Source organism: Musca autumnalis, unplaced genomic scaffold (assembly GCF_047663935.1).
Source record: "Musca autumnalis isolate F117 unplaced genomic scaffold, ASM4766393v1 scaffold_3, whole genome shotgun sequence".
Classification (NCBI taxonomy): Eukaryota; Metazoa; Arthropoda; class Insecta; order Diptera; family Muscidae; genus Musca; species Musca autumnalis.
In genome coordinates, this window is record NW_027411866.1 from 139,410,817 (window position 1) to 139,554,995 (window position 144,179).

Below are 144,179 nucleotides of genomic sequence, written 5' to 3' on the forward strand. Positions count from 1 at the left end.
TTTCGGTATTTTTTAAGTGTTAGGCACATTATCATACCGAAATATAGGAAATTTGGTATTTATCTTCTTTGAGCCTAAAAACTTTCCGTAAGAAATTTGTCGGTATAGATCGACGTTTTGAAATAGCCCCCATAGAATGGTGCCTCACATTGTTTTACCGAAATTGCTGAAATTTAGTATTAAGTCTTCTTCATACACGAAAGGAAACAAATTATTCCATTTTACTTCAATACAACTGGTGGTGGAGGGTATAACAAGTTCGGCCCGGCCGAACTTAACGCCGTTCTTACTTGTTTCATAAACTTATTTTTAATGATCTGTTTGCTATTGCTTTTTTAATGCGTGCGTGTCATGCACAGCAATTCAGGATCTCTAATTGAAACAAAACAAATGTATTCCTCTCCCATGAAACAAATTCATATTTAAATAGGAGACAACAATAAAATATAATAATAACAAACAAACGTTTATTCATTTCCATTTTCCTCGCAATATTTGTTTTTGTTTTTCATTTCGGTCATTGCCCTCTAATCTTAAGCACTTATCAGACACAAAGCAGACAACAGGGACGTCATTAAAAAAATGAACACACTTACCACTGTTTGCCCTTGAACTTGGTCCAAAAATAGCTGCAACACCCATTTCTAATAAGTCGCATGCTAGAAACGACAACAAATAAAACTTTCACTTAAACACTTGCCGTTTAGAATTAAACGCAACAAAATTAATTTTTCATTAAATAAAATTGGCCACGAACCATACTTTTCAATAAACAGCGAGTTGTCATATTCCTTGAGTCTCATGATAATTGGTTCCAGCGAGAATTCATTGGCACTTTGGCTGTTGACAAATTCAACGGTTTTCTGAAAGGTTTCCTCAATTTCAAATTCATTCTCGTAGAAAAAGGCACCTTCACAAAACAACAACAAAAACATATAATTTTTTTAATTTATCTCCACAATCTTGTAAATTACACTTCACCTATTTTTATTTGAGGAACATGTGGAAAATTCCGCTGACAAGTGGCGACCGCAATGAACAGCAGTAATGCAATAAATTTCATGTTTTTATAGGAACACAACATAAATTAGCTACACGGCGGAATGCGTTGTATTTCTTAGCTCGCACTTTTGTCCACACACATCCAAATCTCGCGACTAACTAAATTGTATATCTTCCTAATAAACTTATTTTGGATATTTTTGGTTTTTGGAAGAAGGGAATTTGTTATTAAAACGCACAATTATACATTCACTCTTTCAATAGACAATTCTCTTGTGTTTTAGAGACATGTGGTATGGAATTTGTCGTTGGAACATTAAAAGTAGGAAGCTATACAAAAAATATTTCATGATATAGGAAAAGGCACAGAAATTCAGGGCTGAGAAAAAAATAAGTCAGACGGTTCCCACCATGTGGATAAAAATTAAGTTTTGCAGATTAGGAGTTATTTTTATACCCTACACCACTATGTGGGGAGGATCATATTCAGAATAAGCAAAAAACTTATTTGGAGTAAAAGTCAAGGTCAACCAAAAACAAAACATGGCAATGAAAGTAGATATAATAAATATCACCCACAGAACGGTACCTCCCGAATTTCGGTATTTTGAAGTTTAGCCAAATTTTTTTACAGAAATAGCTGGAATTTGGTATTTATTCTTCTTCATAAACGAAAGGGAACTAATTGTTCCATTTTATTGCAATGCAACTCGTGGTGGAGGGTATAACAAATTCGGCCCGGCCGAATTTAACACCGTTCTTACTTGTTGTTACTTTAATTGTAATGACGAATATCACATCTTTGTTTGGGGACCTTCGAAAAGCAAATGATGCAAAGCAGGTTGGCGTAGGTAGTCAAACAACAGGTATATCGGTAATACAGCTCATTTTTTTCCATATTTTTATACCCTCAGCATTTATGCTAACGAGGGTATATGGCGAAAAACAAAAATTTTTTACAATCGATGAATCCGAGTTTCACCCATTCAGAATTCGCGAACTGTTAACATCTATATATATAAAATAGAAATCTATATATATAAAATAGAAAAATGTTTGTATGTTTGTTTGTTTGTTTGTTTGTTTGAAATTTATAGACTCAAAAACCGCTGAACCGATCTTGCTGTAATTTTCAGGGTATATTACTACATCGCCTGAAAGTAACATAGGCCATAAAAAGTTTCGAAATTCCGCTCTGATCCGGATATATAGGATCAGTATCGGAGGTACCTCCAAAAAATTTAAACTTTGAATGCAAATATCTATAGAACGGCTACAGATACAGACTCCAAATTTAAAATGTTTGATGGATTTTAGCCTAAAAATAAATTTGCCAAAATATATCGAAATCGGTCCAGATTTGGATATAGCTCCCATATATATTTTCGTCCGATTTCAAGTATTTGATGTACCAAACACGCTATATATGTCCGATTTCCATGAAAGTTGGAATGCGTGACGGAACGTGGCTTATAACAAAATGTACCAAACTATATCGAAATCGGTTCAGATTTGGATATAGATCCCATATATATTTTCGTCCGATTTCAAGTATTTGATGTACCAAACACGCTACATATGTCCGATTCTAATGAAATTTGGAATGTGTGATGTAATTTGGCCTATAAGTAAATGTACCAAACTATATCGAAATCGGTTCAGATTTTGATATAGCTCCCATATATATTTTCGTCCGATTTCAAGTATTTGATGTACCAAACACGCTACATATGTCCGATTCTAATGAAATTTGGAATGTGTGACGGAATTTGGCCTATATGTAAATGTACCAAACTATATCGAAATCGGTTCAGATTTGGATATAGCTTTATATTTTCGTTCGATTTCAAGTATTTGATGTACCAAACACGCTACATATGTCCGATTCTAATGACATTTGGAATGTGTGATGGAATTTGGCCTATAGCTAAATGCGCCAAAATATATCGAAATCGGTTCAGTTTTGGATATAACTCCCATATGGATTTTCGTACGATTTTAAGTATTTGATGTACTATACAAGCTATATATGCCCAATTCCAATGAAATTTGGAATGTGTGACGGAATTCGGCCTATCACTAAATGTGCCAAAATATATTGAAATCGGTTCATATTTGGATATAGCTCCCATATATAGTTTTGACCGATTTGAGGTATTTGATGCACCAAACACGATATATGTGCCCGATTTCAATAAAATTTGGAATGTGTGACGGAATTTGGCCTATAAATAAATGTTCCAAAATATATCGAAATCGGTTAAGATTTGAATATAGCTTCCATATATATTTTTGACCGATTTGAGGTATTTGATGCACAAACACGCTATATGAGCCCGATTTCAGTGAAATTTGGAATGTGTGACGGAATCTATATATATAAAATTTAAATTTGATTGTACGTTTGTTGGTTTGATTGTGCCTTATAGACTCGAAAACCGCTGAACCGATCTTACTGAAATTTTTAGGGTACATTGCTACATGGCCTGGAATGAAATTTCGCATTGATCTGGAGATATAGCATCAAAACCGGAGGTACCTCCAAAAAATTTAGATTTTGTATGCAAATATCTTTAGAACTGTTACAGATAAAATCTCCAAATTTTGTTTGTGTGACGGAATTTGATGCAGAAATAAATTTACCAATAATATTCAATCGGTTCAGATTTGGATATAGGTCCCACATACATATATTTTCGGCCGATTTCCTTATTTATGTACCAAACACGCTATATAAGTCCAATTTCGCTGAAATTTTAAATTTCTGACGGAATTTGTTTTAGAAATAAATGTGCCAAATTATATCAAAATCGGTTCAGATTTGGATATAGCTCCCATACACATATATTTTCGGCGGACTTCCTTATTTTATGCACCAAACACGCTATATATGTCCAATTTCGCTGAAATTTTGAAATTCTGACGGTATTTATTCTAGAAATAAATGTGCCACATTATATCGAAATCGGTTCAGATTTGGATACAGCTTCTTATATATTTTCGGCCGATTTCCTGTATTTTATGCACCAAAGTCGCTATATACATATGTCCAATTTTGGTGAAATTTGGAATGCGTAACGGAATTTGGTCTAGACATAAATGTGCCAAATCATATCGAAATCGGTTCAGATTTGGATATTGCTCCTACATGTATTTTCGGTCTATTTTCTATATCTGATGCTTCAAACACGCCATATGTGTCCAATGTCGCTGAAATTTGAGAAGTCTGACGGAATTTGTTCCAAAAATAAATTATATCGAGGCCGGTTCAGATTTGGACACTCTACATATGTCCAATTTCACTGAAATTTGGAAAGCGTGACGGAATTCGTTCTAGAAATAAATGGGACAAACTATATCGGAATCGGTTCAGATTTGAATATAGTTCCAATATATTTTCGGCTGATTTTCTGTATACATATATTTTCGGACGATTTCCCGTATTTGATGAACCAAACGCGCAATATATGTCCAAATTCGCTGAAATTTGGAACGGAATTTGGTCTAAACATAAATGTGCGAAATTATATCCAAATTGGTTAAGATTTGCATATAGCTCTCATATATATTTTCGGACGATTTCCTGTATTTTATGCACAAAACACGCTATGTATATTCAAATTCAATGAAATTTGGAATGTGAGACGGGATTTGGTCTAAAAATAAATTTGACAAATTATATCGAGATCGGTTCATATAGGAATATAGCTCCCATATATATTTTCGGTCGATTTCATGTTTTTGTTACGTATGTTCAATTTCAATGAAAATTTGAAGACTTAGCGGTCAGTAGAAGTCATCATTATTTACAGCAGTACTTATAGTTTGGAAGGAATTGACCAAGGCTACAGGTATTAAGTATCATATCTTCGAGAGACTTCTTAAGATATATGTTTTATGATGATATTCGTTAAAATATTAAAAACGTTAATGTAATTATGGCATTCCATTATATTTTATCGTAGTCGGGCAGCAAAGCGCACCGGGTTCAGCTAGTATTATATATAGTATGATATACATTCTTTAAAATGAAATGTTTTAGGAGGAATCCCATAAGGTCGACAATAAAAATTAATTTACGTGGAAGCTGTGTTGGCATCAATGCACGATGGGGCCAATGACAGGTTTTCGAGGCAACAAATCACTGGGGCAAGCTAGGCATTCAAAACTTTGTACAGATGTTTATAATGGGCTTAGAAACTAATATGCCAAATATGGTTCATATCGGTTCATATGTACATATAGCTCCCGTATATATGTTCGCCCGATTTCAAGCAATTGATGGACCAAACACGCAAATTCTGCCCAATTTTTATGCGATTTGGAAAATACCACGGAATTAGGACTACAAATAAGTTTACCTAGTTATATTGAAATCGGTTCAGATTTTGATATTGCTCCCATACATATTTTCGTCCGATTTTAGGTATTTGGTGCACCAATCCCGCTATATATGTCCAATCTTGATGAAATTTGAAATGTATGACGGATTTTGGTCTAGAAACATTTTTGGCAGATCATATTGAAATCGGTTCAGAATTGGATATAGCTCCTATATATATGTTCGCCCGATTTCAGGCAAATGATTGACCAAGCATGCAAATTCCATCAAATTACAATAAAATTTGGAAAATGTTACGGAATTCGGACTACAAATAAGTTTGTCAAGTTATATTGAAATCGGTTCAGACATAGAGATAGCTCCCCTATATACATATGTTCAAATTTCATGGTTTTGTATTTGATTTGTTTTAAGTTAATAAAAAGAGGTTCCAAATTTAGTACAAATCGGCTAGAATTCCGCCACAAAAGCCAAAGTTTGTCTGCGATATCTTGGAAATTATATGTTATTATTATTAGAGATGGACAGTGGGTAAATACCCAATGGGTAAATACCCGGTAAATTGGGTAAATACCGGGTAAATACCCATTTGTGGGTATTTATTTGGGTATTTACTATATTGAATCGCTAATACAACATCTTAGACCCTATTTCTGGGTTTAGGCTATGAAATCGATTCAATATGGATAGTTTTACAATACTTTAAACAAGTGGGTAAATACTTGGGTAAATACCCGAGTATTTACCCAAGTGTTGGGTAAAAACTCCTTAACTGCCGAACCACTTGACGTAGGTTAACAAAATTTGGCTCAAATCTTACTTATGTCAAGAGAATATATAGCATTGAAAATGGGGTCTCTGGGTCCATGTTTTGATATAGCCCCCATATAACCGTACCTCCCGATTTAAGGTATTTTTGTCTATTTGCCTCATTGTACAATCATAGTGGCTGAAATTTGGCATAGTGAGTTCTCAATATGTAGAAAATACCCTTGCAAAAACTTGTCAACATAGGTCCAGGTTTTCTAATAGCCCCCATATAAGTGTACTCCGATTTCGAGTATTTACCCAAATTTTGGGTAAAAACTCTTTAACTGCCGAACCGCTTGACGTAGGCTGACAAAATTTGGCTCAAAACTTTCTTATATCAATAGTAATAAGGTTATTGAAAATGGGGTCTCTAGGTCCATGTTTTAATATAGCCCCCATATAGCCGTACCTCCCGATTTAAGGTATTTTTCATCTATTAGCCACATTTTACAACCAAATTGGCTGTAATTTGGCACAGTGAGTCCTCAAGGAGTAGAAAATATCCTTGCAAACATTTGTCAATATAGGTCCACGTTTTCTAATAGCCCCCATATAAGGGTACCCCGATTTCGAGTATTTACCCAAATTTTGGGTAAAAACTCATTAACTGCCGAACCACTTGACGTAGGCTGACAAAATTTGGCTCAAATCTTACTTATATCAAAAGAACTTCTGGTACTGAACATGGGGTCTCTGGGTCTATGTTTTGATATAGCCCCCATATGGCTGTACCTACCGATTTAAGGTATTTTTCATCTATTAGCCACATTTTACAACCAAATTGGCTGTAATTTGGCACAGTGAGTCCTCAATGAGCATTAAATATCCTTGCTAATATTTGTCAACGTAGGTCCACGCTTTCTTATAGACCCCACATATGGGTACCCCGATTTCAAGTATATACCCAAATATTGGGTAAAAACTCTTTATCTGCCGAACCATTGGCGTAGGCTCATAAAATTTGGCTAGAAACTTTTTTATATCAATAGTATTAAAAGTATTGAAAATGGAGTCCCTGGGTCCACTTTTTGATATAGCCGTACGTCCCGATTCCAGAAACCCATATTGGGGCCACAAGAAAACGTGGACCTACGTCGACAATTTTTTGCAAGGATATTTTATACATATTGGGAACCCACTGTACCAAATTACAGTCAGTATAATTGTAAAATGTGGCTAATAGATGAAAAATACCTTAAATCGGGAGGTAGGGCTATATGGGGCCTATATCAAAACATGGACCCAGGGACTCCATTCTCAATACCCTTATTACTATTGATATAAGAAAGTTTTGAGCTAAATTTTGTCAGCCAACGTCAACTGGTTCGACAGTTAATGAGTTTTTACCCAATTTTGGGTAAATACTCGAAATCGGGGTACCCTTATATGGAGGCTATCAGAAAACGTGGACCTATATTGACAAATTTTTGCAAGGATATTTTTTGCTCCTTGAGGACTCACTGTGCCAAATTACAGCCAATTTGGTTGTAAAATGTGGCTAATAGATGAAAAATACCTTAAATCGGGAGGTACGGCTATATGGGGGCTATATTAAAACATGGACCTAGAGACCCCATGTTCAGTACCAGAAGTTCTTTTGACATAAGAAAGATTTATGCTACGTTTTGTTAGCCTACGTCAAGTGGTTCGGCAGTTAAAGAGTTTTTACCCAAAATTTGGGTAAATACTCGAAATCGGGGTACCCTTATATGGGGGCTATTAGAAAACGTGAACCTATGTTGACAAGTTTTTGCAAGTGTATTTTCTACATATTGAGAACTCACTATGCCAAATTTCAGCCACTATGATTATACAATGAGGTAAATACACAAAAAATACCTTAAATCGGGAGGTACGGTTATATGGGGGCTATATCAAAACATGGACCCAGAGACCCCATTTTCAATGCTAGATATTCTCTTGACATAAGTAAGATTTAAGCTAAATTTCGTGAGCCTACGTCAAGTGGTTCGGCAGTTAAGGAGTTTTTACCCAAAATTTGGGTAAATACTCGAAATCGGGGTACCCTTATATGGGGGCTATTAGAAAACGTGGACCTATATTGACAAATTTTTGCAAGGATATTTGCTGCTCCTTGAGGACTCACTGTGCCAAATTACATCCAATTTGGTTGTAAAATGTGGCTAATAGATGAAAAATACCTTAAATCGGGAGGTACGGCTATATGGGGGCTATATCAAAACATGGACCCAAAGACCCCATGTTCACTACCAGAAGTTCTGTTGACATAAGAAAGATGTAAGCCAAATTTTGTCAGCCTACGTCAAGTGGTTCGGCAGTTAATGAGTTTTTACCCAACACTTGGGTAAATACTCGGGTATTTACCCAAGTATTTACCCACTAGTCTAAAGTATTGTAAAACTATCCATTTGAAACGAATTTACAACCTAAACCCAGGAATAGGGTGTAAAATGTTGTATTTACCATTCAATATAGTAAATACCCAAATAAATACCCACAAATGGGTATTTACCCGGTATTTACCCACCGTTTGGGTATTTACCGGGTAAATACCCGGTAAAAACCATCTCTAATTATTATATACATCTATTAAATTTTTCCGAAATCCAATTGATAACATTAATGGGTTTCCGATTATTCTCCAAGCAAAACATAAAAATGTCCATATTTTTAAGTATTACGACATCTGAAATCAGATTTTTATGAAAAGGCGCAGCTAATTTTTTCACAAAATGATAGTACACATTAGTACCTTTCACCACATATATATAATATCCTAGATCTACCTAGATCTCAAAAGTTATACTCCAGAGAACATATGGATAACAAAGCAAAATACTCCAAAAAAAGACATAACATCTTAACTCAAAAATACATTTACCACACATAACATTTTACATACCCATTGAAGAGCTTTCCATGTTTAAAAAATATAAAAATGTTGAAATGTTCTTTTTGGCGCCTAAAATGCTTTCACTACTAATTTATAATGAACTAGCAAAGTGCCCGCTACTTCGTATGCGTTAAATATACAAAACAAATAAACAATATATAATATAGAATGGTGGAAACATTTTGTGTACTAATACGTATCACTTTAGTTCGATTTTCGTCACGCCTACACATCAAGAGCAAACCACATTTTTTGAGATATTTTAATTGAGGTTCTCAGCGCAAATACGGCGTAACCCGGCTTAACCCAGCTCTATCTGTTCCCCTAAAACCAATTATAGAACTATTAAGTACTTTACATGTAAATACATAAATACGAACCTCCTCCTATTATTTCAAAATTCCCTTTACACAATAACAAATTGTACCAAATCCTGTGCCATTGACAACTTTTCGTATATTTATGGCACATATTTCTTAAATCGGACGTTATAAGCAAATGATAACAGTAATCTTAATTCCAAATCTCACGAATCCAGATCTATCCGTTCATCCAATACAAAATTGTACCATACATGGAACCATTTCGTACCCCTAAGTGTACCTAATTCCACATTTTAGGCTTCGAGCGCTATAATTTCACCCAAATCCTAATTGTACAAAATGTAGTACTTTTTGTAAGCATAAGTACGCAATTCCAAAACTAAGTACGCATATCCAAAACTAACCCCAACAGTAATATTAACTCCAAAATTCAAGATTCCAGCTCTAACCGTTCGCTCAAATCCAAGTTGTGCCAAATATACTACCGTTTAGTACTTTTCGTACATATAAGTACGAATTTCAAAAACTTCCTCAATCCTACATCCCAACAGTAATCTTAATTCCAAACTTCAAGATTCCAGCTCTAGCCGTTCGCTCAAATCCAAATTGAACCAAATTTAGTACTTTTCGTACTCATAAGTACGAATTTCCAAAACTTCTTTCATATCTCAATCCTACACTCCAACAGTAATATTAATTCCAAATTTCTTGATTCCAGCTCTACCCGTTCGCTCAAATCCAAGTTGTACCAAATTAAGTGCCGTTTAGTAGTTTTCGTACATATAAGTACGAATTTCCAAAACTTCCTCAATCCTACACCCCAACAGTAATCTTAATTCCAAACTTCAAGATTCCAGCTCAAGCCGTTCGCTTAAATCCAAATTGTACCAAATTTAGTACTTTTCGTACTCATAAGTACGAATTTCAAAAACTACTTCCATATCTCAATCCTACACTCCTACAGTAATCTTAATTCCAAATTTCTTGATTCCAACTCTATCCATTCGCTCAAATCCAAATTTAGTACAATTTAGTAATTTTCCTACCCACAACTAAAAATTTCCAAAATTTTATCAATCCTACAATTCAACAGGTATTTTAATTCCAAACTTGAGGATGGCAGCTACATCAGATCACCGAAATCCAAATTGTACCAAATCTAGTACCATTAAGTACTTTTCGTACCCATAAGTACAAATTTTCAAAACTACCATAGTGCTATGTTCAAACAATAAGCATAATTCCGAATTTCATGATTCCAGATATATCCGATAACTCAAATCCAAATTTGGTACCATTTAGTACTATTCGTATCCATAGTACGAATTTCTAAACCTACCTCTATCAACACTCCAACATCAATTTTAATTCCGAATTTCACGATTCCAAATGTATCCTATCACTGAAATCCAAATTGTACCAAATTTAGTACTATTTAGTACTTTTCCGACCCATAACTACAAATTTCCAAAACTTTATCAATCCTACACTCTAACAGTACTCCTTATTCCAAATCTCGGGTGTCCAGCTATATCCGTTCACCAAAATGCAAACTGTACCAAATTTGGTACCATTTAGTACTTTCGTACCCATGAGTAAGAATTTCTACAACTACCTCAATCCTACACGCCAACAGTAATCTTAATTCCAAATTTCGGGATTACAGCTGCATCCGATCACAGTAGTCCAAATTGTACCAAATTTGATACCATTTAGTACTTTTCGTATCCAAAGTACGAATTTGCAAACCTCCCTCTTTCACGATTCCAAATGTATCCCATCATTAAAATCTAAATTGTACCAAATTTAGTACTTTTCCTACCCATAACTAAAAATGTCCAAAACTTTATCAATCCTACACTCCAATAGTACTCCTTATTCGAAATCTCGGAATTTAAGCTATATCCGTTCACCCAAATCCAAATTGTACCAAATTTGGTACTTTTTAGTACTATTCGTACCCAAGAGTACGAATAACCACAACTACCTCAATCCTACACGCCAACAGTAATCTTAATTCCAAATTTCAGAATTACAGCTGCATCAGATTACCGTAATCAAAATTGTACCAAATTTAGTACAATTTAGTACTTTTTTCCCATAGGTCCGAATTTCCAAACCTACCTCTATCCAGCACTCCAAAAGTAATCTTAATTTCGAATTTGAGGATTTCAAATGTATCTGATCACCCAAATCCATATTGTACCAAATTTGGTACCATTTAGTACTTTTCGTTGCCATAACTACGAATTTCCAAAAGTATCCCAATCCCACACTCCAATAGTAATCTTAATTCCAAATTTCACTATTCCAGCTCTATCCGATCACTTAAATTCATATTGTACCAAATTTGGTACCATTTAGTACTTTTCGTACCCAAAAGTACGAATTTCCAAAATACCTCTATCCTACACCCCGACTGTTATCCTAATTCTAAATTTCAGGATTCCAGCTGCATCCGTTCCCCCAAATCCAAATTGTACCTTATTTGGTACTATTTAGTACCTTTCGTACCCATATGTACGAATTTCGAAAACTACCTCCATATCTCAAACCTATGCTCCAACAGTAATAGTAATTCCAAATTTCAGAATTCCAACTTTATAGGTTCGCCCAAATTCAAATTGTACCAAATTTAGTACCATTTAGTACTATTCGTACACATGAGTACACGTTTTCAAAACCACCTCCTTTATCAACTCATCTTCTAAACCTTGATTTTCATTCCAAATTTCAAGATTTTAGCTCTATCCGTTCACGTAATACCAAATAGTACTAAATTTAGTAACTTTTAGTACTTTTCGTACACTTATAGTTCGAATTTCCAAAAACCATTTGGTACACCTTTCTAACTCTCCATCAGTGAACCTCATTCCAAATTTCAGAATTCTAGCTCTTCGCGTTTGCCTAATACAAAGGGTACCATATTTAGTACCTTTTAGTACTTTTAGTACAGTTCTAGTTCGAATTTCCAAAAATCCAGCCTTATCTGACACCTTCGGACCAAGAGTGACCCTCACCCAAAATTTCAAGATTCTAGCTTTAGCCGTTTAGTCTGGGCGTTGATTATCAGTCAGTCAGTCAGTCAGTGAGTCAGTGAATCAGTGAATCAGTGAGTCAGTGAGTCATCATTACTGAACTCTTTTATAAGTATAGATGTCGGAAAATGATGCATAAGAAAATATGTCACCATTGCCAGATCAGGATGTCGCTATGTGATGTTACCAGATTGATTTATTTTTTTATTTTTAGTGATTCAGAGTGTTGGCAATTGAAATCCGTTATTATTTTTGTCAAATTGTTCACTTCAAAAATTGACTTTTTGCCTCGAAAACCTGCTATTGGCCCCATCGTGCAATGTAGAGAAATAGGTAAAAATGGGTTGAAGCCAACAAGTTTTTTATGCTCCCTTCCGATTTCTGGCTTAACCTTACATTTTATAGACATATGCCCAAAGAAAGACTCAAAGAATACTTCATGGGCAATATGATACTAGTGTATCATTTTTCGATATATCCACTGCATCTACCTAAAATTGATGCTGACATTTTGAAGCCGGAATTTCGGGGTTTCTTTGAATTTGTTTAATAATTCGGACGCGCAAGAAGATAATATTCCAAACTCATAACACGATTATAGAACTCATGATTTTACGTCGTTTGGTGCATATCTCATGAGTGTGCTCCTTACAGCATCATAGTAATTGGAGTCGAAAGGCCAAAATTTCATGCGTGAATTTTCTTACAAAACATATTTTTTGCGTGTAAAATTTACAACTGTCATTCAATTTCTTTTGAAACCCGCGTGAATTTAGTTTTTTTACGCGACGGTTCTAATGAAGCCTTCCGCGATCGAATTCATCTACTAAAACCGAGGATATAGATACCTTGAAAATCGGTAAATCAGCAAAAATATATTTTGACAAATCCGCGTACTAAATCGCGATTTTCTTTAGAATTGTTTACATAAATGGAATCCTTTACTGGCGATTATAATATTTGCGAAAACGCGTGTCATAAAAGAAAAGAGATACGCGAGTAATATGGGTCTTTCACAAAAAATTGAATGTGAAGTCACATCCGCGGTTCTTGAAGAATCTAATTAAAATTGGTATATTTTGACGTATTTTTGATCGGCGCTGATGAAACCGGATGCGCATCAAAAACGTATGCACATTGCGCGACTTTTACCAACTTTAAGGTTTTTTGCAGTGTATGATGCAACTGGCGGCACACAATGGCCCCTGAGTGAAACATCGAAAGATGCATAAATTTTGAAAGAGATTGATTCGCTGTATCCAAAAACGGATGCGCATCAACCGACTTTAACTAATTCGCGAATAACGGGCTTTTTAATTTTAATATTAATTGAATCATTGTAATTTCAATATTACCCTTAATTGCCTACCCTTATAAGTTATCACAGTAATCTGTTAAACTCTCGCGACGGCAAACCATATTTTTTGATGAAGTCTTAACAGTATACATTCATTATTCTATGGGATTTTAGCAAAATAGTTGGAGAACTCACAAATATTTTTTTCTAATTTTTAGAATCAAACCAAAAAAATATTTGCAACAATATTTTCCAACAATAAGTTTTTCTCTTTTGTTGTTGCTATAATATGTAATTTCTGTACCCAATCTCTATAAATTTGGTATCATATTTTTCTACGCATTGTCTAGATTCCGCATATATTCTTTAATTTATTTTTTGAGGGTTTCTACGGATTCTGGACAGGATAATTTGGATGTACTTCAAAATTTGTTTTATTATTTGTTGATTTTCCGCGAAAATAATAATAAATTTAATAACTATTTAAACATCTACGAATAGATATGGAATGCTGTTAACGATTTATGCATACATTTTCTCATAACAACAAAAAATATATTTTTAAATATTTTTTCTTTATATGAGAATAAAAACCGCTATAACTTTTGCGCGCATTGGCAAATTTCGTGAACGCGAGCAGATTTGAAACCGGATTTTTTTCCTTTACCTCTATACCAAAAATCTTAGATGTGCTCGCAAAAAATGTTTTTAATTTTTTTCAAATGGAATTGTAAAGGAATTTTGTTATTCGCCATGTACACTTTCATACGGGCAAAATGTGCTTCATCGAAATAATGGTTTTAGGCCCCACGTATTTTTGGACGAAATCCGTTTCAGACAATTTGGAGTTGATTTAGCTATGTCCGTCCGCCTGTCTGCTTGTCGGGATAACTCGAGCACACGATAACTCTCGAACGGATCAACAGATTTGGTCCAAAAGTTGGCTTTTGTAATATTTAGTTCAAGCTTAGTTTAAGTTCGAAGATGGGTTATATCGGTCCATTCTTTTCGGTACCTCCCCACAAATGTTCGTAAAATTTGTGCGCACGATAACTCTTGAAGGGAGTAACCGATTTGGTCCATACTTTGCACATCGTTAATTTTCTACCAGACTTACATTAGGTTCCAATACGGACTCAATCGGTCCACTCTTTCGGGTAACTCCCACACAAAATTCCGGAAAAGTACAGTTAGGATCTGCTCTCTAATCCGTTTAATTTCTGTTGTAACAACTTTTATTCAACGCCCCCATACAACAAGTGTCATTAGGGCAAGTTCTGAGAAAATAGACTGAAAGTTGCAAAAAAAAAAACAACCTATGACACAGTGTGTAGCGGTTGGAACGCACGATTACTCCCGAACGGATCTGCCGATACGGTCCAAATTTTGGATTTCGTAATATTTTGTCCAGACTTAGTTTAAATTCGAAGATAAGGCATATCGGTCCACTCCTTCAGGTACCTCCCCCACAAAATTCAAAAATGTCCAGAAAAATTGTGCGCAGGATAACTTTTGAAGGCAGTGACCGAGGTGGTCAACACTGCACATCCCAATATATCTACCAGATATAGATCAGGTTCGAATATGGTCTATATTGGTCCACTCCTTCGGGTACCTCCCACACAAAATATGGGATAAGTTTACTTTAAGACCTGCTTTCGACTCACTTTGATTTTTGTTGAAGCAACTTGCACGGTGGAAGGAGCTTACACCTCGGAAGTTTTTGCGGATTCTGAAACTACAATGTTTATTGATGAGAAAAGTAAAAAATCACATTTTTAGGGTTTTTTAAGATTTTCAAGATTTTGCTGGGAAACCGTAAGTCCTGGCTTAGAAAAAATATTGTAGCTGTGAAAATTCTTTACAAGATTTCACTTAATGATATTTTCGTAGGCTTTACCATTTTTGAGATATAGATGTTCAAATTGGGAAAATGCACTGACTGCATCGTCTCCTTATAAAAGAAGGTCAAGGTTATATATCTCAAAAATGCTACAACCTAGGACGCAATTAAGAAAACTAATCTTATAAAGAATTTTCACAGCTATACGATTTTCTCTAATCCCGTTCCGATAAGACTTTCGGTTTTCAAGCAAATCGTGAAAACCTAACAAAAAAATCTAACAATATAACCTGAACATCTATATCTCAAAAATGGTAATACCTAGGAACAAATCATAACGGTCAATCCTCTGGAGAATTTTGCACAGCTATATAATTTTCTTTAGCCGCATTTCGATAGAACTTGCGGTTTCCAAGCAAAATCGCGAAAACGTAAAATAAACCTAAAAATTTGAAGTTTGACCGTGATCTATTTAAAAAACCGTCCAAAGATTTTTTCTAGTTTTTGGATTTTTCTCATCTATGAACATTGCTGTTTCAGAACCCCAAAATTCTCAGGTGTAAGAGGTTTTTATTTAAAGTTAGTTAAGGCGCACCGTACATGATATTGTTTTATAAGGAGGCGATACAGTCAGTGCATTGTCTCAATTTGAACTTCTATATCTCAAAAACGGTAAAACCTACGAAAATATCATAAAGGTCAATCTTGTGGAGAATTTTCACACCTACAATATTTTTTTAGGCCCATTTCCATACGACTCGCGGTTTCTAAGCAAAATCGTGAAAACCTTAAGAACCCCTAAAAATGTGAACATAAATCGCGAGTAATTTGAAAATCCCTCCGGCAATTTTTTTTGTTTCTTGATATTTCTCATCTATGAGCATTGTAGTTTCAGAATCTGCAGAATCTTCCCAGGTGTAAGCACCTTCCATTTAAATTTGGTTAAGGCACGCCGTGGAGGCGATACAGTCCCAATTTGAAGTTCTATATTTCAAAAATGGTAAAACCTACGGAAATAGCATAAAGGTCTATTGTGTAGAGAATTTTCACAGCTACAATATTTTCTCTAATCCCATTTCGATATGACTCGCGGTTTCCAAGCAAAATCGTGAAAACCTAAAAAATCCCCTAAAAATGACAACTTTATTCGCGGTTTATTTAAAAAGTGCTCCGGCGATTGTTTTGGTTTATTGATTTTCCTCATCTATGAACATTGTGGTTTCAGAATCCGCAAAAACTTCCCCGGTGTAATCACCTTCCATTTAATCTAGGTTCAAGAGCACCGTGGAGCAAGTCGATTCTTCCGGCGAAAATTACCGGAAAGATGTAAAAAATCCTTATGGCACCATGTGTGGTTGCCATTATTTTAAAGATCAATTACGTCACGTTTTCGTTGTCGTTTACCCAAAAGGTCTTTTCAAATTTGACTTGTTAGCTTTCTCCAAAATCTGCAAGTAGTATCATGGCCCCCGGTAAAAATAGGCTACAAATTTAGTTGAATTTCGGAGCGGGCAGGGCACTTCTTCTATACCCTATTTTTAAAAAATTCTATATCTTTATAAATAAAAATAAAATGTTGTTAGTTGGTAATGGCAGCAGTTGAGAACGGCTGGACCGATTTAGATAATTCTTTTTGTGAAATGTTCGCCATAACTTGACTTAGGTTTCTATGCCAAGAAATGTTGACAACGCCCACTTTTTCTGAAATTGTCAGGGAATGTACAGTGATGGCCCCCGGTAAAAATAGGCTACAAATTTAGTTCAATTTCAGAGCGGGCGGGGTACTTCTCCTATACCCTATTTTTTTAAATGCTATATTTATAATAATTACGAATGTATCGGCTTGGAAATTAATTTGCAAGACAATTGTGGTTGTGTCTCCGATCTTACGTACTTATTTTGGACCCAAAGACTTGACAACGCACTTTGTAAAATATGTTACATGTACAAAACTACTGAACTGATTCTACTGAAATTTTCAGGGAATGTATGGGATGAAAATAGGCTGCATATTTTGTTGGAGGTATCGTTTTGAAAATTTAATATATACATTGCTTCTTTCGTTGTGCCCGAAGTCCCAACCACGGCCAATTTTTAAGTATGTTATATCTCGAAAACTTATTTACTTAGCTGGCCCATTAAAGAACATTTGTTCCATAGACCGAACTAAGAAAAGATCTCCAATTCTCTCTGTATAGTGCTTCGCTTTCTGGAATACCGCGCCTTGTCATCTCTTCATCCACTTATTTGCGCCATCTATTCTTTGGCCTGCCAATTCTGCGTGCACCGCCATGTGGCTCGAATTTATACGGCTTTTTAGCGGGTTCATCATCGCTCATTCTTATTTTATGGCCTAGCCAACGCAATCGCTGCATCTCGATACGTTTAACTATATTGATGTCGTTGTATAGCAGATACAGCTCGTGGTTCATACGACGTCGATATTCACGTCAACGCAAATTGGTCGGTAGATCTTTCGAAGAATTTTTCTCTCAAACACGCCAAGCACTGCCTTATCAGCACGGGTAGTATCAGTGTTTTGTAAAGCGTTATTTTTGTTTGACGAGTTGTGGCTTTCTTTTTGAAGTGCTTGCTAAAGCCAAAGTAGCATCTGGTGGCCAATACAATTCTTCTTTTTATATCACAACTGATGTGTTTTATTACCTCAAAATTATAGGAACCAACTTCAACAGTTGGTCCGATCTCAATGGACGCATTTCGCGTCGACACCATCAACTTGGTCTTCTCGCCATTTACCGCCAGACCCACTTTAGCAGATTCTCCTTCGACCTTCATAATGGTATTTCGTTGACCATGGGCTTTAGTCGTTCGCACAATATCTCTGACACTATCTTGTAGGTGATAGGGAGAAGACTTATGCCCCCATAGTTGGAGCATAAAGTCTTATCTCCTTTCTTATGGACGGGACACAGTATGCTCAGGTTGCAATCGTCGGGTACGCGTTCTTTCGGCCAGATGGAGCTAACTAGCTCATGCATACACCTTATCAGCGTGTCGCCTCCGGTTTTAAACAGCTCTGCTGGTAGGCCATCAGCTCCTGCTTCCTTATTATTTTTCAGTCGGTTTATTGCTGTCTTTACCTCTTCTGGGATTGGATCTGTGGTATCTTCGTCGAGTTCGCTACTATATGCCCTTATGAATATCGAGATACTTAAATCTGGTACTGCTAACTACCATGTTTCTTGCAGCTGCAAAGTCTATCAGCCGCATACCATTGTCAGATGTTTCTCTGTGCAGACTGAATTTCCAGACTATTGGGCCAAAGATATTCTCCTTTCTACATTTTGCATTTGTCCATCCGTCTGTTAAAATCAAGATACAGCTCGCACTTTTTAAGATAGAGCTTTATAATTTGGTATAGAAGTTTATACTACTCCTAGGATGTTTGGGCTATATTGGTCCACGTTTTCATATAGCACCCATAGAACGGTACCTGCCGATTTTCGATATTTTGATGTTTTAGCCTTATTATCAAAACGAAATGGCTGAAATTCATACACATTCTCCGATGAGGGTATAAAACTTTGTCGGTATAGGTTATATAGCCACCATTAGAGTTGGGCAATCTTGTTCAATTGAACGATCCAGATCACTATCTCGTTCAATGGACACCGGTAATTTCTTTGACAAAACTGTGTCTACTTAATTTCACACGTTGGTTTTTATGATGTTACTCATTCGTCTTCGAACGAGGACAGTGATCCGGCGAGATTGCCCAACTCTAGCCACCATTGAACGGTACCTCCTGATTTTCGGTATTTTGTAGGTTGTGGCTACAATAAATCACCGAAATGCCTAAAATTTGGTATTTGGTCTTCATGTGGGGTAGTAAACGATCCATATGAAATTTTTCGGTATAGGTCCACGCCTTCATATAGCCCCATAGAACGGTACCTCCCTTTTTCTGGTATTTTCAAGGTTGTGTCCTCAATATCCCAGCAAAATGGGTGAAATTTGGTATTTAGTCTTCGTAAGGGTAGAAAACTTTGCACCTCAAATTTGTCGGTATAGGTCCACCCACGTCTTATCCTACTGAAATGGCTGAAATTTGTAATTTTGTATTCGGTGGGGTTATTAGGTACCTCCCGATTTTTGGTATTTTGAAATTTGTGGCCTCGTTATCACACCGAGATATCTGTAAGTTGGTATTTAGTCTTCGTTGGGGGTATATAGCACTTCATCTGAAATTTGAAATCATATAGCTTTCATAGGTCCACGCCTTCATATAGCACCACATAGAACGGTACCTCCCTATTTTCGGTATTTTGAAGGTTGTTGCCCCAATATCCCACCCAACTGGCTGAAATTCGGTACTTAGTCTCCGTCGGCGGTATTCAACTTCCAACTGAAACTTGTCGGTAGAAAGTTTCATATAGCCCCCACAGAACGGTACCTACCCATTTTCGGTATTTTCAAGTTTGTGGCCTCATTATCACACCGAAATGGCTGTATGTTGGTATTTAGTCTTCGTTGGGGGTATATAGCACTTCATCTGAAATTTGAAATCATATAGCTTTTATAGGTCCATGTCTTCATATAGCCCACTTAGAACGGTACCTCCGGATTTTCGGTATTTTGAAGGTTGTTCCCTCAATATCCCACCGACATGGCTGAAATTTGGCATTTAGTCTTCGTTGGGGGTATATAACAGTCCATCTGAAATTTGCAATCATATAGCTTTCATAGAACTGTTCCTCCCAATTTTCGGTATTTTGAAAGGTTTTATTTAGCCTCGACATCGCACCGAAATATCTGAAGTTTAGTATTTTGTCTTCGTTGGGTGTATAAAACTTTTCACCCGAAATTTGTCGGAGATTGCATCAATTGGATATTGTGCGTTGTCTGGATTAAAGGGCTCAATCCGAAAAAAATTAAAAATTTGTTCATGTTTTGGAAAAAACAACAATGGCGGTTTTCTACATTTTTCTTCTGAATTGAATATAATTTGGTATTTTGGAAACTCAATTTTTAAGAAGCCTCCTAGGGATACACAGTGAATTGCAATAATCGGTTTTTCGATTATTCGGTTTTCATGAAAATTTAAAACGCGATTTTTAGTTAGTCGATTATTTGAGAGTGTTCTAAAAGTCGACTTTCCATTAATCGTTAACCGCCGAAAACCGTTTATAATCGACCATTTGCGTTGATGCGATGATAGTTATATGTATAAAAAAAGTACCGTCAACCTACGACTAATAGTCGACCACGATTAATAACCGGCTACGAATAATAATAGACTACGACTAATGGTCGACTAAGACTTTTGGAAATTGTACCGTTAATAATCGATTAACCGAAATCGATTTTAGTTATCCCTAAAGTCTACACGCAGAAAAAAACGAATCCTACAAAAAGTGTGAAAATCGGATAGGATTTTGATAGGCCGATTTTATGTATTTTGGGCCGTATATCGAAATCTGATCATATTTTCACAATTTTTTTTAGGATTCATTTGTTAGCCACAACAATGAACTGGTAAAAAATGTTCATCGATTGTACCATAAATGCGGTTTAAGAGAATTTTCGTGAAAATGCACCTTTGGCCTCATACAAATTATTATGGAAGCAAAGATTCCCCTGGTGGCACGGGTTAATGTTAACCGATCGCCATCAAATTTCATATACAAGTTTTTTTTTTTGGATCAGGAGTTCAAAAAAAAATTAAATATCTTACAATTATATTTTTGGTGTAAATTCAAAAGTTTGAGAAAATTATTTATTATTCAATATTATTACATTTTACTATATATTTTAATATTATATTTTATTCCATTTATTTTTATAATTGTTTTAAATGCTGAAGTAACATTAATTTTTACGTAATTAAATAGAATATCGCAAATTTTATTAAAGTTAGATATTAGATTTTTCTTATGGTATTCACAATGGCACTCTTTAAACTCTTCAAACTTCTGATACTTCTGATACTCTTCATGCTCTTCATACTTTTTCTCTCATCCATATCTGTTGTACCGTTCAGTTTTCGAATGGCATATGATTTGTTCGTTTTGTCAGTGCTACCGGATCTATGCGATGATGCAGGTGTACTACAGGCTGGCGAGACAGGTTTCTTGTTATTCCAAACTTTTAGAACAAACTTCAGTTCTTTCATTAAGGCTTCTTTAAATGTCAGCTTCTCCTCAACGGCCACGTGTTGAGCATAAATCAAAAACTCGGTTATACCAACAACATAGGCAATGAATAGGCCAACATAGAGTGTGTAAAAAATACCTCTAACCTCAGTGAAATTTAAATCGTTTGTCTCTGAATTAGCTTTGGTTTCTTGAGGACAATCCTTGTCTTCATTGACCCACCATTTTTTCTTCAGTTGAAAGAGTTGTCCCAACTCACCTAGCTTTAGAATAGCAACACTTAAATTGGAACGGTATTCGGCTCCTACAAAAAATTAAAAATCATATTGAATATTCAATCTATAATTTTTATGCACAAATCTCACCAAATGGCACTGCAATGGCGTAGTGTTTCTCTCCAAACGTTTCACCCAACATTTTCAATTTACAATTTCTTTCAGTGTTGTACTCCAATGATGTGGTTTCCATCAAAAACATATAGGAGCCATTATTTTTGAGCACTCTCTCTACACCTTCATTATTACTGGCGGTATAGACCGATGGATCCTGTGACTGCATCATATTATAGGCCAAACGAAAAGCTGTCTCATTGGATTCCGAAAAGAAGGTATAGGTACTACCACCCTCAATTGTACCAAATTTCACTTCATTTTGTTTGGCCAAATCTTCAACACCCTTGATATCACCTTCCATTTTACTGTTGGTTAAGAAAGCAGCCAAATTGGCAGTGTAAGAATTGGCTATGATGACAGCAAAAATCCACCACATGGCATTGAATGTACGCATGGGAGCACTGCGTGGTAAGATATCACTACCAGCCGTCATGATGGAGCCCACTGTTAGCCAAAAAACATTCGAAACATTCCAAGCATTTTCCAAGACATCAGGATCCTTAACGCAGGGATGGGGATTTTGCCATTCAGCTGTCGATATTCTGAAATATGAAATAAAAAATTCAAGGATTTTGTTTCTTTTTTTCGTTTTTATACCCTACACCACACTGTGGTAAAGGGTATTATGTCTTTGTGAATTTGTATGTAACATGCATAAGGAAACGAGATAGACCCGTAGTTCCTATTAGGGATATATGTCAGTCAAAATACAGGCCGCATTATTCTTCAATTCGGCGAAAATTTAAGGAAGATAATTTCATTAGCCACAGGAGAAACAGTATTGTTTTAGTAAGAATTACTTCAGAATTGGATATAGCTCCCATATATCTTTCGGCTGATTTCATGTATTGTTGAAATCGTTGTTTTTGTAGCAACAAAAATATGTTCGTTCGTATATTTTCGTGCGGATCTTACTGTGCTGGAACCCCTCGTGTTTTCATTGGCAGCTAGAGTTCTTCTGCTGAAATGTATGATGGATGATATCCGAGTTCGGCTTTGTACCTTTGTATGGATGATTGTTGCTGCTGTAGCAACGCATATATGTATGTTCGTTCGTGTATTTGGTTGAAATTATCAGGTTCTGGTTCTTCTGGATCCAGACTCAAACATTCTGCAACCTGGACTGGTTGCGTCCATAAAGAATCAGGAGACAGGTGATAGCTGGGTAGCTAAACAAATGCAGTGTGTCGTGTGGTCCCAATCCACACGCCGGGCATATGTTGGGTATAGTGGCATCAATTCGGGTCCAAAACGAATTGAGACATGTTTATCTTGGCAGCTGGCGTTCTTGTGCTGCAAGGGATGGTGGGTGGACTTCAAGTACAGCATTCACAATGTATCTATGTACTGCCTGCACAACAGTCTCAGTGGGAATGCTATCCAAGCATGCCTGATAGGCTCGCTGGAGTTTCTCTTTTATACGTTTGGACCTCTCTCGCTCTAGATCATGAAGATCTCTCCTGACGTGCCTGTGTGGTGATAACACACAAGTAGATACTGCATAGACATCATCCTGTTGTGTCGATGCACCGGTCAAACCTTCGTCTTCTCATGAAGATGGTCCACTGTGTCATGAGGAGCCACCCTGTTGCAGTTCTCAATGCGGCATTCTGGCAGGTTTGAATATTCTTCCATTGCGTAGCTCTAACAGACCGGCCTATTGCTTTGTAAGAGGTCGACAAGGTTTCTTTGTCATCACCCCAAGTGCTGCCGGTCAACGATTTGAGGGCCTTGTTCCTACTTCTGTCTCCAGCTTCAGCCCAGTGAATGAAAGACTCACTGCAATTCGATTAAAAGCAAAATTCTTCAACATCAGCTTTATTTGCGCTCATGCTCCCACTGAAGAAAAGGACGAACAGACCAATGAAATGTTTTACGAGCGCTTAGAAGAAACTTATGACCGTTGCCCTGCCCATGACATTAAAATTATACTAGGCGATTTTAATGCCAAATTTGGAAAGGAGAATATCTTTGGCCCAACAGTTGGGAAATTCAGCCTCCACAGTGAAACATCTGACAATGGTATGAGGCTGATAGACTTTGCAGCTGCAAGAACCATGGTAGTTAGCAGTACCAGATTTAAGCATCGATATCCATAAGAGCACATGACTGTCGCCAGATCAAAGAACAATAAATCAAATTGAGCACGTTATGATAGACGGAAGACGTGCATCAAGCGTGTTGGATGTATGACCGTTCCGAGGTGCAAACATAGACTCGGACCACTACTTTGTTGCAACAAAGCTACGTACAAGATTAAACGTAGCAAACAAAGTGCGAACAGACACAACGCGGAAGTTGGACATCGGTAAGCTGCAATCACAACAGATAGCCACAGCATATTCCACTCAACTGGCCCAACTGCTTAATCAAAGCACTCCTCGTCCCGATAACATATCAGGACAATGGGAAAACATTGCCCACTCCATGCAAACAGCTGCAAAATCAGTACTTGGATACCAGAGACCTCCACCAAGGAATCCATGGTATGATCAGGAGTGTCGTGCTGCTACCGAAGAGGAAAATGCTGCATATAGGCCTACTTTACACTCAGTAGCAACGCGTAGCGCACGAGAGAGGTATCGCGAGAAAAGGAAAAAGAGAGAGATGGAAAAGCGGGAGTGTGGACAAATCGAGATGTACAGTAGACAGAATGAAGTCCGAAAATTGTACCAAAGAGTGAAACATCAGACTGATGGCTTTGGAACTGGCACACCCTCCTGTAGAGACCGGCAAGCTAATCTGGTAACTGATACAGATAGTGTGCTAAGGATATGGAAAGAGCAATTTTCAAACTGTTGGTATCCAATAGTTATTAAGTCCACGAAGATACCACAGATCCAATCCCACCGTACAAGTGGTGAACAGCATGGCCGTGGATTTAGCAGCGGATATATTCCGCATATATTTCTAAGCCGTGTGAAGGGTGTGGAATTTCATAATGGTAGAGCATAAAAAGTTCTGGAGATATCATTCCGCCAGATTCAGTGTGTTCCCAACACATTGGATGATTTCGCGTTTTGGATGACGTCTGCAACGTCGCCCATTTTAAATGCTTTTGGGTACTTCCTCTGCTGGGTGGGCTCTCGGGCTGCTCCATAAACTGCCAGACGAAGCTCATTCTCTCATATGGTAGTCCCGTGGCTCTGCTGGAAAATTTCTTCTGATTTCTGGTATTCGATCAGCAGGTATGTAGCGAGCGGCTGCAGCAGTCCTGATGTTTCGGAAAATTCTTTGGGCTACCCGAGGATCTGAGCGAATGGACAGCTCTCTGAAGCGGTGATTAGTTAATTGGTTTACAGTTGTCAATTATATTTTCCATGTTTCAGAAAAGTAGGTCGGTCAGAAGTTATGAAGTCAGGAGGTCTGTTTAGGGAGGCGATGATTGGAAGATATTCTGAGCCAAGGGAAATTATGGTTTGCCAGGACGCGTCAATTTTAAGACCGGTGCCTCAATTTTGATGTCTGGAGCGAACTGTGGCAATCTTCCCGTGCAAAATGTGTAGCTATCAATTTGCTCGTCCAGCACTGTATCCCTCTGATCATTACCTAGGACAGAATGCTAAAGCTCGTGGTGAGCATTGAAGTCCCCTAGCACCTAACCCCCAATAGCGAACTAATGTCGTCCATATAATGGAAGACAAAGCTATATGTCGACGGTACGTACTCAACCTCGCCAGTCCCACATCTTAATGCTACCCCCATTTCATGTATGGGTCACTGGAGCCAAGCTCAAGCGAGCAGCCTCCGAAATGGACCCATTCCCTCCATCCATTAGATTCTATAGACGATGCTCTATTGTGAATGCGTATCTGGCAATTGGAAAAGATCCATGGCTCTAACCCGACACGGACCAAAAGAGCTCAAACCAGCGTTGTCAGTATTGGGGACTGTTTCCCAAATTGGGGATTTAATTTTGAAAATGGGGACAAAAAACTCCACTTGGGGAATTTCTGTATGATAACTATGAGCATTTACAGGGCTTGTGCTGAATATTTTAACATTTAAGTGTTTATACAAATGTCTATTAATACGCCCAACAATGTGGTTCAAAATATGGTTCTTGTAACATTTTGTCCCAACATTGATAGGCTTCGAATAGTGGCTTTATCGATCCACACCATCGGGTACATCCCACAGAAAATTTCAACATTTTTGATACAAGTGCAGTTATGAGCACTTCTCGTATCGTCATGAATTTGTTTGCACCAGGTTGTACTCTCGGCCTCTTTTACGATGGTACAATTTTCTTCGTAGTTAAGTCCATAATTTCCGAGAAAATGTCCCAAAAAGGTCTAACTAACCCTACCGGCATCAATTTAAATGACTGCTGAGCACGAAATCTTATGAATTGAGTATCAGATTTTGCTGAAACTTTGAACACCGCAGAATTTCTTCCAAACGTACATCGATTTCCAAGTAGTTCTATGTTGGAAAACATATTCGGTTACCTCCCACACAAAAGTTCAAAAATTTTCCTTAAGTGCTGTTTATGGGCTGTTCGAGAATCGTTTTCTATTGTTTACCGAAAATACTACGAAACTTTAACTTTTAAAGGGAGTCCTCCATTTGGTCAAATCTTTGCACATGGCAATTTTGCATCCAAGCTTACATATAATTTGACGATGGACTATATCGTTCCACTTCTTCCGGTATTTTTGGCTACAAAAGTTCGAAAATTTAGACTTAAAATCAGTTTGAGATCTGTTCGCGGATAAATTTTTAACTTTATTCGGGTAGTTTCCGCAGTAATGTATTGGGAAAAACAACCCATTCTAGGTTTGTCTCTGTTCCTTATGTACAGGCTGAGGGTATAGCCGCCTGTTTTATACCCTCCACCATATTATGGAGGGTATATTAAGTTTGTCATTCCGTTTGTAACACATCGAACTAATCATTTGCGACCCTATAAAGTATATATATTCTTGATCAGGATAAAATTCTAAGACGATCTAGCCATGTCCGTCTGTCCGTCTGTCCGTCTGTTGTAATCACTCTAGCGTCCGCAATAATTGAGATAGAGTGCTGAAATTTTACACCCGAGGTTCTTTTTTCCATAGGCAGGTCAAGTTCGAAGATGCGCTATATCGGTCCACTCTTTGGTATAGCTCCCATATAACGGTACCTCCGGATTTGAGGTATTTTGACGTTCTTCGCCACATTTGCAGACCGAATTAGCTATAATTTGGCACTTAGGGATCCTAGTGATCAACAAACTTATATCCCAAAGGATATGGGCATAGGTCCATGTTTTGGTATAGTCCCCATATAACGGTACCTTCCGATTTTCGGTATTTTGAGAATTTTAGCCACAAATTTTAACCGAACTATCTGCAATTTGAGATTTGAGGTTCTCAGTGGTCGTAAAACATCTCCACGAAACATCGTCAACATAGGTCCATGTTTTGGTATAGCCCCCATATAACGGTAACTCCCGATTTTCGGTATTTTGAGCATTTTAGTTACAATTTTTAACCGAACTAGCTGTAATTTGCCATTCGAGGTTCTCAGTGGTCATTAAACATCTCCACCAAACATCGTCAACATAGGTCCATGTTTTGGTATAGCCCCCATATAACGGTACCTCCCAATTTTCGGTATTTTGAGAATTTTAGCTACAGTTTTCAACCGAAATAGCTGTAATGATCGGTATTTTGAGAATTTTAGCTACAATTTTGTCTATTAAAAAATAATCGTCAACATAGGTCCATGTTTTGGTATATCCCCCCATATAACTGTACCTCCCGATTTTCGGGAATTTTCAGTGGTCACGAAAGTTCTTCACTAAAATTCGACAACATGGGTCCATTTTTGAGTGTTTGTTTTGATGAAACTACCCTCCATTTGACCCTTGAAGTTCCCTGCAGCTATAAAACTTTTCCGCCAAAAACTTTAAAAATAGGTTGACTCTTTGATAGATCCCCGTATGTGGTACCTTTCACCTCGTTGAACACATTTTTATACCCTCCACCATAGTATGGAGGGTATATTAAGTTTGTTTTTCCGTTTGTAACGCATTGAAATACTCATTTGCGACCCTATAAAGTATATATCAGGAATATTGTCAATTATTTCATATTCCATTTCATGAAAAAAGGATAAATTTTTTTCGCGCTACATCAACGATTTTTGATATGTAGGTTAAGAAAAAAATTCCGAGTACGAATCTGGTCGCGAGCCAATTTTTGGTTGTTGCGGACAAAAGTTATGGCGCTTTTATTTCGCTTTTTAAGAAAGAAAATATTATAAAAACGCTAATTATTTTAATGAGCACAATTGTTACAAAAAAGTTCTCTCAAAGTTACTTCAGCGAGTAGATTGCATAATACCTGCAAAATGTTACACAGAATTCGCGGAATGTACAAAAAATTGATAAATTATTGAATATAAGTCTACTTTTTTCAAAATTAAAGCCCATTTAGTGGTCATAAAATTACAAAAAAATATGTTGTGGATCCAAACTTCACGGCAAATCAAATGAGACTACAATCACACAGATTGGTGTTATAGTTTGGATGTTACAGCCAAAATAAGCACATATTTCGGTCAAAAAAATAATTTTTTGTTTAAAAACAAGTGAGAAAAGGCTATAGTCGGTACTGGGCCGACTATGTGATACCCTACACCACTACCTCTGTGCATAATTTTTCACTCGAAAACATTTCATTTAGGGAGATACGAAAGTTTTCACCTATCTGGCTTTTATACCAAATGACTTAAGGCGAACTGAACCAAAATATTTAATATTTAATTTTAAATTGGACTACTATCGACATCACCAACATCAATATTCTTCTATCTCTGTGAGAAAATTTCGTGAGGATCCGATCAAAATTCCGACCTGTAGTGTGACTGCAGAAGAAGTGGAAAAAAGGATGTATTACCGACTATTGCGATATCTCTATTATTTGACCACCTACGCCAACCTACTTGGCATAATTTTAAAGATGGGATTTTCTACATTCTTAGTCGGGCTTTGCTTTTGGAAAGTCCCTAACTAAAGCTGTGATATTCGTCATTATAACTAAAACCGCAAAAATGCAAAGTTGGGTTCTATTAGCGACTATTGCGATATCTTCGTTATGTGACCGCCTACGACAACCTACGTTACATCGTTTCAAAGGCGATATTTTCTACATTCATTGCCAAGTTTTTCTTTTTATATACCCCTTATAGACGCTGAGATATTTGCTCTGGAATAAAATGTAGACATTTTCTCCAAATAACTTTTTTGCTTATTCCGACCCCTAATTATTATCCGACCATCACCAAAATCCATAGGTTTCTTCCCCTCCGGGACCCCCATCAACTCCCAAAATTTCGTGACGATCCGATCAAAATTGCGACCTGCAGCGTGATTTCCAAAAAAATGGAAAAATGGGATGTATTACCGACTATTGCCATATCTCCGTTATTTGGTCACCTATGCCGACCTAGTTTGCATCATTGTAAAGATGGGATCTTCTACTTTCATAGTCAGGCTTTGTTTTTGAAAAGTCCCTAACCAAATCTGTGATATTCGTCATTATAATTAAAATCGCAAGAATACAAATTTGGGTTTTATTTGCCACTATTGTAATATATCCGTTGTTTGATCACCTACGAGAACTTACATTACATCATTAGAAAGGTGATATTTTCTACTTTTATTCTCAGGTCTTCCTTTTTGTATACCCCATATAGAAGCTGATATATTCGCTTTAGAAAAAAACGTTGTCTTTTTATCCACATAAGTTTTTTGTCCATTCCGACCCCTAAATATTATCCGACCATCACCAGAATCAATAGGCTTCTTCCCCTCCGGGACCCCCATCAACACCCAAAATTTCGTGACGATCCGATCAAAATTGCCACCTGTAGCGTGATTACAAGGTTTAGATGGACAGACGGACAGACGGACGGACACACATAGCCAGATCGACTCAGCTCGTCGAGACATTCATTTTGATATATATAAGTATGGGTCTACGACCATTATTTCGATGTGTTACAAACTTTTTGGCCAAAACCAACTTATAATACCCTCCCCACATAGTGGTGTAGGGTATAAATATTTTTCACATGCATTATGTAGTAGAAAATATTGTAAAAATTTATAGGAATACTTCCTTCATTTTGCTTAAATCTCCAACAAAATAGACGGATTTTGCTTTATTGACATTCATATTAAAGCTTTCCCATTAGGGAAGCTAATTGGGTTGATGGGGATATATGTCAAAGCTTCTGAAATGGAAATAGAGGTCAAATAACCCATTTTTATTTATATGCATTTTTAAATACGTGTAAATCGCGTAATTATCAAAATCAGTTTGTCCGCATGTGATTTTCATGTACAGTAATATCGTATCTTTTAATTTGAATATAGTTTTCGAAATTTAATTTGGTGGCTAAGATGTAGCATCGGCTGCATCTTAGTGCCTAAAAACCTATATAACGTCGGTAACTTGCGCGGAGTGCGTATGCTTTTTGTCCGCATCCGATTTCAGTGTCCACCATAAAAATCTACATCGATATATATATATATATTTCAAGGCGGTCAACGAAGAACCGTGGATGTAGCATCACACACTATTTTTTGGGATAAAATGAATGTAGCTCCCTTATCAGTGAAGTTTTCAAATCTCTGTTTCCGCTAAAACGAAGATGCTGTATTAGTTGTTTCATTGCAGTGGAAACGAACCGTAGAAAACGCGATAAAATACGCGATATTTCCAAAAACAATTTTAGGTGATTTTTCTACTTTGGATTTTCTTGTAACTCGCGTTTTAGTGGATGGATTTTCACGGAGAATGATTTATTAGATCCGGAACGTAAAAAAATAAAATGTGCAATCAAGTACGAGGAAATCGAATGACAATTGTAAAAATTAGGCCCGAATAATATGATTTTTAGAAAAATAATCACACAAAATTTCGTCATTTCGAAACATATTTCTGTGAAGCTGTGGAGGCTACATTCACGATATACGTATCAAAAAGCTTAGAATCGCAAGTACTATAATCCTATTACAGCCTTTTTGAAAAATCTGTTTGCGGAACGCGACTAGAAGAAAATGTCAAAAAACACTGTAAATTTGGCTTCAAAATGTCAGCGTCATTTATTGGTAGACGCTGATGAAATTTTGAAAAGTTATAAATTAGTGAGATTATCCTTATTTAGTTGGCTTCTACTTTTACTTTGACAGGAAAATCGTGAGAAGTGTGGTTTACTCACAAATCGAGAGAAAACAAAAAAAGACACGTTGGCTTCAACCCATTTTTACCCATTTTCTAACATAAATATAGCCACAGCTTCCACGCAAATTAACTTTTGAGGCCAATATTTTTTGCCACGTCCAAAAACATTTCATTTTATCCATAAACATTTAATTTGTATAATATACAATCACAAGTCGCGTGTTCTAAAAGGGTAAACCTTGGCTTCAGCTATGTTAAATTTTCAAAAATATTGGTGATATATTCTTGATCAGGGTAAAATTCTAAGTCGATCTGAGCACGCCCGTCCGTCCGTCCGTCCGTCTGTGGTAATCACTCTAGCATCCACAAAAATAGAGATAGGACGCTGAAATTTTGGGAAAATGCGTCTTTTGTTTGCAGGCAGGTCAAGTTCGATGCTGGGCTATATCGGTCCACGTTTTGGTATAGCCCCCATATAACGGTACCCCCCGATTTACGGTATTTTGACGTTTTTAGCTACATTTTCAGACCGATTTGGCTATAATTTAACATTTAGGGTTCTTAAGTGTCAACAAACATATATAACAAAACTTGTGAACATAGGTCCACGTTTTGGTATAGCCCCCATATAACGGTACCCCCCGATTTGTACCCCCCTTTTTAGCTAAATTTTTAGACCGATTTAGCTATAATTTGAAATTTAGGGTTCTTAAGTATCAATAAACTTATATAACAAAAGTTGTGGACATAGGTCCACGTTTTGGTATAGCCCCCATATAACGGTACCCCCGATATACGGTATTTTGACGTTTTTAGCTACATTTTCAGACCGATGTAGCTATAATTTGACATTTGGGGTTCTTAAAAGTCAATAAACTTATATAACAAAAGTTGTGGACATAGGTCCACGTATTGGTATAGCCCCCATATAACGGTACCCCCCGATTTACGGTATGTTGACGGGTTTAGCTACATTTTCAGACCGATTTAGCTATAATTTGACATTTAGGGTTCTTAAAAGTCAATAAACTTATATAACAAAAGTTGTGGACATAGGTCCACGTATTGGTATAGCCCCCATATAACGGTACCCCCCGATTTACGGTATTTTGACGGGTTTAGCTACATTTTCAGACCGATTTAGCTATCATTTGACATTTGAAGTTCTTAAATGTCAATAAACTTATGTGACAAAACTTGTGGACATAGGTCCACGTTTTGGTATAGCCCCCATATAACGGTACCCCCCGATTTACGGTATTTTGACGTTTTTAGCTACATTATCAGACCGATGTAGCTATAATTTGACATTTAGGGTTCTTAAGTGTTAATAAACTTATAAATTAGAAGTTGTGGACATAGGTCCACGTTTTGGTATAGCCCCCATATAACGGTACCCCCGATATACGGTATTTTGACGTTTTTAGCTACATTATCAGACCGATGTAGCTATAATTTGACATTTAGGGTTCTTAAGTGTTAATAAACTTATAAATTAGAAGTTGTGGACATAGGTCCACGTTTTGGTATAGCCCCCATATAACGGTACCCCCCGATTTGCGGTATTTTGACGTTTTTAGCTACATTTTCAGACCGATGTAGCTATAATTTGACATTTGGGGTTCTTAAAAGTCAATAAACTTATATAACAAAAGTTGTGGACATAGGTCCACGTATTGGTATAGCCTCCATATAACGGTACCCCCCGATTTACGGTATTTTGACGGGTTTAGCTACATTTTCAGACCGATTTAGCTATAATTTGACATTTAGGGTTCTTAAGTGTCAATAAACTTATATAACAAAAGTTGTGGACATAGGTCCACGTATTGGTATAGCCCCCGTATAACGGTACCCCCCGATTTACGGTATTTTGACGGGTTTAGCTACATTTTCAGACCGATTTAGCTATCATTTGACATTTGAAGTTCTTAAATGTAAATAAACTTATGTGACAAAACTTGTGGACATAGGTCCACGTTTTGGTATAGCCCCCATATAACGGTACCCCCCGATTTACGGTATTTTGACGTTTTTAGCTACATTTTCAGACCGATATAGCCATAATTTGACATTTAGGGTTCTTAAGTGTAACTAAACTTATATAACAAAAGTTGTGGACCTAGGTCCAAGTTTTGGTATAGCCCCCGTACCCCCGATTTACGGCATTTTGACGTTTTTATCTAAGTTTTCAGACCCCATATAACGTTACCGCCCGATTTCAGGTATTTTGAGAATTTTACCAACAAGTTTTAACCGAATTATCTGTAATTTGAACATTTGACATTTGAAATTCTTAGTGGTCACCACACCTCTCCACCAAAACTTGTCAAGAAAGCCCCCATATAACGGTACCTCCCGATTTTCAGTAATTTGATGATTTTAGCTGCAATATTAAACCGAACTAGAAGTAATTTGACATTTGAAGTTCTTAGTGGTCACAACACCTCTCCATCAAAAATTGTCAACATAGGTCCATGTTCGGATATAGCTCCCATGTAACGGTACCTCCCAATTTTCAGTAATTTGGCAATTTTAGCTACAATTTTTAACAGAACTAATTGTAATTTGACATTTGAAGGTTGTAGTGGTCACCACAAATCTGCATCAACAATTTTCAACATAGCCCCAATATAACGATACTTCCCTATTTTCGGTACTTTGAGGATTTTACTTAAAATGTTTAACCGAACGTAGGTCCATGTTTTTGTATACCCCAAAACAAACCTCCCGATTTTCCGTAACTTAGCTTTATTTTTTGGACGAACTTTCTGTAATTTGAAATTTAAAAGTCAACAAAAATTCTGCAACAAAAATTGTTCATTTAAGTTCATGTTTTCGTATAGCCCAGATACCTCCGAACTAGCTGTTAATGACATTTGAAGTTCCCACGTTATGAACCGATTTTCGATATTTTGAGATATAATGCTAATTGATGATGGCTTACAGGGTCTCTTGCAAAAACTTCATCACGCCATAACGCTGAAGTTCGACTCACGGCGCATCTGTCCTTCGGGGTTTTTAATATACACACACCAAGGGCTTTCATCTCCAAAAGGAATTATCTCTGCCCCAACATTTATGTTCACAGTGTAATTCAAGCAATAGTGGGAGGCAGTAGGAGTCTATCCATTGTCGAAAAGTTGTTCCACCTAAAATTGTAAAAGGACCCTAATGATTCCATTTTAATTAAGACCATTTTATGGTGGAGGGTATAAAAGGTTCGGCCCGTGCGAACTTAACGCCTTTTTACTTGTTTTTTACTTTTTTGCAATTATATTTTAAGTAAAAAATTGAGAATTTTTTTCTTTGTTAAATTTTCAATAAAATCTGGGGATTTCTGGAATAATTTTTTGGGGACAAGAGGCAGAGAAATACCGACAACGCTGCTCAGAGCAGGCATTCCGGGATATATTGCCGCTCCCATTATGAAAAATGTATACCATCACAAACGAGTTAAGCCGGTGCATAGAACCGCCAGCAGTGGAATTGTATTGAAATCGTGGTGGAGTATTTTATCCCCCGTGGTGGAGTATTTTAGCCAGTAAGGAAAGGATCAATCCTTACTGGCTAAATAATATTTTTCTTTAAAATTATACACGTTCGAAGGGGTTTTTCTACACATAACCGCCAATAATGCTAAAAGCGTGTTGAGTTTCGAAAAGGAAATATGTCATTAAAATAGAGATGTGAATTTTGCTTATTTTTGTCGTTGGGCTAAACCACTGTGCAATAGTACCAAATTGTTTCTTACCTTGCCATAAAAAGAAATAGAAATGCCATAATGAAAACCGACAACATAACATATATCCACACTTCATTTGTAAATGGTTCCAAAAAGGCATTCCAAGGTTTCTGTTCAATTGGTTTCTCATATGCCAAAATACTTATACCCAATTGCATAAAGGGTACCGTGAAATCAACAACAGTTTTACGTTTTTGGGTAATGGTCAGATCACATATACCCATGTGGGCGTCCTAGAAAATGCATATTTAATAACAAATATTAGAAGAAATCACAACAACTTACATTATTTATCAGCTCTCCAATAATACCATCCCATTGATTTGTTTCCTTATTAAATTTGCCATAAGAATTATCGGCAACCGGAACAAACAAATAATCAAAATGTAAAATTTCAGCAATGGCACCAATCAAATCAACAGCATAACCTATATAACGATCATTACCCGTTCGATTCTCAGCATCTTCCCTGTAAACGATACACTTTAGTTTTATATAAACATGGACTGTTCGTGAGCAAGGAGTTATACTTCAACATGAAATAGGGTTCTCCAATACGTGTTGCCACTTTATAGACCATCTTTTTAATATTTGTGATTTCCACCTCTTTTTGACTTATGTGACCATCAGGATCCCATGTTGCTAGTAAATAATTATCTACCGGTTCATAGATTTCCAAAGTGAAGTTAATTCGTTGACCTCCATCATCAAATTGCATATAGCTCATATGAAAGTGGCTGTCATCCGAAGAGGCAATCTAAAATAAATAGTTATTATCTTTAACGGAACGACGAATTTTAACAAAAAAGGGTAGTTGATTCACCGAAATTAATTTATTGTTACCCTGCCTTAGTAGGTTATGGAAATATTAATGATTTAGTTTACTCACAATTTTCATAACCCTATTAATGTATAATCCCATTGGCCATTGATTTTCATTGCCTTCTTCATATTGGTAAGGTGTCCCTGGTGGGTCAATTTCATACATAACACTGATATTTTTAACAGCCAAATAAAACAACATGACAGCATCGTGTATCAAGTCCGGTAACAATTTCATGGTTGGCACATCTACTTCATTCCAAATATTTCCCTGCAAATTATGAAAATGTTTTCATTTTGAAATCAATTTTATTACCGACAAAACTTAAAATTTTAAATTCAAACTTTGAGCAGTTATTCTGTGGTCAACTATTCTTGGAGGAACATGCTCATTACAGATCCAAACTTGCTCGTACTTACCTCCATGTTGTCTATTTCGCGTTGTCTCATTCGAATAGCTGTTACATTAACGGCAAATGTTACATTGTCCCGCAATTCTTCTAAATTGGCAACTTGAGTATCGAAATTCGTCAAGAACAAGTGCTGAAATAAGAAATCAGAACAAGTAAAAATGGCGGTATCTTGCTCCATGAGGAAAAATTGATAATTTCAACTTATATTCAATGGAGCAGTATAGCTATCCTGTGTCGCGCAGAGCATTTAAATAAAAAATAATTAAAACAAGTAAGAACGGCGTTAATTTCGGCCGGGCCAAACTTGTTATACCCTCCACCACGAGTTGTATTGAAGTAAAATGGAACAGTTAGTTTCCTTTCATTTATGAAGAAGACTATATACCAAACTTCAGCAATTTCTAAATTCCGGAGGCTATATCAAAACTGCGATCCATACCGACAAATTTCTGTAGGAAATTTTTTAGACTCAAAGAAGGCTAAATATCAAACTTTGTATATTTCGGTAAGATTATGTGGCTAGAACCTTCAAAATACCGAAAATCAAGAGATACGCTTCTATGGGGGATATAGGAAGACGTGGACCTATGTTGATAATTCTCTTATGGAATATTATATAACCACATGGAATACTTGATAACAAATTTCAGTCATTTCGGTGGGATATTGACGTCATAACCCTCAGAACTACGAAAATCGAAAGGGACCGTTCTATGGGGGCTATATCAAAACGTGGATCCACGAATTTCAGTCAGAAAGGTTTTTACCTCCAGCGCACGATGGGGCCAATGACAGGTTTTCCAGGCAACAAATCACTGGGGCATGCTAGACCTTCAAAATTTTGTACAGATGTTTATAATGGGCTTAGAAACTAATATGCCAAATTTGGTTCATATCGGTTCATATATACATATAGCTCCCGTATATATGTTCGCCCGATTTCAAGCAATTGATGGACCAAACACGCAAATTCTGCCCAATTTTTATGTGATTTGGAAAATACCACGGAATTAGGACTACAAATAAGTTTGCCTAGTTATATTGAAATCGGTTCAGATTTTGATATTGCTCCCATATATATTTTCGCCCGATTTTAGGTATTTGGTGCACCAATCCCGCTATGTATGTCCAATCTTGATGAAATTTGAAATGTGTGACGGATTTTGGTCTAGAAATAGTTTTGGCAAATCATATTGAAATCGGTTCAGAATTGGATATAGCTCCCATAGATATGTTCGCCCGATTTCAAATGATTGACCAAGCATGCAAATTCCATTAAATTACAATAAAATTTGGAAAATGTTACGGACTTCGGACTACAAATAAGTTTGTCAAGTTATATTTTTTTATTTGGGTGAGATGGAGACGAAGGAGCTTCCTTAAAAATGAAATTCAAATCAGTTTCTTTTACTTTATTGGAAGCAACAGAAGCGGCATGAAGCAACAGCTGAGTATTGTCCCCATATTCAGATGACTCTTCTGAGGCAATTTTTCTCTTTTGTCGCCGGCTTCTCTCACTATAACCAACATATGGACGACCTTTTTTCCTCACAACATCATTATCTACTAGTTTAAAAATGGTCTCAGTAGATAACCAGACTCTATCATTTTTTAGAAAACGGTATTTTTTCCGGCCATATTTAAACCACTTCTGTTTAAGGTTCGCACGGACTATATTATTGCCTTATTATTATGGTGAAACTAAACACTATTTGGTTGTCGCCAATACGTCTATTAAATTTTTCCGAAATCCAATTGATTAAATTAATGGGTTTCCGATTATTCTCCAACCAAAACATAAAAATGTCCATATTTTTAAGTATTACGACATCTGAAATCAGATTTTTATGAAAAGGCGCAGATGAGCGCAGCTAATTTTTTCACAAAATGATAGTACACATTAATACCTTTCACCACATATATATAATATCCTAGATCTACCTAGATCTCAAAAGTTATACTCTAGAGAACACATGGATAACAAAGCAAAATACTCCAAAAAAGACATCACATCTTAACACACATAACATTTTTATTATTTGTTAACACTATCTTATTTTACATACCCATAGAAGAGCTTTCCATTTTTAAAAAATATAAAAATGTTGAAATTTTCTTTTTGGCGCCTAAAATACTTTCACTACTTATTTATGATGAATGTCAGAAAATAATACATAAGAAAATATGTCATTATTGCCAGATCAGTATGTCGCTATGTAATGTTACCAGATTGATTTATTTTTAGTGATTCAGAGTGTTGGCAATCGAAATCCGTTATAATTTTTTCAAATTGTTCACTTCAAAAATTGACTTTTTGCCTCGAAAACCTGCTATTGGCCCCATCGTGCAGCGTAGACTAAATACCAAATTTCAGCTATTTCGGTGGCTGATTTTCGGTATTTTAAATGTATGTACCGTTCTATTATGCAATATGTTTAGCTTAAGGCCTAGTAGCCAGAGCTTCCCCTTATATTTGTAATTTACTTATAAATATAATTGTTAATAAATAAATAAATAATGCAATATGAAGGCGTGGACTTACACATAAAAATTTCGGGTGGAAAATTTTGTACCCCCAACGAAGACTAAATACGTTTGTTGTATATTATTTATACTGGGCTGAATCGGTCAGTATTTAGATGGAAATAAAACTAATTTATTCCATTTTTTCTCAACGTTTCTAGACTAAATACCAAATTTCAGCCATTTCCATAGATTTTTGTGGTCACAACCTTCAAAATACCGAAAATCTAGAGGTACCGTTCTATGGGGGCTATATTAAGGCGTGAACCGGTTCCGACAAAATTCAATAGAAATTTTGCAATACCAAACATCCTAGGAGTAATAGAAACTTCTATACCAAATTACAAAGTTCTATATCTATATATATAAAAGAGTAGTGAGGTGAGTGACTGACTGACTGATTGACTGACTGATTCATCAACGCCCAGACGAAACCGCTGAAGCTAGAAAGTTGAAATTTTGGGTGTAGGTTGCTGTTGGTGTGTAGGGGTGAGATAAGGCTGGGTTTTTGGAAATTCGACCTAGAAGTGTACGAAAAGTACTAAAAGGTACTAAATATGGTACCCTTTGTATTAGGCAAACGGTAAGAGCTAGAATTCTGAAATTTGGAATGAGGGTAACTGATGGAGAGCTAGAAAGATGTACCAAAGGGTTTTTGGAAATTCGAACTATAAGTGTACAAAAAGTACTAAAGGGTACTAAATTTAGTACAATTGCGATTTGGGTGAACAGATAGAGCTGGAATCCTGAAATTTGGAATGGGAGTCACTAACGGAGAGTAAAAAAAGAAAGGTTTTTGGAAATTCGACCAATTAGTGTACGAAAAGTACTAAATGGTACTAAATTTAGTACAATTTGGATTTGGGTGAACGGATAGAGCTGGAATCCTGAAATTTGGAATGAGGATCACTGATGAAGAGTAACGATGAAAGGTTTTTGAAAACTCGAACTATAAGGGTACGAAAAGTACTAAGTGGTACTAAATTTAGTACAATTTGGACTTCGGTGAACGGATAGAGATGGAATCCTGAAATTTAAAATGAGAGTCACTGATGAAGAGTAACGATGAAAGGTTTTTGGATATCCGAACTATAAGGGTAGGAAAAGTACTAAATGGTACTAAATTTGGTACAATTTGGATTTGGGTGAGCGGATGGAGCTGGAATCCTGAAATTTGAATGGGAGTCACTGACGCAGAGTAAAGATGAAAGGTTTTTGGATATCCGAACTATAAGGGTACGAAAAGTGCTAAATGGTACTAAATTTGGTAAAATTTGGATTTGGGTGAACGGATAGAGCTGGAATCCTGAAATTTGAATGGGAGTCACTGATGCAGAGTAACGAAGAAAGGTTTTAGAAAATTATAACTATAAACGCACAGAAAGTACCAAATGGTACTAAATTTAGTACAATTTTGATTTGGGTGAACGGATAGAGATAGAATCCTGAAATTTGAAGTGAGAGTCACTGATGAAGAGTAACAATGAAAGGTTTTTGGAAATTCGAACTATAAGGGTACGAAAAGTACTAAATGGTACTAAATTTAGTACAATTTGGACTTCGGTGAACGGAGAGAGATGGAATCCTGAAATTTAAAATGAGAGTCACTGATGAAGAGTAACGATGAAAGGTTTTTGGATATCCGAACTATAAGAGTGCGAAAAGTATTAAATGGTACTAAATTTAGTACAATTTTGATTTGGGTGAACGGATAGAGCTCGAATCCTGAAATTTTGAATAGGAGTCACTGATGGAGAGTAACACAGAAAGGTTTTAGAAAATTCTAACTATAAGCGTACAGAAAGTACCAAATGGTACTAAATTTAGTACAATTTCGATTTGGGTGAACGGATAGAGATGGAATCCTGAATTTTGAAGTGGGAGTCACTGATGAAGAGTAACAATGAAAGGTTTTGGAAATTCAAACTATAAGGGTACGAAAAGTACTAAATGGTACTAAATTTAGTACAATTTGGATTTGGGTGAACGGATAGAGCTGGAATTCTGAAGTTTGGAATGGGAGTCACTGATGGAGAGTAACACAGAAAGGTTTTAGAAAATTTTAACTATAAGCGCACAGAAAGTACCAAATGATACTAAATTTAGTACAATTTCGATTTGGGTGAACGGATTGAGCTGTAATCTTGAAATCTGGAATGAGGGTCACTAATGGAGAGTAACAAAGAAAAGTTTATGAAAATTCGAACTGTAAGTGCACGAAAGTACTAAATTTAGTACAATTTGGATTTGGGTGAACGGATAGAGCTGGAATACTGAAATTTGGAATGAAGGTCACTGATGAAGTGTAACAATGAAAGGTTTTTGGAAAGTCGACCTATTAGTGTACGAAAAGTACTAAATTTAGGACAATTTGAATGGGGTGAACGGATTGACCTGGAATCCTGAAATTTGGAATGAAGGTTACTGATGGAGATTAACAAAAGAACTAAATTTGGTACAATTTGGATTCGGGTGATCGGATAGAGCTGGAATCCTGAAATTTGGAATGAGGGGTCATTGATGGAGAGTAAAAAATAAAGGTTGTTGGAAATTCGAACTATTAGTGTACGAAGCGTATTAAATGGTGCTAAATTTAGTACAATTTGTATTTGTGTGAACAGATTACTGTTGGAGTGTAGGATTGCGGTTACTTTGAAAATTCGTACTTATGGAAAAGTGCTAAATGAAACTACATTGGCTATAATTTGGATTTAGGTGAACGGAAAGAACTGAGGTATGAAAGTAGTTTTTGGAAAGTCGTGTACGAAAAGTGGTAAATGGTACAAAATTTGGTACCTTTTGGTATTTGCTACACGGTACAGAATTTTGTACAATTTGTGATTCTGTAAAGGGGTAGAACTGCAATTTTTAAATTTGAAATTCGGTATTAGATTAGCAATTGTTGTTTAGAGTGGATGTAGGGAGGAGGTTTTGAAAATTCGTACTTATTTATACAAAAAGTACTAAATAGTACTATGATTGGTTTTAGGGGAATATATAAAGCTGGGAAAGTGCATTGCGGTTGGGATATATGTTAAATATAAGGAAGTAAGTTTTGAAACGTTTAATTATGTGTATTAACAGTTTGGTAACATGTTGGTACCAAAACCATTTTGGTATTGTGTAAACAGTTTAAGTGAGAAATACCACTACAAGGCCTAAATTGAAATGCATCAAAAAATTTACCGTTATATGGTTGACACACCCGTGCACATTAAGTACAATTTTTTTAAAATAGTTTTTTTCTAACCTTTCATGTCACAAGTTCTGAATTTCGGTTGGAAAATGTGCATAAAACCTTCAAAATACTCTAAGTCTTCAAAATATCTCTTCTAATAAAAGTGGACTGAAGTAGATTTTTTAAGCTTTTTTATCCTCTGAGTATTCAAGGTCCAAATGTAAAGCAAATTGGACAGTATAGATTTGTTCTATTTTTAAAACACACTAAGTCGAGGGGGTACCGTTATATGGGGGTATATTTTATTTATTTATTTATTTATTTATTTATTTATTTATTTATTTATTTATTTATTTATTTATTTATTTATTTATTTATTTATTTATTTATTTATTTATTTATTTATTTATTTATTTATTTATTTATTTATTTATTTATTTATTTATTTATTTATTTATTTATTTATTTATTTATTTATTTATTTATTTATTTATTTATTTATTTATTTATTTATTTATTTATTTATTTATTTATTTATTTATTTATTTATTTATTTATTTATTTATTTATTTATTTATTTATTTATTTATTTATTTATTTATTTATTTATTTATTTATTTATTTATTTATTTATTTATTTATTTATTTATTTATTTATTTATTTATTTATTTATTTATTTATTTATTTATTTATTTATTTATTTATTTATTTATTTATTTATTTATTTATTTATTTATTTATTTATTTATTTATTTATTTATTTATTTATTTATTTATTTATTTATTTATTTATTTATTTATTTATTTATTTATTTATTTATTTATTTATTTATTTATTTATTTATTTATTTATTTATTTATTTATTTATTTATTTATTTATTTATTTATTTATTTATTTATTTATTTATTTATTTATTTATTTATTTATTTATTTATTTATTTATTTATTTATTTATTTATTTATTTATTTATTTATTTATTTATTTATTTATTTATTTATTTATTTATTTATTTATTTATTTATTTATTTATTTATTTATTTATTTATTTATTTATTTATTTATTTATTTATTTATTTATTTATTTATTTATTTATTTATTTATTTATTTATTTCTTCACTTGCAACACAAAAGTCTTCTTGGCCTAATAAATGTATTACATAGCTTTGTAATATTTCTGATAATTCAAATATTTCCATGAGCCTGGGGAGCCAGCCTTATTTACTTTAAATATAGGATAAATTATTAAAAGAAAGTTACATTGTCCATTAGCAACATATGTAGTAGCCTAAAACATAAGAATTGTGCGTTTCCGTGAAAAAAAAACTTACAAATCATTCATGATACATATATGTAACTTAAATAACTGCATAGCGTTACTGGTAAGGAAACAGAGCAATGGTTAGACTAATCCTCTCCTCTCCGACAAATAATACAAATGATGACGAAGTTTTAACCGAAATGCATTATTCGAATGTGAAAATAAACGCAAAACTAAAGGGAGGTAGTTCCAACATCTTGCCACGCGTACAACATATGAATCTTCAAACACGGAGTTATGAATTAGAGGGATGGTGATCTGTGGGTTTCTACTTGAAAAGAATGTAAATAATGTACACAACGATCTAGGTGCACCCGTTTTAATAAACTTGTAAAAATATAACATATTTCTTATATTAACATAATCACTCCACGAAGAGCCTAAAAAGTCAAGAACAAACTGGGATATATGTTCACGATTATTAACATTATAAACAAACCTAGCAATCGTATTCATAATATGCTGTAGTTTAGTAAAATTACCTACTGATGTTCCAGATATAACTTCTAAAGCATATAATATATGCGGCATCATCAGTGCATGGGCAAGTTTCGCCCTAACCCATTGAGGCAAATAAATACTAGTGGAGTACAATTTACGCAAAATCAAATAGATTCTTCTGTGTATACCGTCAATATTGAATCCAAAATCTAACCTATTGTCCAAAATAACTCCCAAACACCTATATTTATCCACAACATCAACTCTTGAACCCTCAATAGAAATGTCAATATCTTGAACGTGAGAACCAAACAACATAATTTTCGTTTTCAGCGGGTTAATTTGTAACAAGTTAGATCGAGTCCATCTTATTTTGTCATCTAAACAACAGTTCATTGTACTCTCCAAGTAACCGATACAATTAGTTTGAGCCCTAAATAGCAACAGCACATCATCAGCAAATACAAACAATGAACAAATATTAAGATCAATACATTCAGAGAGGTCATTTAGGTAAAGAATAAAAATAAAAATAAAAATAAAAATCGACCCTTGTGGTACCCCTGAAGATAGTGAGACAGTCCTAGATCTAACTCCGTTCATCTCAACATATTGGGTTCTTCCACTAACATACGACATTATCATTTTGCAGGCTGAATAAGAAAAATCAAACTTGCTTTTGAGTTTATTTATCAAGTTATTGTATGAAATCGAATTAAAAGCTTTGGATATATCCAACGCAACTAAAAAGTACATTCCGAAAATTTTACGAACCTATTCGGGTTCTTGGCGAAACTGCTGAAGCTACAACCTTGAATTGTGAATGCGCGCTATTGTTGTTGAAGGGGTGAAATAAAATTTAGTGTTTGGAAATTCGTATTGGGAGGGAATGCTGTGTTAGTGAAGGAGTAAAACCAGAAGTCAAGTCTGAAATTTGCAATATGATATGTATATCTGTGATATGAGGTCGTAGTTTTGGAAATCCGAAATAAAAAATATGGAAGCTGTGTAGGGGTGCGATACGGCAGATATGTTTTTTTGGAATTAAAGGAATTAAATCAATTAAATGATGGTATTAAAAATGGATTATTAAATATTGTTCATATATATTTTATGCCCTTTCCGCATACGAAGTAGCGGGCATTTGCTAGTTAAATATGTATTGCGAGCTGTATCTTGATTTCAACAGACGAACGAATTTTACCCTGATCAAGAATATACATACTTTATAGGGTCTCCGATAAATATTTCGATGTGTTACAAATGGAATGACAAATTTAATTATACCCTCCATATTATGGTGGAGAGTATAAAAATTAAGCTACAGTGTCTTATTTATAAATGCATTAAAGGCTAGAAAATATTTTTTCGCTTAGCATCAAGTAGTAAATTCTTCTTTATGATGGAATCTCTCAAATAAAACGCTTGCATTCAAATTAAAACTTGTGATAAAATTAAATGGCAAGCGTTTTATTTGAGAGAAGAATTTACTACTTGATGCTAAGCGAAAAATTATTTTCTAGCTTTTAGTACATTTATAAATAAAACACTGTAGCTGAAGTTTGTTTAATTATTTTTTATTTTGTCTATGTGTAAAGGCATAGGGGATGAAATATACCATGCAACAGCCCTGACCACGGCTGCCAGATTTGACGATTTATCGTCATTTTGACGATTTTTTGGTCAAAAATTGATAAATGACGATTTGACGATTTTTACCCAAAAAATGACGATTATTGGATATTTTGCTAATGCAGTCATAAAAATGTTGTAAAATTTTAGTTTGTAAAAACTTAGTTGATTTTAAAAACAAGTGAGCAAAGGCTATAGCCGGGACGGGGCCGACCATGCGTTACCCTACACCACTATCCCTGTGCATAAGCTTTTCACTGGTAAACATTTTCTTTAGGGAATATAATGCGAATACCATCAAAATTGCGACCTGCAAAAAATGGAAGAATTGGATGCATTGTGGTATCTCCCTTGTTTGGCCACCTTCTCTAACCTATTTTACACCGATTTAAAGGTTATTTTCTTCTTCTATTGACAGGCTTTGCGTTGGAATACCCCTACTAGAAGCCGATATATTCACAAAGAATAAAACTTTGAATTTGTCTCCACATGAGTTTTTCCCCATTCCGACCCCTAAATATTATCCGACTATCACCACAATCAAAAGGCTTCTTCCTCTGTGGGGCCCGCATCTACCCCCAAAATCTCGTGACTATACGATCAAAATTCCAACCGGTAGCGTGATTACAAAAAATTAAAAATTGATATATTACTGACTTTTGCGATATCTCGGTTGTTTGCCCACTTACGCCAACATACTTTGCATCAATATAAAGGAGATCTTTTCTTCTACCATTGGCGGGCTTCCTTTTTGGAATACTCCTACCAGAAGCGGAGATTTCGCATAAGAAAAAAACTTTGACTTTTCTCCACATTAGCTTATTGCTTATTCCGACTCCTGAATATTACCCGACCATCACCAAACTTAATAGGTTTCTTCCTCTGTGGGACTCGCATCAATTCCCAAATTCGTGACGATCCGATCAAAATTGCGAACTGTAGCGTGATTACAAAAAAATTGGAAAATGGGATGCATTAACGACTATTGCGATAACTCTGTTATTTGACCGTCTACGACAGTCTACTGTTCATCGTTGTAAAGGTGATATTTTCTACTTTCCTTGCCAGGTTTTGCTTTTGATATACCTCTTAAAGAAACAGAGCTATTGGCTTTGAAATAAAACGTTGACCTTTTCGCCAAATAAGTTTTTGAAAAATTCCGACCCCTGAATATTATCCGACCATCATCAAAATCAATAGGCTTCTTCCTCTGTGGGAACCACATTAACTCCCAAAATTTCGTGACGATCCGATCGAAATTGCGACTTGTAGCCTGATTTTGAAAAAAAAAAATTGAAAAATGGGAAGTATTACCGACTATTGCCATATCTCCGTTATTTTTCCACCTACGCCAACCAGCTTTGAATCATTGTAAAGGTGGAATGTTCTTCTTTCATAGTCAGGCTTTGCTTTTGGAAGATTCCTAACCAAAGCTGTGATATTCGTCATTATAACTCAAATCGCAAAAATAAAAAGTTGGGTTGTATTTGCAAGTATTGCGATTTCTTCGTTGTTTGACCACCTACGACAACCTACTGTACATCGTTGTAAAGGTGATATTTTCTACTTTCATTAGCAGGTTTTGCTTTTGATATACCCCGAATAGATGCAGAGATATTCGCTTTGAAATAAAACGTTGACTTTTTTCCCAAATAAGTTTTTTGCCCATTCCGACCCCTGTATATTATCCGACCATCACCAAAATCAATAGGCTTCTTCCCCCCCGGGCCCTCATCAACACCAAAAATTTGGTGACGATCCGATCAAAAATGCGACCTGTAGCGTGATTACAAGGTTTAGATGGACAGACGGACGGACGGACTGACGGACACACATAGCCAGATCGACTCAGCTCGTCGAGACATTCATTTTGGTATATATAAGTATGGGTCTACGACCATTATTTCGATGGGTTACAAACTTTTTGGCCAAAACCAACTTATAATACCCTCCCCACATAGTGGTGTAGGGTATAATTAACTGTTAAAAATAATCACAATAATCGTTATTTTTGAACGTAGAAGCTTGAAATTTTGCCAGAACATGTATTTTAGCTTTATGTATCAGATTTCATCAATGGTTACGATATGTTTGGGTACATATGTATGCAAAGGAATTTTTAACTAGAACCAAAGTGATTTCAATGAAAACAAGCAAAATATATAATTGCACAGCTACAGAGCCTGCAACAATCTCCTATTTTTTGGTAAATTTATAAAGGAACAAAAAGTCAACATTTCAACAATAGTAGATTTTGTTCTGGGCGTTATATTGAGCTTTATGCAGAAATTTTAAAAGTTTAATAGATTTGATTTTGAAAATAGTTTTATTAATTTTTCGACCTCCTTAACGAACTTTCACATTTTGTCAACAAGAAGTAAAAGCAAAAATTGGATTCAGAATTTCGTGAACTAAAGCTTTTGGATTTTGAGGAAATGTTTGAAAATAATGAAACGGATTTATTTCGCATTTTAATATATGATTTGAAACGTGTTGATGGTTCATATGTTTTTCCTATAATAACAAAATTTTTAAAGAAAATAATGATAGGTATTTCCAGATTCGCCAGCAAATGTTAAACGTGTTTTCAGCCAAGTAAATCTTCACAAGACGAAATATGTATCGAAATTCTTTTCATAAGGATTCAATGTAGAGTACACTTAACAAAATAAATTGTTTGACACATTGATTAAACACGACTTGTTAAGAATGTTAACTCAAATATTTATTTACAAAATCGTTTAATTAATCATTTAATACTGATTTGAAGTAAAAATATGTTTACTAACTCGAATAGCCATTTAATGTTTATTTTAATTAAAAATATATTTAAATATAACTTAATATTACCATTTCAATTTTTGACGATTTTGTAAAATAAATTTGACGATTTTAATTTTAAAAATCGTCATTTTGACGATTTTCCATAAGAATAATATGGCAGCCCTGGCCCAGACCCGTTTGGGGGCTGCTTTGAACATCTGTTAAAGGTAGTGAGTTAACCGATAATCACACACACCTCCAAAAACTTCGTACTATGAAAAAAAGAAAAGGAAAAACCCTTTAAAATTGACGCCCCCTGCACCTGAAATTCCACAATGAAACATCTGACAATGGAATGAGGCTTATAGACTTCGCAGCGGCATGGGAGTTAGCAGTACCAGATTTAAGCATCTCAACATTTATAGGGGCACCTGGATGTCTCCACGCCAAGAAATGAGTTTGGTTGCGGATTTGTGGTTGGTCGGAGGTTAAACCATCTGGAATGCAGCTTCACACCAGTGAATGAAAGACCTGCTACAATTCTGATGAAAGCAAAATATGTCTTTGTGCTCATGCCACCACTGAAGACAAGGACGAATATATCAAAGATATATTTTATGGGCGCTTTAAAGAAACATATGACCATTGTCCTGCCTTTGGCATTTAAATAATTCTAGGCAATTTAAATGTCAATGCAGGAAAGGAGAATACTTTGGAAGTATTGACTTACTCCGGAAAAAGATTCTACCGTTGAAAATGAGGCCGCTAGAACAACCTAACATCTTAAACTTCACTTTATCCGAATTTTGTGTGGAAGATACCCAAAGAAGTGGACCGATGTAGTCCATATTCCAACTTGATACTTGACTGGATGAAATAATATGATGTGCAAAGTCTGCACCAATCAGAAACTCCCTGCGAGAATTTCTTGCGGATTTGCCATTTTGGTTGGTGCCGTTAGGGTTTCTTGAAACTTTTAATCCAATATCTCAGGAAGTATGGACTTGCGCAAAAAATTGTACCGTCGTAAAGGGAGCCTCAAGGACAACTTACTGAAACAAATTTCAAAACGATCCGAGAGGAGCTCTTAAACTTCACTTTAAACGAATTTTGTGTGGGAGGTACCCGAAGTAGTGGACCAATATACTCCATATTCGAACCCGATCTATATCTAGAAGGAATAATACGAAGTGGAAAGTTTGAACCAAATCGATTGCTCTCTTCGAGAGTTATCGTTCACACCATTTTACAGACACATTTTGAACTTTTGTGCGGAAGGTACCCGAACGAGTGGACCGACATGGCCCATTTTCGAACTTAAACTAAGTTTGGACAAAATATTACGATAACCAAAATTTGGTTCGATTCAGTATATCCGTTCCGAGAGTTATCGTGCGCACCTGCCAGACAGACAGACAGACGGACAGACATGGCTAAATCGACTCCAAATTCGATGAGGCACATTTTTGGTCGTATCAAAGTGTATATCACCAATATTTTTGAAAATTTAACATAGCTGAAGCCAAGGTTTATCTTTTAGAACACGCGACTTGTGATTGTATATTATACAAATTAAATATTTTTGGATAAAATTAAATGTTTTAGGACGTGGCAAAAAATATTGGCCTTAAAAGATAATCCAAATGTGGAAATTTTTTGCGAACATTTTTCTAAAAATCATATTTTTCGGGTCTAATATTTGCAATTGTTTCTTGAATACCTCGTACTCGCAAATTTTAGTTTTTTACGTTACGGATCCAATAAATCATTCCTCGTCAAAATCCATCTACTAAAACGCGAGTTATGAGAAATTCCAAAGTAGAAAAATCACCTAAAATTGTTTTTAAAAATATCTCGTATTTTATCGCGTTTTCTGCGAATCGTTTCCACTGCAGTGAAAAAACTAGTGCAGCATCTTCGTTTTAGCGGAAACAGAGATTTGAAAACTTCACTGATAAGGAAGCTACATTCATTTTATCCCAAAAAATAGTGTGTGATGCTACATCCACGGTTCTTTATTGATCGCCTTGAAATAGATATATCGCTCATTTACTCAAAGAGTGACAGAACGCAAAAAAAATGCGTTTTCTGAGTTAGCAATTTCTATTTTTTCTACGACTTCTACTTTATCTTGTGTCTAATGTTCATGCTGATATCTCCAAAACTCGATGAGTTACAGCTCATTTACTACGAGTTTCGCATAATTCAACACAAAAGTTTTTTGAGTTTATGAAGCACTAAAACTCTTCAAATCGTGCTTGATTATGCACAGAAATTTAGCACTGATATCTGGCCATCTGGTTGCAAAATATGGTCCAAGTAGTTATTTTAGTTTTATTGTAATCGTCTTTTTATCTTGTTAAGTCAAATCTCAATCGCCAACTTAAAAGGCATTTTTCTCGATACTTGATTTTTCGAGATGTGTCACTCTTTGAGTAAATGAGCGATATATCGATGTAGATTTTCATGGTGGACACTGAAATCGGATGCGGACAAAAATTGTATGCACTTTGCGCAAATTAGCGATATTTTATAGGTTTTTTAATGCTAAGATGCAGCCGATGCTACATCTTAGCGTCCAAATTATATTTCGAAAAATATATACAACTTAATAGATATGGTCTTGTTGTACATGAAAATCACATGCGGACAAAATGATTTTGATAATTATGTAATTTACACGTATTTTAAAATGCATATAAATTAAAATGGGTTGTTTGACCTCTATTTCCATTTCAGAAGTAAAAGTAGAAGCAAACTAAATAAGGATCATCTCACTTATGTATTACTTTTCAAAATTTGAACTGCTTCTACCATTAAATGATGCTGACATTTTGAAGCCAGTTTTACAGTGTTTTTTGACATTTTCTTCTAATTTCATTCCGCAACCAGGTTTTACAAATAATCGTATTTAGGATTGTAGAACTCGCGATTCTGAGTTATTTGATATATGTGTCGTGAGTGTAGTCTACACAGCTTCATAGAAATCTGCATCCAAATACGGAAATTTTGTGCGAACATTTTTCTAAAAATCATATTTTTCGGGCCTACTTTTTACAATTGTCATTCGATTTCCTCGCACATGATTGCACATTTTAGTTTTTTACGTTCCGGATCTAACAAATCATTCCCCGTGAAAATCCATCCACTAAAACGCGAGTTACAAGAAAGTCCAAAGTAGAAAAATCACCTAAAATTGTTTTTAGAAATATTGCGTACTTTATCGCGTTTTCTGCGGTTCGTTTCCACTGCAATAAAACAACTAATACAGCATCTTCGTTTTAGCGGAAACAGAGTTTTGATAATTTCACTGATAAGGGAGCTACATTCATTTTATCCCAAAAAATGGTGTGTGATGCTACATCCACGGTTCTTAATTGATCGCCTTGAAATAGATATATATCGATGTAGATTTTCATGGTGGACATTGAAATCGGATGCGGACAAAAATTGTGTGCACTTTGCGCAAATTAGCGATATTTTATAGGTATTTTAATGCTAAGATGCAGCTGACGCTACATCTTAGCCTTCAAATTAAATTTCGAAAAATATATACAAATTAACAGATATGGTCTTGCTGTACATGAAAATCACATGCGGACAAAATGATTTTGATAATTACTTTTGTTTGGCGATAGTTTGGCTGAAGGTCATTAAAAAGATTGTTGTTTTATTTTGTTTGATTAAATTTTATTTCCAATATTTCAATTGTCTTCGACAATCATCCTCAGGGATCTATTATTAAAAACACAATTTTATTATTACAAATTATAAAATACAAATGTAACACAAAAATATTTTATTTACATTTATTTATGGAAGAAGAGCGACTGTTGTCTTTCTAATGTCAACGTCAACTAAGCTTTTTGTCGGTACTTATGAACTATGTTTCTATACATATGTGCACAGTGGTCTGTGTCAGTTTTATAATTAATTCTTTTGTCCGTGGGAGTGTTAATAATATGAAGCATCTCTAGAGTATATCGTCTTTTGTAATTATTTTCATGTGCAAGAATGTCAACGTTTTTAAAATCTGGTTTGTGTCCCGTTTTCATACAGTGGGCCCCTAAAGCTGTTTTTTGTTCAATAGGCTTGTCCATCTTTTGATCTGATTTGTGTCCAGAGAGTCGTGTTTTAAGTTTGGTTTTAGTTGTGCCAACATATACCTTTTGGCATATGTTGGCGTCGTCTCCATTACAAGTTATCCTATATACTAAATTGCACCTATCTTCCTTTTTAGTCTTACTTTTTGTTTTGCTAAACATACTGTTGACATTGTTATTAGTTCTTAAAGCTAGTTGGTAGTTGTCTCTATTATAAATATTTGAGTTACAGAGCCTCTCAGAAAATCCAGGAATATATGTAACGGACTTGTATGACTTTTCATTTTCCCTTTCCTTCTTGTTATTGTTCGTTTTAGCATGATTTATTAGGTCATCTATAGTCTTCTTTGGAAATTCATTTTTGGATAGTATTTGGCGTATTTTTATCTCATTGGCGTCATGAAATTGTTGATCACTTATATTTAGAACTCTATTAATGAAGTTTGTGGCCGTGTTTATTTTCATACGTCTAGGGTGTTTTGAATGGAAATTAATCAATCGTCCAGATGCAGTTGGTTTTTGGTACCAATCTAATGTTATAGCGTTGCCTTGTCGAATTATCACAGCGTCTAAATATGGGAGTTTATTGTTTTCTTCAAGCTCATAAGTGAACTGTATGTTTTTGTCAAACGAGTTTAATGTTTTTGAGATATTTTCGATCTCTGCTTTATTTGCTATACAGAAAATGTCATCCAAGTACTTGGTTAGTAATTTTGGTTTCGTCGTCAATTTTTCCATCGTGGCGTACAGTAATTCTTCCATTACTATATCTGCAATTATCGGTGACGCTGGTGATCCCATAGGAAGTCCTTTTCTTTGTTCGTACACCTTGTCATCAAAAACGAAATATCTAGAGTCCTTAATGCATAGTGTCAGTATATCAATGAATAATGCTTGTGGCATTTTGGTATAGTCTTTAATTATATCCCATTTATCATTTATTGTCTTTAAAGCTAAGTTTATTGGGACACTGGGGAATAAAGAAATTACGTCGAATGATAATAAAATTTCGTCATCGTTAATCTTTGTATTGCCAATTTTCATTTTGAGATCTACTGCATCTTTGATATTGTATATTGAGTTCTTCGTTAAGTGTTTTAAAATGTTTACAATATATTTGGATAGTCCGTATACAGGTGAATTTATGGATGAACAAATAGGTCGAAGCGGTGTTCCCTCTTTGTGGATCTTGGGAAGGCCGTAAATTCGAGGAGCAATTGATGTGTTCGTCGTCATTTTATTTTTGTCCATAGCGCTTATTATATTCAATTGAAATAATTTATCTACCAATTTATTGTTCTTATTTTGTAATGAAGTTGTTGGATCCCGCTTTAATCTTTTGTAGGTGCACATGTCTCGTAGTATATCTTTCATTTTAGTCTCATATTCGTTTTTGTACATGGCCACAGTCTTACCTCCTTTATCCGCATTTAATATCAAAATATTCTTATTATCTTTCACAAATTGTTTTGTTCTACCCACTGTGTCAAGTATTAATTTATCTCTTGTAGTCAATTTGGTATGTGTTAAATGGTCGTCAATAAGAGAGACTAACTTCACTCTCGCATTTTCTTGATCTTCTTTGTTGTCCAACGTTTGAATGCAGTCCTCACTTTCTGCAATAACATTTAGTAAGGGGAAAGATGTTTTTGTTGTTGGTAGAGCATATTTTGGCCCCATAGACAGTAACCACTGCACGTCGTTAGGTATGTTGGCGTTAGTGTTGTTGGTGAACCATTCGTTGTGTTGTTGTATGTTGAGTGCTGCTTTTTGATTCTCTTTTAGTGCTTGATATTTGTTGATGTTTCTAGTCTTGTTATTGTTGTCATAGTACCTACGTAAGCTATTTTCGCTCTCTATGTATACTTTGAAGTCATGTTCGTCCATTTCTTTTTGTAGTTTTTCTCTTATTATCGAAAGCTTAGTTTTGTTATTGTGGAGTTCTTTATGTTTTTGTTGTATTAGAAGTTTTAAAATCTTCGTATGAAAGTTGTAGTTATATGCTTCTATTGTTGACAGTAAATTTGGCGGAATTTTGTCGTCTGTTTTGAAAATATTATATGAGTTTTTTGTTGTATTTATTATAAATTTTATCTAATTTTATGACCACTAAATGGGCCTTAATTTTGAAAAAAAGTTGACTTATATTCAATAATTTCGGGGCCACCGTGGTGCAATGGTTAGCACGTCCGCCTTGCACCCAGAAGGTCTGCGGTTCGAATCCCAGGCCAAGCAACATCAAATTTTCAACGGTGGCAAAACTCCCCCTCAGTAATGCTGGCGACATTTCCTGAGTATTTAAGCCATGAAAAACTTCTCTACAAGTGGTGTCGTAAGACACGCCGTTCGGACTCGGCAATAAAAAGTAGGTCCCATATCATTGAGCCAATATGAATCGGCGTGCACTCATTGATATGAGAGAAGTCTCCCTTGTCCCATCTGGGATGTTTGTGGAACAATTATTATTATATTCAATAATTTATAAATTTTATGTACATTCCGCGAATTCTGTGTAACATTTTGCGGGTATTATGCAATCTACTCGCTGAAGTCACTTCGAGAGAACTTTTTTGTAACAATTGTGCTCATTAAAATAATTAGCGTTTTTATAATATTTTCTTTCTTAAAAAGCGAAATAAAAGCGCCATAACTTTTGTCCGCAACAACCAAAAATTGGCTCGCGACCGGATTCGTACTGGGAATTATTTTCTTAACCTACATATCAAAAATCGTTGATGTAGCGCGAAAAAAAATTATCCTTTTTCTGAAATGGAATATGAAATAATTGACAATATTCGCGATATACCCTTTCTAACCTGAAGGCTGAGGGTATAAAAATACATGACATTTTTTGGGGTCCAAATTTTTAAAACGAACTGAAAAATTAGTTATATTTAGTTTAATTTCGGCCAATAGATCTCCGATTTCACTGAGTTACGTTTTTTTCTCACATGTTTCACAAGTTCGTACCATTTATTGCACAAAGGTACGATTCCAAAACTACTTTCATATCTCAATCCTTAACTACAACAGTAATCTTTATTCCCAATTTGATAATTCCAGTCCTATTTGTTCCCTCAAAAGGCAAATTGTACCAAATTTGGTACCATTTACCTCTTTTCTTACACATAAGTACGAATTTCAAAAACGACCTCTGTACCTCAATCCTTCACTCCAAGAGTAATCTTAATTACAAATTTCAGGATTCCAGCTCTATCCGTTCACTATAATACAAATTGTACCAAATTTAGTAACATTTAGTACTTTTCATATGCATAAGTACGATATTCCAAAATTGCCTCAAGCCTATACTCCGACAGTAATCATAATTCCAAATTTGAGATTTCGAGCTCTATCGGTTCACCAAAATCCAAGTTGTACTAAATTTAGTATCTATCAGTGCTTTTCGTACACATACATAAGTATCTCAATCCAACAGTCTTAATTCCAAATTTCCCTTCTTTATATCAACACCACTTCCCAACTTTGATTTCCATACCAAATTTCAAGATTCTAATTATATCCGTTGAAAAATATACTTTGGTACTAAATTTAGTAGCTTTTCGTACAATATACGTCGAATTTCCGAAAACCCTCTTTTATATATTAACTTGGTGCGAAAGTTTATGTTACTCCTCAAATGTTTGGTATTGGTACATATTTCGACGTTTTGATATAGCACCCCATAGAACCGTACCTCCAGGTTTTCGGCAAGATGATGTGACTACATCTTGCCGAAGTGGCTGAAATTTCGTATATTGTCTTCCCTGGGGCTACACAACTTTCCCCAGAGATCACTCGTTTTTAGATATTTTCAAGGTTTTAGCCTTATTATCACACCAAATTTCCATTAGCAAACATCCTAGGGGTAATTAAATATATGTCAATAATTTTAATCATTTATCTTATATGAGGCGCTCAGCGCCAAAACGGCCTAACCCACATTTTCAAAAAAATCAAACTGACTATGCTGGACGAACCGGAACCTTTTGTAATATATACTAAAAAAATCCCCTATGTTATTCTACATGCCGTAAACTGTTTTTCCTTTACTGAAAGTATGAAAAAATGTGGACGCCAAAATGGCCTAAGCCACATAGGCAAACTCGAATACTGGAAATAAAAAAACGCATGTTACGTTTTAGTCAGGAGTATATTTGAAAAATAATATAAAAATAAATTTTCGAGAAGAATATGTAAGTAAAAACCAAAGGTTATGTTATAAATTGACTTACGCCCTGGCGTCAATGTAGAATGTAAAAAGTTAATAATGTATCGTAACATAAGAATGAACACTATTTGCACATATATGGTCAATAATTCGGCCTTCTGTGTAGAACGGATAGACCACAAATTTTTAGTGTCTGGCCATTCATGCCTACCATGCGATCAAGATTTTGGTCTCATTGAAAAGGAAAAAAATATTATAAGGCACTTTTACGCCTGATGATTTGGAATCCTCACGGCAAAAAGGGAACCATGTCACTTGGTAAAGATGACGACAGATGAAATAAAAAGCATATCCACAATTGAGAAACTAGTATCAAACAGAAAAATCTCCGAAGACAAGACTTCAAAAGTTGAATGGCTTAAGATTCAGTGCCTTCGATTCCAAAGGCTTCGATTCGAAGCCATTTAAAATTCAATACAAATATTCAAATAACATAAATGTTTTATTTCAAAAAGTTAATATTTCAAAAAGGAACTCCAGCAAGTACGTAAATTTTGAATTGGAACCGCTTTATCCGGGAGGAAGATTCATTAAAGCTGCAAAGTTTAAGGATTTACACAAACTCAAAGGGTAAATCATGCATTTTATAATAATTTAAAAACAAATTCGAGAGCCGAAGATGAAGATATCCAGGAATAAGACCAATAATTTTTATTAATATGTATCAATTAAAACGCTCACAGTTATTTTTATTATTCATCTGCATAACTTTTGTTTTAATAAGTGGAGACAAAATGGCCTAACCCTCAGTTCCTATCAATATATTTTTTTTAAATGGATGCCAAAACGGCCTAAGCCACTTCAATTTTTTTATTAACTGATTAAAACAGTCTTTATCTATGTAAACTAATACCTAATGATTAACCTAAAACAAATATTACAACTAATATGTATTTATGATTAATAAAAAAATTATAAAAATATTTTAAAAACTTGTTTTCTTTAAACTTCGTTTTTCTCAGAACCATTTCTATGTGGGTTAGGCCGTTTTGGCGCTGAGCGCCTCATATATTCCATAGACTATAGTCCGGTCAAAATAGACATGCGAATAAGGGGGAAATAGCAAAAATTCCCACAAAGCTGAATTTTGGTGGAGTGCTAGGGTTGGCCATTAGAAGCAACGTCCTAAAAGTCCCCATCGATCCCATGTGTGCAAAACAAGTTATTCGGGGTCAAAGGTCATTTTTGGAGGCATTATTCAGTTTTTTTACTTTTTCTCAAAAACGGTAATACTAAGCAAAAGCTCGCTAAAGTAAAAGTTGTAGACTCAATAATTGCTCTTTATGATTCTTAAAAAAGACTTACCATTTTCGAGATATCTCGATCTAAAGGTCAAATAAAAAATTAGCCGCGACACTATGTGTTAGATACTTCCGTAAGCTTTCAAACGATATCCACTTTAATCAATTCAGCATAACCGGGTCTAACCCGTTTTTAAATTTGACCTTTCGGGTCTAATAACCGGCGAACCGGATCCGCAGTCGTTGAAAATTATACATTTCCGTAATCAGCGCAACAAACCCTACCTTCTGACAAAACTTGAAAAAAATCGGAGAGTTTTCGTTGGGGTCGTTCCCGTTGGGCTTTCGATTATACATGTGGGTTAAATGGGCTATTTTTGCATAAAATGACTCTAACATTGAATAACTCTACAAAACACACTCCGAATTTGTTGGAATTTCTTTTAGAAGATAGCTATGATTTCGCTCTTCAAGAAAATATATATATTTTTGGGGGACAGACCCGATTACTTCGCTTATTTTAGCCGGTTTGTCTGAATATGTGCATATTTCCCTTATAAGTGCATAAAAATCATGTGTTTTTTAGAACAGCTATATCTCAAGAATGGTTCCTTCTAAGATAAAAATTCTAAGGGTCAAACTTGTAGATAATTTTTCTGTCTACAATATTCACTTTAGCCACTTTATGATTAGATCAACCGTTTTCAAAAAATAAATCCGAAAACCTAAAAACCCTTAAATTTTGACCTTTGACCCCGAATAATTTTTTTTTGCACACATGGGATCGATGGGGACTTTTAGGACGTTGCTTCTAATGGCAAACCCTAGCTCTCCACCAAAATTCAGCTTTGTGGGAATTTTTGCTATTTCAATGTCTATTTTGACCGGACTACTATTGTGATTTCACCAAAAGGAGGGACACGATACTTTATACTTAGTTGAGTTGAAGTGAAAATATCTTCGAACTTACATTAAATTGTGCCGTCAAACCGAATGGTATCGATGCATTAAGAACCTCCACCAACACATCCTGCGGACAATCCAAAATAATTCTTCTTTCTCCTTTTATACTTTTCCATAATATGCGATAATCTTCACCTCTCTTAAATGTGCGGACACGAACAATTTTCTCATTCAAATCTCTTAGTTGAATTAGATCTTGTAAACGAAAGGGAGCACTAGCTATAAACAACAAAACCAAAAAACATTTGGAAAATATTAATTAATATTCACATTTTTTATTTTTCTTTTTTTTAATTTTCCTCTCACCATCTTCTTCATCATAGACTATGGTAAATTTTTTCCAGCCATAATTTTGTACAATGTCAGCATAGGCTTTTGACAGCACCGGTTGAGAAGGAAAAACATTGAGAGTCATTTGATGATTGATCTTTAGGAGATCGTTCTCTTCGCCGAGATAATCGAAGAGCATGTGTGGTATGCCGGTGGCATTACAAATAAGCGAGACAATATCTAAAAATAAGTAAATAAATAAAGAAAATAAGAAAACATAAACAAATATGCAAGCAAACCAAAAACTAACAAAACATGGATATTTATGTCTCCACTGTATTCCATTAAAAAATGTGGGTCATATTTTGTCAGCAGGGATGGAAAAAATCGAGATTTTCAAATTGCACGAAACATAGTACTACAATAATTTAAATAAAATTATGGAGAATTTTCAAAACATTTATAAACATCACAAATTTTAAAAAATTGTGCCCATTAAAACATCAGTTTTAAGTGCAAATTAACATTCCAATAGTTTAGAAGACATTGTGGATTAAAAAAAAACTGTAACATTGAGTTTTAAAAGATATGCAAAAATCTGGACCGTACAATATTGAAAATTTAATGAAGAGACTACTTTTTAAATATTTTATAAATGTCATATTTTTAAGTTTATAATAACTAAGTTATCTTTTCGATAGATATCGCTCCCACTAGTCATTTCAGTGGGTAATCGTATACATTTTTGACATGGACTTGATAACACAGATAACATAATATCGTTCTAAACAGGACCACAACGAACACCAGCGGTATACATTTACAAACGATCTTCGGACAGAGCCTTTACTGCACTTAGGCACAAACGTTGAAATTTTGTGGAACAGGTACCCTAAGAAGAGGACCTATATGGGTAATTTTAGAAGTTAATATTAGGAGATCCAAAGTTTGGACCAAATTGGTTGATCGGTTCGGGAGTTATCGTGCTCTCCATTCACTACATATGGTGGCATAGGGGTTTTTCATCATTTCCAGGCTGTTTTCGAAAGAAGTACGAACTTGCCTCTGAAAAAAAATTTTACCGTCCTTAATTGAGGCAGCAAATTCAAGTTGCTTCAACAGAAATCAAAGTTTTTCGAGAGCAGGTCTTAAAGTGAATTTATCCTAAATTTTGTGTGGGAGGTACCCGAAGGAGTGGACAAATATAGTCCCTATTCTAACCTGATCTATATCTGGTAAATACATTAGGATGTGTAAAGTATGGACCAAATCGGTCACTCCCTTCAAGAGTTATCGTGGCCACAATTTTTCCGAACATTTCTGAACTTTTGTGGGGAAGATACCTTAAGGAGTGGACCGATATGGTTTATCTTCGAACCTAAACCAAGTTTGGACAACATATAACAAAAGGCCAAATTATGAACCGAATCGGCAGATCCGTTCGAGAGTTATACTGCGCTCCAACCATTACACACGGTGTCATAGGGGGTTTTTGCAACCTTTAGGTTATTTTCTCAGGAAGTATGGACTTGCCCCTGATGCAACTTGTACAGTCGTATGGAGGGCAGTGAGTACAAGTTGTTAGAACAAAAATCAAAGCGATTCGAGAGCAGGTCCTAAACCTAACTTTTCCTTTTTGTGTGGGAGGTACCCGAAAAAGTAGACCGATTGAGTCCCTATTGGAACTTCAAATTAGCCTGGTGGAATTGTTTCATTTTGCTTCATCGACCATTTTGCTGGGATAAGGTGGCTAAATGCTTCAAAATTCCGGACGAGTGGAGGTTCCGTTGTATGGAAGCTATATCACAATGTGGATCTGTACGAACCATCTTCTGCTGGAATATTATATATCTCCCACGAAGCCTAAATGTGTCTATATCAAAACGACCCATACCTACAATTCTCTGCAGAAATGGGTCCTACCCTTAACGAAGTAGGCTAATGTGGACGTAACCTTGAAAATACCGAAAATGAAGCGGTGTCATATATATGTATATTCTTGATGAGCGTAAAATTCTAAGTCGCTTTAGCCATGTCTGTTGTAATCACGTTATACTCCGAACGAGTCGAACTACACCGCTGAAGTTTTGTACCGATGTGTTTTTGGTCTGAACTTAGATCAAGTTCGAGTTGGGCTACATCGGTCCACGTTCTGGTATATACATACATATCACCAATATTTTTGAAAATTTAACATAGCTGAAGCCAAGGTTTACCCTTTTAGAATACGAGACTTGTGGTTCTATATTATACAAATTAAATATTTTTGGATAAAATGAAATGTTGTTGGAAAAAATATTTGCCTTAAAAGATAATTTGTGTGTATGTTAAAAATGGGTAAAAATGGGTTGAAGCCACCATGTCTTTTTTTGTTTTCTCTCGATTTGTGAGTAAACCACACTTCTCTCGATTTTCCTGTCAAAGTAAAAGTAGAAGCAAACTAAATAAGGATCATCTCACTTATGTATTACTTATCAAAATTTGAACTGCTTCTACCATTAAATGATGCTGACATTTTGAAGCCAGTTTTACAGTGTTTTTTTTTTTTTGACATTTTCTTCTAATTTCATTCCGCAAACAGGTTTTACAAAAAACCGTATATAGGATTGTAGAACTCGCGATTCTGAGTTATTTGATATATGTGTCGTGAGTGTAGTCTACACAGCTTCATAGAAATCTGCATCCAAATACGGAAATTTTGTGCGAACATTTTTCTAAAAATCATATTTTTCGGGCCTACTTTTTACAATTGTCATTCGATAGGTTTTTACGTTCCGGATCTAACAAATTATTCCCCGTGAAAATCCATCCACTAAAACGCAAGTTACAGGAAAGTCCAAAGTAGAAAAATCACCTAAAATTGTTTTTGGAAATATTGCGTATTTTATCGCGTTTTCTGCGGTTCGTTTCCACTGCAATAAAATAATTAATACAGCATCTTCGTTTTAGCGGAAACAGACTTTTGAAAATTTCACTGATAAGGGAGCTACATTCATTTTATCCCAAAAAATAGTGTGTGATGCTACATCCACGGTTCTTAATTAATCGCCTTGAAATAGATATATATCGATGTAGATTTTCATGGTGGACATTGAAACCGGATGCGGACAAAAATTGTATGCACTTTGCGCAAATTAGCGATATTTTATAGGTATTTTAATACTAAGATGCAGCTGATGCTACATCTTAGCCTTCAAATTAAATTTCGAAAAATATATACAAATTAACAGATATGGTCTTGCTGTACATGAAAATCACATGCGGACAGAATGATTTTGATAATTACGCGATTTACACGTATTTTAAAATGCATATACATAAAAATGGGTTATTTGACCTCTATTTCCATTTCAGAAGCTTTGAAATATATCCTCATCAACCCAATTAGCTTCCCTAATGGGAAAGCTTTAATATGAATGTCAATAAAGCAAAATCCGTATATTTTGTTGGGAGATTTAAGCAAAATGAAGGAAGTATTCCTATAAATTTTTACAATATTTTCTACTACATAATGCATGTGAAAAAAAAATTTTTTTTTCAAACAAAAAATTATTTTTTGACCAAAATATGTGCTTATTTTGTCTGTAACATCCAAACTATAACACCAATCTGTATGATTGCAGTCTCATTTGATACGCCGTGAAGTTTGGATCCACAACAATTTTCTATGTAATTATGTGACCACTAAATGGGCCTTAATTTTGAAAAAAGTAGACTTATATTCAATAATATAGCAATTTTATGTACATTCCGCGAATTCTGTGTAACATTTTGCAGGTATTATGCAATCTACTCGCTGAAGTCACTTCGAGAGAACTTTTTGTAACAATTGTGCTCATTAAAATAATTAGCGTTTTTATAACATTTTCTTTCTTAAAAAGCGAAATAAAAGCGCCATAACTTTTGTCTGCAACCACCACAAATTGGCTCGCGACCAGATTCGTACTGGGAATCTTTTTCTTAACCTACATATCAAAAATCGTTGATGTAGCGCGAAAAAAAAATTATCCTTTTTTTCTGAAATGGAATATGAAATAATTGACAATATTCCTGATATACAGATACCGCCCGATTTGAGATATTTTGATTTTTAGCCACATATTCAGACCGAATTAGCTATTATTTGACGTTTAGGTTTCCCAGCGACCAAGAAACTACTCCATCAAAAATTATGGACATAGGCCCACGTTTTCTTATAGCCCCCACATAACGGTACCTGATTTTCGGTATTTTGACTTTTTAAGGTACATGTTCTGGCCGAATTAGCTATAATTTGGCATTTAGAGTTCTCAATGATCAAGAAATTTCTCCCCCACCTTAATATGGAGGGTATAATTACATTTGTTATTCCGTTTGTAACCCATCGAAATATTCACCGGAGACCCTATAAAGTATATATGAGGAAATATCCAATATTTTTAGTTTTCCAAAAAAAAAATTAAAAAAAAATTGTTAAGCTACATGAAAGATTTTTGGTACATAGATTGGGAAAAAATTTCGATTCTCAAATCTGTTCGATAATTTTGGTTGTTGAGCGCAAAAGTTATGGCGGTTTTAATTCTGATAACAAGAAATAAGTCTTAAAACAACACTACTCATTATATTGCGAAACATTGTTAATTAAGAGCTTCCTACGTACCATATGATTACTGAGGTTCCATAACATTAGTGACAAAGTTGTAAATTTTCGCGGAAATTGAGAAAGAATTAAAAAAATTGCTTGCTTGCAACTTGTTTTATTAAAATTTAAGCTGTTTATGCATCGGGAAAATATTTTAAAATAAGTAAGAAAAGTCTATAGTCGGACGGAGTCGACCACGGAACTACTTTTCAATGATTGTGAACATTTAATTATCAAATATCAGAGATGTAATGTATAATACTTATGACCAAAACCAAAAAGTTATCTAGCATGACAAAGACATTTTTGTAGCAGGAAAGGAAAATTTAGTTCACACAAACTATAATGTAATGAAACCCACTTATGTAGTACTACTACTTCCGTTGTTTAACGGCTACGTTATTGACATTTTTACCAATTTCATACAAAAGTTTCAGTCCATTTAACCCGCTAAGTATTATCTGATCTTCACTTTGGTTTGTACTCTTCTTCTTCATCATAAACTCAAACTTTGTTTAAAATTTTGCGGGTTATTATTTTGACCTACAGAGCCGCTACAAAATTGGTTAAAATTTTGTTTTTGGTCCATTTCATTCCCTGAACATTTCACGATCATCAGCAAAAACTTATCATTTCCATTCTGGCCCGAACCCAACCTCCTTAAAAAATTCGTTACAATCGGTCCATAATTGCGGCCTTAAACTTGTTTACAATTTTTAATGGTCGGACACACATCGCTAAATCGCTTTATCTCGTCGAGATATGAATTTTGGCATACCAAATAAGGGGTGTAGGACGAATATTTCGTGGTCTTACATAAACTTTTGGAGTGACAAATGTGGTTCTCTACACAGAACCCATTATATATTAGACAGTAGGCCCGTTATCTAGCAAACACTTTATTGCAATTTACATCAGAGGGAAGGTCAGTATTTTTTTTCCAAGGAATTAAAATATCGACCAAAAATACAATATTTATATTGTTCATACAAAAGTAATGGTCAATTTCACCCGCTAAAGAATAACAGATCATCGTTCAAAATTGTAGGCATCTTTTTCGATCTATACTCTTACCCGGTGCAAAATTTCGTGACTATTGATGTATAATTGCGACTTCTAGCGAGTTTATTATTACACTACAAACAAATAACAGAATATATTAGGCTGTAACTCTGTTATCTGATCATGCACTCCAAAATAATTGGCATCAATTGAAAGGTCAAGCGTTCCACTTTCAATTGAACGAGGGCGGTTCGGAAACTTCTTAGCCTATCAATGAAAGAGAATAGTTAGTTTTTCAAAAATATTTTTATTTTTCAATATAATCTCCTGAAACTTCAATACACTTAGTCCAACGCTTTTCTAGCAATTCTATCCCTTGATTAAAATAGTTTTCCTCAAGGTCTTCAAAATAGTGGTTTACAACTGAAATTGCATCTTCATTTGAGGTAAAACGCTTGCCAGCACGGAATTTTTTTGGATTTGGGAACAAGTAAAAGTCAATGGGAGCTAAATCAGGAGAATAAGGTGGGTGGTCAAGCAACTAGTTGATGTTCGTTCTTGTGCGCTGGTGCGTTGTCTTGATGAAAAATTATTTTTTGTGTTGTAAGCCAGGACATTTTTCTCGAATTTGTACATTTAATTGATCCAAAAGGTTGCAATAGTACTCTGAATTTATTGTTTTACCCTTTTGCAGATAGTCAATCAATAAAATACCTTTGAAGTCCCAAAAAACCGTTGCCATAACACTACCAGCCGATTGAACTGTTTTTTGCTTTCTTTTATTCGTCGTCTGTTGTTCGTTTCTGTTGTTGTTGCTGTTTTTGGACGTCCACTAAGTGGTTCATCTTCAGTGCTTGTACGACCACGTTTAAATTCAGCAACCCAAGTTTTTACTGTTGCATATGAAGGAGCACTTTCACCTAACACATTCACCATATCATTATGAATTTCTTGTCCCGATAAACCTTTTTTATGTAAATATTTAATGACAGCACGCATTTCTAATTTTTCCATTGTAAAAAAATTGCGGATGCGTCTTTTTTGAACACCTGTTTCTATTTGAAGTAGTTGCCAGATCGAAACAAAATTTAACATGTGTTCATAACAGAGATGGAAGTTTCCAAAACACTTAACTTTTTTCTGTTTATAGCGCGCTTTTTGTGCTAGGCTACGAAGTTTCCGAACTGCCCTCGTATCTCACTTGTCCGGAATGTCACTTCCAGGAATTAAGATATAAGCTGTATATTAAAATTTTCACAATTTTCACACAAAAGTTTTGGTCCATTTAACCCTTTAAATATTATCCGATCATCATCTCAAATTGCAAGCTTCTCCTTTGTGATATACTCTTACCTTATTTAAAATTACGCGTTGATCGGACTAATATTGAGACCTACAGAGCCGCTAGAAAAATGGATAAATATTATGTTTTTAGTCCATTTCACCCACTAAATATTTCACGATCATCACCAATAAGAATAGGGATCTTTTCTGATCTGAACCCGACCTCCATACAAAATTTCGTGACGATCGGTCCATAATTGCGGCCTGGAGCGTGTTTACAATTTGTAATGGACAGACGGACGGACGGACACTCTTCTCAAAATCGCTTTGTTTCGTCGAGATATGAAGATTGGTATACCACATTGGGGGTCTCCGACGAATATTTCGCGGTGTTACATGAATTTTTACCAAAACAAACTTATAATACCCTTTTCCACATTGTGGTATAGGGTATAAATATGTACGTAATCTAAACTTTTGTAAGAGAAAATATTTTTCAAATTTTTTTGTGAGTTAGTTGAAGAATATGTAAGAAAATTAAGTCGGAGTTATTCTTCTATTTCAGTTAAATTTCACGCAAAAAATCAGGTTTTTTATTCTAATCACTTCTCGAGTACACGCTAACATCTAACGTTCAAATAAATGTTGGGTTCCTTTGAATGCGGTATAATCTTCAAATAAAACTGTATCGTTTGAAATGCGTGTAAATCGAGAAATCCTCAAAATCGCTACATGCGCATGCGGTTTATTAATACCGCGAATTCTTCTCTTTGTATTAAGTCTTCTTTGGTTCCATATGATATTTGTCGGTATAGATTCACGTCTTAGTATAGCCCCCATAGAGCGGTACCTTCATATTCCCGGCAATTTGAAGGTTGTGGCCTCCACATTCCACCGAAATGGCTAAAATTTGATATTTGGTCTTCATTTGGTGTATTAAACATTCCATATTAAATTTGTCGGTATAGGTCCATGTCTTCATATAGCCCCCATAGAACGGTATGGTCGGTATAGGTCCATGCCTTCATATAGCCCCTATAGAATGGTACCACCCGATTTTCGGGTTTTTGAAGGTTTTATCCTCATCATCTCACCGAAATGGCTGATAGTTAGTCTTTATTGGAGGTATAAAATTTTCTCCTAGAAATTTGTCAGTATAGGTCCACGCTTTCCTATAGCCCCCATAAAACGGAACCTCCCGATTTATGTATTTTGAAGGTTGTGGCCACAGCAACCCACCGAAAATCCAAAATTGCTGAAATCTGGTATTTAGTCTTTATTGGAGGTAAAAACTTTTTTTGACTGAAATTCGTCGATTCGAACGATACTTCCCGATATTTATAATTCTGAAGACAGAAATTTTTTATTTAATCTTCCATGGGGTTATAAAATATTCCAGAAGAGAATTATCAGTATAGGTCCACGGGTATATCATCCATAGAAGCTTTCGTTATACCCTCAGCCTTTAGGCTAAAGAGGGTATTTACACTTTGATACGACCAAAAATGTGCCTCATAGAAATAATGGTTTTAGACCCCAAGTATGTTTGTACGATATCCGTTTCAGACAATCAATCAATTCGGTTCAAATTTTGGATATCGAAATATTTTGTCCAGATTCGATTTAAGTTCGAAGATGGGCCATATAGGTCCACTCCTTCAGGTACCTCCCCCACAATGGTTCAAAAATTGTCGCAAAACTTGTGCGCACGATAACTCTTGTAGGGAATAACCGATTTGGTCCATACTTTGCACATCGTGTAATTTCTACCTAAATTAGATGAGGTTCCAATATGGACTCAATCGGTCCACTCCTTCGGGTACTTCCCACACAAAATTTCGGAAGAGTTCAGTTTAGGACCTGGTCTCGAATCGCTTTGATTTTTGTTTACGCAAGTTGTATTCGCTGTCCTCTATATGAGGCTGTCATTTTTATTAGGGGCAAGTCCATACTTTCTGAGAAAATAGCCTGAAAGTTACAAAAAAACCCTCTGACACCGTGTGTAATGGTTGGAGCGCAATATAACTCTCGAACGGATCTGCCGATTCGGTCCAAAATTTGGCTTTCGTAATATTTTGTCCAAACTTAGTTCAAGTTCAAAGATGGATTATATCGGTCCACTGCTTCCGGTACCTCCCCCGCAAAAGTTCGAAAATGTTCGGAAAATTGTTGCGTACGATAACTCTTGAAGGAAGTAACCGATTTGGTCCATACATTGCACATTATGAAATTTCTACCAGACTTAGATGAGGTTCTAATATGAACTCAATCGGTAAACTCCTTCGAGTACCTCCCACACAAAATTTCGGAAAAGTTCAGTTTAGGACCTGCCCTCGAATCGCCTTGGTTTTTGTTGTTACATCTTGTATTCACTGTCCCCTATACGAAGGTACAAGTTTCCTCAGGGGCAAGTCCATACTTCCTAAAAAAATAACCTGAAAGTTGAAAAACAAACTCTATGACACCATGTTTATGGGTGGAAGCGCAAGATAATTCTCGAACGGAAATGCCGATTCCGGCCAAAATTTGGCCTTCGTAATATTGTTTCCAAACTTAGTTTAAGTTCGTTAATAAGCCATATCGGTCCACTCCTTCAGGTACCTACCCCACAAAACTTAAAAAATAATGGGAAAAATTGTGCGCACGATAACTCTTGATGGGAGTGACCGATTTGGTCCATACTTTACACATTCTCATAATATCTACCAGATATAGATCAGGTTCGAATATGGACTATATTTTTCCACTCCATACCGTACCTCCCACACAAAATTAAGGATAAGTTCACTTTAAGACCTGCTATAGAATCACGTTGATTTTTGTTGAAGCAACTTGCATTCGCTGCCTCAATTAAGATGGTAAGAGTTGTTTCAGGGGCAAGTCCATACTTCTTGAGAAAATAGCCCGAAGGGTGTAAAAACCCCCTCTGGCAGCCCCAGGGTCTATGTCGGTCCATTCCTTTAAGTACCTTTTCCGCAAAATTTTTGAACTTTAATCCTAATCAACAATTGTGTCGTCGGTTCATACGACCAAAATTTTTAATACATAAGTTTTTTGTGAAAAAAAGTTTTTCAATTTGCACAGGCTGAGGGTAATCTCTGTCGGCAAAGCCGACTGATACTTTTTTACTTGTTTTGGTCCATTTCACCCGCTAAATATTTCTCGATCATCACCAATATGAATAGGGATCTATTCTGATCTGAACCCGACTTCCATACAAAATTTCGTGACGATCGGTCCATAATTGCGGCCTGGAGCGTGTTTACATTTTATAATGGACAGGCGGACGGACGGACAGACACACATCTCAAAATCGCTTTATCTCGCCGAGATATGAAGATTAGTATACCACATTGGGGGTCTCCGACGAATATTTCGCGGTGTTACATGAACTTTTACCAAAACAAACTTATAATACCCTTTTCCACATTGTGGTATAGGGTATAAATATGTACGTAATATAAACTTTTGTAAGAGAAAATATTTTTTTCAAATTTTTTTGTGAGTTGTTGAAGAATATGTAAGAAAATTAAGTCGGAGTTATTCTTCTATTTCAGTTAAATTTCACGCAAAAAATCAGGTTTTTTATTCTAATCACTTTTCAAGTACACGCTAACATCTACCGGAAGATATAGGTAACGTTCAAATAAATGTTGGGTTCCTTTGAATGCGGTATAATCTTCAAATAAAACTGTATCGTTTGGAATGCGTGTAAATCGAGAAATCCTCAAAATCGCTAGATGCGCGTGCGAATTCTTATAAGGCGAATTCAATAAGGCGAATTCTTCTCTTTTAATTTGTACACATTTGCCAGGATTTACTTTGGCCGCCAAGATGTAGCGTCGTCTGCAGCTTAGTGTGCAACAATCTGTATAACGCTTATAATTTGCACAAAGTGCATACACTTTTTATGCGCATCCGATTTCACTACCAATTGGAAAAATACATCGATCTAATCCTATTTCGATCAAATCCATCAAGAACCGTGGATGTAGCATCACACACTATTTTTGGGATAAATCGGATACAGCTCCCATGCCACTTAATTTTTTAAACCGCTGTTTTCGCAAAAACGCAAGTGATGTGTCAGTTTCTTCATTGAAAAGGAAACGTTCCACAGAAAACGCGATTAAATCCGCGATATTTTCAAAAACATTTTACGCACATTTTTCGGTTTTTGCAGTTGCTTTTTTCGCCGTTCTAGTGGATGGATTTTCACGATCTATGATTTATATGATGCGGACCGCCGAAAAACTAAAATATCGCGGGGTACCAGCACACTCAAAAGGATATTGTAAATACTGTACCCAAAAAATATGTTTTTTTTAGAAAAAATATCGCACTAAATTTTGGCCTTTGACAGTCGATTACTCTGCTGCTGTGTAGGCTACATAGCCAATATACATATCGACACCTCCAAATAATAGTATGCTAAGTCTAAAAAGTGAGTTTTGCAGGAGAAGCTCTCAAAGTTTGGAAATTTTTTATGAACTTCAGTACTATGCTAAGTCAATATTTGTTTATAACATCTGTTCGGATTGACCGATCATTACCAAAATTAGACAGAATTTAAGTTAAAGGACGTTCGACACCTCCAAATAATAGTTTGCTAATTCTGAAAAGCGAGTTTTGCTGGACAAGCTCTAAAAGTTTGGAAATTTCTTTGACCTTCAGTACTATGCTAAGTAAATATTTGTTTATAACTTCTGTTCGGATTGTCCGATCATTACCAAAATTTGACAGAATTTAAGTTAAAGGACGTTAAATATAAAAATGTAAAGAACTTGAAAACATGCTAAGTCGACTTAGCATACTATTGTTTGGAGGCGTCGATATCAAATTATGCGTAATTGCGAGTAATTTAATCCTATTAATTGCTTTTTGAAATCCTCGAATGCGCGTTCCAGTTAAATTAAAAATACGAAAAACACCTAAAATCCGACTTCAAAATGTCAGCATGCATAAAAGGTGGAAACAGTAGAAATTTCAAAAACTGATACATTAGAAGTGTAATCTTCATTTTGTATTCTTCTACTTTTGCTTTGGACATATATCCGTCATTTGAACGGTTTAATCAGCAATCATATAGTAACGCAAAAACCTCGCTAGCTTCAACGTTTTTTTCCTATTTTTATTCATTTACGCGGTCATAACTTCCACGCAAATTAAATTATTTTGACAAATTTTTGAGCTTTCTTCAACAACACTTGAATTGATCTAGCTATGGTCATAGTTACTGGTAAATTGCAATAGTTCGAGTATTATAATAGTGCAAACCTTGGCTTCATGGAAACTAAATTTTTTTGATATTCACTCATATATTCTTAATCAGGGTATAACCATGTCCGTCTATCCGTCCGTTGTGGCCTCAATATTCCATCGAAATGGGTGAAATTTTGTATTAGGTCTTCTTTGGTTCCATACGATATTTATTGGTATAGATCCACGTCTTAGTATAGCCCCCGTAGAGCGATACCTCCATATTCCCGGCAATTTGAAGGTTGTGGCCTCCACATTCCACCGAAATGGCTAAAATTTGATAGTTGGTCTTCATTTGGTGTATTAAACATTCCATATTAAATTTGTCGGTATAGGTCCATGCCTTCATATAGCCCCCATAGAACGGTATGGTCGGTATAGGTCCATGCCTTCATATAGCCCCTATAGAAAGGTACCACCCGATTTTTGGGTTTTTGAAGGTTTTATCCTCATCATTTCACCGAAATGGCTGGTAGTTAGTCTTTATTGGAGGTATAGAACTTTCTCGTAGAAATTTGTCGGTATAGGTCCACGCCTTCATATAGCCTCCATAGAACGGTACCTCCCGATTTTAGGTATTTTGAAGGTTGTGGCCACAGCAAACCACCGAAATAGTTGAAATTTGGTATTTAGTCTGTGTTGGAGGTAAAAACATTTCTGACTGAAATTCTTCGGTATCGAATCGTGGACCTAGATTCGATATAGCCCCCATAGAACGGTACTTTCCGATTTTTATAATTCTGAAGGTTGCGACGTCAATAACCCGCCAAAAGACAGAATTTTGTTATTTAGTCTTTCCTACGGTTATAAAATATTCCATAAGAGAATTATCAGTATAGGTCCGCGGATATATCCACCATAGAAGCGTACCTCTTGATTTCCGGTATTTTGAAGGTTTTACCAAAATATCGGAAATTTCGTATTTGGTCTTCTTTGAGTCCAAAAACTTTCCGCCCAAAATTTGTGGTTATAGAGCGACGTTTTTATATAAGCCCCATGGAAGGTACCTTCCCGAATTTAGGTATTTTGAAGTTTGGCCACATTGTTTTACCGAACTTGCTGAAATTTGTTATGTAGTCTTCTTCGAACTTTTTGGACAATAGCCGTAGACTATCTCCGATTTTTCACATACAATATCAGGAACCTATGATTTATCCTGATGACGTTATTTTAGTTTATAGTACTAAAATACGTAATTTTTCAAAGTCCGATCTGGATTATCAATATTTTCCCTATATATATTCACCATAGATATTTCAAAAACAGTTTGGATCGAGCACACATAATCTTCTGAAAGAATTTATTATGAAAAACCATCAATAAAATATATGTTGTGGCCTCAGATAAAGAAAATGTGAATAAAAGCGGTAGAATATGGTCCTAAATCATATACAAAAAGCGAAAGCTTTTGGAGATGTTAAATATTGTAGCAACAAATTTCTTTTGTTCAAAGACTAATAATGAAATTTGATTTGGAACATTTCTTCTTTTGACTTAACCCCCAAAAAGTGTGGTATTTTAAGAGATGTTGGCTCAGTATGGAATATATTTTAATTAAGAGTCTAAAAGCTTAACAAATAATTTCCACATATAATATCTAATTTTGTAACGTCATTTTCTGAACAAAGTATTTTACTCAGATATCTAGTTTGTTCTAGGAATTACAATGAAATTTTGAGTAGAATATTTCTTCTTTTAACACCTTTCGTCTAGAACTAAATTTAATGTTACTTTCATTCATCAACTCGAAGAAAGAACAAAACAAATTTATTCAAAAACATGTAAAAAAGTATCAGTCGGCTTTGCCGACAGAGATACTGTGGTGTGAAAAATAATAAGGACACTTCAATCCATAACCAAGATTACATTGAAAACTGACTAAAAAGTGAAAATTACATTAGCTTATAAAATTTATTGTTTTCTTAAAATGTTAAGAAAAGTATTATAAAAATATTTTGATTGCTTGTAACCATATTTTATTTATCATTTATATTTTATGCGAATTGTCGTAGTTTGGTGTGTGAAAAATAATAAGGGCACTTCTTGACTTCTTTTAATAAGGACCAAACTTGAAAGAAATTAAAGCAGGTTTTCACTAAATAAAGGTAGATAAAGTGTTTCAGTGTTATTAATATTTTGTAGACGATCCTTTGTTTTCTAAAACGGAAGCGCATCGTCTGGGCATCGAGTCGACCAAATTTTGGCACTTCTCTACTGGTATCGCGTCCTACGCAACCTGTATAAGTTGCCAAAGGTCGCCATAATTTGATGGACACTTTCCCCTGCTTGATTTTTTAACTTCATTCCACAACATTTTTCAATCGGGTTCAAATCAAGGGATTGTATGGGCCATTCTAACAACTTAACATAATTATCCTGGAACACCATTTTTTCATTTTGCCGTCATTTTTGTGTCTTCAACCTTGCTGAAGAGTCATTTGAGAGGCACACCCCCTTCAGCATACGGAAGAATCATATTTTTCAAAATTTCAATGTAATCTGGTGATTTCAAAAACACTTTGAATACTGTATAGAGACCCCACATCATAGTAAGAAAATGAGCCCCACACCATGCTGTTACATCTGCCATATTTAGCCGCCTTCAGAGTATATTTTGGGTTATATTATTGATTTTTAGGTCTTCAACCCTGATAAACTCCTCTATCGGAACAAAAAAATATATTTGGTTTCATCAGACCAAAGAATGGTACGCAATTTTTCTTAGACCAAGCGATGTGATTTCCAGCAACCTGTTTTATTTGCTGAATATTTTTATACCCTACACCACTACGAGGGAAGTGTATACTTTTTCGATCAAAATTATACTTTTCTGACACTGTGAGCTCTAATGTGGCCACCACAGAGTGTTTTTGGAGTTGTTGATGTGTCAAAATTAATATTTAAGTAGTTTTTTATTTGTAAAGATGTGGTAAAAGGATATTTTTTAATCATCGAATAACGCATTTATTATTACAGGTGAAATTTTTGGATTTCTGCTACGACTTTTATCTTTGAAGTTCACTTAGCTGCATCCTCCACCATTGTTTTTAAAGATTCTATGCTATTTCTGTAATTTTTCTGTATGAATTTCCTTCTTTATGTAAACATTTAATGATTTCTCGAGTAGCGTGATAACAATGCGTATTTTTACCCATATTTGCAAAGAAAAACTAAAAAATACCGGTAGATTTAACATTTATTGAATAGAAATTAATTAATTTTAAACTTTTACTTACAGGAAAGAATCACAAAAAAATAATATTAATTTATTTTTACTAAAACGAAAAACTGTCCTTATTATTTTTCACAGCAGAAATCACGGATTTTTCGAAAAATATTTGTTTTGTATAAAAACTAAACAGAAAGAAAACAAAATCGTAACGGGATTTCTTACTGCAATACATGTACATTTTCAAAAACAAATTTCCATCGCAAATTCTTCCATTTTACACATTTTAGGAGCGACGAAAAGTTGTGAATGTCACTGTCCTTATTATTTTTCACACCACTGTATACCCTCAGCCTGTGTACATTGAAATATTTTTTGTTCCCAAAATACGTATGTATTTAGGGGGTTTTACAAATTTTGGCCGTTTGAACCTACAAAAATGTTGATTAGGATTAAAGATTAAAAGTTTTGCGGAGGAGATACTAAAAGGAATAGGACGACATTGACCGTTATGGAAGTGGATCTCCAGCCACAACATATGGTGCCATAGGGGGTTTTTACACTCTTCGGGCTGTTTGCTCAAGAAGTATGGACTTGCCCTAAAAAATCTTTTACCATCGTAATTGAGGCAGCGAATGCAAGTTGCTTCAACAAAAATCAAAGTGATTCGATATCAGGTCTTAAAGTGAACTTATCCGAAATTTTGTGTGGGAGGTACCCGAAGGATTGGACCTATTGAGACTATATTGAAACTTCACATTACTCTGGTAGAAAGTTTACGCTATACAAAGTATGGACCAAATCGGTCACTCCCTTTAAGAGTTATAGTGCGCACAAACTTTCCGAACATTTTCGAACTTTTGTGGGGGAGGTACCTGAAGGAGCGGACCGATAGAGCCCATCTTCGAATTTAAACTATGTTTTGATAAAATATTACGAAGGCCAAATTTTAGACCGAATGGACAGATCCCTTGGAGGGTTATCTTGCGCTCCAACCAATACACAAGGTGTCATAGAGGCTTTTTGCACCTTTCCGGCCATTTTCTCAGGAAGTATGGATTTGCACCTGAAGAAACTTGTACCCTCGTATGGGGGGAAGTGAATACAAGTTGTTGCAACAAAAATCAAAGCGATTCGAGAGATGGTCCTAAACTGAACTTTTCCGAAATTTTGTGTGGGAGGTACCCGAAGGAGTAGACCTATTGAGACCATATTGAAACCTCACATTACTCTGGTAGAAAGTTTAAGCTATACAAAGTATGGACCAAATCGGTCATTCCCTTCAAGAGTTATCATGTCCACAAATTTTCCGAACATTTTCAAACTTTTGTGGGGGAGATACCTGAAGGAGTGGACCTATATGGCCCATCTTCGAACTTAAATCAAATCTGGATAAAATATTCCGATACCCAAAATTTGAACCGAATCGATTGATCCGTTCGAGAGTTATCGTGCGCACCAGCCAGCCAGACAGACGGACAGACAGACGGACGGATATTGCTAGATCTACTCAAAATTGTCTGAAACGGATATCGTACAAACATACTTGGGGTCTAAAACCATTATTTCGATGAGGCACATCTTTTGTCGTATCAAAGTGTAAATACCCTCTTTAGCCTAAAGGCTGAGGGTATAAAAAAATATTTGGGTGTTTTGTTGGCAAACTTGATGTATATATTTTCTTGGTACACTCCACGTCAGTAGAATAGAACACCTAAATTTTTGTTAATGTTAGCGTATTTATCCCAAAACGAATGAATCTATGATTTTAATCTTGTAGGGATTTAAAGCCTATGATGTTCCGTATTAAACACAGAAAAAATTATGTTTCTAGCTTTTCGCGAAATGATTTTCTGATCATTTTTCCGATAGTACTATGAAAAATAGGCATTTATTTTCGGTCATCAGGATAGAACATTCATTTTATTTTCGCGAATTGTGGAGATATTAACGCCGAATTTTCCTTCAGTCGATAAAGCGGGGCTTTCTAATCATTTTTCACCAATAAAACCATATAAATAATTCCGCGGACGCCGAAATAACAGCGTAAACGGGTTTAAATTGACAGATAATAGAAATATCTCGGAATATCAATAAGAGTCGCGCAGCTATGTCTTGTTTCTTCACAATAAGATAGAATATGACACTGACAACATCGACGGATACAATCGAGTGCTTCGGATGCTGAAAAGATGGAACATTTTCAAAATAAGTATGAAAAACGTCAAAGTTTCTTATAAAAACCTTGATTTTTTCTTCAATAAAATGATTTTTCATAGGCTTTAAATCCCTACAAGATTAAAATCATAGATTCATTCGTTTTGGGATAAATACGCTAACATTAACAAAAATTTAGGTGTTCTATTCTACTGACGTGGAGTGTATATATTGCAAATACATATTTCATTTATTCGGCGACTTATTTTGAAATTGAACATCTTCTATCTAAAATGAAGTTTTGTGGGACAAAACTTAATAAACTCAGATAAAGTACAACATTAACCCTAAAACGTGATTTTACTTTTGGCAGATTCCTGACGTTTAGGTACGATTTGGAGTTTCGGTGTATTCGGGGACCTATAGTAAAATTTTATGACAAATAATTTTGTAGCATATTTTGAACTGATACGATCACATTTTAAAGGAGTTTTTAAACGTATAACGTATAAAAAGATACACCGCATTGTTGTCAGTAATATTGCCAAAGTCACTTTATACCTAAAATGCAAGGATTCCAAGGAATCCGATGTCGAATATTTCAAAACCTGTAGAAATGGGCGGAACTTGCCACGCCTATTTAGTTTACTTCCCGACGTAAACTTTCAAAACGCCGATGCACGTGTCTTCTTTTTTTTCGGTCCTCTTCTTTCGGTCCTTTTTGTGTTGTACAGTGTTATTTTCCATCCCTTATCATTTTAACACTTTGTTCATACATACCACTGTCTGACTTTGAACTTGGTCCAAAAATAACTGCGACACCATTCTCTATAAGACGGTTCGCTGAAATATAATTAACGAAAATTAATTTACATATATTCAAGAATTCTTTGCATATTTAAAATCATTTACACACCTTTATTTTCCAATATAGCCGAATTATCAGCTTCGTAAAGTTTCTCAATCACTGGTACTAATTTAAAGTTCACTTCATTTTGATTGTTAATAACATTTATTGTTGTCACAAACGATTCTTCAATTTCATATTCATCGTCATAGAATAATGCACCTTTGAAAGAAGAAAAAAATTAATATATATTTAATTTTCTAAAAAAGAATTCTTTTTACCAATATTAATATTTTCAATTTGTTGTGAGTTGTTAATAAATAACACTGTAATAAGAAGTACACTCAATATGAAAATATTTTTCATTTTGTTCTTATTTGCATTACAAGTTTTTTGTTGTTTAGAAATTTGTCTATATGTATGTGCTTGAATATTAATGTCGCTTTTCACATATGAAAACTATTTATATACACATATCGTGAACAAATTCTTCCCACCAGCACACAACAGAATCTCATACCTAACTAAATATGAATTTGACAGTTGGGAAAAGAATTTTGGAAAATATTTTTCATAAGAGAAAAAGAAAATATTCTCTGGCATTTAGCGACAATATTTTTGCTCATTTCGCTCTTAAAGAATTATTATATTTTTATTAATATCAGAGAAGAACATATGGAAAACATTATAAATGAGAGCAGAGTTCATATTTTTTTTATCAGCTGAACTTAGTATCCAGTATGATGTGTGCAACAACCAGGGGTTTGGAGTCGAGGTATTTTTGGGTCGACTCCGACTCCAGACCATTTTTTTTCACAACTCCGGCTCCGACTCGGGATCGACTTCGAGAGTAAATTCTTATACCGCTAAAAATTAATAAAATGTGCACAAATTTTTAACTTTTTCATATATTTGGGCCCATATAGGTTAATCTATTGGTTTTTCCTAACATATTCTTTAGAAAGGGCATTCGTTCGTATATAGTACTTAACTACTGAACATAAGTATGAAGTAAAATCCATATCTATATTGTTTCTACTGAATCTTACATTGGAAATAGCAACGAAATACAAGTTAGAAATTGTTTGTCCGTTTTGCCCTTTTTTGCACGAGAATATTCTGGGAGGAACTTTTCTTCATGAGAAAATATCTCTTGTGCCTGACATTGAAAATGTAACATGAACATTTTTTAAATTTCAGGAGAGAGAAGAGGTGAAGAAGATAACATTATCCCTTCCTACCCATAAGCTCAAAACATTTTTATGAAAATGTTCATAGTCTGGCACAAGACTATGTGAAAAATGAAGGGGCAATGCAAATCATAAAAACTACGTGCATTAAAAATTATAAGCAATTCATGACCAGGTTTTAAAATGGATATAAGCCAACAGTTTAGAGAGGTGACCCCCAGTTAAAAAGCCATTTTTTCATGATTTTTCCTAGAAAACTACGAAACTTTTGTGACAGATTTTTCCCTTCATCTGGAAGAGCATAACTTTATCTGCTTCCTAAATTTTTTGTTGACAAATATTAAGAAGTTTTGCGCAAACGACCGTCTACGAAACCCTTTTAATACACTGTGCAACATTTTTGAGCCAATCCCGTGCAAACAACTTCTGTCCAGAATTTTATGAAAGTAGAGGACCAATAGGCAAAAACCATATTTGGGTTTTGTTTTCTTAGATCGGGTTCGGTTTTTATGGCCTCATCTAAACATGGTTAAAGATCGAATTTTTAAAACAAATCGGGGCTGTATCTCTGAAACCAATACGAATCTTGTTTTGACATCTGCAGCAAACTTGTAGATAAGAGCAAGAAGAAAATATTTGGAGGAATAGTGAACTCGAAAAACTGCATTTATTACCTCAAATATTATAATATATCTAAAAGTTCTATCATTTGTGTATATTTCACAGCGTATCTTTTGGGAAAATATGTAATACACAACTATTCAGAACATTATATTGTTGTAAAATGCCTCTATCGCCTAGTTTATAGCAAATTTTCAACAACAATTTGGTAAATATTTCAATAATTTATTGAAATCCCCAACATGGGAATAAACAGCCTGTGTGAACATTGTTTGAAATAAATTTTGTAAAAGGTATGTTATGAAATACCCCTTAAACAACGTGAAATAACATTTTTAGAGTTTCGGTTCGTGCTGAAGAATTGATGATCACATTATTTGGAACATTTTTTGAATGGTTACTTGTTTCAACTTCCAACAGATTAGTTGTTACTGACCAAAATTTTAGAAATTATGTAAACTTTTCTTTATTTTAACGAGTTTGATGCGCTAGATGCAGCTTTTCCTAGTTCATCTGTTTGACACATAAGTTCTACTACTTTAGGGCTACAATATTGCTGAAGACTGCAAAGCAAAATTCTTATTAGTTTCGGAGATAAAGGTCCCATCACTGGAAAAAGGCTCATTTTAGGTCAGTTTTGATGAGGCCATAAAAGCTAAACCCGATCTAAGAACACAAAACCCAATTAAGGTTTTTATAGTCTCAATATGTGCTTTCAGAAAATGCTCATTAGAAGTTGTTTGCATTTCCACTGTTGCACAGTGATATTAAAGGGTACCAATTCTAGCTCGAAAACTAGTAATCCGATTGTCATATATTTTGTGTGGGCTTAACAAGGACATCAAAATCCAGTCATTCATCGCTCTATTTTGTGTAAAATATTAGGTTTTACGGAAATGGTGGACAGAAGATGGCATTTAAATTTTTGGCTTTGAAACGAACAAAAAATATTTGAAAATTAAGGAGTTACTGAACACAAAAAAATAAATTCTTCATAAATTTTTTAGAACACATCTACCAAACCTTCAGCTACTTTTGAATTTTTTTTGAAAGGTATTAGATATTGTGGGTTTTTAATGTAGATTTTCATGTAGAAAATCTACTTACTTACTTAGCTGGCCCATTACAGAACATTTGTTCTATAGGCCGTACTAAGAAGAGATCTCCATTCCTCTCTATTTGTTGCTTCGCACTCTGGAATACCGCGCCTTGTCATCTCATCATCCACTTATTTGCGCCATCTATTCCTTGGCCTGCCAATTCTGCGTGCACCACCAAGCGGTCCGTATTTATACGCCTTTTTAGCTGGTTCATCATCGCTCATTCTTATGATATGGCCTAGCCAACACAATCGCTGCATCTCGATACGATTAACAATATTGATGTCGTTGTATAGCAGATACAGCTCGTGGTTCATGCGACGTCGATATTCACCGTCAACGCAGATTGGTCCGTAGATCTTTCGAAGATTTTTTCTCTCAAACACACCAAGCCCTGCCATGTCTGCTTGCGCAAGTATCCTGGCTTCGGAGCCATACATCAGCACGGGTAGTATCAGTGTTTTGTAGAGCGTTATTTTTGTTTGACGAGATGTGGCTTTGTTTTTAAACTGCTTACTTAAACCAAAGTAGCATCTGTTGGCCAATACAATTCTTCTTTTTATTTCACAACTGATGTCGTTTGTTGTGTTTACGGAGGTGCCGGGGTAGACGAAGTCTTTTACTACCTCAATATTATAGGAACCAACTTCCACAGTCGGTCCGAACTCAATGGACTCATTGCGCGTCGACACCATCAACTTGGTCTTCTCACCGTTTGCCGCCAGACCCACTTTAGCCGATTCTCATTCGACCTTTATAAAGGTATCAGTTACTTCTTTTACTGATCGGCCCATGATGTCTATAACATCAGCATAAGCAAGTAACATGTGACTATTGGTGTAGATTGTGCCACTTCTTTTGACGTTTGCCTCTCGAATAACCTTTTCTAGCAGGATGTTGAAGAGGTCACACGAAAGTCTGTCTCCTTGTCTGAAACCTCTTTTGGTACCAAACTCTTCGGAGAGGTTTTTTCCTATTTTAACTGAGGACCTCGTGTCAGTTAAAGTCATTTTGCAAAGCCGGATGAGCTTTGCGGGTATACCAAATTCAGACATGGCTTGGAATACCTTTGAACGCAGCGGGCTGTCGAAGGCTGCTTTATAATCGACAAAAAGGTGGTAGGTGTCGATCTGCATCTCTTGGGTCTTCTCCAGGATTTGCCGCAGGGTAAATATCTGGTCAATGGTGGACTTGCCAGGTCTAAAGCCGCATTGGTATGGTCCAATTATCTCGCACAATATCCCTGACACGATCTTGTAGGCAATAGGGAGTAGACTTATGCCCCTATAGTTAGAGCATACAGTCTTATCTCCCTTCTTGTGGACGGGGCACAGGATACTCAGGTTCCAATCGTCGGGTACTCGTTCTTCCTGCCAGATGGTGCTAACTAGCTGATGAATACACCTTATCAGCGTGTCGCTTCCGGTTTCGAACAGCTCGGCTCGTAAGCCATCGGCCCCTGCTGCCTTATTATTCTTCAGCCGATCTATTGCTGTCTTTACCTCATCTTGGCTGGGCGGTATACATTCAATACCATCTTCTGGGATTGGGACTGTGGTATCTTCGTCGTCTTTGCTGCTATTGGATAGCAACAGATTTGAAAAATGTTCTTTCCATATCCTGAGTACACTATCTGTATCAGTTAACAAATTACCTTGCTGGTCTCTACAGGAGGATGTGGCTGTACCAAAGCCATCAGTTTGATGTTTGACTCTTTGGTAGAATTTTCGGACTTCATTCTGGCTCCTGTACATCTCGATTTTTTCACACTCCCGCTTTTCCATATCTCTCTTTTTCCTGCGGAAAAGACGCTTCTCCTCTCTCCTTTTCTCCCTGTATCTCTCTCGTGCGCTACGCGTTGCTACGGATTGTAAAGTTGCCGCATTTTTCTCTTCGGTAGCAGCACGACACTCCTGGTCACACCATGGATTCCTTTGTGGAGATCTCTGGTATCCAAGTATGGATTTTTCGGCTGTTTGCATGGAGTGGGCAATGCTTTGCCATTGCGCTGATATGTTTTCGGGATGAGGAGTGCTTTGATTAAGCAATTGGGCTAGTTGAGTGGAATATGGTGTGGCTATCTGTTGTGATTGCAGCTTACCGATGTCTAACTTTCGTGTTGTGTCTGTTCGTACTTTGTTTGCTAAGCGGGTGCGTACCTTTGCTGCAACAAGGTAGTGGTCCGAATCAATGTTTGCGCCTCGGAACGATCGTACATCCAACACGCTTGATGAATGTATTTCATCTATCACAACATGATCAATTTGGTTTCTTGTTTTCCGATCTGGAGACAGCCAGGTGCCCTTATGAATATCGAGATGATTAAATCTGGTACTGCTAACTACCATGTTTTTTGCAGCTGCAAAGTCTATCAGCCTCATACCATTGTCAGATGTTTCACTGTGGAGACTGAATTTCTCGACTGTTGGGCCAAAGATATTCTCCTTTCCAATTTTGGCATTAAAATCGCCTAGAATGATTTTAATGTCATGGGCAGGGCAACGGTCATATGTTTCTTCTAAGCGCTCGTAAAATATATCTTTGGTCTGTTCGTCCTTTCCTTCAATGGGAGCATGAGCGCAAATAAAGCTGATGTTGAAAAATTTAGCTTTTATTCGAATTGCAGCAAGTCTTTCATTCGCTGGGGTGAAGCTGGATACCAGATGTTTTAGTCTCCGACTAACTACGAATCCACAAAAAAACTCATGCTTTACGTCATGGCAGCTATAATACAGTGCGTCACCTTTAGGTGTTGTTGTGACGCCTTTCCCAATCCATCGTGTTTCCTGTATGGCAGTAATATCGGTCTTGTACTTTTCAAGTACGTCTGCCAATGCGAAGACTGCACCTTCTCTATAAAGAGTGCGAACATTCCAGGTGCAGATTCGCAGATCATGGTCCTTAAAACGTTTGCGGGGTTCGTCAACTTTAGAGGGGTTTGTTTTTCTTTTCTTTCGTTTTTTCATAGTAGGCTGTTTTTTCTAGGGGAGGGTTACTAACCCGACGCCCAAACCCAAGTTTTTAACGTTCTTATGGGTGAACGCGCGGCACATGTTAGCTCACTACCTTTAACGGGTGTTAAAGGCAGTTCCCCAGGTGACACCACGGGGAGGTCAGTGTCCACTTGGGATGAAAGAGAGCCCAGGATAAATCCTGGGCTTTGCCATGTTAAAACCGGTCAGGGCCGTTGCTTGGTATCTTCCATCTTCTACGTCACCCCATGTAGAAAATCTGATCTTGTGTTTATTGTTCAGTTCAAGAACAAAAAGGAATTAGAAGGAACTGAGCTAGAATTACAAAATAATCTACAAAAGGATTCTTCATTATATTTATCTTAAAATATTTCATCTCAAAATGATGGAACAATATCGCCAAACAAAGATATCAAACTACTTACTCAAGCATAATTGGGGTCTTTGGAGTTCTGAATATATTTAATAGGGGCTTTCATTCCCAACATATATTTTCTACCCCTAAACACTGTTTCTACCCCTAACACAGTAGACAGCTGAATCCTATGCAAATGCATATATGGTTAGGATGGTCGTAGAGAAAATCTGATTAGACAGAAACTAGTTTTATCACAAAATAAAACGAATTAGGCCCAGAAATTTTTGCATATTTTGCATATCGTGCATATTTTGACATATCTATATATATAAATGAGCTTGGTGATAAGGTACCGACTGACTGACTGACTCATCATCAACGCCCAGCCAAAAACGGCAAATGATGTTGATGCAAATGAACGAGATAAGGCCGGGTTTTAGAAAATTCGTCCTGGAACCACAAAAAATAACAACAACAAAAATCCTTATTTTTCATTACTATTACGTACTTATTCACTTAGTTGGCCCTCTGCAGGACATGTGCCAAATTAACAATGCTATAACTTCTTGATACCGTAAACGATCACACATAATTTCAAATGTTGTAGTTTACTTCTAGGCGCACTTATTTTATCGTAAACCACTGAATAATAGAAAGACAAAGACAAACCGATCCTGATTTTGTTTTCACATAACAGGTGTCGCACAAAAGATTTTCATTCGTTAAAGTCCAGTTAGAAAAAATGATTACAAACGATGCATTTGTAAAAATTTTGATTTTCAATTTAAAATTAAAACAAAAATTCTTTCAATAAATAATGTTGGGTTTGTTGAACAACAACAACTAAAAAGTGTATGGACTTGACTTTTTGGTAATAACTAAATGTTTGCAAATCAATGAAAGTGCAATAAAATGGTGCATATTACCACGATTTATTTGCAATTAAGAATTTTATCGTATATGGAGATGTACAGTCATAACTATTCAATTTTCAACTTAAAACTCTGTAATTTGAAGAAATGGCTAAATTATTAATGAAATCAATAATAGGTCCCAAACCAGAGACAAAAGATTGGTTCTGTAATTGAAAACGATTTTGGAGTATGTGTGTTACATGAAAAGTATTATATAACAAGTATTCATCACGAAGGGTTAGGAAAAAGTTCTCTCGCCGCAAAATACAAAGGAACGAATCAGATTTGCTACTAAGAAGATTTCAAGCCCGTTAAAGTACTTTGAAGAGATGAAAATTATGTTGCACTATTACGACGGAACTCAAAAAATATGGCGCAACCCTCTCACAGCCCTGAAAAATAAAAATGCAATACATACTGCAAAGTTCGGAGAACTGTTAGGTTATGGTAAGGGCATAGACAAATGAAGTGTATAGACAAAGGATTACTCATGTTGACAGCACTCAAGTCAACAGACTCAAACCAAAATACTCAACATTTTTCGAAGTCGATTTTTGAGAAAAATTGCAAAATTTTCTTTTACATCTGAGGATGTCGATTCCGTCAAAAACTAACCCCATACAGTTTTTGTTAGAACAAAATGTTTTTAAAATTGTGTTTTTAATTGAGTTGTTCTGAAAACGAAATCGATGTTAACAAATGAATCGTATAGACAAAGGATTACTGATACGATTTGTTCCTAGGTTTTACCATTTTTGACAGAAGTTCAGGTCACAGTTTTAGGTTTTTTGTTAGGTTTTCGCGAGTTTGCTTGAAAACGGCATGTACTGTCAAAATGGGACTAAAAAAATCTTATAGCTGTGAAAATTTCGTAATTTTTTCCTAGGTTGTACCATTTTTGCGATATATAAGTTAAAGTAGGGAAATTGCAGTCATGACATTGTTTCATATGAAGACGATACAGTCAGTGAATTGTCCTAGTCTGAACATCTATATCTTAAAAATGGTAAAACCTACAAAAATATCATAAAGGATAATTTTGTAGAGAATTTTCGATGCTACAACAATTTCTTTATTCCATTTTGATAGGGCGTGAAAACCTAAAATCCCCCAAAAAATGTGAACTTTGACCGTGATTTATTTAAAAACCGCTTAGGCGATTTTTTTTATTCCCAGGTGTAAGCTCCTTTCATTTAATGTTGGTTCAAGAGCACCGCATCATGTTATATGCTGTTAACCGACCCAAACAAAAATACTCAACGTTTTTCGAAGGCGATTTAAAAAAAAATGCAATATTTTCATTTATACATTTATCTGAGGATGTAGATTTCGTCAAAAACTAACCACATACAGTTTTTGTTTGAACAAACTCTGATTACAATTGTATTTTAAATTCAGTTGTTCTGTCAACAAACTCAATGTTAATAAAATTGGTGAGAACAGTCCTTTGTCTATATAATCCGTTTTTCTGTGGCATGGGGTTGTATATAAAGCAAGGGCTTTGGTAACATTGAAAAATTATTAAATCGACAACGTCAAAATTGGGTTTTTGGACACTGAAAATTATAAATTATAATAAAAACTCTACCAATACAAGACAGTCTAGGCAGGCGTAAATCTTATTTACGTAGGACTTGGTTGTTATACAACTACAACGAAGACATCGACACTAAAGTCCAAATATTAACCCCATTGAAAATTTATGGGTTCATCTGAAGGAAGAATTCGGGAATAAGACTGCCCACTAATATGAGAGACTTAATAAAGATCAAGGGCACAAATACCAACAAAATATGACATTTCGAATTGTACTTTTTTTTTAAATCCCAGGAGTTTACAAGCTGTAATTGATACGCAAAGTAGGTATACGTTATATTAAGACCAACTTTTCCTGAAAGTCTCGATACGATAAATGTTATACAAATAACATTTACATAACTAAAACAGTCAAATATATACATTTTTCGCAGAATACTTTCTTCGGACATCCTCAATGTTCATGTGAAAAAGAATGACAAAAGTCGACCAATTCTAAATATGTACATACAAAATGTATATGCAAAGTTTTAACACATACATATGTAAAAACATATCGTGTAAAGTATCCATTACATATTTAAAATTACAACGAAAATAAATACATTTTTGCTCTGCAGAAAAATTGCAATTTTCAATACATTACTTTTCAGAGAAAAAAATCTGCGTTTTTGAATAATGGTTATTGAGTGATTATAGTATAGTAAATTTCTATTAACGCTGAATATTTTAAGACAAAATAATTAATTAATGGCCTGTTTGTTTAAGATGATTCGAAATCAAATCCATTCGAATTACTACCAACCAAACTCCTGTTGTTGTAGAAAATATTTGTTTGACTGAAAACAAACATGACTCATAAATTTTTATATATTTTTCAAAAAAAAAAGTTTGGTAGTAGTTTGAACGAATTTGTATATGTATTGTATTAATGAAACTGGCCATAAATCTTCTTATGATAAAGATTGTCGATTTGTTATACCCTACACCACAATGTGTTAAGGGGTATTATCAATTTGTGCATTTGTATGTAACATGCAAAAGAAAACGAAATAGGTCCAATGGTTCCTTTCGATGATCTACATAGCATCACATTCTGAGTCCATTTATACGTGCCCATCCATCCGTTAATGCACTTTTGTCGCATGTATTATCCTATCCGGGTTAAAATTTATGATGGTCGCAATTTTGACCAAAGGACTATAGCTATTGCTTTTGACGAGAATAGGTTGAGATTTAGATATAGCTCCCATATATTCTCGCGATTCCGTATATTCTATCCACCAAACAACTATTTTAAAACAAATGTGTAATGAAATCTGTTCAGTAGTGCGATTCACAAACTAATTTTGTGAGTTACCGACAAGTGTCGGTAAAATTAAAATGCTTATAATATAATTTAATTTTACTGGTTAAAGAATTTGTAAATAGGAACGGGTGAAACTATACTCTGCATTTTAATTTATTTATTTATTATCCTCCTTTATATTCGTGTGAATTCTCCGCTAACGAAGTAGCGGGCACTTGCTAGTTTTTACATATTTGCATAAAATGAGCATATGCAAAAATATATTCAAGGACTTGTGGTCTAAAAATCCCACCGAAATGGCTGAAATGTGTTATTAAGTCTTCGTTAGGGGTATAAAACTTTACACCTGAAATTTGACCGCATGGGTCCACGTCATCATATAGTCCCCATAGAACGGTACCTCCCTCAACATTACACTTAAATACCTGACATTTTTTATAAAGTCTTCGTTGGGAGTATAAAACTTTCCACTTGAAATTTGGCGGTATAGGTCCAAGTCTTCATATAGCCCCCATAGAACGGTACCTTCCGATTTTCGGTATTTTGAAAGTTGTAGCCTCAATATCTCACCGAAATGACTGAAATTTGGTGCTTAGTCTTCGTTGTGAGTGTAAAACTTTCCACCAGAAATTTCTCGGTTCACGTCTTCATATAGCACCCATAGAACGGTACGTCCGGATTTCTGGTATTTGAAGGTTGTGGCCTCAATAGCCCTCCGAACTGGCTGAAATTTGGTATTAAGTCTTCCTTGGGTGCATAAAACTTTCCACCTGAAATTTGACGGTATAGGTCCACGTCTTCATATAGCCCACATATAATTGTACCTCCGGATTTCTGGTATTTTGAAGGTTGTGGCCTCAATATCCCTCCGAAAAGGCTGAAATTTGGTATTAAGTCTTCCTTGGAGGTAAAAAACTTTCCACCTAAAATTTGTCGGTTTAGGTACAGGCCTCCATATAACAATAGCTGCCGATTTTAGGTATTTTGAAAGTTTTGGCTGTGGTTATACACTTCTCTATTTTATTGACTTGCCTGAAAAGAATTGAAAACAGAAAAATTTTACATACAAACACGTATCTATTATTGAAATATTTGTTGCATAAGAAAATATGTATGTAAAATCATAAAAGTCATATGTTTCGATTGCAATTTAATCAGAAGCCAAAAATATGCCCAATTCCAAAATTTGTCATGAATCGGTCCAAAAATAGGGGTTGCATAAAATTCCGCTGTCTAGTAATCAGTAAAGTTTCCCATAGCCACCACAATGTCCTTCATAGGAGTTCAACAGGTCCTTTAATAGAAGAAAAGGATGACATCTCACAAAAGACAAGATGAGAAGATCAGTAGATTTTTGTGAGAAGACCAGTAGATCTTCTGACTGAAGACTTGTAGGGCATATATAACCCAGCAAAAATTTGGATCCGGTAGTCATTACGTAACCCTTTACAAAGTAATGTAACAAACTTTTCTTCGGATTACAAGTAATCTGAAAAGTAATGGGTTACTTCTTAAACAATTTACAAGGTAAACCTAGTTACTTTACTCCTCACAAAGTAATGACGACGGTGGCACAGTGAGTGTGTGTCCGACTATAAGTCCTACGGTTGTGTGTTCAACGCTCACCGTCTGCACGCGAGTTTTTTTTTTTTTTAATTAAAAAATAACAGTTCGTTGTGCACATGTGCTCTGCACATTTAAGTTCTTAAGCAACCCTTAATATTTGTGTGCGTGGCATAGTGTGTAGTGTCTTTGGCTAGAAATCAGAGGGTTCGTGGGTTCAATTCGGGCAGACAGCGAAATAAAATAAAGTAAAATAAAAGCAAGAAGTGTAATGAAATTAAAAACAAACTGTTCTAAAAATATAATTTTTTTTACCTTACTTTTCAACAACTAGTGGCCACAGAATAACTAGTTATTCTAGTGGTCATAAAATAACTACAAACTGAGTGCGACATGCCCTTGTAAAAATAATGGGGAAGAAAGGGGGTTTGAGACGAGTTACGGCTGCAAAAAATCCCTTACGAAACCCATGATTTTGGGAGGACTTTTTTTGCTGGGAAAAGGCGTTAAATGTCCAATTACAGTTCGATTGTTATATTGTTATTCTGGACATGCAATTTGTAATCAAAATATAAATGAAAAGACTAGACTTCAAAGTAGAGTAATTATCCTGTGAATCGTTCTCTAAATTTTTTTGGTATACCGTTTGCTGATATGTTTTTTAGCTCTCTTTTAAAAAAATAATGATTTTTGAAACAAATGGTGTCCCGAATTTAATGTTATATTTTTATGTTGCAGAAAAAATTACCCTGAGTCGGAATCGAGTTATTTTTTCGACTCAGACTCCAGCAAAATTGCTCGACTCTGACTCATAGACCCCGACTCCGAAACCCTGATTCTGACAAGAGAGATTGACAATTTGCCCGCCAAAGTCTAGTTAAAGCTGAGTTTGAATGTGAATCGAGTAACAGAACACATGGCAGAATAGACGAACTAACAATTATTATTTACGAAAAAAGGTAAAAACTATACGAGCAAATATTCAATAAATATACCAAACACCAATACTAAAAACCCTTGAGTTTTCATTTGTTTTCGTTTTCGTTTATTTACACTGCACATCCACTTGAGGCAAACAACAAGTTACGCTTTATTTTGGATACTCCACATATTCAAAATATGCAGTCCACACATCATTTGGTGTCCCACCAAACTTTCTGCTTTCGCACCTAAACCTTTGGACACTTCAGGCCGGATTAAACATAGAGCTTTATATTTTGTTGGAAGTTTCCATAACCCCCAGGATGTTTGATTTTGAAAATGAACTAAATATAGGGTGATCCATTTAGAGGTTTCTACTTTCTTTAAGGAAAACAAGTAAGAGAGGGCTATAGTCGGACGTGCCGACCATACACCACTTGCCCTGAATTAATTTTATATTATGCGAAACATTATATTTTGTTTTAAAATTTATATTAAGAATGAAATTAAAAGAATTTAAAAATAGCATTAGACGACTTTTACCGCTGTGCTGACGAAGATATAACCTCAGCCTCTGACAAAAAAAATAAAATATATTGTTTTGTATCACGAGTTTGCTTCAAATAGATCCCAGACGAGTCCTCACGCTGCACTTTTCCCAAATTTTGCGTGTAAGGTACAAGCAGGTCGGGACCGATATTGTCCATATCCGAACCCTACGTATGTCTAGGAGAAATAATATGATGTGCAAAGTTGGAACCAAATCGATTGCTCCATTCAAGAGTTATCGTTCACACCATTTTACAGAAAATTTGTGAACTTTTGCGTGGGAAGGAGTGGGTCCACATGACCCATTTTCGAACTTAAGCTAATATCGAGAAAAATGTTACGAACTTCAAAATTTGATTGCACCAGCCAGACAGACGGACAGACAGGGCTAAATCGACTCCAAATTGTCTGAAACGAATTTCCGCCAAACATACTTGCAGTTTAAAACCATTATTTCGATTAGACACATATTTGGTCCTATCAAAGTGTATAAACCATCGTTAACCTATATATAAAACGACTAATATTTCGAGGCATTGCATTGCTTTTTAGCAAATGTGGTACACAAACTTCAGACACAGTCCATAACTGTAATTTGTTTGCATCAATTTAAAAAAAAAAACTGGGAATTTCTTTATCATGGTTGAAAACTTTTCCATAATGATTACGATATTTTCTAGCTTGCGATAAATGTAGTTATTTGCAAACAAAACAAAACGATAAAGTAACCCACTTATATGTTTGACAATAGTAGTTCTGTTATTTAACCAACATATTGCTACAATATGCATCAGCGGATAGGCCAAGAATTAGTTTTGAAGTTTCGCGTTCCTAATTTGTCGGAACATGCCCCCAAGAATTCAAAATATGGAACAAGAACTAAATTTGAATATTTTTCCCACAAAAATGACTCGTTCAAGCTTTTCGACTGGTAACTGGCGAGTGGCACGTCTGATGTTTTCCCCCAAGACCGGAATCGAAGCGGCTTAATCCGCATACAATTTTGACTTTACATATTTTCGACTGGTCCAAAACGGTCAATCGACTGGTCCAAAACGTAATCACCGAAGTATTCTTTTAATAAATCCATTGATTGAGGCGATGTGTGAGAAGTGGCGCCGTTTTGTTGAAACCAAAAGTCGTTGAGATTACGAGCTTCAATTTCAGACATCAAATAGTCGGTTATCAAGGAGCAATAACAGTCGCAAAATTTTGAAGAAGTAGGTTCCGACGTTTCCACCGACTAACAAACCGTTATTTTTTCAGGATGAAGTGGCAGCTCTTGAATCTCTTTAAGTTGCTCATCTTCCCAAATGTGGAAATATGTTTCATCACTGAACAAAATTAGCCTAGAAACCCCCCACATAACGCAACTTTTGGTAATAAAGTTGAACGATTTATAAACGTTGTAGATGCGTAAACTATGTCAAACAGTACTAAACAATAACAATAAATAACATGAACACGTGACACGACTCACACGTGATCTCTCAAAACAAAAGCTGTTAAAAAAGGTACCATTATATCAATCCCCATTGAACAATATCTCCTATTTAGAGGTGAAGGATTGTTCAGCCGAAATAGCTGAAATTTGGTATTAGTCTTCGTTGAGGGTATAGGACATTGCCTCAAAGAACGGCCACGTTTTAATATAGAACACATAGAACGGAAAAATTAAACAAGTAAGAACGGCGTTAGTTTGGCCGGGCCGAACTTGTTATACCTTCCACCACAGTTGTATTGAAGTAAAATGGAATAATTAGTTTCCTCTCGCGTATGAAGAAGACCTAATACCAATGAACGGAAATAAACAAAACGATTCCCGTACCAATCACACAAAGCCACAAACTTTTCAGCTTCTCTGAATCGTTTCATTCTCACAACCAAAACAAAACCACAAACTTTTCAATGTAAAAAGATGAAAACTGTACGATTGAATGAATGAATGAATTTTATCAACCACCAAATGTTTTTGTTTTCTATCTGCTCTTGTGGAGTTCAGTACTTTTCGCTTTTCGTTTTGTTCGCACTCACGAATGTAAACAAAACGAAACTAAACAGCGAGCTCGGCCAACGTGGGTTATCTTTCGTTTTGTATTGTTCCTATGGAAAATACGAAACGAAACGATTGGAAATGTTATTTAAAGTAATTTCGGTAAAACAACGTGAGGCACAGTTCTATGGAGGCTATTTCAAAACGTCGATCTATACCGACAAATTTCTGAAGGAAAGTTTTTAGACTCAAAGAAGACTAAATACCAATTTTCCTATATTTCGGTAAGAGAATGTGGCTAAAACTTAAAAAATACCTAAAATCAAGAAGTACTCTTCTATGGGGATATAGGAAGACGTGGACTTACACTGATAATACTCTTCTGGAATATTTAAAAATCCCTTGGAAGACTAAGCAAAGAATTTCAGTCAGTCTTCTGGAATGTTTTATAACTCTGGGAAGACTAAATAACGAATTTCAGCCATTTCGGTGGGATATTGACGTCACAATCTGCAGTATTTCGAAAATCGGGAGATACCGTTTTAAGAGGGCTATATCGAAACGTGGACCTATACCGACGAATTTTAGTCGGAAATGGGGCAATATGAAAGCGTGGACCTGTACAGACAAATGTCTGGCGAACAGTTTTACATCACATTGAAGAATAAATGCCAAATTTCAGCCATTTTGGTGGAATATTGAAGCCACCACCTTCAAAATAGGGAAAATCGGGAGGTACCGTTCTATGGGAGCTATATGAAGGCGTGGACCTATACAAACAAATTTAAAGGGGAAGTTTGAGTACCCCCAACGAAGTCTAAATACCAAATTTTAGCCATTTCGGTGGAATATTGAGACCACAACGTTCAAAATACCGAAAATCGGGATGTTCCGTTCTATGGGGGCTATATAAAGGCATGGACCGATAAAGACATAGTTCTTGGGGAAAGTTTTATACCACCAACGTAGACTAAGTACCAAATTTCAGCCATTTCGGTGTGATAATGAAGCTAAACAAGTAACAGTCGGCGTTGCCGACAGAGATATACCCTCAGCCTGTGTATATTGAAACAATTTTTTCCAAAAATACGTATGTATGTATTTAGGGGATTTTAAAAATGTTGGGCGTTAGAACCGACAAAAATGTTGATTAGGATTAAAGATCAAAATTTTGAGGAGGAGATATTAAAAGGACTAGATCGACATTGACCGTTATGGAAGTGGATCTCCAGCCACAATATATGGTGCCATAGGGGTTTTTTACACTCTTCGGGCTGGTTGCACAAGAAGTATGGACTTGCCCCTAAAAAAACTTTTACCATCGTAATTGAGGATGCGAATGCAAGTTGCTTCAACAAAAATTAAAGTGATTCGATATCAGGTCTTAAAGTTAACTTATCCGAAATTTTGTGTGGGAGGACCGGATGGAGTGGAGAAATATAGTCAATATTTGAACCTGATCTATATATGGTACATATATTAGGATGTGTCAAGTATAGACAAATTCGGCCACTCAATTCAAGAGTTACCGTACGAACAATTTTTCCGAACATTTCTGAACTTTTGTGGGGGAGGTACCTGAAGGAGTGGACCGATATGGCTTATCTTCAAACTTAAACTTTGTTTGGACAAAATATTACTAAGGCCAAATTTTGGACAGAATCGGCAGATTCGTTCGAGGGTTATCTTGCGCTCCAACCACCTCACACGGTGTCATAGGGGTTTTTTGCAACTTTCAGGCTATTTTCTCAGGAAGTATAGACTTGCCCCTGATGAAAGTTGTACCGTCGTATGGAGGGCAGTGAATACAAGTTGCTAAAACAAAAATCAAAGCGATTCGAGAGATGGCCCTAAACTGAACTTTTCCGAAATTTTGTGTGGGACGTACCCGAAGGAGTGGACCGATTGAGTCCATATTGAAACCTTATCTATGTATGGTACACATTTCAAGATGGGCAAAGTATGGACGAAATCGATTGCTCCCTTCAAGAGTTATCGTGCGCACAAATTTTCCGAACATTTTCGAACTTTTGTGGGGGAGGTACCGGAAGGAGTGGACCGATATAGCTCATCTTCGAACTTAAACTAAGTTTGGGCAAAATATTACGAAAGCCAAAATTTGAACCGAATCGGTTCATCCGTTCGAGAGTTATCGTGCGCTCCAGCCAGCCAGACAGACAGACGGACGGACATTGCTCAATCGACTCCAAATTGTCTGAAACACATTTCGTCCAAACATACTTGGGGTCTAAAACCATTATTTCGATGAGGCACATTGTATATATGAAAGTGTATATACCCTTCATAGCCTAAAGGCTGAGGGTATAAAAACGGACAGACGGACATGGTTAAATCGACATAGAATTTTATGCTGATCAATACAACCGGAATGACAAATTTAATTATACCCTTCATATGGTGGAGGGTATAAAAATATCTATTTTCTACTGAATTGGATTTTACTTGGTATTTCGGATTCCGTCAATTCAATTGATAGAAAACATACTCGCAGAAATCGATCAATATAGGTTGATGTTTTGGTATATACTACCTTTGATGGTACCTCTGGATTTCACGAATTTGGAATGACTGTAATGTGGTATTTCAAATTCTTGTTTCTAGGTTGCTTCCTATGTTACCTTACTGTTTGTATTAGCAAATATTTACACCCACTTATTTATAAGAAAAACGTTTATTATTTTACATTTTAAGCATTTCAAAAGTAATGTTTTTTTCTTCAATTTGACCCTTACTGACTACAAAACAGGGAATTTAAATATAACCATAATATTTTCGTTTTATTTGTACCTTTCACCTACACTCAATTATAATCTTATATTAAATATTCCACCCTATTGCCCCTGAACAAGTGAATAACTGAAAATAAACAAAAAATAGACTCCACTTCATTTTCATAGGTTGTTATGTTTATTTAACTCAACTGTTTTTCCTGCGGATGAAACCTGCGATAAGCCCACAACATTACGTGGGCATAAGGTATTGTTTCATTAAATTATTTCATTTAGATATTATTAACATAATTTTTTTGTCTTCTTAATTGTCGTTACGAAGTTTAGAGAGGGCCAAACGCCTTCTTTACAGATAAATAAAAGGTTGCATTAAGTGTTTTAGTACTAAATCAGATGTTTTGTGGGGTTTATTTTAATTCTAATACGTTGGACAATACTTTTATTTATTTTTTTTTTTTTTTAATTTCTAAAATGATTTGATCGTATAAGTACTTAAAAAATAAGAATGATTGTGGGTTTTAAATATATTTGAGGGTAATATATTTAAGGGAGGGCTGGAGAATTTTCAGGTGTGTCCCATGAAAACAATAAATTTACAGGTGTACTCGAAAGATAATATTATCGTGCCACATGAAGACAATAGAAATTTTTTAAATATTTGTAGCAGCATTCAGAAATAACAACGTTCTGGGTACAGAATTGCTAAAATATTTTAAACGTTAACACTAACATTGTTCCGAAAGCGGAACACTAAAAATCGAATGGATTACTAAAAATTTTTGTATACCACATGGCGGTGTAATGTTGGCGATATTTGCTGGGTATTTCAGCCATCTAAAACATCTCTAAAGGTGGTGTCTTAAGACACGTCATTCGGATTCTGCGATAAACATTATCATTGAATTAATAAGAATCAGACCGAATCAGCTATAATTTGGCATTGATGGTTCCAAGCTACATTTTCAAACCGAATTAGCTTTAATTTGGCACGGAGGGTTAGATGTGGTCAGAGAACGTATCTACCAAAAATTGTGAGCATGTTCAAAGTTTGCACCAAATCGATTGCTCGCTTATAGTACGTTTATATATAACCGGATTTAACAAACCCACTGGGTTTCAAATGTCAATTCCTTTACGTATACGTCAAGTAAATCCTCACTAAGAAGGTTAACCCTGCAAATGGCTGTAATATAAACATGGCCTTAGAGAGTTATCGCTCACACAATGTTACAGAAAAATTTTGAACTTTTGCAGAGGAGGTACCCGAAGGAGTTGACCGATATGGCCCATCTTCGGACATAAATTTGGTTCTAATCGATTGAACCTTTCGAGAGTTATAGTGCGCCAGCCAGACAGACAGATGGTCGGACATGGCTAAATCGATTCCAAATTTCGTCCAAACATACCCTCATTAGCCTAAAGGCTGAGGGTACACAAATTATGAAAATATCTTTATCCGTTCCAAATATACAGAGTGTTGACCAGGATAAAACGATTCAGAGCCACAAACTTGAATATCTAAATCTGGCATATCTGTCATGATACCGACGAGTTTTCCTCTACTTTATAGAATACCTTATTCTAAAGCAGACCATTTTACATACATCCAGAAGTTTCCCATTCTTTAGTTGAGCCTTGTAGAAATCCTATATCCTAAAATAAATTCTTGCTGATATCTTCTATTTTATAGTATACACCTAAAGTATAAAGCCACTTTGTTAGTTTTCTCCACGATGGTCTTCTAATCAATGGTGTTTTAATCCATAGAAGAGACCTACGATAACATTATACTTTAAAAAGAGTACGAGGGACACTAGAAAACTATCTGGCCTAGGCAACGCGCAGTGTCGCCAGGTGTCATTGGACATTTTTTTGGAAAGTTTAGACACCTACGACAACATTCTACTTTAAAAAGAGTACGATGGACACTAGAACACTATCTGGCCTAGGCAACACGCAGTGTCGCCTGGTGTCATTGGTAATTTTTTTTTTTTTTTTGGAAAGTTTGGCAGTTTTTAGCCTAAGCGTACTCAGGACAATTTGACATACGACCATCTGTTGGGTTGTTTACAGTGGCTTGATGGAGACACCTCTAAAATATGGTTTTGAACGCTTTTACAGCATCTTCTGGCGACGAAAATCGTTGATCGCGCCTATTTTTATACCCTCCACCATAATATGGAGGGTATAATTAAATTTGTCATTCCGTTTGTAACACATCGAAATATTCGACGGAGACCCTATAAAGTATACATATTATTGATCAGCATAAAATTCTATGTCGATTTGACCATGTCCGTCTGTCCGTCCGTCCGTCTGTCTGTCTGTTGAAATCAAGATACAGCTCGCAATTTTAAAGATAGAGAGTCACAATTTGGTACACAACATTTTATTACTTGCAGGATGGTTGGTATTGAAAATGGGATATATCGGTCCACGTTTTGATATAGCCCCCATAGAACGGTACGTCCCGATTTTCGGTATTTTTAAGGTTTTTGCTTCAGTATCCTACCAAAATGGCTGAAATTTGGTACGTAGTCTTCTTTAGGGGTATAAAACATTCCCCCAGAATTTTGTCGGTATCGTCCAAACCTTCATATAGCCCCCATAGAACGGTACCTCCCGATTTTCGGTATTTTGAAGGTTTTAGCTTCATTATCACACCAAAATGGCTGAAATTTGGTACTTAGTCTACGTTGGTGATATAAAACTTTCCCCCAGAACTTTGTCGGTATCGGTTCATGCCTTCATATAGGCCCCATAGAACGGTACCTCCCGATTTTCGGTATTTTGAACGTTGTGGCCTCAATATTTCACCGAAATGGCTGAAATTTAGTATTTAGACTTCGTTGGGGGTACTCAAACTTCCCTTTTAAATTTGTCGGTATAGGTCCACGCCTTCATATAGCCCCCATGGAAATTTACCTCCCGATTTTTCGTACTTGAAGGTTGTGTCTTCAATATTCCACCAAAATGGCTGAAATTTGGTATTTAGTCTTCAATGTGATATAAAACTGTTCGCCAGAAATACGTCTGTACAAGTCCACGCTTTCATATCGACCCATTTCTGACTAAAATTCATCGGTATAGGTCCACGTTTCGATATAGCCCCATTAAACGGTACCTCCCAATTTTCGTAATACTGAAGATTGTGACGTCTATATCCAACCGAAATGACCGAAATTTCGTCTTCCAAGAGTTATAAAATTTTCCAGAAGAGTATTATCAGTATAGGTCCACGTCTTCCTATATCCCCATAGAAGCGTACTTCTTGATTTTCGGTATTTTTTAAGTTTTAGCCACATTCTCTTACCGCAATATAGGAATTTTGGTATTTAGTTTTCTTTGAGCCTAAAAACAGAAATTTGTCGGTATAGATCGACGTTTTGAAATAGCCCCCATAGAATGGTGCCTCACATTGTTTTACCGAAATTGCTTAAATTTAGTATTAAGTCTTCTTCATACACGAAAGGAAACTATTCCATTTTACTTCAATACAACTTGTGGTGGAGGGTATAACAAGTTCGGCCCGGCCGAACTTAACGCCGTTCTTACTTGTTCTTTATGTGCTGGAATCAAATGATCCCCAGTAAGGCCTGTACGGCGCATGACCCATTAATTCCACGTGTTGTCCGGTCAAACAGGCACTGTTTTGAATCGATGTGTGAGGGCTCCCATTGTGATGATGCAGAACGATTCGTCTTCTCTTGTTCGTTTTTCGAATATCTCAGGAAACTTCAGGCAAACAAACACTCAGAATTAACACACGGTCAAATTTGCCGAAGAAAAGGCGACCATTTGCTTCGAAGTTCTTCTTCCATGAACAATTTTCGTTAGATTTGGCACATCTTCGAAGACCCCTACGAACGATTGCTGTTTTGTTTCGGACTCATAAGCATATATGCAAGATTCGACGTCTCTGACGATCTTTTACACGTCGTTTAAAGCACCGCGATTGTTTTATTTACAATTTCTCTGAGCCAATCCACAACAACCTTTTTTTTGAGCGATTGTCCAATTTTGCTGCAATATCAAATAGTTGGTGGAAAAAATCCCAAGGTTGCGTCTACCTCATTTATATAACATGTCGATCTTGCATTATCCGTTCACGTACGGCTTTATTTTTTCTGGCACAACGATCGATTTTGAGCGACCCTCACGACCTTCGCTTTTTGGGGAGTGTCGGCCACGATTGAATTCTTTAAACAGTTCTCAATAGCGCTATATGATGGTCCTTTGTATGTATATCAAAGATTTAATTTGATCGATGCACTCCCTGATTATCCACGTCGAATGTTATAAAAAACGTTTGTACGAAAATGTTCACAAATAAATTTCATTTTTTTTTTTTGCAAAGAGATTTTTTCTAGTCATAGTAAGCAACCTAACACATAGTCGTATGTCAAACTGTCCTTAGTACGCTTAAGCAAAAAAACTGTCAAACTTTCGAAAAAACTGTCAAATGGCGTCTGGCGACACTGCGTGCTGCCTAGGCCAGAAAGTTTTCTAGTTACCCTCGTATAGCCCTTCTACTTTATAGAAAAATCCTTAACCACATAAAGCCACTGGTCGTTTAAACGCCACAAAAATTGTTGCTGTTCTTGTGATCTGTCATTCCATGCTTATCTGGCCTATGCATTTCCACGCATTTGGCCTAAAACGTAAGCAATTCAAATTTCAAGCCAATCGGAGCAAATGGAGCACTCGTTGTATTTACAAGTGGAGCACTCGTTGTAAATTTAGCAGCTCACATTGCGATCGGTCTTTTTAACAAAGGCACAAAAACATTGTTATTTTATTTGAGGTCGATAGGGGTGAGCTGTGGAAAAAACGCACAAGAACATGCTAAAACAAGTAAGAAAAGCGTTAAGTTCGGTCGGGCCGAACTTTTTATACCCTCCACCACAAATTTCAGCCATTTCGGTGGATTAATGTGGCCACAACCTTCAAAATACTGAAATTCGGAAGGTACCGTTCTATGGGGGCTATATGAAGGCGAGGACCTATACCTACAAATTTCTGGGGGAAAGTTTTATACGCCTAAAGAAGACTAAATACCAAATTTCAGCCATATCGGTGTGATAATGAGGCTAAAACGTTCAAAATATCGAAAATCGGGAGATATGGTATTATGGGGGCTATATCGACACGTGGACCTATATACACATTTAATGGTAGAAATGTTTCTTAGCCTCTGGAAACACAAAATACAAAGTTACAACCAATTCTGTGGTCAAATGGGTCTAATACATTCAAAATATATTAAAATGACGCGTACTTTATATGGGGCCTTATATGGGGGCTATACCAAATCGTGGACCTATATAACCCAACTTCGGTAGGGATATTTTTTGGCCTCTGGAGACACAAAGTACCAAATTACAACCAATTCGGTGGTAAAATGGGCCAAATATCTTAAACATTCCTTAAAACGACGACGCGTCACGCGTCATTTTGTATGGGGGCTATACGAATGCGTGGACCTACATAGCCCGCTTTCAATACCAAAAGTCCTACGTAAATATAAAATATTTTCCCAAAATTTCATCAACCTACGTCAATCCGTTCGGACGCTAGAGTGATTTCCACAGACGGACAGACGGACAGACAGACAGACGGACAGACGGACGGACATGGCTATATCGATGTAGAATTGCACGCTGATCAAGAATATATATACTTTGTGGGGTCTACAATGATTATTTCGAGTAGTTACAAACGTAGTGACAAACTTAATATACCCCCATCCTATGGTGGAGGGTATAAAAAATCGACAAAGAGACGCGCGGCCGAGTACACTCGTGAAGGAAGAATGTTGCGAAGGCAACACCAAATTTCCATTTTACAAGCTGCATCGTCGGCGGAAGAGCTCCTGTATGGACCAGGAATACACGACTCCTTGCAATTTTACCAAAAATACATTTTTTATTCATGTAAATTGAAATAAAACCTTAAAACGCGTTTTTCTTAAAATGCCATTTTTGAAGTCGGTGCCAACGATAGCTCGAAAACGGATAGACCGATCATCGTATATTTTCGTGAGCTTATTAAATACATAACAAGTATGAACGGCTTTAAGTCGGCCGGGCCGAACTTGTTATACCCTCCACCATTAGTTGTATTGAAGTAAAATGAAATAATTAGTTTCCTTTCGTGTATGAAGAAGACTTAATACTAAATTTCAGCAATTTCGGTAAAACAATGTGAGGCACCGTTCTATGGGGGCTCTTTCAAAACGTCTATCTATACCGACAAATTTCTGGCGGAAAGTTTTTAGACTCAAAGAAGACTAAATACCAAATTTCCTATATTTCGTTAGGAGAATGTAGCTAAAACATAAAAAATACCGAAAATCAAGAAGTACACTTCTGTGGGGATATAGGAAGACGTGAATATATACTGATAATACTCTTCTGGAATATTTTAAAAACCCTTGGAAGATTAAGCAACGAATTTCAGTCATTTCGGTTGGATATTGACGTCACAACCTTCAGTATTACGAAAACGAAGACTTAATACCAAATTGCAGCCATTTTGGTGGAATATTAAAGTCACAACCTTCAAATACTGAAAATCGGGAGGTACCTTTCCATGGGGGCTATATGAAGGCGTGGACCTATACCTAACAAATTAAAGGAGACGTTTGATTACCCCCAACGTAGTCTAAATACCAAATTTAAGCCATTTCGGAGCAATTTTGAGGCCACAATCTTAAAAATACCGAAAATCCGGAGGTACCGTTCAATGGGGACTATATGAAGGCGTGGACCTATAATTTAGAGAAGGGAAATAGACTAAATAACAAATTTCAGCCATTTCGGAGGAATATTGAGGCCACAACCTTCAAAATACCGAAAATTGGGGGGTACCGTTCTATAGGGGATATATGAAGGCGTGGACCTATATCGACAAATTTAAATGGGGAAATTTTATAACCACAACAAAGGTCATATACCAAATTTCAGACATTTCGGAGGAATATTGAGGCCACAACGTTCAAAATACCGAAAATTGGGACGTACCGTTCTATGAGGGCTACATAAAGAAGAGTATTATCAGTATAGGTCCACGTCTTCCTATATCCCCATAGAAGCGTACTTCTTGGGCCTATACCGACAAATTTAAAGAGAAAAGTTGAGTACCCCCATCGAAGTCTAAATACCAAAATTTCAGCTATTTCGGAGTAATATTTAGGCCACAACCTTCAAAGTACCGAAAATCTAAAATCGGGAGGGACCGTTCTATGGGGCTACATGAAGACGTGGGCCTATACCGACAAATTTAAATGGAGAAATTTTATAACCACAACAAAGGTTATATACCAAATTTCAGCCATTTCAGTGAAATATTGATGCCACAACCTTCAAAATACCGAAAATCGGGAGGGACCGTTCTATAGGGGCTATAAAAAGGCGTGAACCGATACCGACAAAATTCTGTTAGAAAGTTTTATACCCCCGACGAAGACTAAGTACCAAATTTCTGCCATTTCGGTGTGATAATGAAGCTAATACCTTCAAAATACCGAAAATCGGTGGTACCGTTCTATGGGGGCTATATTAAGGCGTGGACCGATACCGACAAAATTCTGGGGGGAAAATTTTATACCCCCAAAGAAGACTATGTACCAAATTTCAGCCATTTCGGTGTGATAATGAGGCCAAAACTTTCTAAATACCGAAAATCGGGTGGTACCGTTCTATGGGGGCTATATGAAGGCGTGGACCGATATAGCCCATTTGCAATACCAAACATCCTAGGAGTAATAGAAACTTCTATACCAAATTACAAAGCTCTATCTTAAAAATTGTGAGCTGTATCTTGATTTCAACAGACGGACGGACAGACGGACATGGTTAAATCGACTTCGAATTTTACCCTGATCAAATATGTATATTTTATAGGGTCTCCGATGAATATTTCGATGTGTTACAAACGAAATGACAAATTTACTTATACCCTCTATAATATGGTGGAGGGTATAAAAACCTTGTCTTAAAGCGAGACAAATTCTTTTTAATTTTTTTTTTTTTTTTTTTTGGCCGGTCCATTTTTTACCCTCAGCATTTATTCTAAAGAGGGTATATAGAGGGCAGTTCGGAAACTTCCTAGCCTAGCACAAAAAGCGCGGTATAATCAGAAAAAAGTTAAGTGTTTTGGAAACTTCCATCTCTGTTATGAACACATGTTAAATTTTGTTTCGATCTGGCAACACCTTCATATAGAAACAGGTGTTCAAAAAAGACGCATCCGCATTTTTTTACAATGGAAAAATTAGAAATGCGTGCTGTCATTAAATATTTACATTGAAGATGAACCACGTAGTGCACGTCCAAAAACAGCAACAACAACAGAAATTGTAGCCAAAGTGCATGATATGGTATTAAATGATCGACGAATAAAAGTGCGTGACATTGCTAATATCATGGACATCTCAAATGATCGAGTCCATTTAATTTTGCATGAAGAGCAACTATATGAAAAAGCTTTCTGCAAGATGGGTGCCGCATTTGTTAAGCTGGGTACACATTGTCAGTTTTGAATGACAGCTTTGTTGTTGCTTGCTAGTGTGGCCGTTCATTTTTGTCATTCATCATGCAACCACAAAATATTTTGTGGTTGCTGGTCGGTTTGACAGTTATCGATAATTGCGAAATATCTACATTCAAAACTGACAATGTGTACTGCACTTTAATAGTCGATCAAAAACGCATAAGCATGAACATTTCTCAAGCTTGTTTGGATCGTTTTAAGCGAAATAAAATGGATTTTAAGCGTCGTTTCATAACTGTTGATGAGACATGGATCCACCACTATACTCCAAACACAAAAGAACAATCCAAACAATGGACTGAAGCTGGAGGAAGTGCCGCAAAGAAGGCAAAAACAATTCAATCGGCTGGTAAGGTTATGGCAACGGTTTTTTGGGACTTCAAATGTATTTTATTGATTGACTATCTGTAAAAGGGCAAAACAATAAATTCAGAGTACTGTTTCAACCTTTTGGATCAACTAAATGTACAAATTCGAGAAAAACGTCCTGGCTTACAACACAAAAAATAATTTTTCATGGCTAAAATCAACGAATTAATGTACGAGTTGCTTGACCACCCACCTTATTCTCCTGATTTAGCTCCCAGTGACTTTTACTTGTTCCCAAATCTAAAAAATCCCTAGCTGGCAAGCGTTTTACCTCAAATAAAGATGCAATTACAGTTGTAAACCACTATTTTGAAGACCTTGAGGAAAACTATTTTAATCAAGGGATAGAATTGCTAGAAAAGCTTTGGACTAAGTGTTGAAGTTTCAAGAGATTATATTGAAAAATAAAAATATTTTTGAAAAACTAACTATTCTCTTTCATTGATAGGCTAAGAAGTTTCCGAACCGCCCTCGTACACAGGGTTTCGGATTCGGAGTCGGAGTCTACGAGTCGGAGTCGAGCAATTTTGCTGGAGTCAGAGTCGGAGTCTGAGTCGGAACAAATAACTCGACTCCGACTCCGGGCAAAATTTTTTCCACGTTATAGGAACATAAGATTAAATTTGGAACAAGAACATTTTTTTATACCCTCCACCATAGTATGGAGGGTATATGAAGTTTGTTTTTCCGTTTGTAACGCATTGAAATACTGATTTGCGACCCTATAAAGTATATATATTCTTGATCAGGGTAAAATTCTAAGTCGATCTGAGCACGTCCGTCCGTCCGTCCGTCCGTCTGTGGTAATCACTCTAGCATCCACAAAAATGGAGACAGGACGCTGAAATTTTGGGAAAATGCGTCTTTTGTTTGCAGGCAGGTCAAGTTCGATGATGGGCTATATCGGTCCACGTTTTGGTATAGCCCCCATATAACGGTACCCCCCAATTTACGGTATTTTCACGTTTTTAGCTACATTTTCAGACCGATTTAGCTATAATTTGACATTTAGGGTTCTTAAGTGTCAATAAACATATATAACAAAACTTGTGGACATAGGTCCACGTTTTGGTATAGCCCCCATATAACGGTACCTCCCGATTTGCGGTATTTTGACGTTTTTAGCTACATTTTTAGACCGATGTAGCTATAATTTGACATTTAGGGTTCCTAAGTGTTAATAAACTTATATATTTGAAGTTGTGGACATAGGTCCACGTTTTGGTATAGCCCCCATATAACGGTACCCCCCGATTTGCGGTATTTTGACGTTTTTAGCTACATTTTCAGACCGATGTAGCTATAATATGACATTAAGGGTTCCTAAATGTCAATAAACTTATATAACAAAAGTTGTGGACATAGGTCCACGTTTTGGTATAGCCCCCATATAACGGTACCCCCCGATATACGGTATTTTGACGTTTTTAGCTACATTATCAGACCGATGTAGCTATAATTTGACATTTAGGGTTTTTAAGTGTTAATAAACTTATATATTAGAAGTTGTGGACATAGGTCCACGTTTTGGTATAGCCGCCATATAACGGTACCCCCCGATTTGCGGTATTTCGACGTTTTTAGCTACATTTTCAGACCGATGTAGCTATAATTTGACATTTAGGCTTCCTAAATGTCAATAAACTTATATAACAAAAGTTGTGGACATAGGTCCACGTCTTGGTATAGCCCCCATATAACGGTACCCCACGATTTACGGTATTTTGACGGTTTTAGCTACATTTTCAGACCGATTTGGCTATAATTTGACATTTAGGGTTCTTAAGTGTAAATAATCATATATAACAAAACTTGTGGACATAGGTCCACGTTTTGGTATAGCCCCCATATAACGGTACCCCCCGATTTGCGGTATTTTGACGTTTTTAGCTACATTTTCAGACCGATGAATCTATAATTTGACATTTGAAGTTCTTAAATGTCAATAAACCTATGTGACAAAACTTGTGGACATAGGTCCACGTTTTGGTATAGCCCCCATAAAACGGTACCCCCCGAATTTGCGGTATTTTGACGTTTTTAGCTACATTTTCAGACCGATATAGCTATAATTTGACATTTAGGGTTCTTAAGTTTAACTAAGCTTATATTACAAAAGTTGTGGAACTAGGTCCACGTTTTGGCATAGCCGCCATATAACGGTACCCCCCATTTACGGCATTTTGACGTTTTTATCTACATTTTCAGACCGATTTAGCTATCAATTGACATTTAGGGTTCTTAAATGTCAATAAACTTATATAACTAGTGGACATAGGTCCATGTTTTGGAATAGCCCCCATATAACGTTACCGACCGATTTCAGGTATTTTGAGAATTTTACCAACAAGTTTTAACCGAATTATCTGTAATTTGAACATTTGACATTTGAAATTCTTAGCGGTCACCACACCTCTCCACCAAAAATTGTCAAGATAGCCCCCATATAACGGTACCTCCCGATTTTCAGTAATTTGATGATTTTAGCTACAATATTAAACCGAACTAGAAGTAATTTGACATTTGAAGTTCTTAGTGGTCACAATACCTCTCCATCAAAATTGTCAACATAGGTCCATGTTCGGATATAGCTCCCATGTAACGGTACCTCCAAATTTTCAGTAATTTCGCAATTTTAGCTACAATTTTTAACAGAACTATCTGTAATTTGACATTTGAAGGTTGTAGTGGTCACCACACATCTGCATCAACAATTTTCAACATAGCCCCAATATAACGATACTTCCCGATTTTCGGTACTTTGAGGATTTTACTTAAAATGTTTAACCGAACGTAGGTCCATGTTTATGTATAGCCCCAAAACAAACCTCCCGATTTTCCGTACATTAGCTTTATTTTTTGGACGAACTTTCTGTAATTTGAAATTTAAAAGTCAACAAAAATTCTGCAACAAAAATTGTTCATTTAAGTTCATATTTTCGTATAGCCCAGATACCTCCGAACTAGCTGTTAATGACATTTGAAGTTCCCACGTTATGTACCGATTTTCGATATTTTGAGGATTCTAGCTAAATTTTTTAACCGAATTAGGAGTTATTTGACATTAAAGGCTCCCATCAAAAACTGTCAACATCGGCCCATGTTTTATTATAACCCCTATATAACAGTACCTCCCAATTTCTAGCCCACCAAAAATTGTCAACAGTTAGATATAGGCACCATAAAAAAGGGCCTCCCAAATGAAGCATTTTATGTACATTATCTGACATTTTAACGTACTCACTTAAAGTTGGGAACAGGAATGAATATTTTATGGTGGAGGGTATGAAAAGTTCGGCCCGGCCGAACTTAATGCTTTTTTACTTGTTTTAAAATCATTATTTATTTTAAAAGAAAATTATAAAAGAACATATATGCAAACGGTATTTTATACTAATTTAATCTTTCTTCAGAAGTCTTACTGGTCTTCTCACAAAGGTCTATTGGTATTCTCATCCTGTTTTTTATGAGAAATCATCCTTGTCCTCTATTAAAAACATTGTGGTCTCTGTGTATTTCAGTAAATTTCGCATAATCTATTAACTATATATGAAATTAAGATTAAATTCGTTGTTTGTCAACGACAGATTCATCCCGCCATAACTCAGAAGTCTGACAAACGGCGAATCATTCTTCTAGGATTCTTTATGTACTCAATGAGGGCATTAGATGTAGACATTCAAATAACCGGATCTGTCCGCCAGGAACAGACATAGTTCACGTGTATCCGAGTTTTCTACACAACCAATAGCATATACAAAATTCAATGAAATACATAACCATAGAGTTTACATGAGAAAGGTTCGGGTAAAAGTGATAAAGGACAATGGAAACATGACAATATCGATTTCTTGTCTTAGTTGACCGACCCTACATACAATTTTTCTAGCAAAACTTTTTTGTAGAATATTTTCATTTTCCAGAAAACATCTGTCTGCCTACGTGATGGCTTGTTTACACAATATATCTCAAATATTTCAATAAAATTATCCACTCCACACAAAAGTTCAAAATGTGAGCGCTGAATTGTAGTATAAATAGCATAGCATAGAATATGTGATCAAATTTTTAAGTCGATCGGAACAATATTTCCATAGTATAAGCGTTGGATGGGAACAATTTATTTTATTTTGTATGCAGCAAATAACTGTGTTTTTGTCGAAATCGGCCACCAAAATATATGACAATTGGCTTATCAGTTTTCGAGGTAGAGTTGGTTGGCACCGCAAAATGCTTTAATAAAAACAGGGTTTCGTAGACGGTCTCAAAACTTCGTAATATTTTTCGTTTTCAGATAAAGAAAAAAATCACGCAAAAAGTTACGTAGTTTTCCCGAAAAAAAAATCATTAAAAATGGCTTTTATTGAGCTTCACAACTGGGGGTCTCCTTTTAAAGCTAAGCGCACTAAAATTTTGGGTTACATCCAGTTTGAATTGCTTATATTTTTATTGCATGTAGTCCTTATGATTTGTGTTACCCCTTCATTTTCACATATTTTGAAAGCTTAAAGATTTTCTCACGCGGAAGAATTCCGTGCAGAATATACTCGTGCAAAAAAGGAAAGCCGACAAAATTTTTCGAGCCGTCGGCTTTCCTTTTTCAGATGCATTACTGTTCATTATGCTCGATTTCCAACGAGAAATTAATAAAAATTAATACTAAAACTGATCTTCGCCTAAAAAGGCAAAATTTAAAAAAAAAAAATTAAATTTGCTGTTTTCAATGTAAGATTCGGCAGAAACAATATTGATATGTTCGAATGTATTCGAACGAATGACCTTTCGAATGAATATGTAAGAAAAAAGTAACACATTAGCCTATATAGACCAAAATATAGGAAAAACTTAAAAATGTGTGCACATTTTATTCATTTTTAATGGTATAGGAATTCACTCTCGGAGTCTACCCGGTCCAAAATTTGGCTTTCGCATTATTTCGTGAAAACTTATTTAAGGTTCGAAGATGGGTTATATCGTTCCACTCCTTCCGGTACCTCCCCCACAAAAGTTTGAAAATGTTCGGAAAAATTTGTGCGCCCGATTACTCTTGAAGGGAGTAACCGATTTGTCCATAGTTTGCACATCGTGAAATTTCTACTAGACTTAGATGAGGTTCCAATATGGACTCAATCGGTCCACTCCTTCGGGTACCTCCCACACAAAATTTCGGATAAGTTCAGTTTGGGACCAGCTCTCGAATCGCTTTTTTTTTTGTTGTAGCAACTTTTATTCACTACCCCCCATACGACGTTACAAGTTTCATCAGGGGCAAGTCCATACTTCCTGAAAAAATAGCCTGAAAGTTGCAAAAAAACCTATGACACCGTGTGTAGTGGTTGGAGCGCAAGATAACTCTCGAACGGATCTGCCGATTCGGTCCAAAATTTGACCTTAGTAATATTTTTTTCCAAACATAGTTTAAGTTCGAAGATAAGCCATATCGGTCCACTCCTTCAGGTACCTCCCCCACAAAAGTTCTCAAAATTTGTTCTTACCGATTTGGTGCAAACTTTACACATCCTAATATATCTATCAGATATAGATCAGTTTCAAATATGGACTATATTTGTCCACTCCATCCTGTACCTCTCACACAAAATTTCGGATAAGTTCACTTTAAAACCTGCTATCGAATCACTTTGATTTTTGTTGAAGCAACTTGCATTCGCTGCCCCAATTACGATGGTAAGATTTTTTTCAGTGGCAAGTCCAAACCTCTTGATAAAACAGCCCGAAGGGTGTAAAAAGCCCCTTGGCACCATATGTAGTGGCTGGAGATCCACTTCCATAATGGTATATGTCGATCCATTCCTTAAAGTATCTTCTCTGCAAAACTAAATACAGTCGAAATCGCTTTGTACATACGTTTTTGAGAAAAAATTTGTTTCAATATACACAGGCTGAGGGTACGAGTATATCTCTGTCGACAAAGCCGATTGATACTTTTTTACTTGTTTTCTTTAAAATCGAAATTTTGATTTTTACAGGTCACTATTTTTGTTAAAATAGATTTTTGAAAATTCTGTTCTGCCTAAAGACAAGATTATTTAGTTCTTCAAACGCGCAACAAAATATATGAAGATCGTCCCATTCGTTTTCGAGCAAGCGTTGGCAGCGCAAAACGCTTTTACAAAAAATGGGTTTCACAGGTAGTTTAAGATGTGCTCTTTCATAGGAATAAAAGATTTACCTAAAAATATTGGTAGTTTTCTCAAAAAAAAAAATTATGAAAATTGATTTTTTTGGCCAGCACAACTAGGGTAACCCCCTAAGCTCTCTTGTTACGATATCAGAAAAAACATTCTGTTAAGTAGTTAATTATTTCAGACGATTTTAACCGATTAGTTCATACTCAATGAAGTGGAAGCTTGGAATACAATCCAGATTCCAAAATTTTGCTTTCGTACAATTTGTATAAGTGGAATTGCGTCTTAATGTTGTTTTTAACATTAATACCCCTGTTGTTGAGAAAATGTTTATATAGTAATTTGTGTCACTAACATTTTTGCATTATGCGTCATTAATGCTACATTCATATAAAGTCAGGGATTTTTTAGGAATGTAGTAAGAGTATTTTTTCAATAAAAAACAAAGGGATTGGCATGTAAAAATACACCTACATTACCCTTCAAAGTTTTCGGCAATTTTAAAAAAAGACCCGATTTCAGGAAAACTATATGATTTAGAGAAAGTTATTTTTTAAGAAATGCTTAAAAAGTGTCAATATCATTTTCATATACAAATTTAAGTTTTCTCGCAAAACAAATGTCGGCGCTATGTGGGTTAAGTTTAAGCGCCAAGATTTTTTCCCTATCTAACTACACCTACCACGGTGTGCCTTAACCAAATTTAAATGGAAGGTGCTTACACCTGGGAAGTTTTTGCAGATTCTGAAACTACAATGCTCATAGATGAGAAATATCAAGAAACAAAAATTTCAAATAAATCGCGAATTAATTTCACATTTTTGGGGGTTCTTCAGGTTTTCACGATTTTGCTTGGAAACCGCAAGTCCTATGTAAATGGATCTAAACAAAATGTTGTTGCTGTGGAAATTCCCCACAAGAGTGTACTTTTTGATATTTTCCTAGGTTTTACCGTTTTTGAGATATAGAAGTTCAAATTGAGGCGATGCACTGACTGTATCGCCTCCTTATAAAACAATATCATGCTCAGTGCGCCTTAACTAACTTTTGATGAAAACCGCTTATACATGGGAAGATTTCGCTGGTTCTGAAACAGCAATGTTCATAGATAAGAAAAATCAAAAAAACAGAAAAGATCGACGGAGGGATTTTTAAATAAATCGCAATTTTAAGGTTTTTTTAGGGTTTCACGATTTTGCTTGGAACCCGCAAGTCGTATCGAGATGAGTCTAAAAATGTTGTAGCTGTGAAAATTCTCTACAAGAATGACCTTTAGGTTTTTTCGTAGGTTGTACCATTTTTGAGACATAGAGGTTCAGTTCAAATTTTTAGGTTTTTATCTTAAGTCTTCAAGATTTCCTTTGGAAACGGCAAGTTATATCAAAACGGGACTAAAGAAAATGTTGAAGCTGTGAAAATTCTCTACAAGATTGTTTGCTTTATTTTTCCCTAGGTTGTATCATTTTCAAGACATATAAGTTTAATTTGGGAAATTGCAGTAATGTCATTGTTTTATAAGGAGGCGATACAGTCAGTACATTGTCTCAATTTGAACTTCTATATCTCAAAAACGGTAAAATCTACGAAAACACCATAAAGGTCAATCTTGTGAAGAACCACAACATTTTCTTTAGGCCCATTTACATAGGACTCGCAGTTTCCAAGCAAAATCGTAAAAACCTAAAGAACCCCTAAAAATGTGAACTTAAATCGCGATTTATTTGAAAATCCCTCCGGCGATTTTTTTGTTTCTTGATATTTCTCATCTATGAGCATTGTAGTTTCAGAATCTGCAAAAACTTCCCAGGTGTAAGCACCTTCCATTTAAAATTAGTTAAGGCGCACCGTGCTACATATCTTTCAAACAAACTATGCTTTTGTGGTCATGATAAAGCATAACATTAAAGTAGAAACGGTATTGTGACCAGCTATCACCAAGCAATTCCCCCATATGACAAGTTGGTTGCTCAAGCAAACAATGGCTATAGTGGAAAAGGACTTATTATTACTATGGTAGTAAATATATTACAGTGACACTGATCTGCTTGCGTATACTACGTAGTACATCACAAACATAAATAACAAGGAGCCCATATATTAAATGCTGACATAATAAATGAATAATTTAAAAAATAAACAGCCGTTGCTTTAAGTTTTATTTGTCATGGCGATAAGTAGCAAACTCTTGCAAAGTCTCAATGGTCTTTCTTTATTTTTGTTATTTTGCCATGAACCACTGAAGGAAGCAGAGAACACTTGGCGGTTGTCGGTGGGTAAATGGTGAAAACTTTAAGAAGGAAACACTTTTGGGTTATTCAATTCAAAATCTTAAATATTAAATACATAAAAGAGAGAGGATATACTTTTTGCCCTGTAACCAAAATGTACAACCACAAATAAATCGGAATCGGAATGAGCAAGTATTTAATTACATGCAAGTTGCTGTTATATTCTTTTACACAATTATGCTGAAGATTTGCATTGTATTGTCTTTTATATCTTCACTTCTTCCATTATTGTGCAATATCTTACCTTGCGTAAATACAACGACTTTACTTTTCTCTTTCATTAAAAATGTAACAAATGCTAAAAGTGTGTCAACTTATCTATGAAATACAAATCCAATGAAATTGATTTGTAACACACACAAAAATATCGATTACTATTCATTCTTTTTGCACATAGATATCAAATGCTCTGCTCGAATGTTGAACACAAGTCCTCACGGGTAATGTGGATACCGTTTGTGCACTCAATATCTACTACTGCAATGCAAACGATAACACAAATGGGAATCTTCTTGACTACAACACCAATTTGACAAAATGAACAACAACAACAATGACGACACCACTAACGTCAACAACACCAGAAGTAAGCCAGTAAGAGGAAACTACAAAAAGGGGAAATGACAATAATTTGTGACAGGAAATTAAAATGCAAAATGTAATCAGACTAAAACAAAAGCTAACAGAGCAATATTAAAATCCAACTGCAGATGCAAGAAGATATCTGGAAGACGACAACAACAAAGAACATCCGCATAATAAATGGAATGAATTTGCCTGACTATGTTGGTGTTCAATTAATTTCGATAATAAAGGTATTAATAGCTGTCGGATTGATACATCTGGAGTAATATATAACAAATTACTCGATTGGTTATTTGGGATTGAGATTTTAACAGAAACAAGTAAGAAAACGTTAAGTTCGGCCGGACCGAACTTTTTACACCCTCCAACAAAATTAAATTGAAAGAGAATGGAATAATTAGTTTCCTTCATCTACGAAAGTACTTAGCTCCGCATAATTACCAAATTTCAACCATTTTGGTGGGATAATGAAGCTAAAACCTCCAAAATACCGAATATCGGGAGGTACCGTTCTATTTGGCGTGGACCTATACCAACAAATTTCAGGTGGAACGATTTTTTATATCCTCAACGAAGACGAATTACCAAATTTCAACCATTTTGGAGGGATAATGAAGCTAAAACCTTCAAAATACCGAATATAGGGAGGTACCGTTCTATGGGGCCTACATATATGAGGCATGAACCTATACCAACAAATTTCAGGTGGAAATTTCTATACACCCAACGATAACTAAATACCAAATTTCAACCATTTTGATGGGATACTGAAGCTAAAACCTTCAAAATACCGAATAACGGGAGGTACCGTTCTATGGGGGCTATATGAAAGCGTGAACCTATACCAACAAATTTCAGGTGGAAAGTTCTATACACCAAACGATAACTACATACCAAATTTCAGCCATTTTTGTGGGATAATGAAGCTAAAACCTCCAAAATACCGAATATCGGGAGGTACCGTTCTGTGGGGGCTATATGAAGGCGTGAACCTATACCAACAAATGTCAGGTGGAAAGTTCTATATCAAAACGTGGACCGATATATCCCATTTTCAATACCAACCATCCTGCAAGTAATAAAAAATTCTGTACAAAATATTAACTCTCTATCTTTAAAATTGCGAGCTGTATCTTGATTTCAACAGACAGACGGACGGACAGACGGACATGGTTAAATCGACATAGAATTTTATGCTGATCAATAATATATATACTTTATAGGGTCTCCGACGAATATTTCGATGTGTTACAAACGGAATGACAAATTTAATTATACCCTCCGTATAAAAAGAATGAAGACCAAAGTGCAGTACATATTGTTAGTTTTGCATGTCGATTTTTCGCAATTATCGATAACTGTCCGACCGTCCAACAACCACAAAATATTTTGTGGGTGCATAACGAATGACAAAAACTAGCAAGTAACCGATTGAGCAAAGCTGTCATTCAAAACTGACAATGTGTACCCAGATTAACAACCGTTTTATAAGGGCTAAAATGGACTATAACGGCCCAGGTATCTTCTCCACAAAAGCGCAAAATTTTTGCACAAAAGCGCAAATTTTTGCAAATTTTTGCAAAACCATGGACCTATATAGGAAATTTCTAGTGCGGAAATATTGTAATTACTAGGAACCTAAAATGTCAGAAACTGTTGGTATGCACTACAACCGAAGACGACGTAGATACCATAGATCTAATCCCAGAAGATGGTACATATGAGGTAAAGGCAGCAAAATACCGGTTAAACAAATAAACCTGTTAACCAATGGCTTACCCTTCGAGCTGTTCGAAACAGGAGTCGACACGCCGGTGAGGTGTATACATCACCTCATGGACGCACACAGGATTTCATATAGGGGGAGCGTGCAACTTGGCAAAAAACCATGAAAGTTAAGTTGATTTTATATTGACAATAATATTGACACAAAGTATATAAATTAAATAGAGAGAGTTCACAATATGTTAGATACAAGTTTGAAATTTCGAACAGAATATAATATATTAGTCCTTGGATGTTTAATATTGAAAATGAACCCTAAGTTCCGCCCGGTATTTTGAAGTTTTTAACCAAATTCTCCAACAGAACTAAAAATGTTTCAAATGAATATTACGCATAGAGGTTTACATTTCGATGTATCCCAGAAATTTCATAAATTTGACTTCTATGAAAGTGCAAAAATTTTGCGCTTTTGTGGAGAAGATACCTGAAAGAATAGGCCGTTAAAGTCCATTTTAGAAGTGGACCTAATTTTGGATGCCATTCCATTTGTTAGATATAGTGTCAAACCGTCGTTTTAGTTGGTCACCGTAAGATTTAGAGCTTTTGGACTATTATGTCAGTAAGCATGGACTAACCGACGAAAAATAGAATGTCGCTATAAACAAAAGCCAAAATAACAAGTATTATAGAGAAAAAACGTAATAATTTATTAAAGGAGCTTAACAATTTTTATCGGACCAAACCATTTCGGATGGAACCAGGCCCACTGCGTACGTCCCTGCATCAGTTAGTTAGTGCCATCTGGCAGGAAGAACGCAAACCCGAAGATTGGAACGTGAGCACCTTATACTCGTAGGGGCGTAAGTCTACTCCCGTTAGAGTTGTGCCAATTGAACTATATTGAAGGACCTAATTCACTATCTACTTAAATGGACACCGGTCGTTTGTACGAAACTGCGTATACGTAATAGCACACGTTAGTTTGAATAATGTTACTCATACGTTTTTGAACTAGGACAGTGAACAAGTCGTTCAATTGCCCAACTCTAACTCCCTTTTACATATAAAATAGTGTCAGGGATATTGTGAGAACGACATAAGTCTATGGTGAACGAAATAATTGGGTCATACCAATGCGGTCTTAGACCTTGCAAGTCCACCATTGACGAGATATTTACCCTGCGGCAAATTCTGAGAGATGTAGATCGACACTTATCTTTTTGTCGACTATAGAGCACTCTTCTACAGTCCCTTATGTTCAATGGTATTCCACTTTTATACTCCCGCAAAGCTCATCCGGCTTTGTAAGATGATTCTTACTGATTAGTTCAGTACCAAAAGAAGTTTCAGAAAAGGAAACAGCCTTTCGTGTGATCGCTTCAACATCATGCTAACGATATTGACAGAATGGATCTATCAGAAAAAAAACGTTTTCCATACTTTTAAGAAGGTTGAAGGAGAATCTGGTAAAGTGGGTCTGGCAGTAAACGGCGTCCATAGAACTAGGACCAACTGCGGATGTTGGTTAATATAATTTTAAGGTAGTTAAATACTTCGTCTACCTCGCACCGCAATAGACACAACAAATAACATCCATTGTGAAATAAGAGGAAGAAAGAAAGCAGTTTAAAAACAAAGTTACATTTCGTAAAACAATAATAACAATTTACAAAACATTGATACTACTCATGGATAGTGTATAGTTCCGATGCCTGAGTACTACCTCAAGCAGATAAGGCAGTCGAAAGATCTACTGGCCAAAATGCGTTGACGGTGAATATCGAAGTCGTATGGACCATGAGCCAAATTTTGCGACCGATGACAAAGAACATCTGTTGTTCCAGAAAAAATATAGCTAAATTCTAAAAGTACCGAAAATCTGAATATACCTTTATATAAAGACTATACCAAAACATGTTCTTATGTTGACAATTTTTAATGAAGAAGTCAAGTGTCAAATAACAGGTTGTTCGGACAATAGAGTAGCTAAAATCTTCAAAACAAAAAAAACTGACGAATGACATGCTTGATTTTTTGCCCCAAGGCCTGAATTGAAGCAGGGTTGTCCGCATATGCTTCAGACTTTACATATCCCTACAGGAGAAAGTCTAACGGTGTGATATCACACGATCTTGGTGGCCAATCGGCCGTCCCAAAACCTAAAATTTCATGCTCATCGAAGTGTTTTCAAAATAAATCCATTGTTGAAACCAAACCGAATAGTCGGCTATCATGGTCACCATTGAAGGTTACGTTCTCACCGACATCATTTTTGAAGAAATATGGGCTGATGGTTCTACCAGCGGACAATCGTGGTTTTTCTGGATGAAGTGACACCTCTTGAATCTCTTTAAGTTGTTCTTAACCTAAATGCGGCTACTTTCCTTGTTTAAATATCCATTAAACCAAACATTGTTCAATCGTAAGTCTTTCCACGATAAAATGCCAGACAATACTAAACAAAAATAACATGGTACCATGACACGGCTCACACGTGATCAGTCAAAAAATGCTATTGAAAGAAGTACCTCTAGTTGGAAGACCCTTTACATGGATCTATGTTTAAAATTTTGGTAGAAAAGTTTTGTGACGACTGGAAACCACAAATGTCAAACTAATTCTAGTAGTGCGGTCAGAATATGTAGCTAAAATGTACAAAATACATAAATTCGGGAGGTACCGTTATATGAAGCCTTACTAAAACATGGACCTATATTGACAAGTTTGATGGAGAAATTTCGTAAGTACAGGGCACCTCAAATGTTATATTACGGATAGTTCGGTAGAAAAATGTAGCTAAAACCTCAACTTATATTGACAATTTCTTGTGGAGAAAATTTGTGAAAACAGGGAATCTCAAATTACAAATTATATTGAGACTATACCAAAACATGGTCCTATGTTGACAATTTTTAATGAAGAAGTCAAGTGTCAAATAACAGGTAGTTCGGATAAGAGAGTAGCTAAAATCTTCAAAAAAAACTGACGAATGACATGCTTGATTTTTTGACCCAAGCCCTGAATTGAAGCAGGGTTGTCCGCATACACTTCAGACTTTAAACGTGTCCACAGGAAAAATTCTAGCGGTGTGATATCACACTTTCTTGGTGGCCAATCGGTCGTCCCAAAACAATTAAAATATGGACTAAAAATTAAACTTCCATATTTTTCCCACAACACTTATGGCGATTTCACACCCTAATATTTCTTGACCAGAAATCTTACTTCATGCTAAACTTTCTCAGTATTGACCTATTACTGCGACCTCTACCGTAATTATTTTTAAACTACACACAATGGGGTCCATGTACATCAACATAATTGGCTCCAATGGAAATATCAAGAGTTCCTCTTCTAAATATAACTAACGCGGAAGGAACATACCTTCCAGGAATAAATATAGTCAATATACTAATTTGTTTACCAATTTTCACACAAAAGTTTTAGTTCTTTCAACCCGCCAAATATTATCTGATCATTATGTTAAATTGCAAGTTTATTTTATCTGTTTATGCAAATACCAAAATAGTACCAAATTTAATACCTTTTGACAAAAATATACAAGTTTCGAAGATTACCTAATTATATCAACCCAATATACATACATATATACAACTCCGATTGCCATTTCCCCCAAAAACCAAGTATCGTACTATCTATGTACACTATAACGAATTCATCATATACAAAAAAAAAATAATAATTTCCAAAACCTTCTCCTCTTCTTCCTTTCGTTCACATACATAAGTACGAATTTCCAAAACTTATCTTATTTCCACTCTATGCACCAACTGCTATCCTAATACCGAAGTTCACTAGTCCTGATCAATCCCTTTACACAATAACAAATTAATCCAAATTCTTTACCATTTAGTATTTTTAATGTACGTACTTCCAAAACGAACTCCTAATACTAAAATTCATAATTCCAGATCTGTATTTTAGCCAATACCAAAAGGTACCAAAATTAGTTCCATTTAATACTTTTCATACAAATATGTACGAATTTCCAAAACCACGTCAATTTCACAATCGTAAACTTCAACAGCACTCCTAATACCAAATCTCAGGATTGCAGCTCTATCCATTCATCCAAATTCCAATTGTGTCAAATTTAGCAACAATTAGCTAAGCTCGCTTACTCAAATCTAAATTGTACCAAATTTAGTACCATTTACTTCATCTTCGTATACATCACTACACATTTCCGAAACCACCTCTTTATATCAACCCTACTTCTCAAACTTGATCTCATTCCAACTTAATACCATATGGTTTTCGTACACGTACACGTAGAAAAATATGTATTAGAAACATGTTTGGATCCACACAAATATATGTTTGGGACTGGTTGCACACAAACATATCTTTGAATCCAATTATATTATGTTTGGGTCCAAACAAATATATGTTTGCAACATTTTGTAACATATCTCAATTTTATTTGTTTGGGTACCAACATATTTTTTATGTTAGAACATATTTTTTATGGGTGGAGAGAGGATTTTTGTCAAAGAGAGTAACAACAGGGCTCTCGCGGCTGCGGAATGCTGTTTTATAATAAAGAGCTGTGTGTATGGTGTAATAGGAGAAGCATTGGTGGTGTGTATGTGGTGAAACACGTGTGTTTCGTGCTTTGTTGTTGTTGACCAACGTAGCAAGCGAAGAGGAAAAGAAACAAAATTTATTAAGTATGTTGTTTTTTTCAGTTTTCTAAATACAATCATTGAGTAAAGACGATAAAGTGACTGAATAAATCAGTGTTTTGTTTGTTCTTCTTAGTAAATTAAATGCCCAATACATTTTATAATTAAATCAAATTAAATTTTTGCACCCAAACTAATATTTGTTTGCACCCACATATATAATTTGTTCTCACCCTAACATATAATTTGTTTGCACCCAAACATATTTTGTTATTTTTGGGACTGATTACAAACAAATATATGTTTGCTACAATATTTTTTTGGGAAATGTAATAGAGAGGTGTTTTTTCCTTCGTGTATGTATCTACGCGTCTGTTGTTGCTTTTTTGTTTGGTATTTCTATGCATTTCAATAATAGAAAAACCACCACCTTTTATAAATGTGTGTATGTGTATGTTTTTGTAGATTTTGCGTTTGTATTTATATTTCATCCAAACATATACTTGTTTGCACCCAAACATATATTTGTATGCACCCAAAGAAATATTTGTTTGCTCCCAAACATATATTTCTTTACAGGACCCAAACATATGTTATATTTGGGACCGTTGCAAACATATATATGTTTGCTGCAGAATATGTTTGGGACATATGTAAGAGAGACCTTTTTTCCTCCGTGTATAGATATAATTTCTAAAAACCGTTTGGTACAGCAACTAGTAACTACCTCTGTCTCTTCTGGTACCTGACTTCCATATATTTCGAGACATTCGGCCAATATTAGCGGAATGGAATCGAATACAATTTATAGTAGACGGATGGATACACATACATAGATTAGTCGAAATATGAAAATTGGTATACCAAAAGGGGGTGTAGTACGAATTTTTCTCGCCATTACATAACTTTTGGTATAAAAACTTATAATACCCTTTCGACATTGCATTGTAAGGTATAAATACACAATTTCAATTTGTATAACTTCATTTGTTAGGTTTTGTCTATCACACCATAAAATACAAATATTTATACTAACAATAGAATGTAGTTATATAATAGCAACAAAACACGTATCTAAACATAGACATATGTTTGTATGTAAATGTTTCAACCAATGCTACAGTATCCGAATTGTTGTAACCAACAAATGTGCTATGCATTCTGTCATAGTCATCGTGAAAACTTTGCGGTAACATCCTGCCACTAACATATGCCTTGATGGGGGAAAATAGAAAACATAAAATTCATGAACATGATTCTGCGGAAGAATGTTGGTATTGTAATGTACATTCGATTACCCACTTTTGTGGTAAGAATTTAGCTGATGACGATAGGTGGTAACATCGAATGATTGTTGACATTGTTTAAAATTTTGCAAAATAGCATTTAGGATTTTGTATTGCTTTTTCAAAATAGAGGTGAATATATTAACAAGTAAAAAATCGTTAATTTTTAATTAATTTGTCGTAGGAATCGAGCTTTATGGCACTTCATTTTGCAAGTGAAAAATGAAAGATGAAGATTCGAGCACACACAACCAGCACTATGTGACATGCATGTTTCGCCTTTGGTAGAGGATCTTCAGCGTCTTCTCTGCCATCGAACTTTTCTTCATTCAAATGCAATTTTTTGGTTTTTACAACAACAATGGGTATTTGAAAGTAATGAGTTTGGCTCTGAACGCTAACACGCCGTGACAACACTTTTTTTTCTTGTGTTTTCCAGGACATGGGTTCAAATCCAAATTCAGCTGAGTTTATTTATTTGAAAATTTTGCCGATTAGGGCGAAGATCAGTTTTAATATTAATTTGTAATTAATATCTCGTAGGAATCGATTTTAATGAACGTTTATTTTTGCAAGCGAAAAAGGAAAGCCGAAGATTCGAACCCACACAACCACCACTATGTTACATGCATGTTTCGCCTTTGGTAGAGGCTCGTTAAGTTCGTCCCGGCTATATGTATATAATTGTTCCACAAACATTCCATAAGGGACAAGGGAGACTTCTCTCATATTAATGTGTGCACCCCGATTCATATTAGCTCAATGATATGGGACCTACAGTTTATCGCCGAGTCCGAACGGCGTGTCTAAGACACCACTTTTGTAGAGAAGTTTTAAATGGCTGAAATACTCAGGAAATGTCGGCAACATTACTGAGCGGTATTTTGCCGCCGTTGAAAAGTGTTTTGATGTTTGATGGCCGGGGAATCGAACCCACGACCTTAATCGTGCAAGGCGGGTGTGCATACCATTGCACCATAGTGGCACCCATACTATACGTTTATACCCTCCACCAAAAAAATTAAATGGAATAATTAGTTTCCCTTCCTGTCCACAAGTTTAAGTGGAGATTTTTTTCGACCACGAATACAATACAAATTTTGGTGGATACGGAGCGCTGGAAACCTCAAATGTTAAATTACAGATAGATCCATCCGAAAACTCATGTAACACCGTGAAATATTCGTCGTAGAGCCCCCATGTGGTATACCAAAATTCATATCACGATGAGATAAATCGATTTTGTAATCAAATTGTAATCAATCTTCAGGCCGCAATTATGGACCAATCTTGGCGAAATTTTGTATGGAGGTTTAGTTTTTGGCGATGAACGCTAAATATTTAGGTGGTGAAATCCCAGCAAAAATTCGGTTCCGTTAGACGTTACGTAACCCATTACAAAGTCATGTAAACACAAATAACTAGTTATATTACTTCTTACTAAGTTATGAGTAAGGTGCACAGAGCTTGTGGTTCCGGCTACAGAAACGAGGGTAGTGTGTTCAACGCTCAACGTTGGCCGGGTACTTTTTGTTTAAAAAAGAACCGTTGATGAAAAAAGAACCCTTAATGTTCGTATGCGTGGGCTAGCATGTAGTGTGCTCGGCTACAAAGCAGAAGTTCGTGTGTTCAAATCCAGCAAAGGCCGAAATAAAATAAAAATATGAAGTGTGTTGAAATTGAAAACAAATTCCACCTAAACTGTTCTAAAAATAAAAACAAAATATTTTTTAATCTTATAGCTTATTTTTCAACTTCCAGAATAACAAATTCAGTGCGACATGCCATTGTTAAAGTAATGGTTTAGTAGGGGGTTTTGTGAGTAGTTACGGCTGCCAAAATCCCTTACAAAACCCATTATTTTGGACGGATTTTTTCATGCTGGAATGGATCAAAAACTAAATTTTTATCCCATTTTGTAGCTGCTCTGTAGGTCGCAAAACACTCTGATGTGCGCGAAATTTTAAGAAAAGGTTCGGTTTTATTACGAAGATGAAGTTTGCAATTGTATATGATGGTCAGACAATGTTTTAGCGGGTTAAATGGACCGAAACTTTTGTGTGAAAATTGGTGAAATTTTTTTTTATAATGACCACATCTTTATTACTGGAACATTTGATCCACCCACGTAAGTTATATGTATTTGAAAGTGGAGCAATTGGTCTTTGAATTGATGTTAATTATGTTATTGTACGTATTCAGATAAGAGAGTTACAGCCCAGTACATACGAGGGGCACTAGAAAACCTTCTGGCCTAGGCAACTTGCAGTGTCGCCAGGTGTCATTTATTTTTTTTTTTTTTGGAAAATTTGACAGTTTCTATTCTAAGCGTTCTCAGGACAGTTTGACATACGACCATGTGTTGGGTTGTTTAGAGTGGCTTGAGTGAAACCCTTCCAAAACATGGTTTTTGAGCGTTTGTACAGCATCTTCTGGCGACAAAAATCGTTGACCAAGCCTGTTTATCTTGATATGCTGTAATCAAATGAAGTCGTTGGATCCCCAGCCAGGTCTATACGGCGCATGACCCATCAATTCACCGCTTTGTCCGGTCAAACAGGCGCTGGTTTGAATCGATGTGTGAGACCTCGCATTGTCACGATGCAGAACGATTCGCCTTCTCCGTCCTACATTTCTCAAGCCGTATAGTCACCACAAGGTCAGGCGACCATTTGCTTCTAAGGCCCAAGGGCGCCTCTATCTCACGGTGTATCCGTTATCCGTTCAGTCACGGCCTTATTTTTTTCTGGCACAACGTCCGATTTTGGCCGACCCTCACGACCTTCGTTTTTTTGGCGAGTGTCGGCCACGATTGAATTCATTGAAGTTTTTCATAGTGCTATAAGATGGTCGTTTATCGACATACAAAGATTTAATTTGATCGAACCATTCTTGTTGTGATTATCTACATCGAAAGTTGTGAAAAATTATCGGACGAAAATGTTCTCCAGTAAATTCCATTCCCCTCGTACATGTATCTCTCAGTTTTAATAGTGTGTTGCGTATAGATGGTAGTAGCGGCGATTCGAACGCATTCCTCTACTTCAGTTGCTCTTCAGAGCCCTGGTCACTCCTCGCTCCGATGAAGGTTTCTCTAAATTACCTCGATCATTGGTTCTCCGGTAAACGGGCTTCAGTTTCGATATCATTTTATTTGTTGCTTGAAGGTTATACGTCCTCGCTGTTTATTTTGGTTTCCTTGTTCACACCCATCCCCGCCATTCGCGCTTTGGATGAAGCGAAGAGCGTTAGAGATGTAAAAGTTCATACCCTTAGTCTTTTGCATACTGACCATAGAGATGGTCAATTCCGACCACAAGGAGAATACTGTCATTCTGCTCCTCCCAATGGAAGACTTCCCATTTCTTCACGTTCAGTCTTGTTTTGGCGACCAACGACTTCGAGCACGTGTTCCGTCTCGAATTTGCTGCCCCAACTTCTGACATATACGGGTGCTTTATTAAGAAGGCCATCAGACCATCTGCTTTTTCACATGTATGTTGTCACTTTGGGTATACTAATATACAGAACACCTGATGTCATACATGTAAAAAAGCAGATGGTCTGATGACGGCCTTAGTTGAGGAATTTTGTCTTTCCTCATCAGCTGGATGCAGGGTAAATTGGCCCAATTCGAACCCGCTGCTTATGATTTGAATTGGATCACCCCCAATAGATGATCTAAAATATTGTTCTTGATCATTTGTGGTAGCTTGTCGGAACGTCTACCGATATCGATCCCATCATAGCAGATTTCGTCCCTGTAGCGTTATTGACAACCTTGGCGTACTATGACGGCTTCCTACCAATCTCCGCAACCCTCTTCCTATTCTGCAGTCGATTCCAGGGCCGGGCGAACCTTCTTCACGTGAGCTCACTTTGTCGTCCTTGTACAAAGTATTCTCGGAACAGTCTCCTTTGTGCGGTTCTTAACGCGGTTCGCCCGAAACACTTGAAGGTGTGGATCTCTTTTTCTTCTTCATCGGCCTTGCGGTGTTTTGCTCGTCGATAGATCTTTTCCTCTACCCCGCTCCTAAAAAGTGGAGGGAGTGTTCAAGAAACCTTTGAGAGCATACTGCGATATAGGTTTTTATACCCTTCACCGTTTGTAACACATCGAAATATTCGCCGGTGGGCCTTTATTCTTGATCAGCACAAAATTCTAAGTTGATATAACAATATTCGTCTGTCGGTCCGTCTGTTGAAATCATCATACAGCTCGAAAGTTTTTTGTTAGAGCTTTATATAGAGCTCCAAGGATGTTTGCTATTGAAAATGGGATATGGCAACAAGGTGCCCCATCGCCACGCTTTTGTTCAAAATGTTCTCATATCGACACCGTAAAAGTTTTTTTAAATATTATTTTTTGCGAAAATATGAGCAGATCTTGGCTATACGTTTTGATATTTTTGAGAATTTACAGAGTGTCTATAAAGTGGTGAAGCTTCCCCACCCAGCTTCGCCATCGATATGGGACATTCACCAACGGACTTTAAAACTGTAATTTACCATACTTTTTCCTTATATATCAACATTAAACGAAAGAGGAAAATGTTTTCTAATTAATAGTTAAAAATGATTCCAAAATTCACAGTAAGAAACAGATTCTAGCAGTTAATTGAAGTAGGTGTCTTGAATTTAGGTACAAAAATCATAATATTTCTAAAATGGCATAGGCACCCCACCCCTACATATTTCATAATATGAATATACTGACATTTGTAATTGCTTTTTTCATGCAAATTTTTGGGATTTGTATTTTTCAGCAGTTGTCTACTAATCGCATAAAATATGTTTTTGATATCACAATAGGTAAAGAAGATATCAAAAATCATACCCACCATAAATATTTTTCCTAATACACTGAAAACACAAAACCATTGGGAGATTATAGAACTTCGATAATCTCACAATTTTGCCTCTATCGGATTTTTTCTAACACTTGTAGTTTTGGAGAAAAGCGGCGATGTCGCAGCCGCCCCATGTTACCATATATCACTACACGTTTTGTTGTAGGCCTATAGAACGGTACTTTCTAATGTTCGGTGTTTTGAGTGTTTTAGCCTCATTATCATACCGAATTGGCTTAAATTTCCATATAAATGTTCGATATAGCCCCATAGCATCTTTATCACAACGAAATGGTACAATTCGATATTTAATCTTCGCTAGTGGTATAAATCATTCCTACAGATAATTGTCGGTATAGATCAGAGACGGGCTTCTTTGCAATGAAGTATAGTGAGGGCGCCCACTGAGTTGTTTTTGCCTTTGCTTCTCTCTCTCACTTACAGTGTGCGTGAATAAAAACATCATGTGGTTGTTGGTTTTTTTCACCCATACATACACGTATACTAAAACATTGATGGTAAATCATGGGCAACACTGGTATAGATCCACGATTTGGGTAACGTAGGGGATGAAAGATACGAAGCAACGGCTCAGACCGGCTTTAACATGACAAAGCCCAGGACACTCTTTCAACTCAAGTGAACACTGACTTCCCCGTGGTGTCTGTTAATCCGCACCTGGAATGTTCGCACTCTTTATAGGTGTAGTTTACGCACTGGCAGATGTACATGAAAAAACCGTTATTAATGTCATACAGGAAATACGAATGATTGGGAAAGACGACAACAACAACATCTAAAGGTGACACAATTTGATAAAGCTGCTATAACACCCACAAACCATGAGTTTGGTTGCAGATTTGTATTTGGTCGGAGGTTACAACATCTGATCTCCAGTTTCAAACCTGTGAATAAAAACTTGATACAATGCGGATAAAATAACAACTCTTCAACATCAGCTTTACTTGGGCTCATGATCGCACTGAAGACAATGACGAACAGACCAAAGATATATTTTACGAGCGCTTAGAAGAAACTTACACAGAATAAAATTACTGTATTTTAGGAATAGTGTTCATAAAGTCTTGCCAAGGTTCAAAATTTCTGCGTTTCAAGAAAACAAAACAAGAAAAAAAACAATCTTGGCGAGTTGTTTTATTTTTATTGACTAACCAACCACCACCGCCAACAAAACCTGAGACAACAAGTTTTGCTTCTTTTTATTTTATTTTATAATCAATCGCAACGACAAATCTTCAACTATGCTTTTCGGCTTTGTATTTTGTTTCGTTGTTGTTAGTGCAGGCGAATAATACATTATTCTTCCGAACCCCGATCACGCGATTGGTACTAAAAATTTTGATCTGGTTGCATATAATTCTCATACACACATTCTACATAACTTTGATATAAATGGCACGAATAATATTGTGAGTATTGACAAGCACAACACATTTCCGGAGAACCAGTCTACAACCACTACAACATAAGGAATAATTAAATATTTGCTCTGTTCCAGAACCTACAAGAAGCTACTATTTTTTACAACGATAGCATTTTTTCCTTTATGTTATCGGGAAAAATAGTAAAAATTAGTAGATTCTTGCAGTTCTGGAACAGACTAATAATAACAAATCAGGAAAAAACAAAAGGGGTAAAAGTCAAAGACAACAAATGAAAGAAACAAAAATCAGAGAAGATTGAAAAATAAATTTCCTTTAATTTTTTTATATATTTTCTTCTTATCAAGATCTTCCATATGATTCATCAGCGAATATTGGTCGCGATTCGCATTGTATAAACACTTACTTTAGGTTGGCATTTCGCGATTTTTAGGCAAGCTCGCCTGCGATTAATTGATCTTCGAGGAGAATTGCTAATTATCCTTACTCAATAGAAAATGTTTGCAGGGTAACAACAATTGTTGCGACAGTGGTAGTTTTTGTGTGTGCCCTGCAAACATTTTCTATCGCCTAAGAATAATTCGCGATTCTTCTGTGCGATTAATTTGTCGCAGGCGATATCGCCTAAAAATCTTCCGCGTATCACCAACCTAAGGTAAGTATTTAGGGAATGAGAATCGCGACCAAGATTCGCTGACGAATCATATGGAAGATTTTAAGAAGAAGAAAATGTAAAGAAAAAATTAAAGCAAATTTATTTTTCATTCTTCTTTGTTTTTTTGTTTCTTTCATTCGTTGTCTTTGAGTTTTACTGTTTTTGTTTTCTTTCCTGATTTGTTATACTTTTTAATTATTCCTTATGTTATAGTGGTTGTTTACTGGTTCCATTCACTTTCTTCATTTCACTTTGCAAAACCCGCAAATGTGTTTTGTTGTCAATACTCATAATAAAATACGTGTCATTTATATCAAAGTTATGTAGAATGTGTATATGAGAATTATATGCACCCAATTCAAAAATTTTAGTAACAATCGCGGAATCGGGGTTCGGAAGAATAATATATTATTCGCCTACACTAACAACAGCGAAACATAATACAAATTCCCGGAAAGATCGGCGAGATGTATAGCAGATGATTCTTTGTAGCGATTAAATATAAACAATAAATTTAGGGAATCGTCTACGAATGGAAAATTAATCGGGTGGGTGGGTGAAATTTATATAAAAATTCGCTAAAAGATTGCCGGAAAGAAGCGCAGAAAATTAATCTAATCATCTCGTCCAACAATCTTCCAAATGTTTGCTGGGTGTTGGCGTTTGTTGTTAAAGTTTCAATGTGTTGGTGAGACGATGGTGGGGGTTGTGTTGTGGTTTCTTGTTACAGCGATGGTGAGAGGAGCAGACCATTCAAATGAAAACGAGAACAAAGTTGAGAGCATTTACCAAACAAGAGAGAAAATATGAGAATGTAGAGAAAAATTGGAAAGTGATTTTGCGTATCATGAAAATCTTACATATTTTTGATGGGTGTAAGAAACTGCAAATGTATCTAATGTGGAATACATGTACACGCAGAAAAATATATGTTAGAAATATGTTTGGATCCAAACAAATATTTGTTTAGGACTGGATACAAACATAATTTGTTTGTGCCCAAACAAATATATGTTTACAACATTTTGTAACATATCTCAATTTTAGTTGTTTGGGTACCAACGGCTGCGGAATGCTGTCTTTTAATAAAGAGCTGTGTGTATGGTATAATAAAGGCGTAGGAGCGAAGAAGGGGGCTTCGGTGCTGTGTATGCGTCAAACACGTGTGTTTCTTGTTTTTTTGTTGTTAACCAACGTAGCAAGCGAAGAGAAAAAGAACAAATGGTATGAATTATCTTGTTCTTTTTTCCCCAGTTTTTTAAATACCATCGTTTAGTAAATCCGCCCAAGTTAGGGAATAAATCAGTGTTTTGTGTTTTCTTAAAGAAGTGGTGCTTTTTAGTAAATTAAATGTCCAATACATTTTATAATTGGAAATTTTATAATTAAATCGAAAAGGTGAATGGAAATATTTTATTGGCACGAAAGAAATCGCATTTAATATTGGTAATTACATGCATATATATGTCTATTTGAAATATGGTACATCCATATTTATTAATTACGTTACATAATCATTTGATTCCAGATGCCGATTCCCCGCTGATGATTTCAACAAGGAGAAGCGTTCAACGATGTTTCTATATATTTTTTTTCTTTTTAAAAGTGACTGTGTACATATTATTTCATTCAGTTTTTCTTATATGTGTGTTATGTATTTCTTTGGAATTTTTATGTACCTATGTATGTGTCTCTTGTTGCTTTGCCTTTCAATAAAAAACCACCATTTATAAATGTGTGTATATGATAGAGATAGCCAGTGAGCTCTTACTGAGAGCAAGTGAGCATACATTTCAATGTGTTTTACATTGAAATTTACGCTCCCTTGCTCTCAGTAACCGCCCAATGGTGCATGCGTTTGTTTTTTTTTTTGGCTTTTGGGTTTGTATTTGTTTGCACCCAAAAATATATTTTGTTTGCACCTAAACATATACTTTGTTTGCACCCAAACATATAATTGTTTGCAGGACCCAAACATGTGTTATGTTTGGAACTGATTGCAAACAAATATATGTTTGCTGCAAAATATGTTTGGGATATATGTTAGAGAAGCCTTCTTTTTCCTCCGTGTACAGTATGAAAAAGCTACATCCCGAACGAAAATATGTAAAAATTTAGGTAGTGCCAAAGAAATTTTCGATCAGAGTGTTTCTTTGCACACGTATCTATTTGAGCGGGCAATTGACACTTGGGTATAAAAAGTTTCTTGTTGAAAAACAATTAAACAAGGGAAGTGATGAAGATCTGTGGCGTGATCTGAAACTATAGTCTTCCCTGCCTTACCCCTTGGTAAACATGGCCAATTTTTTGTCCACTAATAAATTAAAGTTGTTTCAATAAAATATTAAAACAACGACTATAAGATTAAGCCTGACTATCCCAAATAAAAACAAGTAAGAAAAGCGTTAAGTTCGGTCGGGCCGAACTTTTTATACCCTCCACCACAAATTTCAGCCATTTCGGTGGATTAATGTGGCCACAACCTTCAAAATACCGAAATTCGGAAGGTACCGTTCTATGGGGGCTATATGATGGCGTGGACCTATACCTACAAATTTCTGGGGGAAAGTTTTATACGCCTAAAGAAGACTAAATACCAAATTTCAGCCATCTCGGTGTGATAATGAGGGTAAAATATCGAAAATCGGGAGATATTGTATTATGGGGGATATATCAACACGTGGACCTATATCAACATTTTATGGTAGAAATGTTTCTTAGCCTCTGGAAACACAAAATACAAAGTTACAACCGATTCTTTGGTCAAATGGGTCTAATACATTCAAAATATATTAAAATGACGCGTACTTTATAAGGGGCCTTATGTGGGGGCTATACCAAAACGTGGACCCATATAACCCAACTTTGGTAGGAATGTTTTCTGGCCTCTGAAGACACAAAATACCAAATTACAACCAATTCTGTGGTTAAATGGGTCTAATACATTCAAAATAAATTAAAATGACGCGTACTTTATATGGGGCCTTATATGGGGGCTATACCAAAACGTGGACCTATATAACCCAACTTTGGTAGGAATATTAGTTGGCCTCTGGAGACACAAAGTACCAAATTACAACCAATTCGGTGGTAAAATGGGCCAAATATCTTAAAAATTCCTTAAAACGACGACGCGTCACGCGTCATTTTGTATGGGGGCTATACGAAAGCGTGGACCTACATAGCCCGCTTTCAATACCAAAAGTCCTACGTAAATATAACATATTTTCCCAAAATTTCATCAACCTACGTCAATCCGTTCGGACGCTAGAGTGATTTCCACAGACGGACAGACGGACGGACATGGCTATATCGATGTAGAATTGCACGCTGATCAAGAATATATATACTTTGTGGGGTCTACAAAGATTATTTCGAGTAGTTACAAAAGTAGTGACAAACTTAATATACCCCCATCCTATGGTGGAGGGTATAAAAACGCAAACCTACCTAATTATTAAAATATTTTATTCTGTTTATGACCGTTGTCCTGCCCATGACATTAAAATTATTCTAGGTGCTTTTAAAGTCAATGTTTGAGGAGAATATCGTTGACCCAACAGACAGGAAATTCAGTCTACACAGCGAAACATCTGACAATGGAATCAGGCCGATAGACTTCGCAATGTCAAAAAGCATTGTAATTAGCAGTACCAGATTTAAGCATCTCAATATCCATAAGTGCACCTGCCTCCAGACCAAAAAAACAAGATATCGTATTGGTCACGTTGTGATATATAAAAGACATTAATAGAGGTGTTGGATGTACGATTGTCCCGAGAAGCAAATATATACAGCAAGGAACGTACCCTATTAAACTTAGCAAATAAAGTACGGACAGAAACAACGAGGAATTTGGGCATCGTTTAGCTGCAATCACAACAGACAGCCACACATATTCCATTCAACTGGCTCAGTTATTTAAGCGGTGATCCCTACTTGTAAAACCCAAAAAGGCCTGGCTTAAAAACTAACTGGTCACAAATCTGGCAAAAAAAAACAAAAAAAAAAATAAGAAATAAAATCAATCAATGAAAGACTAGTTTTGATGTCCTAGAAATCCCACAAAATTTTATGACATAAGGTTCATAAGTTTTCGAGCTAGTTGGCACCGATCCCAAAATGTAATTTCAAGAAAAACACGCAGAACTGGGAGGGCAAGGCTACTTGTTTTTATTCGAATTTCAGATATTATGTCATCCACTTTAGTTAATCGATGTGAAATGGGGCTATAGAAAATGTTTTAGCTGTGAAAATTCTCCAGAGGATTGACCTTTATGATTTGTTCCTAGGTTTTACCATGTTTGTGATATAGAAGTTCAAGTCACATTTTTATGTTTTTTGTTACATTTTAGCGATTTGCTTGAAAACGGTAAGTCTTGTGGAAATGGGACTAGAAAAAAATCGTATAGCTGTGAAAATTCTCTACAATATTGGCTTTCGTAATTTATTCCTAGGTTGTGCCATTTTTGAGATATATAAGTTTATGTTTGGACATTGCAGTTTGTTTTATAAGGAGACGATATCACTGAATGTATTGTCTCAATTTGAACTTCTATATCTTAACAAGTAAAAAAGTATCAGTCGGCTTTACCGAAAGAGATATACCCTCAGCCTATGTGAATTGAAACTTTCATCCATGGACAGATATAATGTATTTAGGGTATTTTCAGAATTGTGTGGCCCTTTTTGGACATTTGAACTTGTCGACAATAACGTGTATTAGGATTAAAGTTCAAAAATGTTGCGGAGGAGGTACTTAAAGGTATAGACCGACATAGTCAAATATGGAACTGAATCCTGTTTTGAGAGTCAAATACTTTTGATAGATATCGCGCTACTAGTCATTTCAGTGGACCGTCGTAAAGCATTTGGACCAGTATGCCAGGAAGCGTGAACTTGTCCGCGGAAAACATAATATCGCTGTAAACAGCATCACAAAGAACAGCATCGGTATACATTTCCAAAGGATCTTCAAACAGACTCTAAAATACACTTAGACACAAATGTTGAACTTTTTGGACCAAATAGGTTAATCAGTTCGAGAGTTATCGTGCTGTCCAGGTACTACATATGGTGTCATAGGGGTTTTTACACCTTTCGGGCTGTTTTATCAAGAAGTATGGAGTTAACCCTAAATAACTTTTACCGTCGTAATTGGGGCAGCTAATGCAAGTCGCTTCAACAGAAATCAAAGTGATTCCACAGCAGTTCTTCAAGTGAACTTATACGAACTTTTGCTGGGAAGATACCTGAAGGAGTGGACCAAAATGGTTTATCTTCGAACTTAAATTAAGTTTGGACAAAATATTACGGACCGAAAATATTACGGACCGAATCGGCAGATCCGTTCGAGAGTGATCGTGCGCTCCAACCACTACACAAGGTGTCATAGCGGTTTTTTTTTTTTTGCACCTTTCAGGCTATTTTCTCAGGAAGTATGAACTTGCCCCAGATGAAACTTGTTCCGTCGTATGGGGGGCGGTAAATACGAATTGTTAGAACAAAAATCAAAATTTGTGTGGGAGGGATCCGAAAAAGTGGACCGATTGAGTCCACATTTCAACCTTATCTAAGTCTGGTAGGAATTTAACAATGTGCAAAATGTGGTCCAAATCGGTTACTCCCTTCAAGAGTCATTGTGCGCACAAATTTTCCGAACATTTGTGGGGGATGTACCGGAAGGAGTGGACCGATATAACCCATCTTCAAACTTAGACTAAGTTTGGACAAAATATTACGAAAGCCAAATTGTGGACCGAATCAGTTTATCGTGCGCACCAGCCAGTCAGATAGACGGGCGGACATGGCTAAATCGACTCCAAATTGTCTGAAACACATTTCGTCCAAACATACTTGGGAGCTAAAACCATTATTTCGATGAGGCACATTTTGCCCGTATGAAAGCGTATATACCCTCGTTAGCATAAATACTGAGAGCATAAAAATGGTAAAATATACGAAAAGATCATAAGAGTCAATGTTGTGGAGAATTTTCACTGCTACAACTTTAGGACTTGCGGTTTCCAAGCAAAATCGGGATTTATTTTAAAAGCGCTCCTGCGATTTTTTTGTTTTTTGATTTTTCTCGTCTATGAACATTGTAGTTTCAGAATCCGCAAAAACTTCCCAGGTGTAAGCTCCTTTCACTTAAAGTTGGTTCACGAGCACCGTGCAGCTAAAATAAGGTGCGTAATTTTTGTATTCGTAGATTTTTTTGTGATTTTCTGTCGTGTTGTTTTACTAGCCTGACACCCAATCCTAAATTTTCAATCAGAACTTATCAATCAATTAGAACTACAATTTACGGACTAATGATTTCTGTGTCAACTATCTATGTATGTACATTGAAAGCAACAAAAACAAGTTTCTTCTCCTAACACAACCTAACCAAATATCGTATAGTAGTTTTTTCCCTGTATAGATAATTTAGTCACACCTATTTTAACGTTGATAATTGTCACTTTATTACTTTCGTTTCCAAGAGATTTTAGCTGGAATTGCAAAACTAAAAAAAACTGTATTGATTTATTATTTTATTGTGAAATTAATAGTCAATGTGTCACTAATCGATGCCCTTGTGACAATTGCAAACTAATAAAAAGCAATAATAAAATATGTAAATCAATTTCATACCGCTTAATTTTGCAAACAAAAACAGATAAAATATAATATGGATAATTAGCCAGGAGTGATTATGGGATGAAATATTTTATACATAGCATACGACACAGATACGAGTTATATTGATTGAACCGCTTGTCACATTAACACCGAAAATAAAATTATCCCTCATTACTTCTTTATGATTCTCATTCATCGCCGCCATGTGAATATGAAAACATTTAAATAATTCTGTTTGTTTTATTCATTCCCCTTGAATTTCTCTCATTTGTCGCTCGCTTCATTTTATTTTAATTAATTGGCAAGCTTCATTAATTATGTGTACATTTTATTTTTTACGATTGAAGGTTTTTTATTAAAAAAAGGTGTGATTTAAATGCCGTACAAATTGTTTTCTTTGGCTTTTAATAATATAAATAAATAAATAAACTAAAAACTGTTTTAACACATTAAACAAATTAACTGCTAAATAAATATACAGAATTATGGTTGAAAGCGTTAAAAAGGTATTAGTCCAGTCAAAGTACACGCAGAAAAAAAATATTTTTCACTTTTGTTGGAACAAAAATATCAATTTTTGTTCTAAAATTTGATTTGTTTTGTTCAAGCATTGTATTGCAAATCCAAAAATACAATCTTTTGCTCCAAAAATAAAAAACAAAAACAACTTTCGAAATTCCGCAATATTGTAAAAATCTTTAACAATACCGATTGGTAGGAACTATCATAATCTAGAATTTTTACAAAAAATATTATCATTTAAAAAATTGGCTTTTGTTGTAGTTTTAAATACGTATTGTTATTTTGTTTTTTCAGTAGATACACAATTTTTGATTGAAAATTTCTATTATTAGTTCAAAAATACATTTTTTTGACTATACTCTCTCCCGCTAACTTGTTGAGTATTTGTTTTGGATTCTAGTAGCTGAATTCTTGTTTTGCTCTCTTTAGTTTATGTGTGGCAGCCGGTGAAGTTATTTGTGTTTGTGCATTCTTTGTCCCTAATTAGTTTTTGTTTGACAGTCAAAGAAAGTGGATCAAAAAAAGTAAAACATTAGTGATTGTAAACTTATAAAAACAACATTCCAAGACAAAAATGCAAAAAATCTAATAATAAAAGTGTCATACATTATTAAATCTATTGAATTCTTTATTATTTTAAAACTGTCGGTGTTTCCTTTTTTTATGGCGTAATCTAATGCAATGTAGTTTTTTTGGTTTTGGTTTTCTCATGTGCTTTTGAGAAGCGCTAAATATAAAAGTGGTGGTTGAAGCAGAATTGGCGTTGCAAGGAGATTTTAATGAAGAATTCCGATAATTCATACATCTTTGACACAATAAGTTAAATTTTCTTGAAAATGTCGACCCCTTTTGGGTTCTTTTTATACTGAATAATGTTTACAACACGCGTTTGTAGTTTTGACCAAAACTATTGTAAATATAATTAATTTTACCTCAACTGTTCTTAATTCTAACAATATTTATGGTCCATTTGGCCAAAACTATTATAAATTCTAACAATAAATATTGTTACTTCTGACAAAAAACTCTTATGAATTCTAACAATATTTATTGTCCATTTTGACCAATACTATTTTTCATTGTTGTTTGACACCACCTCTTTTGAATCTCTTCTACTATCGTATGTATGTTGTTATGTGTGTGTTTTGTGGAGAGGTAAAAACAAAAAAGGTGGTTGAAACTTATTATACCAAGAGAAAATAGAAATAGTTTTTTTTTTTTTTTAATTGGTGTTTTTGTGAACGAATTGTCGGAATTCTATTTTAATTTAAAATATAAAGAGCGAGTTGCAACAGTCTAATAATTTTTGCAATGAATGCTCAATGAAAACCAAAGAAACTACTAATGCTGACACTTGTATTTTATTGCGCAGTTTTGTGTGTCTGTTTTTAACTAACTTCATTATGCTATTTTTTTGTTTTAATTTAGCGGGTTAAAGATTGTTTTGTTGCAGACTTTTTAAATTTGGTTAAGATAATATAAAACTAATCACCGACAGCTGACGTGAAAATTTTTAATAAGAATACTCCCTAAACCAGTTATTTTCAGTAATTTGGTGCAACAATACATTTCTGGTACCGATTTTGTTTTGGGCATAAAATTAATTAGTAAGTATCTTCTTTTTGTATTTTTACTAAGCGATATTTCTAACACATTTTCTTTTTCTAATTTAGCTTCAAATTCTACTAACGACTTGGATTCACAATTTATCTGACCGAAAAACAATCACAAGGAATAGTTGACCAATATGCTTAATTTGCACATCAAGAGACGAATCTTTGTTAAACTGAATAAAATTAGAGTCAATCGAAATTAAAATTATCTCAAATCAGTGTTATTTAATTTTTTTTTAATCATATATGAAATAAATAATAAAATGAAACATTTTAAATATTTTTTAAATGTAACACATTAAAAAGGTAGGTATACAATTTTATTCCAACCATTTCGCATTGCAATAATAAATATTGTTACTTCTGAGCAAAACTATTGTGAATTGCAAATATAAATATTGTTACTTCTGACAGAAACTATTGTAAGTTCTAACAATATTTATTGTCCGTTTTGACCAAAACTATTGTGAATTGCAACAATAAATATTGTTACTTCTGATCAAAACTATTGTAAGTTCTAACAATATTTATTGTCTATTTTGACCAAAACTATTGTGAATTGCAACAATAAATATTGTTACTTCTGACCAAAACAATTGTAAGATCTAACAATATTTATTTTCCATTTGGACCAAAACTATTGTGAATTGCAACAACAAATATTGTTACCTCTAACCAAAACTATCGTAATTACATGTTTGGTCCAACACGTTATAGTGTCAAGGTGACAATACATATTTATATTTAGAACACATAATATAGTCCAGTGTGAAAATAACGATTGTTGGATTGACAATACTACATAAGGAATCCAACAATATGTTAACAATATATATTTTGCTCTTGGAATATTGTTGGATCAAACATATTTTTTTCTCTGCGTGTAGGCATTGAAATATCAAAAATTCACACAAAGCTGAATTTTGTGTGCAAAAACAGTTTTTCGGGGTCAAAGGTCAACATTAAGGATTTTTTAGGTTTTCGGAATTTTTTCTTGAAAACGGTGGGTCTAATCAAAAAGTGACAAGAGCGAAGATTGTAGACAGAAAAATACTCTACTGTTTGGTCTTTATAATTTTCCTATAAGAAAGCATTCTTGAGATATAGCAGTTCTAAAAAACACATCATTTATATGCACTTAAAAGAGAAATACGCAGTAACCGGGTATGTCCTCAGTAGTTCAGTAGTTTTTGCAGAAAAACGTTAAATTAAAAATTTAAATTGAAGTGAAAATTGAAAAAAGTGGGCGCTGTAAAATTGTCTTTCCATAAAAACCTATGTTGGGTTATGACGGCATTTTATTTTTATTCATAAATATATGGCGTTTGTATATTAAATGTGGCAAAGTGAAGTACCCCGCTCCCTCGAAATTCAAGAAAATACCCAGCAAAACGTTTGTAGCCAAAGAAGTAGTTGAATCATGAGTGCAAGTAATTTCGAACTATATCTTTTTACGTGAAAGAAGTCATGATTTTTACAAGGGCTTCTTAAGCACACATTTTGCATTGGTTCTTTGTAGTGAATAAATATACATTCCATGGAAAGTATTTTGAACTGATTTTTCGATTTATTTAAAAATTGATTCGCAAGCGAGGATATGGGAGAAGTTAACATCTATTAAGCGAGAATTTTTCACTGATTTGAGACCTCAGGGCCATTTGGAAAAATTATATAAAAGAGTTGTGGTAACTATTAATAAATATTTATGGCCTGTTTCTATAGGACGAATTAAAATTCTTTCAAATTACTACCAAACTCGTGTTTTTATACCCTACACCACTATGTGGAAAGGGTATTATAAGTTTGTTTTGGAAAAAATTCATGTAACACCGCCAAATATTCGTCGGAGACCCCCAATGTGGTATACCAATCTTCATATCTCGGCGAGATAAAGCGATTTTGAGATGTGTGTCCGTCCGTCCGTCCGTGTGTCCGTCTGTCCATTATAAATTGTAATCAAACTCCAGGCCGCAATTATGGTCCGATCGTCACGAAATTTGGTATGTAGGTCGGTTTCACATCAGAATAGATCGCTATTTTAATTGGTGATGATCGTGAAATATTTAGCGGGTGAAATGGACCAAAAACATAATTTTTATCCGATTTTGTAGCTGCTCTGTAGGTCGCAATAATAGTCCGATCGCCTCGAAATTTTAAATAAGGTAAGAGAATATGATAAAGAAGAAGCTTGCAATTTGAGATGGCGATCAGATAATATTTAAAGGGTTAAATGGACCAAAACTTTTGTGTGAAATTTGTGAAAATTTTTAATATACAGCTTATATCTTTATTCCTGGAAGAGACATTCCGGGCAAGTAAGCTAAACTTGGAAGATGATCTCTTGACCTTTCCATTGATGCCAATTATGTTGATTTACGCGGTCAGATAACAGAGTTACAGCCTAATATATCCAGTTTTTTGCTTGTAGTGTAATCATAAGCACAGTAGAGGCCGCAATTATAGCTCAACAGTCACCAACTTTTGCACGAGGTAAGGGTTTAGGTCGAAGAAGATGCCTACAATTTTGGAAGATGATCCGATATTATTTAGCGGGCGAAATGGACCATTACTTTTGTATGAAAAATATAGAAATATTATTTTTGGTCCATATTTTTATTCCTGGATGGCATATACCGGCAAAGTAGCCTACATATGGAAAATTAAAAACTGATATTTCCCCTGATGCAAATTGCAATAATGAGTTTGGTAGATAACGGGTCTACTGCCTAACATATAATGGGTTTTGTGTAGAGAACCATAATTTCCTCTCATACTACAAATTGTCTCAATCATGACAGAGAAATTTTCAGTTCAGTTGTCCAATTGAATTTTTATACAAATATTGCAGCATGGGGTCGCTTCGCCACCTATTTTATAACCCTCAGACTTTAGGTTAATACAAAATATACAAAATACGACCAACGATGTGCCGATCGAAAAGAATGGTTTTAGACCCCAAGTATGTTTGGACGAAATTCGTTTCAAACAATTTGGAGTCGATTTAGCCCTGTCCGTTCATCTGTCTCTCTTACTGTCTAGCTGGCTGGTGCGCACGATAACTCCCGAACGGATCTACCGATTCGAACCAAATTTTTACTTCGTAATTTTTTGCCCAAACTTAGTTTAATTTCGAATATGGGCTATATCGGTTCACTTCTTCGGCCACCTCCCCCACAACAGTTCAAATTTTTTTCTGAAAAATTGTGTGAACGATAATTGTCGAAGTGCGAAATTCATTTGGCACAAACTTTCCATATATTATTATTATTCCTTCCAGATATAGATCGGGTAAGACTATATCGGTCCAAACCTTCGAGCACCTCCCAAAAAAAATTTGGAAAAGTGAAATTTAAGAGTCCTATCGAATCGTTTTGATTTTTTCAGCAGATTGTCCTTGCGGCCCCTTTTACGATGGTATAATTGCAATGGCAAGTCCATACGTCCAGAGATTATGGCCGAAAAGGTCCAAGAAAACCTGAAAAACTAGCAATAAACCTAACTAATCCGCAAGATAACTCTTAAGGGAATTTTCTGATTGGTCCAAACTTTGCACATCCTAATATTTCATCCAGCAATGTATCAGGTTAGAATGTGGACTATATCGGTCCCGTCCTTCGAGTACCTCCTATACAACATTTGGGAAAAGTGCAGATTGTGAACGTTCTTATCACGGTACCTATTGCAATGGTAAAATTTTTCCAGAGTAACTCCATACTTCCTGAGATAATGGTCCAAAATTTCCAAAAAAATAATTCTCAAACTTTTTCAAAAATCAGAAGTTAGCTTACTACAATTGATTTGGTATAGCCTTACATTACGGCGGTGGCATGCTTAAGTGTTCCATACGCCATTTGCCCGTTTTGAGATAATCGCATTTTAATGTTTTTCGTCAAAACTGTGTGGAGCTGACTAAAGCAAATATTTATATTTTTGACTTAAAATATTAATAATAGTATATAGAACATACATATATGCAAAAATTTAGAGAAATATGTATTGGAATATAAAAGTTATAGAGATTTTTTTAAAAACAGAATTTTTGTCCATTTTGTTCCATATCCGCACTTATGACACTAATGTGAAATATTGGAACAAAGTGACAAAAATTTTTCCATTTTTGCCTTAATAAACTTGGAAACTAGAGCAGATAAGAAATTCAGAAAGAGCATACCGAAAAACGCTAGAAACCACCTGTATCCCAAAAAGTAAAAAAAAGGCGTATGGAACACTTAAGCGTGACACCGACGATTACGATACCTAAAAAATATATATTTTTTATACGGCATGAGGGATGCTGAGGGTATATGACTTTTATTATCTTACTTGGTGTGTAATTGAATATGAATAATTTTGGGATTTATAAATTTGTGTGCATCCAAATTATTTGAATTTCTATTCATTATTAGTTATTTCTATCGGTATAAAATATGTATATAACCACAATGAACTATTTTCGAAATGCCCTGAAAATCACAAAACTGCGTGCATTAGCAAGCATATGTGAGGACGATAGATTTTCAATAAAGCCACAATCAATGAGAATTTTCCAATTTTGGCATATTGTTTAGAAATGTATAATTTATATATAATTGTTACATAAATATCCCAGTAGGGACAAGAGAGGCTTATCTTATACCAATGGATTAATGTTATGCCATTGATATGCGACGCATTTTTTATCGAAAAATCCGAAAGGCGTGTCCTATGTTGCCACTTGTAGAGAAGTTGTTCATGGCTGAAATACTCAGGAAATATCGGCAGCATTACAAAAGGGTATTAGGCCACCGTTGAAAATTTGATGTTGCCAGGCCTGGGAATCATACTCGGATATTTAACGTGCAAAGTGGTTGCACATAGCTAATTCCTAGAGGTTGTGGTGTAGGGTATCACATGGTCGGCCCCGTCCGACTATAGCCTTTGCTTACTTGTTGTAGAACATGTTTGTTTGAAAAAAAACAGTAGTGTGATAATAGTTCGATCGTCTTAATGAAATTGAAATATAATGAATATAAAACAATGGAATATCTCAAATAAATCATTGTAAAAAGCGACTGAGTGCAAAATCAAATACTTTTAATTTTAGAAAGTTAGCTTTCATTGCTCAAAAATACCCAAAAACATCTTAAAATGCTTCTTGCATAGAGTCATCTAAAATTCATTGTATTCTAGCTGCACCATGTCCTTGTAAAAATCATGACTTCTTTCACTTGCACTCATGATTCAACTACTTTTTGGCTACAAACAAAGATGCAGTCTGACATTTCTTGCACCCATGATTATCTTTTTGGGTACAAACATTTTGCTGAATAACTAAAGTACAATAACATAAATTGTTTCTTGTGTTCTTAAGAATTTTATTTGCAAAAAGTTAATATAAATGTAAACATTGCTAAAATGTGAAAATTTTATGAAGTGGATTCAAATCGGACATTGTCAAAATGTGCAGAACGGAATGCATTTTTCATGACTCTGCGTGGACTGCTTCTAAAAAAAGCTATTCAATCACAACTTCAAATAAATTTTGCTGGGTATTCGTAGTTAGTCGGAGACTAAAACATCTGGTATCCAGCTTCACCTCAGTGAATGAAAGACTTGCTGCAATTCGAATAAAAGCTAAATTCTTCAACATCAGCTTTATTTTCGCTCATGCTCCCACTGAAGAAAAGGGCGAACAGACCAAAGATATATTTTACGAGCGCTTAGAAGAAACATATGACCGTTACCCTGCCCATGACATTAAAATAAATTAAAATCATTCTAGCCGATTTTAATGCCAAAATTGGAAAAGAGAATATCTTTGGCCCAACAGTCGGGAAATTCAGTCTCCACAGTGAAACATCTGACAATGGAATGAGGCTGATAGACTTTGCAGCTGCAAAAAACATGGTAGTTAGCAGTACCAGATTTAATCATCTCGATATTCATAAGGGCACCTGGCTGTCTCCAGATCAAAGAACAAGTAATCAAATTGATCATGTTGTAATAGATGGAAGACATTCATCGAGCGTGTTGGATGTACGATCGTTCCGAGGCGCAAACATAGATTCCTTGTTGCAGGAAAGGTACGTACCCGTCTAAACGTTGCAAATAAAGCACGAAGAGACACAACGCGGAAGTTGGACATCGATAGGCTGCAAACACAACATATAGCCACAGCATATTCCACTCAACTAGCCGAATTGCTTAATGAGAGGACTCCTTGTCCCGATAACATAACAACACAATGGCAAAATAATGCCCACTCCCTGCAAACAGCCGCAAAATCCATACTTGGATTCCAGAGACCTCCACAAAGGAATTCATGGTGTGACCAGGAGTGTCGTGCTGCTACCGAAGAGAAAAATGCGGCATATAGAGCTACTTTACAATCAGTAGTAACGCGTAGCGCACGAGAGAGATGTCGGGAGAAAAGTAGAGAAGAGAAACGCATTTTCCGCAAGAAAAAGAGAGAAATGGAAAAATGGGAGTGTGAAAAAATCGAGATGTACAGGAGTCAGAATGAAGTCCGAAAATTCTACCAAAGAGTGAAACATCAAATAGATGGCTGACAGGCACATCTTACTGTAGAGACCAGCAAGGTAATCTGGTAACCGATACAGATAGCGTGCTCAGGATATGGAAGGAGCATTTTTCCAATCTGCTGGTATCCAATAGTAGCGAAGACGATGATACCACAGATCCAATCCCAGAAGATGGTGTAGAATGTATACCACCCGGCCAAGATGAGGTAAAAACAGCAATCAACCGGCTGAAGAATAAAAAAGCAGCAGGAGCCGATGGCTTACCAGCCGAGCCGTTTAAAACAGGAGGCGACGCGCTGATAAGGTGTATGCATCAGCTAGTTAGCACCATCTGGCAGGAAGAACGAGTACCCGACGATTGGAACCTGAGCATCCTATGTTCCGTCCACAAGAAAGGAGACAAGACTGTATGCTCAAACTATAGGGGCATGAGTCTTCTCCCTATTGCCTATAAGATAGTGTCAGGGATATTGCGCGAACGACTAAAGCCAATAATTGGACCATACCAATGTGGGTTTAGACCTGGCAAGTCCACCATTGACCAGATATTTACCCTGCGGCAAATCCTGGAGAAGACCCAAGAGATGCAGATCGACACCTACCACCTTTTTGACGATTATAAAGCAGCATTCGACAGTCCCCTCTGATCAAAGATATTCCATGCAATGTCTGAATTTGGTATCCCCTCAAAGATCATCCGGCTTTGTAAGATGACTTTAACTGACACTAGGTCATCAGTTAAAATTGGAAAGAACCTCTCCGAACAGTTTAGTACCAAAAGAGGTTTCAGACAAGGAGACAGGCTTTCGTGTGACCTATTCAACATTTTGGTAATACGAGATGCAAATGTCAAAAGAAATGGCACGATCTACACCAATAGTCACATGTTACTTGCTTATGCTGATGACATAGACATCATGGGACGATGAGTAAAGGAAGTAACTGATAATTTTAGGAAGGTCGAAGAGAATCCGCGAAAGTGGGTACCTCGGCACTGCCGTAAACACAACAAAGAACATCAGTTGTGAAATAAGAAGAAGAATTGTATTGGCCAACAGATGCTACTATGGTTTAAATAAGCAATTTAAAACAAAGCCACATCTCGTCAAACAAAAATAACACCAAAACGCTGATACTGCCCGTGCTAATGTATGCCTCCGAAGCATGGGTACTGGCGCAAGCAGATAAAGCAGTGTTTGGTGTGTTTAAGAGGAAAATTCTTCGAAAGATCTACGGGCCGATTTGCGTTGACGGTGAATATCGACGTCATATGAACGACGAGCTATATCAGCTATACAAAGACATGAATATAGTTAAACGTATCGAGATGCAACGATTGCGTTGGCTAGGCCATATCATAAGAATGAACGATGATGAACCCGATAAAAAGGCGTATGAATACATGTCACATGGCGGTGC

At 35.6% G+C, this 144,179-nt stretch overlaps 2 protein-coding genes across 2 annotated transcripts in view; both read right to left on the bottom strand.

The window, feature by feature from the left end:
* The window catches only part of LOC141398311 (glutamate receptor ionotropic, kainate 2-like), a 19,621-nt gene extending 18,686 nt beyond the window's left edge, over positions 1-935 (bottom strand). Inside the window, exons 1-2 of the mRNA XM_073975593.1 lie at positions 758-935; positions 597-659 (exon numbers count right to left, since the gene is read on the bottom strand). Of these exons, the coding sequence (XP_073831694.1) occupies positions 597-659; positions 758-935 (241 nt within the window). The remainder of the gene's footprint in view (positions 1-596; positions 660-757) is intronic.
* Positions 936-21,278: 20,343 nt separating this feature from the next.
* Positions 21,279-77,724, bottom strand: LOC141400141 (glutamate receptor ionotropic, kainate 2-like). Its single transcript, XM_073979590.1, has 12 exons — positions 77,480-77,724; positions 77,268-77,420; positions 77,132-77,194; positions 58,896-59,099; positions 58,597-58,808; positions 36,199-36,321; positions 35,846-36,049; positions 35,487-35,713; positions 35,242-35,425; positions 34,966-35,189; positions 22,009-22,577; positions 21,279-21,947 (listed from the first exon to the last, which is right to left on the bottom strand). The coding sequence occupies exons 1-12, from the start codon at positions 77,562-77,564 to the stop codon at positions 21,412-21,414; spliced, it is 2,784 nt and encodes a 927-aa protein (XP_073835691.1). The 5' UTR covers positions 77,565-77,724; the 3' UTR covers positions 21,279-21,411.
* Positions 77,725-144,179: the final 66,455 nt, after the last annotated feature.

Bases quoted from the DNA above. Each gene is read 5' to 3' on its own strand.
- LOC141400141 (XM_073979590.1), bottom strand. From the start codon at position 77,564: ATGAAAAATATTTTCATATTGAGTGTACTTCTTATTACAGTGTTATTT. The intron at 22,578-34,965 runs GTAAGAAACAAT...TTCATATTTCAG, and splicing joins CTATTTCTTTTTATGGCAAG to AATATCGACAGCTGAATGGC. The intron at 21,948-22,008 runs GTGAGATTTGTG...AATTTTTTGTAG, and splicing joins CGCCATTGCAGTGCCATTTG to GAGCCGAATACCGTTCCAAT.